This window comes from Gastrolobium bilobum, unplaced genomic scaffold (genome assembly GCF_033153095.1).
Source record: "Gastrolobium bilobum isolate Gb01-03AN ecotype WA unplaced genomic scaffold, APGP_CSIRO_Gbil_v1 utg4007, whole genome shotgun sequence".
NCBI lineage: Eukaryota > Viridiplantae > Streptophyta > Magnoliopsida > Fabales > Fabaceae > Gastrolobium > Gastrolobium bilobum.
In genome coordinates, this window is record NW_026897118.1 from 175,501 (window position 1) to 286,577 (window position 111,077).

Sequence of the window (111,077 nt, forward strand, 5' to 3'; positions counted from 1 at the left end):
ATATAGATTTTCAAAATATAGTCGTTAGAATGATTATTGATTAGTATATATTCAAATATTTTCCATGGAGGGTTCAAATATTGTCTTATGAAAAAGGAAGTATTAGATTACTTATCCAAAGGTAATCCAAAACTTTTTGCTACGGTAAAATATTTAATTAACTGTGGAGAAAGTATTCAAATACTTTATCAACAAAAATTATTTTGCAGCAAATTTGATTTTAAATGCATTTTAACTTGCTTTTAACTACTTTATATGAAAGATTTTGACTGGTTTAAGTTTTAAAAGCATATCAAAGATCTTTTCAATAGGTCTTTTTTTTTTTTTTAAAGCAAGTATCTAAAGCAATGAATTATGCTTGAATAAAACAAGTTTACTTTGAGCTCATTCATGCAATTTTGATCAACTACCTTTATATTTGAGTCTAAGTTCTATAAATGTACTATTTGTAGGTTCTTAGACTTAGGTACTTCTATTGTAACTTGATCATTGATATCTTTTTGGACTTTATCATATGTCTTGATAGTTTATGTATGTGTTGACTTGTTCAATTATTTTCCTTTGACTTTTTTTTTTTTATAAATCTTTTGACTTCTTTTTTATTGTTGCAAGTAGTACCCCTCTTGGAGTCTCTTTCTATATTTGTTTGTTACCATCAAAATTCTTGCATTTTTGAATTCTTTATTTTGAATGCATTAATTCAACAGCGATGCATAGAATATAAGGTATTCTAATTAGTTTAATGAATTTTTTTTTCTTACACAATGCCACATGTCTTAGAGTTTATATTTAGATTAATTAATTTTGTGTCAAAAAAAATTGAGATCGGCTAGGGAGATATGAGTGCCTATGACTACGAGATCTGCAACTTCACCAGAGGTTGTGATAGGAGTTGATATTGCCATTTTTGAGCAACGATGACTATTTATAAGTGAGGACATCATTATAAATGATAATGGTTTAATCTATTTTGTAATCATATGAAAATGCTTTTGTGTTTTCTACAAAATATTGTGCTCTCAAATTAAGATTGGATTGTGATCGGAACAGGTTTTTACAACTTGGCCGATCATGTGATCTTCCTCTACACAACCTGGAACCGTCTTGGGTCAGAGCATCTCGCAGTTGGGCCGCTTTATCCCATGGATCTTTTATGGAATGAAATGGAGGGTGTACCTGCAAGACACTCCAACGCTCAAGTCAGTTATGGTTCAAGCAGGATTTATTATGTAGGAGAAGATGATGTACCTTGTGGTTAATACATGTATTTATAGCGGAGTGATGTGTGCTTGGCAGATGCCTTTCTTCATGGTGAAGGCAAAGGTTCCTTGGTGCCAAAATAGCATGGCTGTCATGATTAAATGTTGAGGAGCTTGTTGTCAAGGAGTCTTTAATATTATGGTGCTTGCTGTCATGGAGTCTTTAATATTATGCAGCTTGAAGATATGGGCTTTGCAGCCTTTGTGGACTAAAAGCTTTGCTTAATGGTGAAGACCTTTGGGTTGGGCCTTGTATTTGTATAGTATTTGTCCAGATCAGAAGCCCCCAACTCGTTGCTTATGCCGAAGGCATGAGTAGCGAGATGTATAAGTTTGCGAGTTGGCATATCTGTTTATCAATCTGGAAAATTCATTGCGCTTGTTCCTTTATCTCGAACTATGGTCTGTACTTTGTATGGGTGCTTGAGAGCTTCATAATTGTATTATGCACTTGTATACAGTTCATAATTCATATATTTTGCATACCTTCCTATTTTGCATGCTCTGAGGTTTGATGTCGCTTAGTTTGGACTTGATGTTTGCCAGAAGTATCGCTTTGGAAGAAGTTCTAACCAATTAAGGCTTTTACCTTCCTTCGTTTTTGAGTGCGCGTTGGAGGAATTTCAATATCTTCATTGCGAGAGAGCTTAGAGGGAGTTTTATTAGCTTCCTTTCATTATTGGAGGATCCTTTTGAGGGATCCTTGAGATTGGAGGATCTTTATAAGGGATCCTATTGATTGGAGGATCCTTTTGAGGGATCCTTGTGATTGGAGGATCATTTTGAGGGATCCTTGTGATTGGAGGATCATTTTGAGGGATCCTTGAGATTGGAAGATCATTTTTAGGGATCCTATTGATTGGAGGATCCTTTTGGGGGATCCTGTTATTTGGAGGAAGTTTCATTAGCTTCCTTTCATCTTCATCGCGCATTGCGCATTGGAGGAGGTTTTATTAGCTTCCTTTCATTCAAGCCTAAGCTTAAGAGCTTTAGGCGCTATCAGCATGATGTGGACGAGGTTCATATATCTTTTGTTGGGTAGAACCTATAATTTTCACAGATCTCACAAAATAATAACATCATATCATGGATATGATAATTGTAACAAGATTATGTTAAATTAGTTCAAAATAATAATGTTGCTGATAGGAAATGTAGCATTTGTTTTTGAGTTTGTCTGCGTTTCACGCGAGATTTTTGTCTCCTCCTTTTGGCAGTCATGGAGCCCTGCAATCTCTTATGGATTTCACAATAGAAGTAGTTAAGATAACTCATGATAAGAGTATATAAATCAGATAAACTTTTCGAAGTCTATCTGCATTCTCAGTGAGATTATTATCTTCATTGTTCCTCATTCATGGGTCCCTGTAACTTTCATGAGTTTCATAACAGAGACACAAGATTGTCAAAATAAGTCATATATGTCACAATTTGTATCGCGTGAGCACCCTACAAGTTTATGTAATCTCGTAAGAAGTATGATCACAATAGTGATTAAATCATATAAAGATTTAATACATGATAATCTGTCAGGCCTTTGTCATATTTCACCCCTTGTAACAGGACTTGGAGAAGTACTGGAGAAGCACTTGGCGAGATTTCAATACATCTTGCAATATATGGAGAAGCATCGCGCTAAGCATGAACCTTGTTCTGTTATACTATATATATTGTTCATGTATGTGCAGCACAATACATGCTTTTAATTATAAAAAAGGACACCTAAGCAACCAATAAGATGTTTTTTGCGTAATATTTGGTTTCCTTCATAAGGATATTAATCAAGAAATTATGTTGAGGACATATAGCATGAGGATTGCGCAATTGCGCGATGAGCATATCAAATATGACTCTATGATCTTTATCAAGTTGTGGGTTCATCAAGTATGCGTCATGTAATAATGTGAAATATGAAATTATGCATAATATGTTTATACAAATAAGAAAGAACCCTTTTTTGCTAACATGTAGATAAGAGAATCTCCATGGTATAGAGATCTTCAATAATCAACGTGGTGCACAAGCACAATAATAAAGTGCACAAAAGACATAATGAGAATAGCAAAAAAGTTGTTTGAATACTCAGTACTTAAATCGCGCAATAATTGTTGTTTATATCTCTAGCTCTCTAACCGCGCCTAAAGCTCTTAAGAACAGTGCAGGGCTCCATGACTGCCAAAAGGAGAAGACAAAAATCTCGCGTGAAACGCAGACAAACTCGAAAACAAATGCTACATTTCCTATCAGCAACATTATTATTTTGAACTGATTTAACATAATCTTGTTACAATTATCATCTCCATGATATGATGTTATTATTATGTGAGATCTGTGAAAATTGTAGGTTCTACCCAACAAAAGATATATGAACCTCGTCCACATCATGCTGATAGCGCCTAAAGCTCTTAAGCTTAGGTTTGAATGAAAGGAAGCTAATAAAACTTCCTCCAATGCGCAATGCGCGATGAAGATGAAAGGAAGCTAATGAAACTTCCTCCAAATAACAGGATCCTCCAATCAATAGGATCCCTCAAAAGGATCCTCCAATCACAAGGATCCCTCAAAAGGATCCTCCAATCTCAAAGATCCCTCAAAAGGATCCTTCAATCAATATGATCCCTCAAAATGATCCTCCACTCTCAAGGATCCCTCAAAAGGATCCTCCAATCAAGAGGATCCCTTTGAGGGATCCTCTAATCGAAAGGATCCCTTAAAAGGATCCTCTAATCTAAGGGATTTCTCAAAAGGATCCCCCAATCTCAAGGATGCCCCAAAAGGATCCTTCAATAATGAAAGGAAGCTAATAAAACTTCCTTTAAGCTCACTCGCAATGAAGATATTGAAATTCCTCCAACGCGCACTCAGGATCGAAGGAAGGTAAAAGCGCGATACTTCTGGCAAACATCAAGTCCAAACTAAGCGACATCAAACCTCAGAGCATGCAAAATAGAAAGGTATGCAAAATATATGAATTATGAACTGTATACAAGTGCAAAATACAATTATAAAGCTCTCAAGCACCCATACAAAGTACAAACCATAGTTTCAGATAAAGAAACAAGCGCAATGAATTTTATAGATTGATAAACAGATATGCCAGCTCGCAAACTTATACATCTCGCTACTCATGCCTTCGACATAAGCAACGAGCCGGGGGGCTTTTGATCTGGACAAATACTATACAAATACAAGGCTCAAAATACAAGGCCCAACCCAAAGGTCTTCACCATTGAGCAAAGTTTTTAGTCCACAAAGACTGCAAAGCCCATCTATCCAAGCTGCATAATATTAAAGACTCCATGACAGCAAGCACCATAATATTAAAGACTCTATGACAGCAAGCTCCTCAACATTTAATCATGACAGCCATACTACTTTGGCACCAACGAACCTTTGCCTTCACCATGAAGAAAGACATCTTCCAAGCACACATCACTTCATTATAAATACATGTATTAACCACAAGGTACATCATCTTCTCCTACATAAGAAAACCTGCTTGAACCATAACTGACTTGAGCGTCGTAGTGTCTTGCAGGTACACCCCTTATCTCGTTCCATAGAAGACCCATGGGATAAAACGGCCCAACTGCGAGATGCTCTGACCCAAGACAGTTCCAGGCTGTGTAGAGAAAGATCACATGATCGGCCTAGTTGTAAAAACCTGTTTCGATCAGATTGTAATATAGTTTGTGTTTGATTCTTCTCAATTCATAATTTTTGTTTTTTTATAGATACTAAGGAAAAAACTTATTCGATCCTAGATGATTGTGATCAATGTGGTATTTGTATGCTTGTGAAATTTATGAAATAGATGCCACAAGGGGTGGCATCACTGTGAACAAAGAGGTTTGAAACCAAAGAGGACTATGTGTGGTGTGTGCACAATAAAAGTTAAGATTATTAGGGATGAAAATGTGTGCACGTTTAATCCTTTATTTATAAAAAAGTAATTCGAAGGTGATATTGTTCAAGTGGAAGTCAAACTCTTTACGATGAGGTAACGGATTACATCCCTTGGGGGGCATTCGGCAGAAGATTTTTTTTAGGATTTCCGAAAAATTGAGAATGAGAATTTTATTTACCAACGTTTTGGTACGAAATTTTTAATTTTTTTTTCAGGAATTTAATTTTCTCGATATTTTATTTTGTGTGTAATTTTTTTTAAAATGACCTTATAAGAATTCCACCTAGGGGGTAGTATTTTGGGATTTTCATGGCAAGAAAAAATTTAACACAACCAAATATAATATCAGAAAAATTAACCCAACATTATCGAAAATATTTTGGCTTACCAAATAACTTTTGGGTAATATTCTCAGAAAACTCATTTTCCCATCATATTTATGGAAATCGTGATTCTTGGATAAAAAATATTCTTTTCTACCAAACGGCCCTTAATGTAGGTTTATATTGTCTTCTTGTCTTCCAAAAGTTATGAGACCCATAGGATGATTTCATAACAAAACATAATGTAATTTGATTTGGACGGGTTAAAAAATCTTGACATTTTATGTAGAATTTTAATAAGTGATGATTATACTTATTATCATTTTAGGTTTATCACCTTTACTACATGTTTGGTTACCGTTATATTAATTTGAAATTAACAATTGAAAAAAGGGATTAATTTGAAATCAACGGCTGAAAAAGATAAAAAATTAATTATCACTACTTTCAAATTGATTTAATGGTAACCAAATAGATAGTAAAGTTGTAAAATTAGAACAGTGATAAATATAATGTTCCCTATTTTAACAAGGTTAAAATCCCATAAACTTTTCCTAGACATAAAAATAATGCCAAAAATAGAATCCTCATCATACATTACATACAATAAATTTCCTTACGAGACCTGTATCAATATTCGCCTGGATTTTTACTGGTTATATGAATGCTAAAAATTCGACGACTTAAGGCATATTGCATGGCTATTTAACTATTTGGGGCGTTTTTATGTGTATTTTATATACTTTATACACCCGTAAAGTTATTTTTCAACGGAGGCGTTTGGTTCGGTGAAGTGAACTCGCATGATATTGTTAGGTGTTGCAGTAGAGGGAGAAGTGAGTACCTACTTTCATAAAATTAAATAACCCTGATGATGTTGAGTGATGGATATATAAAATTTTATTTATATCTGCATAGTTAGTGGCTGGGGTTCGGGGGCAGTGCCTCTGATTCTTTTTTTAAATACATTAAAAATTAAAAAATATAAATATGAAGAGAAAAAAAAACATTCACATATATCAAGTTTTGTTATTTCAAGACATTTCACGCATATCTCATTTTTTGTAAATGCTATCTCAAGCTAGAGAAAAGTACCTTTGTGGTCCTCAATAAATATCACGGAACTTAATTTAATTTCTTAGGAAAAAAAATTAGCTAGTGTTTTGAAATTCAAAAAAGACCTATGTTAGTACTTTTGAAGGACTTCTCTAAATTTCATAGGGACCACAATTTTAACAAATTGTATTTATTTTGAATTTTAAAGGATTACAAAATGATTTTTTATTTTCTAAAAGATTAAAATGAGCCCCATGATATTTTGTCGAGAACTCGAGAGATATTTTACTCTTCAAGCTATTAAAAAAAATCTAAATATTATTTTAAACTATTCACGTAGCAAATCATGCATTAGTTGAAATGGTTCACCAACTATTAACATATATCAAACTTTGTTATTTCAAACGATTTTTTCTTTTTGTATCTACACTTGTACACATAAACAAACCATGTAGGTCCGCCCGTGACGACATTGATGTTTTGGATTTGAATAGGATTGACTTTTTTGAAAAATACTTGTGATTTATTTAAATAAAAAATAAAAAATTGCCATGTTGGTACAAAAAAAAGAAATATTTTTATGAAATAAAAAAAGGAAAAAATAGATAAAATGAAATAAAATTTTAAAATTCGTGTGGTTCTCTTATAATCATTTATCAATATTCTTTTGATTTTGATCATTTCCTGATTTTTTATTGTTAATAGGACAAAATGAGAATATTAACTATATTTTAAACTGCCTTAAAGTTGGAACTTCGAATTAGATTAAAAAAATCATAAAATATAAGTGATTTTTTTTTAAAAACCTATATAAATAAGTGATTCTAACTTTTTTTTTTTGGTACATCAAGTGATTCTAACTTAAATCACGTGAGTTTTTGTTTATAAAAAAAAAAAAAACCACGTGAGTTTTTAAACTTTTTCTTACAAAAAAAAATAAAAAATAAAAGATCCCTCCAACTTCCAAATCCCAAAAACTTAAACCCCTCGATTGAAATCCAAAGGCTCGAAACACGCAATTTTCAAAATTCTGGCCGCGCCATTCAAATCCGTTTCTTAAATCTCAACGGTCCTCTCTCTCTCTCTCTAAATCTCCACCCTCTCTCTATATCTAAATCTTCACCCTCTCTCTAAATCTCCACCCTCTTCTCTCTCTCTCTCTCTTTCTCTTGAACCTTCTCTTCCCTCCAAATACCGAAATCCAAATTCAACAGATCCATGGCTCTTTCCTCTTCAATTACAGATATTGCATCTTCCAAGGACTGCACCTATAGCCGCAAGCAAAAATCCCTCGGCCTCTTGTGCACCAAGTATTATTCCCCTCGCCCATTTCTTCTCCCTTTCTCCTTCATTTCATTCATCAAATTAACGTCTTCCTTCTTTTGAATTGCAGTTTCTTGAGCTTGTACGATCGAGACACCGTCCACTTAATCGGCTTGGACGATGCCGCTGCTCGATTAGGTACTCATCAACGATGTTCTTGTTTCTTTCCTATGTTTTTTTTTTTTCAATCGGATCTAACACGCGTTCCTCTTCAGGGGTCGAGAGAAGACGGATCTACGATATAGTCAACGTTTTGGAGAGTATTGGGGTCCTTGCCAGAAAGGCGAAGAATCAATATACGTGGAAAGGTTTCGGTGCAATTCCAGGGGCTTTGCTGGAGCTCAAGGTAAATTTAATTTGTGTTCAGTTTTTGTTTCCTTATGGTTTTCAGATTCCTAGTTTGGCACTAGTTTTAAGTTTATAATGGTTTTGTAGGAAGAGGGTTTGAGGGAGAACCCCAATGTCTTCGATGGTGGAAATGACAATGCAAAAGTGAGTTGCATTTTCTTGGAATGCATCGATTTTCTTTTCGCTTGAATATTTTCTTCTTCTTTATTTTATGTTTCAGAATTGTTAATAGAGTAGTAATCAAGTGTGGCTAATTAATGTGTTGTTAACCATATATTTTAGGTGTCCGATGACGACGACGACGAGGAAATATTATCCAATCCCAGTACTGGAAGTCAGAATGGCGATTCGAATCCTCCTACTCTTGCTAGATCTCTTAGAAATGGTAACTTCTTTAAAATATGTCAAAAATACGATGCCTGTGTTTCTTTTTGAATCTTTGATAGTGAAAATGCCTTATTGTATAACCCCAGTAAGGACCAATATTATCAAACAAAAAAGTCATTTTTAAATCGAGCTTCTTTATTAAGTGTTAAAGGAAGATGATGTGATAATCACCTTTCAACGTAAGCAGATTAACAATACAATTAATTTTGAACTAAATTAAGGATAGAGTCATTACCAAATTGTTTAAATTTTGTAAGTATCCGTTGTTTTTTTGTTTTTGTTTGGGGGGTGGGTGCGTGTTCTATTGAGGGCAGTGGTGGTACATGGTGTTACATTTTGGGGTAATAATTCGTTCTCGTAATTTTTGTTTATGAAAGAGCTGTGATTAATGAAAGAATTTTCATAATGTACAACCATAATTATCAAATGCCGGTAGCTGTCCTGAAAATACTATAACGGGTATTGGTATAACGCAATAGCGAGTGCTATACATGAATTTGTTGTATATAGATATATTACACATAAATGCTTAAAAACAAAGATGAAATAGTGTTCTAATTATTAAATTCAGCAGAAACAATGTACTTAAAGTCAAAAAAACTTAACAAGAATTAGTACAAATATTTTTGGCTCACTAATTTTGAGGTACAACTTTAAATTATTATAAAATTCCAAACAAAGGAAGGCTATTTTCACTATACAAAGCATGAGGATTTCACTAATTTTAGAACAAAACTCAAACCGGAAGAGAGGAATGCCATCTTCATTTGTACAAATATGATAAGGAGTTTACAAAGGAGTAGTGTTAACAAAGAAAGCAGAAAAAAGGGAGAGAAAAAAAAAGGAAAGAAGAGAACCAAATAAAAAAAAGAGAGACCTGAAGGTCTAGAGTTTAGAGAATAGCCGGAAATGGAGAAAGAAGTTGGTCTTTGTTCTTTTCAAAACCAGAGAGAAATGAGAGAGAATGGTCGACTTATAAAGAGAGGAGGTTCACACTTCATATGAAAGATGGGTTAAAAAGACATTTAAAATATGACAATTGGGACTTTAAGTGGAGGGTAAAAACTAAAACATTCACTCCTTCTCTGTAGTGGCTCTATTGTGCTGCAATTGGCCGCGATTTGACTGCAATAGCTGCTGTTATCGTGAAGTGTAGCACAACGGGGTGGCCAATAGCGGAAGGTGGCACTGCATGCTATAGTTGCGGTATAGCGTGCGAAAGTGGCTCTATTGATGACTGTGTAAAACATAAACAAACTTAGCTTAAGCTTGTTCCAATGAGGATTGACACTGCTTATACAATGTTTGCAGATAATCGAAGAGAAAAATCTCTGGCGCTGCTTACACAGAATTTTGTGAAGCTCTTTGTCTGCTCTAACGTGAGGGTTACCATAAGTTTCTTGGACATTTTAAGTTGATGTATCTTTTTATTAGCCATTTAACATATTTGATACGTTAATATTAACAATGATCACTCTATTCTATAGATGGACTTGATCTCCCTTGACGAGGCTGCAAAATTGTTACTTGGAGATGCCCATAACTCATCAATAATGAGAAGTAAGTAATATGATGTTTTACGAAACTTGTTTGTATCTATTGACTAAGGAAGAAGGGTGAATGATTTTCGCTGATATTCCCCATTTCGCCTTTCAGCAAAAGTTAGACGCCTGTATGATATTGCAAATGTGCTATCCTCCATGAAACTGATTGAGAAGGTGATATTCACCACAGTTTTCATATCTTTTATTTATTTATTTTAAAATTTACCATGAAATATGAGTGTGAGAGCGAGTGTTTCACATATCCTCTTCTTCTATTGATTTGTCTTAGTATATATTTTATATTTTAAGGCTTACTGTTATAACTGTTTTGCTAATTGTATTTTCAGTTAGTGGAATTGTATCTTTCTGTTATTGGTGCTGTGTGCACCTTTCTGTCGGGCCTCTTGTGCTGATACACGCCATTCTGTTATGGCTTCCTTTCTTGCATAAATTTCCTCCTGTATGCTCCTTTTCAGAATGAATGAGAAATATGCATTTTCAGTTTTATCACTTTTCTTCTCTCTGTTTTCTGGTTTATCATAATTAATATGGTATCAGAAGTATCCTTTAAGCCCTTGCCCTTCTCCATGGTCCGTGGCAACAACACTAATTGCCTTCCCAAACTGATTCTTCTTCTGGTTCATCAGCCTCCATGGACGACACTTATAGTCCTTAGTTTTTACACAGTGGTGATCATCCCGGTTTGATTTTAGTTTTTCATACTATTTCCGGTTCTAATTTTTGGCATCCCGCTATGCTTCTTGCTCTGACAGCCAAGAACAAATTATCCTTTGTTGATGGCTCCTTACTGACATATTACACAGCAAATTCAGGTTTAAAAAACCTTGGTTGTTTAAAGTATTTTCTTGGTCTTCAAGTTGCTAGCAGTTCCAAAGGCATTTTTGTTTGTCAACGTCACTATGCTTTGGAGATCCTCAAGGATTCTGGTCAGTTAGGCTGCAAACCTCGCACAACTCCCACATGGATGTTGGTCTTCGGCTTTAATCTACTGATGATGATCTTATCTCAGACCCTTCTTTGTATCGCAGACTTATTGGACGTCTTCTTTATCTTACCATTATTAGGCCAGACCACTACACTATGCTGTTACTTATCTAAGTCAATTTATGGCCTTTCCTCGTGTTCCTCATCTTCAGGCAGCCCATAGGCCCCTTGGATATGTCAAACATACTATTGGATAGGGACTCTTCTTTTCTTCATCTTTTGTTCAGCTAAATGCTTTCTGTGACTTTGATTGGGCTATTTGCCCTGCTACCCGATGCTCAATTTCTGGTTTCTGCATTTTTCTTGGTGATTCTCTCGTCTCCTGGAAGTCTAATAAGAAACAACACACTATGTCCCGATCATCTACAGAGGCAGATTACAGGTCAATGGCAAATGTTACATGTGAATTATTATGGTTATTTTCTCTGCTAAAGGACTTTCATGTTTTACACTCGGGTCTTGCTCATCTTTTTTGTGACAATCAGTCTACTCTTCATATAGCAGGAAAACCTGTGTTCCATGAGCGTACAAAGCACATTGAAATCGATTGCCATATTGTTTGTGAGCACATTTTTTAAGGGTCATTTGAAGATTTTTCCCGTTCCATGATCTTTTCACAGCCCATTCTTCCCTCCAAATTTTCAGTTCTGGTATCCAAGATGGGAGTTTTGAATATCTACTCTCCATCTTGAAGGGGGTTCTTAGTATATATTTTATATTTTAGGCTTACTGGTATAACTGTTTTGCTAACTGTAAATTTCAGTTAGTGGAGTTGTATCTTTCTGTTATTGGTGCTGTGTGCACCTTTCTGTTAGGCCTCTCGTGCCGATACACGCCATTCTGTGATTTTCTTGTATATATTTACTCCAGTATGCTCCTTTTCCGAAGGAATGAGAAATATGCATTTTCAGTTTTATCATTTTTCTTCTCTGGTTTCTGGTTTATCATAATTTATTTGTTTAATATTATTGTTGAACTTATACTGTCCTTTCCTTAAGCTGTGATTCTACAAATTGATGCAGACCCATACGACAAATACAAGAAAACCAGCATTCAGGTGGCTGGGGTGTAAAGGGAAGAAATGGAATGAGTCACTTCACAACTCAAATGTCAACGAGTCTAGGAAAAGGGCGTTTGGAAAAGATATCACAAATATCAGTTTTAAGAATAATAAAACGGATTTATTCATGAATGGGGACTTAGCCCAGAACCCTAAGAAGCAAAAACTGGATAATGGTAGTGACCTAGGTCAGGCGGATAAAAGCAATTTAGAACAAGGCTCAGAACAGGCTTCAAAGTGCTATCAGTTTGGTCCTTTCGCTCCAGCCTACGTGACCAAAGTTGGAGCCTCTGAGAATCGGGCGCATGATTGGGAGAGTCTCGCAACTGAGCATCGCCCTCGGTATGAAAACCAAGGTAATAATAACACAGTCAAATATGAAGTTTTGTTTGGCATTGTCCATTATACATTCCAGCCAATTGCCTCTTTGAAAAAAAATGCAAGTAAAATGCAAGGGTAAATGGTAAGGGTGTATGTAAGAATTTCGTCACTATCTTGCAAGTTGGAATATTATGGGAGTGTTTTTGGCTATTCACCCATTGTTCCATATTGCATGTAGTGATTGTTTGATTCTCTGATTCAACCGGTTCATCAGTTACGCAGGTTGATTATAAGCTTCATTTAACCTTTACTAATCAGTACCTCGATTACTGATATGTTTAATGTTGCTGAAAATTGATGTTCGATTTACTTTTTCATGCCAGCATTGAGAGAACTCTTCTTCCATTACGTAGAAGCATGGAAATCGTGGTACGCTGAAGTCGCCGAGAAGAGGCCATTGCAAATTTTGTGACTTCTATTAACCAACGTTAAATTATCGCTTTCTCAGAAGAGATGATCCATCGTTGGATGCATTTTCTCCATGTGGCAGCTTAGAATTTACCATTTGCGGGGTATTTTAACCGTGATGCTTAGCCTAAGAAGAGATAATCCATCGTTGGATGCATTTTCTCCATGCGCCAGCCGAGAGTTTACCATTTGCGGGTTTTTAAACCGTGAAGCTTAGCCTCAGATCAGCTTAGGCAGTGATTGCAAAATCTTTACTACATTTGTTTATTAGAGCTTCAACCCTTTTTGAAGGGAAATCTTGTACGCTCCGGCTCCGCAGTTGTTAATTTAAAGAGAAATAAAATTCATGTGATTTTTCAGAGTTTGTTAGTTTTTTCTTTTAATGAATTCTAAGGTCGTGGAGTGAGCTCACAAGCACACTAGCGTCTTTTGGTAGATGGATTCAAACTGATATTGGAATTCAGTGTACCCAACTTCTGTTATAAGGATTGTAAATTTTTTTTTGGCAAATATTAGATTCTCAGGAATTTTTGTGAAGGAAAATGCATCCAAGAATACCACCAGCTAGATTCCCGCGAGGTGAGAAAATTTTCCACATTTTTTTGAACAAAAATTTCCTTAGCTTCTCTTTCTTTTTTTATTATTTGTACTGTTTTCATCCCTTAAGGTGGAACATCAAACAACGGATTGGTGGAGATGGAGGAGTGCGGTGGTGGAGCACACCATGTGAACGACGTCAGGAGCAGTGTGGGTCTTGCTGAGCGCTGCTACTTTGACCAACAGTTCGCGATGACCCTCTTTGCTTGCGGCAACAGCGAGTTCTGCAACACGGTGGCCGGTGGCGGTGTGCACTGACGGAGGTTGCGCGATATCGGTTTCAGGGTGGTTTGCAATGTGGATGAAGGCTCTCTGTGGTTTGTCGGATCTTTGCTAAGCAGAGGATGATGATTTTATCTCTGTTTCCTTTTGAGAAACTCCCTCTCTAAAATACTCTCCCTACGAAAATTTTCGTGTTCCCCTTTTGTAAACTCAAAGCCAAATGGCTTTTGTAATATTTCATCCTCTGTTACAGATTCTTTTTTCTGGTATTATACATTTCTGTCATCTTTTTTGTTAATTTTGTTAGTTTGCTTTCTGTTGAAATTTTTTTGTGCAGCGTTCGCAAGGCTCATAAATTTTGTTCAAACCGTTTTGTCTTATTCAATTGGATGCCTACACACTTCTACATTTAGCAGAGAGGAGAGAATTGATACAAGGAGGTTCATCCAGTTCTTTGAAATGTCATAGTTTCTCTGTTTTTTTTTTAGGAAGCAAATGCCAATTTTATAAAATCAACCCATATTTTCGACAATATTTGACATTTCTGATAATATTTTTATCTATTAAATAATTTTATGATAATATTCTCGACAAATTTACTTTTTAAGAGGAATAAATTTTTTTCTCTTTAACCAAACTTCCCCTAAAAGGATTTACTGGTTCTACGGAATTTTTTAATCCTGTGTCTGTTTGTTTTCTTCACTTTGAAAGAGCCTGCAAAATCATTTTTAACAAAAATATGAAATAGAAGTGCATGCAAAGTGGTTTGATTGGAATTTAAATTCGAAATCAAAAGTCTTTAAATTTTTTTTACTGTCCGCAATTTATTTGTGTAACTTCTCTAGTAAATCACAATTGTCATTAACTTCTTTATTGACAGTTATACCATATATAAAACACTTATAAAAAAAGGGTGGCGTGGATAGCGGGAATGATATTTCAGTATGAGCGATCCAGATTTGAGAAAAGTCTATCGTGATGATGTTCAAATATTCGAAAAATGATGGAGTGGTCAGCCATAACTAAATTAGAGAAAAACACTACCAGCATAAGCTTGACTGCAAACCAGTTCCGCGTGATACATAGACATTTTATGTCTTCCCGACTTTTGGATCATAATCATAATTTGGTATCACCTACACTTTATTCGATGTCAGATTTTAGAACATCAATTTATCATCACTTTACAGCGATACCTATCACAGCTTTGAAGGAGACTGGTACCAGCCCCACGGTTCATCGGAGATATACTGAGTCACCTGCTTCACACTCAAGTAATTATCAAGTCCCCTGAAAAAAAATTATTTAAAAAAAATAAATTATACTCAGAAGCTCAGAAAAGATAACCTTAGCAACATTTTTATTTTCCAGATTTACAAATAATAGAGGTGGAGGTATGTTTTCTCTATTGCGATTGTGCAAGCGTTTATGAAATTGTGCCAGCTTCAAACCAAAGGAACCTGCAGCTGGCATAAACTCACCCAGCCATAGGGGAAACTAGAATTGTATTTTATTCTAGTTCACTGACTTTTTATAAATATTATTAACAAGTGTGTCAGGGCACCACAATCCCTATGATTTATAATTACTCCAATTCTACAGGTCAAGAGCTGCACCAGTGCCATGATCTGTTCACAGCTTTATTAACTGTTAGATTGAGTTTGGTTGTACAGAATCTGATGGTCAATAAGCTGTCATCAGGACATGGTACTTAATTTATAATTATGGGTTTCTTGTGCAGATTAAGATGTTGTGATCACCTATCCAGGGAAAAGAAAAAAAAAGAACAAGAAAAAAAGGCATTCAAGGTGACTTTTGCATTTGCTAATTTCGGGGATAAGGACTGTACCATTCTCCTAATTCACGACCAAAGCCACTACGTTTAATGCCTCCCCATGGGGCCTGAGTGAAGCATGGTTGAGAGCAATTGACCCATACAATTCCAGCCTTAAAAGCCTGCATTGCAGCAAGATAAACTATTCAATTACGGAAACAATCCAATTATTTTTTTGTTTACAGTGATAACCTAGGATCAGTCTCACCTTTGTAATGCGCTCACATCTTTCTAGATCATTTGATATTACAGCAGAACCTAAGCCATAGCTGTGTAACATCAAAATATATGACTTAGATATCAATCCACAAATGAAGGAAAAAACAGTTTACAGATTAAGTTAATGTCAGTTCACAGAAGATCATCAACTCACACAGTGTCATTCGCTAGATCAATAGCTTCTTCCTCAGTGCTAAATGTTTTTACACACAGAACAGGTCCAAAAACTTCTTCTCTCCAAATTTGCATGGAAGTAGTCACATCAGTTATGATGGTTGGTTCAACAAAGAATCCCTTCTTTAGATGCTGCCATTGAATTCAAAAAAATATTCAATTCTCACAACTATTGCAGAAGTACATAACTGAACACACTTACAAAGAAAGTATAATCATACCTCTGGGCGAGACCCACCAGTTAAAATGGTTGCACCCTCACTCTTGGCATTCGAGATAAACTTCATTATTTTTTCGTACTGAACCATATAAATATTACATGTTGCATAAGCATAATCATTTTTTAAGACAAATATGCGTATATCGATAAAATGTTTGAAGTTAAGAAACCTAAATCATGGGAACATATACAATGATCAGGAGAAAGGTTATATATATATAGCCAAACAACCAATAATGCAATTTAGAAAACTTTTATATTACTCCAAACCACATGTAACTCGATCATAATTCATAATCATTAGTGATATCATATTTATCAATACATTTTCATTTTCATTATTGAAGAAGGCATTTGAACATACAAAAACATACCCGTCCTTTACCTTTCAAAGGGAGTAGGACGTAAGTTAAGTATATATATAGTACATACAGAAACAGAAATGAGAAACGGCAAATATACCTGTCCTTCACTAACAACAGGGCCTAGCCTGCAACCTTCTTCCAAGGGATCTGAAATTTTGATGTTTTTGACCCATTTCACAAGCCTATTCAAAAATTCTGTTGCTATACTTTCCTGAAATAATAACAGTATCCTAGTTTATCAGTTTTTGCATATGAATGCTCACAGAATTCCTACCGAGTTGTCCGACAAATCTACCACAATTGCAGTTAATATGACAATTCCCATATACCAACAGAAAATATAAAAAAACGAAGTTACAAAATCTTGTTTGTGAGCATGCACATACGTTATAAAAGGAGTGTGACCTATCTTACATGTACAATAAGGCGGGAAGTTGCACTGCATATCTGACCATTTGTCCAGAAGCAGCCAAAGATGGTCCATTCAGCAGCTGTTCAAATCATTGGGAAAGTATCAATAAATCAAGCAACAGGTTATAGATTAAAAGAATTTACTCATCTTCAATCAATATTTGACGAAATGTGATTCCACAATGCAAGAAAATATAGGCTGTCCATAACTAAATAACTATACTTGAGAAGGCACTGACCCTTATCAAGGTCAACATCCTCAAAAACGATGATTGGGCTTTTTCCACCGAGCTCTAATGAAACGGGCTGCCAAAAAAATCACAAATTTGATATTACAGGAACTCATGAAGAAACGAAAATGAAAATATGAAAGTAAAAAAAAGGCTTCCTAACTCTTACTGAGTGTGTGTTTTTTCATTTATATGAAATCGGAAGGACAATATGAACTGTACATAATTTGCAGATAACATTGCTTAAAAATACCTTGAGCAGCTGAGCAGCAGCTGTCATAATCTTGCTCCCAGTTACAGAGCTTCCAGTAAAGGCAATCTGTTTGAAACGTTAAACGTTGGCCATGTTGTCAAAGTAGCTTCGCATATTTAAAAGACAACAAAGTAACAATACATGCAAGACATGAAACAAGATATAAACCCATATAATTTCAATTCTATTAAAAACTAAAGGCAATTGAACCTTGTCTACATCAGGATGGGATGCTAAAGGAGCACCAGCTTCAGGGCCTAATCCAGTGAGAATGTTTAATACACCTGGAGGAAGGCCCACTTCTCTGCATATTTCACCGAGCTCCAAACAGGTCCTAAAATAGTACATAATACAGCTTGAGAAACCAACAAAACACAGAAGCAAGATTACAACAGTGGATGAGAACATACACAGATGCCAATTCAGACGGCTTCAATATCGCAGCACAACCAGCAGCCAGAGCAGGAGCAACCTTCCACGTAGCCATTAACATAGGATAATTCCTAAAACATCATTTAAAATTGGGCACTGACAACACTCAACTAGCAATTCGTAGCATCGTTTCTTACAATGACCAAATGTAGCCATATGCATGCATAGTCTTTAAGATGCCACGTGCAATATCAATTTTGACAACCCATTAAAACTAAAGATTGTTCAGTTCAGCACAAAATCATGCAAACAAACAAAACCGTGCTTTACAGTTATTAATCAAACATGTAAATTAAAGCATTAGCTAAAGGAAATAAGCACTAGTTTTTTTTAAAAAAAATTACAACAAGATCAACAAATGATGGAGCGGAAGGAGGTACCATGGTGTTATTAATCCAACAACCCCAATGGGTTCCTTAAGAACATAACTCCTGAATGTATCCATTGGAAGAGACACAGGAGCTTTTTGTTTGGAATCCAATTTTTCTGCAAGATCAGCATAGAACTCAAAGCAACCAGCAACATCATCCTACATAAATCAAACCATACCATAAAATTAAATAACCAAACAAAGTGTTGTTTCTTTTATTATTATTATTATTATTATTATTATTATTATTATTCGGATGTGAGAATGTTATTACCATGTCCCATGCGGCTTCATCAAGTGGTTTTCCACAATCAATGGCTTCAAGTTTTGCTAACTCAGATTTTTTCTCAGTAACCTTCGCAGCGATGGCGCGTAGATAGCGTGCACGAACAGAACCAGAAGCGCAAGCCCAGTCAGCGCCTTTGTTACGAGAGAAGGCAGTTTTTGCAGCTGCCACTGCAAACTCCGCATCTTCCTTAGTAGCCGCTGGAATATCCCCTGAACACCAACAATAAGGTACGCATGCATGTATCGGATTCAGATCTCAAATTTAACGAAAACAAAAAAAGAAGAAGAGAAAATAGAAAAGAGAAAGAGAAAAATAACCGATGATCTGTTGATTGGAAGGGTTAATGATGGGAATCCGTTTGTTCAGAACGGGAGCTTTCCACTCTCCGTTTATGAATAACTCTCGTCTCGGAATTTCGATATTCATTTTCTCTGATCTCTCTCTCTCACTCTCACTCTGTGTTTGTGTATTATTCAATTTGACTGTTTAAGTGTAAATCAGGTTTTCTCTTCGACGGGTTTTTTCCATTTCTTTTCTTTTCTTTTCCCACTTTCGTGCGTTCTCGCTGTGCCATTTGGATTTTTTATTTTTTGTTTTTGGTTGTGTTACGTACAAAAAAAATGAAATGAATTGAAATTGTTAATCTATACTGTGAGCAATACTTTTTTTTTTTTTTTTTAATCTTTCACGTAAATAAGGACTCCAACCGTCTACCTCCAGTGAGATTCACAATAAACATAATCTTTTCTTGCACATGGAATGTGGACATATGATAAGTTCGATATGTATTATATTATGATACAGGTTGCTACAGATTTACTCTAACGGAGAAACAATTATATATATATATATGATTAAACTAGATGTACTGGAAACTCAAATAAAATTATAATTTTAATGATATGACTAAGATTTTTTTATATATGCCATTGGACTCACGTGGCATATCAGGCAACAATTGCAAATTTTTTTACAAATACAAACGGTGGACGGCATCTATCTATGATCTACTTTATGGCTACCGTCCAAATCAATTTCCTGATCCCGAAAGAGATTTAAGGGTGTGTTTGGTACATGAGAAATTTTTTGGTGATCGGGAATCATGATTAATGAGAATTCAGTAGAAATTGAGTTTACTTGGAATCTTACGAAAGATGTGTTTGGTTCGCCAAAATATTACCGGGAATATTGGGTAAAAATTACTAATTTCATATTTGGTTTAGAACGAAATATGACTTGGAATATGAGGTTATTTTACAAAAATAACCCCAAACTATTTTTACTTTTGTAATTGATAGATTGGGTCTAGATTTTTATGTGTATTGGAGTATTTTTGTCTCAAAATTTATTGTTGTGCTTTCCTTTCACTTGGTATTCTGATTGGTATTCCGAATTACCATATTATTTTTGGTAATCTGAATAGTGACTTTTCTTTATAAATCAAATTACCGGTAATCCTTGAATATCCGGGAATTGTAATTTATTCCTTCTACCAAACGTGGTAATTATATTTACCAAAGAAGGATTACCGATAATCCTCTATGGCTATCCATCACCAAATGACTAATGCTATATTCACAAACTCCAAAAGGAACCTATCGCTTCTTTTTTTCTTTCTTTCTAAAATTGCGACTAAGCAAACATGGGTGCGCTGCCCTAGGTTGGAAGGTTGCGGGTGAGGACCACATGGAAATACTTATACTTATACTACTACCCTTTTCTCAATTCACTTTATCATTTTTTTTTTTTTTTTTTATGACACTTTATCATCTTTGTGTGGGGAGAGTTTCTTGTTTCATTATTTTTTTTAATATTGGAAAAAGTGGCAACCATCTTACGAGGACTACGAAATTTAAAGATTAGATGGTTATAATACTCTTTGAAAATAATAAATTTCCCGTTGAGAATAAGACTAGTGGCGGACCCAGAAAAATTTGTTTATGTCCACACGTTTAGTGGCAGGTGCTCCCAAATTTTTTTTGTAAAAAAAGTTTAAGTTAACGCTTAAACTTGCTCATAATCTAGTTGCTTCCATAACAAGCTGCAGGCAATATTTTGACCCATCATTTTTTCTCTTAAATCTTACCAATCCTCCAAAACAAATATGAAAATATACTTAAGTACATCCATACATCATCATTTTATTCTATTTTATAGTGGTGAATAAAAAAGTCAACACTATTTGTACAGAAGACAAGCAAAATCACACTGAAGGCCTTGTCTAGAAAGGAAACAAAGGAGATGAAGAGAGCGTGAGAATGGGTACATGGTAGGGGAGGAAGAGAGCGTTGCTACGTTATTTTAATCATCTCCGTACGTTGCTAACTAATATAAGAATAAATATCATTTTTGGTCTCCAACAAAAAATTCGGTACTCACTTTAGTCTATTATAAAAAAAAATAGTTACCTAGTCCTTATGAAATTTAAAGTGAACTCATTTTAGTCTTTTTGAGTAACTAATGTAGGTCTTTTTTGAATTAGTGAGGAACCACGATTTTAACTAAATTGATTCACTTTGAATTTCGTAGGGACCTCGAGACTAATTTTTGATAAGAGACTAAAGTGGGGACAATGTTTTTTATTAGAAACTTAAAATGATATTTACTCCTAATATAAATATTGAATCAACATACAAATAAATACCTACAAAGCTAAAAAAAAAAAAAAAAAAAAAAAAAAAAAATCCAAAATTTTATGTGGGCACTTGCGGACATTTGCCCATGGCTGGGTCCGCCAGTGAATAAGACAATACCACTGCTTAGCTGATTTGGTCACATGACTCACATTATTATCCTAATTCCTAACCTTTGTGATACAGTCAGCGTAAACTATTCTTTAAATGTTAACATAATAATTTTTCAAAATATGTTTTTTCTTTAAATTGGTATTTGAAAAATTAGTTATTGTCTAATCAGCGTAAATTGATTTTTTGAATGAGAACTGGTTTTTTCAATTTAGTTAATAAAATTAAGAGAAATATTTTTTTCATGTTGCATAAAATTTTTATCTCATGTTACACACTCATCCGTCGAAATCGGAGTCAATATTATTATTTTTTAGTTGTGAAACCCACTTAATTATGTCTTTATATGAGACAATGCTATCTCATGTAACATGAGAAAAATATAACCCTAAAACTAAACTATTTTTTTAATATAACGGTGACACTGAAATTTGAATCTATCACTTATGTAAATTACTCAAATCTTTCACTATTTGATCATGGCTTAAAACTGAACAATTTTATTTTTGATCGAACCAGTTTTTTCATAGCAAACGCCTCCACTTTTTTTATTTTGAAAAAAAAAAGGCTCAAATCTTTGAATAGCCCAAAGCCCAAACTCATCCTTTCTTAAAACCCAAGTACCTTCAAGCGGTTCATGCCAAAATGAAGTGCTCCTTTTTTTTTTGGCAACTTGAACAGAGGAAGCTACTCAATATTGGGGGTGTCTTAGATTTAATGTTTGGTGGCCCGCTTAAAAATGTAAAATTCGTTTTTGTCACCCTAAGTTAATTTTTTTTACATCGCCTTTACAAGCAATGTATTCTTCCGTCTAAAAACATTTATATATTGAATCTAATATAAATTGATAAAGTGGGTTTTAAAAGATATTTACTTATTTTTATATATATATATATATATATATATATTAAATTGATGTAAGACTAATTTTGATTTATACTAATGCCAATGGATCTTCTCGCACACGTACAGGCATATACAAACACATGCACATACGATTCCTTAAAAAATAATACAAGTTGTCAACGAGAGTTAGTTGAATTGATAAGATCGGACAACATTAAAAAAAAAAAAAAATTTTGAATTCAATTTTTATTAGTAATATTTTATTGATACATTATCTGTAAATATTATTATGTAAGTTCTTATTCAAACTGCTGACATACTTTTTGTTGTTGTTGTTGGGTAACTTGTGACATTAATACAAGAATGTTACGATCTCTCTTCTACGGTATATGTCTTTAATACATATAGGACTTTATTCTACGGTATATGTCTTTAATACATATAGGACTTTATTCTCTTGTCGTGGCTTGATATCCAGCAAATAAATTTAGAAAATTATAATTATATAAAAGTAGGTGAAAACATTAAATGTGAAAAATTATAACTAATCAACAATGTAAGATTTATGGCTGAACGCATAGCCGTCAGAGAAATAATTATATATATATATATATATATATATATATATATATGATCTTTTGTTTAGTAAAAAATTACTTATGCCGTCATATTATTAATTTATTGTTGTACGAGTACGACTAACTAACCAGGGAAAAAGAACTTTGAAGATTTCAAACCAGTCCTGTTAGCAGAGTTTAATTTAGCGCACATGTCTTTTATGATTCTCAAGCATGATGCTAACATGGGAAGACTCAAGCAAAATGCAATCTGACCGAAAATTGGATGTATACATATATACACACACGTAGAAAATGTATAGCTAGGTGAAACTAATCAACACAACGAAACTAATACACAGAAGCAGCCATATGGATCATACTACACATCAAGAATTAATGAATTCAAAGGCCAAATTGAAAGAGTAACATAAACAAATCAATTAAACAAAGACAAAAACAAATCGATATACAAAAAGACGTTTGAACAGAGAGATTTAATGTTTCTGGGTGGTTTTGGAATACTTGGTCTTGATCCAGTTGAGGCCAACGGAGGTACCATCCTTGAACTTCTTCATGCCAGTGGAGGCCACTGCTTTGGTCTTCCCTAGACCCTCCCCTAGCTTTTGCTTGTATTTGGCCGTGGCAGTACCGTTGCTCTTCTTGTTGGAGTTATTGAAACCAACCATCTCAGGGTCTGGACCATCGTCCCATTGGTCTGCCCAAGAAGTTCCATAGGAGCTGTTGCTGTTGCTGTTCATTTCTTCTTAAGTTCTGAGGAGTTCCACCAAAAAATATGAACTTGAATTGAGGGATTAGGAGTACTAAGATTTATGGTTGTTTCCAACACAAGTCCAATTCAATGCTTATATAGAGATATATAGGCACATTTTCTAGCAGTTGATCAAGAAATCAACTAACTACATATCCAAATGCATGGGTTAAGGACTGACTTAAGATTATGAAAACGTGTGCATTTTGGCACGTGAAATCGATTGCCTTAATTTATAACTATAATTTATAGGTCAGGATTATATTTATAAATACTTTTTTTTACGAATTACATTACCTATTTTGGGAGTACATATTATAATTTATAAGAAATTTGTAAATAAAAAATTTATAAATATAACTTATCTCTAATTTATAATAATATCGCAAGATTAATAGTTTATGATCCATTGCTAGGACAGCTGGATAATTTCCCGCGATCATGTTCAACAAAGACGTCTGAATGGAAACTTCGATTCCTAGAGAAGTTTATTTGACCAATTAACAAATTATACTTTTTTGTTTTTCTGGAAGTTTTTGACCAACATAGATTGGTCCTCCACCCACGGTTGCGCTTACGCTCTAAATTTAGTGGTTTTTTTATTCCATGTAAATCTGCTATAGAAGCTTCGAGGGACCATCTCGGTGGTTTAATTCCTACGGTGAAATTCAAAAGAAGTCAAATTGCACCACCTAGATTAGAGAAAACTCTCTATAATTTAGGATCCGCTTGGATGAATTTTTTTAAAACAAAAAATTTATAAAATATTTTTTTTTTAAAAGTACTATTTTTAAAAGTTAAAATTATTTTATATTTAGATGTAATATTTTAAAAATGCTTTTAAGCAAAAAAGTCATTTTAATGTCAACAAAAAAGTACTTTTTTCTTCGAGTCATTTTATCAAACACTTATAAAGTACGGTAATAACATAGTAGAGCACCACTAGCATTGCTGCACCTTCCGCCAAACTCCGATCCCTGAAGGGCACAAGCACGAGCCATATCCGTGCAATGTTTAACAACCTCATAACACAGTACTCCAAATCCAACTTCGAAAACTTCAATCCTTGCTTCCAATTAAGGAATATATATAACTATATATTCTATGAACTGAAATTGACAAAAATCATGAAAGAAAAGGAAAGCAACAACTTTTTTTTTAATACATTTTGCTCATATGACTCCCCTCCAACCCTCGTTGAAACCATACCCCTCCATTGTGGCACATTGATGGTCTCATTAACTCATTATTTTCCACGATCCCTTAGGAATTGCCATCATCGCCTCTATTTTATATATCTAGAAAATCAATGCCATGTAATTAGAGGTGTTAATGGAATGAGGCGAGCCGAGCTTTGGTCTTAACGGGCCAAACCAGTATTTAAACGTGTATCATACTGGCCTTAGTCATCTACCAGTTATGAATATAATATTGACATGTAGCCTGGTTTATTTACAAAAATTAAAAGCCTGTGTTAAACCTGTTAACCTATTAAAAAATAAAAATAACAGAACAGAATTTCACAGAAAAATCAATTTCTATATAGAAATCTTAGCTTTCAATTTACAGCAGTAATTTACAAAGTGTACAATAAATAAACAAAAATTAAAGTGAGAGGTTGGAGAGGGAAACGAAGCATGCCATATAAGGGTGTGGATACCTCTTCTAGTGTGAGGCCTTTTGTGGGGTGTCCCAAGAAACAAAACCGTGAGCCCGAAGGCAAAGCGGACAATATCATACTACAGGGTTTGGGGTTGTTACATTTGGGATCAGAGTCTGGCCCTGGACCGGTGTGTACAGCGGGGACGGTGTATTCACAGTGGGGGAGGATGTAATGTCTCGCATCGGTTGGAGAGGGGAACGAAGCATGCCATATAAGGGTGTGGATACCTCTTCTAGTGTGATGCCTTTTGTGGGGTGTCCCAAGAAACAAAACCGTGAGCCCGAGGGCAAAGCAGACAATATCATACTACAGGGTTTGGGGCTGTTTCGGAGAGAATCATGATGAAACTAATTATTTAAAAAAAAAATTATATTCAGAAAAACTTTGACTTGGATTCATAATTTTGCTAAAACGAAATCAATTATTATTACTTAAACCAACAACTTTGGTAATTTTAATTTTAATTATGAACAAATTAAAACAGCTGAACCCAAAATAAAAAATAAGATAAGAATTATTAGCTTTCAAAATGACAGAGGCATTGGGAACATAAATTGCCAGATCTTATCGTTTTGCATTTTTTTATTGTTTGTTTACAAATTAAAACAGCACACCTTGTTGCTCGTAACCGTACTCTTGCGCCGATTGGTTCAGAAGCTTCACGAAGACCGGTTGGTTCAGCAGCTCCGTTCCGACGACGAACAGCTCCACCTCGTCGTCGACGTAGATCGGCACGTGTCCTTCCGGCACCACCATGGAGGAGCGGCAGATCTGAGGCCAAGATAAGAGGCCTTTTAAAGCCTGAGGCCCAAAGGTCGGACTTTGGCTTGAAAGCGTGAGGGCTTTGAAATAAAAATACTTTTATATGTGTTCAAATCTGAACCCAATAATAAAAAAAGACGGGTCGGGCCAGGCTGAAACAGGCCAGGCCTAAGGCCCATAGCAGCTATGATGCACGGACATTGATACGGTACACGACACGACACGCCAACACGTTAATTATAAAAAATGATATTTTTTGACACGTTGGGACACGTTTTGATATTAAATAATATTTTAATATATATAATATAATTTATATTTAATACATATAACAGTCCACAATGAGTCATATAACCAATCAAATATTCAAAATTTATAATATAAATATAAAAAAAAAATTCGTACCTTGTTAATTTTTCATGTCAAATTTCATAACAGAAAAAAAATTGATTTTTTATTTTATTTTTAGTTAATAAAAAAAAGACTAAAAAAATAAAATGTGTCCAAGCGTGTTCGGGCGTGTCCAAGCGTTGACCACGTGTCAGAAAAAGTTGACTGCATGTCGAAAAACGTGTCAGAACCTGTCGGAGAGTTGACCACGTGTCACAAAATGTTGACCGCGTGTCGGAGCGTGTCCGTGTCCGACACGCACATTTTCAAAAAAAGAAAGGCGTGTCCGGTAGGGGTGTTAATAGGCCGAGTCGAACCGAGCTTTGGTTTTAAAAGGCTAAGCCTATGTTTAAATGTGTCAGTTTGACCAAGCCTATTACCTGTTATGAATATAATTTCAGCCTGTGGCCTATCTTATTTACAAAAAATAAAAGTTTGGTTTAGCTTGTTAGGCTGTTTAAAAAAAAATAAGACAACAAAAATTTATCCAAATAAAGTATACAATCAACATCATTAGTAATTCCATAAATATTCATAAATTTATCCAAACAACATAATATAAAATAAAATCATTCAAAAAGTATGTTTAATTAATGAAATGAGATGAAATGGATTGAGGAGAGAGAGAGCTATCACAATAGTATAAAAAATATAAAACATAAATAAAAATTAATATATTAGGCCAGCCTGAGAGGCTCTAAGGCCGAGCTTTTGAATTGGAGCCAGAGACCTCTTTATTAAACGAGCTTTTGTACAAGTTCAAGCCTTGTTCCAACAATCAATTTTAGACATGTAAGCTCAGGCCTCTACGAGCCGAGCCAAAGACCTCTGACTCGTTTAGCACCCCTAGTGTCTGGGTATCAGAGCCTGGCAGGCCGTGGCCTTATTTTCACCCCTACATGTAACAGTAAGTAATATTTCAAATAAGTTAAGATATTCTTTTAAAATAAGTGAATAATCTTGAAGCAATTTCCTTTATTAGTTTGAAATATTTTCTGAAAAGGAAAAAAATAATCTAAACAGGTAGAATTTGTTAGTGATTTTCTTTTTCTTAAAGAGAACCACGCTCTTGATATCAATTGTTAGTCCCAGTGGTACTCAAGAAGGGGGGGTTGAATTGAGTAGTAGCACCTGTCTCTCTTTTTTATTTTTATTCAAATATAATTTTTAATATAATTTTCTAATTTTTGCTAATAAAAGGAAATCACAAGAATGATGCACAAATAAAAAAAACACAATGATTTCTACGTGGAAAAATCTCCTAGGCTCAATAGGAGTAAGAAACCACGACCCACTTGGATTTCAATCCAATGGGATTTAAAAAAAACTTCACTAATTTCAATGAGCCAAAGTACTCAAGTACAAGTAGATCCTAATCTACTCTTGAGGCACACTACTTTGATTCAACCCTTTAAATCAAAGTTTACACTTATCCACCGATAAGCCCACACCTATTGTTACTACCAACAATAGCAAGTCTCCACACACGGAGAAAAATCAACTTAAAATGAACCACCTTACTAATACTTCTAGAAAAGCTAAAAGGTGACGATGAAGCACTTAAAACCTAAGCTTGTAAAAAAAGTTAATAAAGAACACAAGTCTTAGGCTAAAAATTTAGATCTCATTTGCTGCTTCACTGTGAGACTATTGGAGCATGGGTATATATATAGTAAAAAAATTCCATAAAATTTTGCTCCCATGATAATGTTGTTTAGACTTTATCCTTATCTCTTAATTTCAAATTTTGATTCTGCTCTTTATCTTCAATTGACTGTAACAACTTCAAGCTTTATCTTATCTTCAGATTTGGAATCTCAACAACCTTTTGATATGCTGTAACCACCCAACAAAAATCATCCTGTTTTTTGATCAACAAATAAGGTTGTTAGGATTTGTAATTTAATTATATCAATTGTGTCATCATTAAAATATTTTAAAGCATAGGGTGCAACAATAGTATGCGGATATTTTGATGATCTAATAGTAGCAAATTAAGTGGCTATCAAAAGCATGTTATGTCTGCAAACTAAATTTGCTATCCGGTATAATGAATTTGCATGCGTGACTCTTAAAAAAAATTTATTGTTTAAATAACATTTGAATAATTTTTTTTTAAAAAATATGACATATTGGTGATTGTTCCCGTTCAAAAGATCCAAGGCTAACATACCCGATTGCACGATTTTTTTTTTTTGTGTTTCAACAAAATATATTTTTATTAAGAGTTTTCATTATAAAAATAATTTTTTTATACTAAATAAGAATATTTAAAAGCTTTTAAAAGTTTTTTTTAAAGATGTATACTAACTTTTTCAATTTTTATATTTATTCTAAACTTGTATTTAATAAATGTTAACATTTATCATAATAATTTATCTTAGGGTTCATTTTTTTTGCACTAAATGCATATAACTATTTTTGCATTGAGTCCAAAACGACGTTGTTTTGAGTGAAAATCAAGGTATATTGATCATTGTTGTAAAACCCGGCCCACTCGGCCGGGTCGACTCGAAACCCGGTGACCCGGTCATCAGACCGGTTCGGGTTAAGCATTGGATCGGTCATGCATCGATCCGGTCAAACCCGGCAAAACCCGGTCAAAATCGGTGACCCGTAGACCCGATCGGGTCTTGCATTTCAAAAAAAATCAAAATTAAAAAAATGAAAATTGTTTCTTCTTATTAGAAAAAAAAATGTAGAACTCATTTTAAAAAGTTTGTAATTTTATTTGCTAGTATACTCTTTTACAATGACCTCAAATTTCAGTTTCCAATACTGAAGCAATTTGCGGAATAATAAATTAACAAAATGTGACATATGTTATTTTAAAGTAGTTAAATTTGAAAAATATGAGTTCAATGTCTTTGAGAGGTATGTTTACGGGGATTATGAGTTGCAATTTAAATTGACATAGTAATAGCATTCCATTTTTATTTATTTATGTTTTATGTTTTTGAGCTTATTTAGTGAACCTTGTTTAATTCATTTTAGATATGAAAAATATAATTGAATTTATATGTTCATATTTATATTTTTATATATATCAATATATATTCGGGTCAACCGGTTCGACCAGTGACCTGCCGGTCTGATCAGTGACCCAGTAACTCAATACCCCGACCGGGTCGATGCCCGGGTCGGGTTTAATAACACTGATATTGATAATTATAACTTATTTTAGGATTGTAATGTAATAGTCTTTATCATTTTAATTTTTTATTCTTTTAACACCAAAATAATATTGTTTTGGAAGTGAATGCATATAACTTATCTTTTGGTCACTATATAAATATTTTTCTATTTATCCTAATGACAAATTATATTATCTCCCTCATTCAAAACGCTGAGGACAATTTAATATAATCACTAATAATTTTTAATTTTTTTTCTTAACTATAGCTTAGAAAAATGCTCCAATCATACTCTTAGACCCTTGGTGAGAATATATATGAGGAATGTATTTCTCTTGTTGAGGGAGAAGAAGGAAACTCTGAAAAGTGTTTTACCCAATATGTATTTGCCCAAAACTTTGGGATAATAACTTATCCTCTTGTAGAAATTATTATCAGGAAAGAGAAAAGTAAAAAAGGTTAGGAGAAAAAAATTAAGAATAGATCCACCCAATGTTATAAAAATTGGACCGACTCGGTCGAATCGACTTGAAAATCGGTGAACCGGTCACGTAACTGGTCTGGTTTTCATATTGGACCGACCATGTTACAGAACTGGTGTGACCCGACTTGTTTTTGTAAAAATCGGTGACCCGGTCGGTTCAACCGGTGACCCTGTCCGGTCTAAAAAAAAAAACTAATTTATTTTCATAAATTAATTTCTTCTTTTTTTTTACTCTCAAACACAAATGATTTGTTTTCTTCTGAAATATTTGAGTGATTTGTAGCTTATTAACTTACATAGATTATGTACCTACAACACTAATATTATCTTGATTATGCAATATGCAGGAAATTTTGATTTGATTTATAGTTAGAGATATCGTTTACTGAACCTGAAACATTAGTATCACAAATATTATATGTTTGATTGATCTTTTATTGGACAATGAGGTGTAATTTATTATTTTCATATTAAAATATTTGAAATTGGTATTTTTTTTACAAGTATTTAAGTATATTTATAATTTTTTAATATAAATTATATATTTACATATATTTATCGGGTCATGCGGTTAAACCCGTGACCCACTAGTTAAATCAATGACCCAATACCTTGATCGGATCAATAACCGGACCGAGTTTAATAAGATTGAATCCACCATTTGATCTCTTAGCATGAAGGGTGATAACTTCTACAACAGAAGTTATTATCCCCAAAACATTACTACGGCTTTGCTTAAACACGTGATCGTGAGCTCCGAATGAGTATTTGGGTAGGCCTAGCGTCCTATCTAACTTGATGAAGGTGAATTGGGCTGGGTTACTACGCTTCCGGAGTCCATTAGTGAAGGGTTATCAAAGGTTTGAGAAGGCCCAGACGTACATGTGTCAGCATCAAGTTAAAAAATAACGTACTCACAAACAACTTCGTTATATTTTATTCACACGACTTCAACAAAGTTATGCTGCCATCCATCTATTACGACTTTACAAGATATTATAAAAAATAACTATATTACTTCATGTGTTAAATCAATGATTTCAAAAATTTATATTAAAATATTAGACATCCATATAAGTCATGTTTTGGGTCGATCATTTTGTAAAAAAATAAAAACTCCTACTAAAGAGTTGCATCAAATAAAAAGCAAATTTAAATTTATACCTAATTGAGAATTACTTCACCATACAAGCAAAGCAGCCCAAGGAATATGTAACGTGTCTCACGAAAAACGAAAAATTGATCTTCACTTATAAATTGTGGAACATGTGAAAATTAAGAATGTGGATGTAACATTTTTTAAAAATATTTTCTTCTACTTTTAATCTTAGGAACAAAATGGTTAAAAGCTGTGTTTGATAAAATCGATTTATTTCATGAATAAAAATTAAATTTTTTTAGCCTTTTTGTTTCGGGATGTATAAATAAAAAATAAAATAAAAATCTCTGAATGGTACAAAGCAATCGAACCATCCGAATCAAAATGGAACTGTTCCAATAAAGAGCATGAAAAGCTTTAACTCTAGGAGGTCCGAATTGAATGAGCGTTTAATGATTGAGTGAAAACTGGCCTTGAAGTGCAAAAGATTTGGGGCAAGAAAATTGAATGAAGGGCTCACTCAACTAACAATTGACATTGCTCAATGGACTCCATAGGTCCCAACTTTTAGTACTAGGATATCAAATTCGAAAGAACTAGAAATTGCACATTTTTTTTACAAAGAATAGTATAGGAAGCGGATCTTTCATATTAAATAAAATATGATATGGTCATATGTGAGAATCATAATCATATAAAATAAATGTGGATCAATGATGATAAGAGAATAAAAAAAAAAAAATACTAAAATAGGCAATAATAAAATCATCACTATTGATTTAATTTTGTATGATTATAATTTTTCCATATCATATTTTAAATAAGAGAATCTGTTCCAAAAGCACCTATGTGCAATTGAGTGAGACATAAAATGAAGACAAGTAGAGCATGTATATGGGACCAAAGGTTAGTCCGAGCCAATGGGTTCCAGTTGGTCTATCCTGATTCCTGGCTCTATAGGCTTGTGATTAAGAATTTTTTTTTTTTTTTTTTGTCTCTAGCATGTCACTATCTCTCTTATATGAACATGCCCACATCTTCACTTTGTGATATACTGATATATATGCTGGCTATGTGTATTAGTAGAGAAAAAAGTATTTACGGGGTCACCTGTACGGTCTATACCCCAATGTCAACCAAGAAACGAGAAGGAAAAAGCATTGATAAATTTTTTTGAGGCAAATTTAAGTATGAAGATTTGATTTGAAAAAAGGTATCTTACGGAAATTCATGTTGCCCAAAAATAGGGGACCTGGAGCATGAGTAAAACAAGTAGGGTAATACTAGAAGAAACACAAAGACAAGCAGAATGGAATCCCTCCGCTATTGGTGCAGCTCTTAGAACCAAAAGTCTGTGTTGTTTGTCCCCCATTTTTTCCGCTACAATGTATGCTTTATTCCCTTGTAACTAACTCTGTTAATTTCTACATTGACATCATTAATAAGCTAAGTGTTTGAAGATAAAATGCCTGGTAAATTTGTGCTATGCCAAATCTATGGCAATTAGGTTGTGGCATATAGAAATAATGTACTTTTCATAGTTTTTTTTTTTTTTGGGTGGTGGGGTGGGGGTGGGTCTGTATGGTTGCTAGCCTTCTTATCATCCAACATATTGATCAGTCTCTGTCCATGACCTGAACCGACATTTTTTTAATGGCCATAATATGTCTAAGAGTAAATATCTTTTTTGGTCTCTAACAAAAAAATACGGTCTCCACTTTAGTCCTTTACAAAAATAAATTAGTCAGTTAGTCCCTAACAAATTCAAAGTGGACCCATTTAGTTGAAATTGTGGTCCCTCACAAATTCAAAAAAGACCCATATTAGTCCCTCAAAAGAACTAAAATGGGTTCACTTTGAATTTGTTAAGGACTAACTGACTAATTTATTTTTGTAAGGGACTAAAGTGGGAACCATATTTTTTGTTAGGGACCAAAAAAAGTATTTATTCTACGTTTAATTGTTTCTTTCATTCATATATTGAGTAATCCGTAAATTGATTACACGATTGGTCGCCACTCGCCAGTACCAACATCTGCTAGAAAAGATGATAATAACGGCCATATGATGCTGGTGCGCAATCTATCAATATCGTCACTGACTCATATTTGCACAGATTATTTTATGCGGTTTGTTTCCAGCCATGAAGAGGTTTAGGTGCAGTTATGTCACAACCTTGGATAAATCACACAACCTGACACCAGCTAGATTTTAGCTCGGGAACTTTATGGATACTACTTACTAGCTACGTACGTACACCCAAGAGTAAAGGCTCCAAGGTTTTGAGTAATTTTATAAAGATGTATACCTCTCCAAGAAAAAGATGAAGAAGCTATAATTCATATAAGAAATAAAGCTGAATTATTATTGTTATTTAGTTTACGAAGGAGTTCTGATATCTTTGTATGAGAAAGGAAAAAAGTAGTTTAAAATGAATCAAAACAACATTGGTGGAATTTGAACTCAGAGTCGAGTATTCTTCAAAAGGACTTGGTGTCATCTAAGTTAAGGCTCTTAAGCGAATTAATTTAATTTTTTAATTGATTTATAAAGGATTTGTTATTTAATTTTCCAAATTCTGTCAGCATCTTTTGCATATGTGGATCAAGTTTGTGAATATGACATTTTCGAATCAGACAAGTTACTTGGAGCCACCAGTCTTTTCATATGGGTGAATAGAAAAGACTATTGGGGAGTGACCCGGGCTTTAATTAAGAAAGATATGCCTTACTTACCTATCTATATGTGAGGCCCCTATCTATATGTCTTACTTATAATTACCTATCTATATGTGAGGCCCCTTATTAATATCAAAGCTTACCTCATGTTTCTCGATGAAAAAACTCATGCATTCTCATTTTTATGAAGTATAGATAACTCAAAACATCTGCTGTATTAGATACTCCTTTTACGTAGTCGGATATCTACGCTTGTATTCATTTTTTTATTTTCAAATGAAAATTATAGCTTGCGTTCTATATGTTTCATTTGATTATTTTCAATTACATATATAGTTCTGATCAGCCTAATTAACTGGCCCATTATGGTTGGCTCAATGTCAAAAGGCCCATACTACCTCTGCAGCACTAGCCCTACAGTGTCAGAGCAGCCTCAACAATGTTGCCATATTAGCACCTATGCAACCGATTTCCAAATGTAAGATATCAAAATGTATTACTTGAGATATCTTCCCCTCCTCTTTGTCTGCACAGGCCCCAAAATGCCTCTCCCTTTATGCTTTGCTCCGCATAGAAGCTGTAGTGCTGACAACAGTTGTCATGTGCCTTGCCCCAACAAGGCACATGTTGCCTTAATTCTTCGTCATGATAGTTGACTTGACTCACTCTCCCACCAAATGGGAACTTATAAACCCCCCCCCCCCATTCTTCACCATTCACACATATAATATTACTACTTTCATGAGTTGTTACTCTGTTAATTTTGAGAGCCATTGCATCCATTCAACACCACCCCCAATTGACATACATTGCACCTGGGATCCCTTTGTGGAGGCTTGATCTATATCAGTGCTATCAAGGTCACTCCTATAATGATATAATATATCCTTTAAGATTACATACGTGGCTCCCTCACCTTACTAACAGTTCATATATATATATATATATATATATATATATATATATATATATATATATATATATATTGGGTTTGATGTTTGTTATTTTAAATGACATAAGTTATGTTATTTTAAGAGAGAGATAGACACATAAAAATAGAAATCATGGGAGAGAGAAAGTGGACGTTCTTTTTTTAATTTAAAATTCAAATTTTCTGTGTCTGTATCTCTCTTAAAATGACATAACTTTCTGTCATTTAAAATGACATATCTTTCTGTCATTTAAAATGACAAACACTTTTCCCATATATATATATATATATATATATATATATATATCATTTGGTGTTTATTAAATTATCATAATCGTTGATTGACGAAAATCAACGGTTAGGATTTGATGTCTAATTTTAAAGTTTGACATGAGTGTCAAATGATCATAACCGTTGAAATTAGACATCAAATCCTAACCGTTGATTTCTGCCAATCAACGGTTATCATAATTTAATAAACACCAAATGATCTCTCCCATATATATATATATATATATATATATATATATATATATATATATATATATATATATATATATATATATATATATATATATATATATATATATATATATATATATATATATATTCACGACTAGAAAAATCCTGTATAGCGAGGGAATTGCTATGCAAATTCGTTGCTAATTTTATCCTCGCTACTACTTTTCCTCGCAAATTCCCTCGCAAAATCGTTTGCGAGGGAAAGTAGTAGCGAAGATGAAATTAGTGAAGGAATTTTCATAGCAATTCCCTCGCTATACAGGATTTTTCTAGTAGTGATTTGATTCAGGTGTAAAATTTAAAAATCTTATTCCTCATCTTAACCGTTAATTTTCTTTAATCTATCAGTGGTAGTTTATTGAGTTATACCAATTAATTAATAATTAACTTCAAATAGATTATAATTGTTAAAAGGATGAAAATCAAAGGTTGAAATAGTCTTACACCGAAGTTAAAAGATTCCTTATATATATATATATATATATATATATATATATATATACACTCATGGGGAAAGATATTGTGACAACCAAGTTGTGTTACTACTAAGTGACTATCAATTAATCTCACCGTTAGATCGATTATGTTGATCCAACGATTATATTTATTTCCATTTTTGTATGGTTATGATTTCCCATATTTAAAGTGAAAGTATTAAATATGAGAAATCATAACCATACAAAGGTGGAAATAAATATAAAGTATTAAATTTGGAAAATCATGACCATACAAAGATGGAAATAAATATAACCGTTGGATCAACATAATCGATCTAACGGTGAGATTGATTGGTAGTCACTTGGTAGTAACACAACTTGGTTGTCACAATATCCTTCCCCTATCCTCATATATATATATATAGTTTTTTAATATATTATGTTATGCCATATATATATATATATATAGTTTTTTAATATATTATGTTATGCCATATTGGGTCATACTCGTATCCTGAGTTTTTAAGAAATGTCGACGTACGTTGATATCCAATACCCATACCTACGATGCATCCGTGTGTATCATAGAATCTCAGAATTTAATAATGTTATCAAGGATATATAACTCTTAGCACAAACTTTGGATATTCAAATTAAGTGAATTATCTAATAAAATATAAATCTAATTAATTATTTATTAGTCATAGTAATTATTTATTTATATATAACATGCCAATGATTTATTGATTTAATTAATACACTTAAACGGATCATACATATGAAAGTTTTTCTCTTTAAAACAGTAACAAAAATTTCAAGTGACACTTGCCGACAATACACTGGAGGGAGTGTAACCCACGTAGTTCCTTATTCCGTACTAGCAGGTAACCATGGCTTTTAATTGAACCAATCTTGGTAGCTTATTCATCATATACACCTACAGGCCCTATATACCCAGCTGTATATTATTATTTTTGGATGCAAATGTGAATTGAATATATAAATTAATATAAATTACCTAAGTTACTGATTCAAACTTAATGAGTTGTGATATTATTTTTCTTTTCCATATATATATATATATATATATATATAGAGCTTATTGTTTCACAAGCTGCTTGAGATAATTTTATCTCCGACTATTAAATCATAACCGTACAAAGATAGATCAATGATAATGAAGGAAGAGAGAGAAAAAAGGAATCATAACTATTCAAGGATGAAACAATTAATATAAAGAAATAAGTAAATAAAATGACGTAGTTTTGGAGTGGCCAGAGATAAACTTATCTCAAGTTGTCGGAAAAATATTTTTCTCATATATACGAAAAAAATTACACTTGCAATCTATTTTTATTTATAAATTTTTACAATTATATTTTTATCATTGATTTTCTCCAATCACGATTATTATTTTTCATAAATCAAATTCATTAATTAATTATTAATTTGTAATAAATGATAACTCTCGATTGACAATCAAAATATAATTATAAGAGGTTGTAAAGGAAAATAAAGTATATAGTTGACTCCGTTTTGTGCTATATATATACCATTTTTGTTCATCTTACCATGTGAATCATGGAACACCACAGATTCAGTAGTACTGGCTCTTCATCTGACTCTAACCACATCCAAACAGGGTTAACTTCTCTGTCTTCACAACGCAGCCTCGCATCAGTTCCTTCCCTTAACTCACACTCTCATCATCATCTCGAGAACCTTCCAACCACCTCTCACAACTGTCTCACAACTTTCAAAGGCAACACTTCCTACATATCCTCTCTAACCCTTGTTGGGAAATTCCTCTACACAGGCTCATCAGACAGAGAAATCAGATCCTGGAACCACACCCCTTTTCATCACTCTGAATTCAACCCTCAACAATCAACCAGTAACATTGTAGTTGCTGGAAAGGGTGCAGTGAAGTCCATAGTAGTTCACTGTAATAAGCTTTTTAGTGCTCACCAAGACCACAAAATCCGTGTTTGGAAGATTAAAACCAACAGCGAAAATGACCAAAAGTACACCCTTTTAGCCACACTCCCAACGTTCGGAGACCGTGTCTCAAAACTACTGATCCCCAAAAACCATGTTCAGATTCGAAGACACAAAAAGTGCACATGGGTTCATCATGTTGACGCAGTTTCTTCACTGGCCTTGTCCAAAGACGGAACCTTGCTGTATTCAGTTTCATGGGACAGGACAATCAAGGTTTGGCGAACCAAAGACTTCACATGTTTGGAATCATTAAACAACGCACACGACGATGCAATAAACGCGGTTGCAGTTTCTTACGATGGTTATGTTTACACCGGATCAGCAGATAAGAGAATTAAGGTTTGGAAGAAAGGAGGCGAAATAGGAGGAGAAAAGAAACATTCCCTGGTGGACACGTTAGAGAAACACAAGTCTGGGATTAATGCATTGGCTCTTAACAGTGATGGGTCTGTGTTGTATTCTGGTGCATGTGACAGATCTATATTGGTTTCGGAGAAGGATGTGAATGGTAAATTAGTGGTGGTGGGTGCGTTAAGGGGGCACACCAAGTCTATATTGTGTTTGGCTGTGGTCTCTGATTTGGTGTGCAGTGGTTCAGAGGATAAAACGATTCGAATTTGGAGAAGTGTTCATAGAGATCAGTATTCTTGTTTAGGTGTTTTAGAAGGGCATAGAGGTCCAATTAAGAGTCTCACTGCTGTGGTGGTTGATCATCGTGACTCGTCCGAAACATCCTTTCTTGTCTATAGTGGCAGTTTGGACTGTGACATCAAGATGTGGCAGATTTTTGTTCCTGTTCTCTAAATTCTTGGAGTTAAGATTTTTTTTTTTTTTTTAATTTTTTGTCTAGTGGAAGTTTTCTCTTTATTTTTTTGTCTTTAACTAAACAAGAGAAAATTTCAAACATTGAAAATTTTCTTTTTCTTGATCCAAACATAAAAAGTTATAAGAACGGTATAATATAGGTTGGGGCTCATCTATCGGGTATATTGTTTGCTAATTGCGTGTCGCATGAAGTGGTGCAATCAGATTTTTTTTTTAAGAGGGCGAAATTATAATGTAATTTTTTTTCTTTAAAATTATAATTATTTATGGATTATTTTTTCTACGGTCAATCGAAATTATAATGCAATTTTTTTTCTTTAAAATTATAATTATTTATGGATTATTTCTTCTACGGTCAATCTAGATAACTTATCTACATTGAGTCCAAAACGACGTCGTTCTGAGACAAAAATCAAAGTATTTTTGTAATTATAATTTATTTCAGAGTTATAATAGTCTTTTTCATTATAATTTTTTTATTTTTCAACCCAAAATGATGTCGCAGCGAATGTAGATAACTTATCTATATTCACTTTAGAAACATTAAAACCTATTTATATGATACAAAGTTAAAAAAATCCTTTTTTTTGGATAACATTAAAAAAAACTTATAATTAAATGTTTCTACCAGGTTTAAGGGATAAGTTCAAAAGATATGATAAAAAATCAAAAATGATATTAAATTCTATAAAATTTATATAAACTTAAAAGCAGACTGTGGTAATTGGTAACGGCTACCGAACAGTTTTTTTATAGAATAAATACCCTTTTGGGTCCCTACTAAAAAATACGGTCACTATTTTAATTTCTTACAAAAATAAATTAGTCAGTTAGTTTCTAACAAATTTAAAGTGGACCTATTTTAGTTCTTTTGAGGGACTAATATGAGTCTTTTTTGAATTTGTGAGGGACCACGATTTCAACTAAATGGGTTCACTTTGAATTTGTTAGGGACTAAAATGGGGACCGTGTTTTTTGTTAGGGACCAAAAAGGATATTTACTCTTTTTTATAATACGGATGTAATTTTGTAGGTACATCCAACCTACAAAGAAAAAAATTTGAGACTTAAATAAAAATAAAAATTTAGATTCAAATGAATTTTTTTTCTCAATTTAAAAAAAAATACCGCTGCATCGAAGAAATTTTCTTCGCTATTCATCGCTTCACAACTGGTATGATATATATATTTTTTGCCCCTTGTGCTGTGAGGATATATTCAAGTCCATTTGCCGTGTCAACTAAGATTAAAAGAATAGGTTATTCTATTATTTTTTCTGCCTACTTTTGTCTACTATCTTAAAACATTGTTAGATCATAATCTCAAAAAGAGAGAGAAAGATAAATGTTAGTTAAGATTCTGATCTAATAGTGTTTTAGGGTGGTAGGCAAAGGTAGACAGAAAAAATGGTAGGTAGAAAACCTATCCCAAGATTAAAATATATCTCATATTGGGATTTGAGTTTTTTTATGTGAAAAAGTGATTATGTGATCATATTATTTGATCATAATTATTCATTAAAAATCATACACTTCTCTCTATCTTATCTCATCATCAATGAGTGGTCATGATAAAATAATATGATCAAATGATCATTTTTTCATATGAGAGAGGATCCAAATCCCTCGTATTGACTTAGTGTTTTTAACAAAAAAAAAATATTTTTTCAAAGTTTAGTGATACTTCAGCTATGATGCACGGACACGGACACGGACACGGGACACGACACGACACTTCGACACGTTAATTCTAGAAAATGCTAAATTTTGACAAGTTGGGACACATTTTAATATTAAATAATATTTTTAATATATATAATATAATTTACATTTAATACATACTTCAAAGTAGTCACATTAACGTATAGATTCTATATTTCTATTTGCTACTTGAGAAATTACTTTTGATTGTTTTTTCATAGGAACATTCTTTACTTTCTCAAATACTACATACAAGTATGGAAAGAGATAGCCTCAGATAAGGGGTTAACCAATAAAAATAAGGTAAAGTACCTAACTCTGTACCAAAACCCTTCTTTCATTCTTTCACAGCTTAATATACAATTGCTAAAGCAAAAGACCAGCTTAATATACAATAAAAATAAGGCAAAGTACCTAACTCTTTTTTTTTTTTTTTTGTAAATAAGTACCTAACTCTTTTGTTGTATATGAATCTGTTTGTAGAATTATTATTTTTTTAGGCAGAGGCCAGGTTGGCAAAGCTCACTAAATTTTCTATTTGGTTCATATATTCTTGTCAATGGTGATGGCTTACTTGTTAAAATGTTTAGCTACAAGTAGGAGTTATGGACTTTAAATCACTTCTTGCGTTACAGCAAAAGGTGTTGATGGATCTTGTAACTAGTTTATTCTCTAATGATCCGCTTCTCAATTAATTACTCTCTGAACTGTAATGTACTGAAAAATTATTGTCACACTCTGTAAAGAACCTTGAGATACACCACTCAAAAGCTAGCTCAAAGGGTGAGAGTGCCCAAGGCCTTATAAAAGCCATATTAATTGTCCATCCAATCAATGTGGGACTATATATCTCAACACACTCATTCAATACATTTAACATGAGAGGGTAGTTAATATATTTTGAACGAGTAACTACTCTGCTCTGTTAGCATGCCATAATTTTTAGTTTATTAATCTTACTCATGCTGTTTTTCTAACCCCAAGCCTATTATGCTTGACTGAATTTCTATTGTCAAAGTCTATCTTGTTCTTGTTTCTATTGTCAAATATATTGGTGAAGAAACAGAGAAAAAAATTTATTCCCATAAAAAAAATTGCAATGCAAGATATGAATCCTTTTATAATTTTCTGCAGCAAATGCACTTGAGATCAAAGTCTCTGAAATATCTCTCAATTAATGAGCTTGGTGTGCTTTGGCCTAAGTACAACCAATGTGTTATTTATCTTGTGGAACTATGGAAATGAACAAATTAGAATTTTGCACAACAGAGCTTAATTTCTTTTTATCTTTTTTATGTTTCTCACATGCAGATGCATTGGTTATTGTTTCAATTCTAGTCCTGGTGGCTTTGTTAAGCATACAACGGTTTGGTACCAGTAAAGTGGGTTTCATGTTTTTCCCTATACTTGCTTTATAGTTCGTTTCTCTGGGTTCTATTGGAGTTTATAATATAGTTAAGCATGATATTATCGTTCTGGGAGAAAAAACCACACATATGAAGGAAACTATACAAGGGAGATGTAGACGAGAAAAAACGACACATAGCCTCAGACTTTCTAGACTCAATAATAAATTTCGCATTAGTTGCACATAGAACCAATGTGAGACTATATATCTCAACACGTTTCCTCACACAAGAGCCCATCGGGCTCGAAGAGTGGACAATGCAATAGGCTCAGCCCACCTGTGCTAAGAAACGCCACAAGAGAAAGTGTGGGGCGGCGAGGCTCTGATACCATATAAAGAACCTTGTGATATACCACCCCAAAAGCTAGCTTAAAGGGTAGGAGTGACTAAGGCCTTATAAACTCTACATTAGTTGCACATACAACTAATGTGAGACTATATATCTCAACGACGACCAACAGTAACTACAGCGCACGAAGTCCGTAATTTTAACTACTAGACCAACTCTTTAAGTGATACTGACAGTTTATGTATGTTATGGGGACATAGTACAACTAATGAACTACGCCTATTCGAGAAATCATTGTTATAAAAATTTTCTTGAACTACGCCTATTCTTTCTGCATGCATCTTTTTACATACATAAAATCTTCTGAACATTCGACTTCTCTCATAAATAACTTAAAATGTACACACTTCTCTCATGTATGATTTCGATTATTTTGAAAAAGTAAATTTTTTTAAAAAGTTATTTTATGAATGAAAGAGATTATATTTACAACTTATTTTCTCTTACTAACTTCTTATAATTATTATTTTTTATAGTTAGATTAAAAATAAATCAACAATTATAAAATAACATCAATTGAGAGTTATTAATTTGATTTTGATCAAACGGTAAAAAAATAATGGTAAAGGAAAATATATTGTAAATATAACCTCCCTCTTTATGAATTCTTATAAATTACTTTAAATAAAATAAACTAATTCAAATAAACACTTAATCTACATGTTAGAAGTAAAATTTTAATTTTGTGCCTCAATATAATAATCGAAACTCATGTGATAGTTTCTCTTTTACATAATATCAAAGTTCCTATTATTTATGGGTTTTTTTAAGGTTTATTTAGTGATTCTTGTTAATGTAATTCTTGGAAATGGAATACCTAGAAATGATATTTTTGAAAACATGTTAAACCCACGTTTAAACGTTGCTAAAATAATTGCTAAGAATGTTGGAAAATATTTCTACGAATCTTGTATTCCCATGCTTGGATAGAAGACAAATTCGCAAAAATATATAGTGATTTTTACAAAATACCCCTGACAAATACTAATACAAAATAAAAGAAAATAATCTTCATAACTGGTTTGTCATTACATTTTTGGAAGTTCAGTAAAAGCACACCAAATAATTTACATTTCTTATATAGTGATTTTTTCAAAAATAGCCCTGACAAATACTAATACGAAACAAAAGAAAGGGATAAGAACTTCTGCACTGTAGAAGTTCGATATCTAACAGCAAACCCAAAAATATATAAGGGACCCACCATTTTTAAATTAAAAAAAGGAAACAAAATGTTTTTTTATGGGCGGTAAGAGAGAAAACTTATGCAGCTACAACATAAGTTTTTTTTCCGGAATATTTGGTAGAAGGTGAAAAAAAAAATCTTAAAAAATAGGGTGGAAAAATTATTTGCTAGGAGGTAAAGTAAAAATATGGTTGAGAAATTTTTTGTCCTATTAATTGCTTTTCTATGTAAAAGAGTTGGAGAAGATTACCATTGAAGGGGTGAAATTATTTTTTTCCCATGTGATGGAAAAATTAACACACAACATCAGTAAAATTAACTCAACATTCTCGAAAAAAAATTTGGCCTACAAAACACATTTTAATAACTTAACCAGTAATTTTTTTTTTCCATCATATTCCTTGAAATTATTTTTTTTCGGTAAAAAAAAATTTATCCTCTACCAAATCCCTCCTAAAAGAAAATGAAAAAAATATTTAATATTACTTTATATAACTTTGTCTAGTATTTACTGGAACAATATCGTTTTAAGGTTGAAAAATTAAAAAATTAGAATAATAAAAACTATTATAACCCTAAAAAAAATTAAAATTATAAATACACCATAATTTTCGCTCAAAACTACGTCATTTCAATAAATATTAGATAAATTATTTAAAATAACTTTAAAAAAAATGAACCCAAAGAAAATATATCTTCATAACTGGTGGTTTGTCATTACATTTTTGGAAGTGCAGCACAAGCACCCCAAATAATTTACATTTCTTGCCTTGCTTATATTAAATAAGTTCTAAAATGCAGAGCGATTGATATATGAATATGAGATATATATAAGGAAGCATTTATAATGTCAGAATACAACATTTGTTCTGAGAACTCACGACATATTCACCGTGAGAATAAACATGAATACAGATGTGAATATATTAACTTTCTTAAAATAATTGATTTCTAATAATATTTTTACTTTTTTTATATAAAAAACAACCGACCAATTATTTCATTCCTAAGTGTGGATCTCCAAAAACAACTTATATATACAACCAGTGGCGGAGCCACATTGGTGCCAGTGGGTGTCTTGGCACTGGCTAATTTAGCCACGTTTATTTCGCTACGCTTGAAACGTAGCAAATCATGTTTTAAATTTTTTGAAAATTAGCCACGTTTTGGTCGTAACTGTATAACTGTAGCTATTTTGGCACCAACTGAATTTTTTTTACACTGGCTAGAATGCCTTGCTGGCTCCGCCACTATATACAACCAACGTTTCTTATTAAACTAGTATCCATAGGGCTAGCTAAGGGCTAAGGTCTACTACAATATCTTACGTATCTGGTATATAAGTTAGGATTGGCAAAACGGGTTAACCCAGCTCAATCCAGCCCAACTCGCATGAACCTCGAAAAAAACGAGTCAGATTAAGGTTGGCTCGAAAAAAAAAATGAGCCAAAAATCCCAACTCAACCCGACTCGAGCCGAGATAGAGTTGACTCAAAAATATGGCTCGTGAGTTGGCTTGAAAAAATAGCTCGCGAATTAGGTGAAAAATTGGGTCGCGGGTTGGCTCAAAAATTGTTCGTAGATTGGCTAGTTTTCAGCCTATTTAAATGAACCTTTAGTATTAATGTATCAGCTATGTGGCTTACATCAGCTTAAACAAAGGGTTACAAAATGAGAAATAAAAGCTTAATATTCTAGTTTCAAATTTTTTTCACAACAAATTTGAACCAATATCAAGAAACAATCAGAACCACTCGTTACCAAGTGGATAAGATATTTGAACCAAACAAAGATAGCACAGTCTAACAATATAAAAAATGGCACGAATGTGAAAAAATTAAGGACTTAGGTTTAAAGAAGGAAGAAAAATGATGACAACATGTGCGAATTTTATCCATTTTTATATATTATATTTTGTATTTTTTTATTTAAAAAAAAAATCAACCCGTGGGTTGACTTATTTTTTTCCGAGCTGGCTCGAGTCAAGTTGGCAGCTCATTTTTGCCAACCCCACCTGACTCATTTTTCAGGGGTAAGTGTCATCACATACCAAAATCTTCCTAACATTCTTAAAAAGAAAAATAATTTAATTTGCACATAAAAAATTATATGGTTATACTTCAATTGTTTAGAAAATAAAAAAAAAATGCATTAGAGTATACGTTTTTTCATTTTATCATTTTTAAGAAATAAAAAATGGTATAAAATAGTTTTACCCTTCTAAAAAACTATTATTTCGTGAACAAATTGCACCGTCTACGTAACGCGTAATTATTTCTACATCCAGCTTCAAATCATCATAGTTATGTAGTTTGGTTGCATAAAAGCTTTGACAATCGATGTATGCAAACCATTGGCCTCCTCATTCCAATCATAATGCAACTGTGCAATGAATACATGCTTTACCCGCCCATATATGTGAGACAAAACATGACACGCGAAGAGAGAGAGAGAGAGAGAGAGAGAGAGAGAGAAGGGCTTGCAATTTCCATGTTGTTATCTATACATTTATACAAAGGCAAATTATTGTAAAACTTTGTATATATTCAGGTAGAGTAGCATCAGAGGAGGAGAGATAACTATAAAAGCTTGACCCATGTGAACTGAAAATCTAGCCACGAGTTCACATTTTATTTTGTACACAACAGGTCACTCTTACTAGTCAAAGAAACGGGTCAATCCCCGGTAATGCTTCACGTCGGTTCGAGAAAAATGATAGGATTGGGTAGAAAGAATAACAGAACAAAGCTAACAGAATGAGCATCTACCTTAGTTACAATGGTTCTTTAGCTGGTGTACCCGGATCACGGGGATATTTCATCGGGGTGTGACGATCCTTTAAACATATGACAGCAGTTCGCTGACCATATGGGCTTTGCGATTCCACTGGAAAAACAACATCAATGTAAAATTACTTCAATAAGCTAGCTCATCCACTAACGAAACAAGAAATAGAAATGCAGTATGAACTCTTCCAATAAAATCAAGAACAAAACGGCATGGGCACTCTTTCTGGAAATGCCAGAGAAGACCATACCCACAAGGCCTTCAAATCCAAATATAATCAAGCAGGTAGAGGAATCTTCTTATGTGAAACATTACATTCTAAAGAAAGCACAAGGAAGGAAATAAGGTTGATGCTCTTGGTGAATCAATAGGTTGTTGAATTCAGGGGTTTGGGCGTAAGAATTGTGTATTTAAGGTTTATCGTATTTACTTGTTAGGCTTTTCTTTACAATTAAGACTTAGTTATATTAGGGATTAAGGATTACTGAGTTACTTTCCTTAACAAAATAAAAAAAAATCCCCAGAAACAAACCCGGGACTAAAGAGCAGTTTTACCACTTCTCCAGACTTGCCCTCATTTAGTTACTTTACTTAAAAAATATATATAAATATTTTGAACTTGCCTATGAAATTAAATAGCAAATTTATATTCACTCATTCTTCCTATCAAATTCCTTTCAGCATTTTTCACTTCAAAAAGCTAAAAGTTCTATCAGTAAACACCTATGCACCTTGATACACAGGCCCATCTTACCCAACATATACAGTTTATTGACCTGCCACCACAAGCCATTGGAGCATCATCAATCAGAGCCACTAGCATTGACTTTAAACTCCCAACGGTTTTTCCAGTAAAAGAGAGTCATCACTTGCTTAACTCCAGAAAACTTAACCGAAGGGTGAGAGGAGGAGTTAAATCCTAGAGAAATGGTGTTAGAGCTTAAGCTTGATATAAAACTAACCAGTTTACATGATGTAACGTTAGCACTATCTGACAAGGAAGCTATCAATCTCTCCTGTTCGCTGAGAATATAAAATGTCAAAAACATATATTCACAGGCATACAAAATGTAGTTTCATCTCAGAAAATCATCAAAAAATTGAATTTTTTTTAACTCAGCACAAAATGTCTATATTGCAGGAGCAAAGTTTAAAGGTTTAAAGCTGAGTACCAGAGCATATTTGCAATAGCGATGCTCCCATCTTCTGGATGGCACTTTCAGCTTTCTTAACTTCATCCTATCCAAATTCATCACAAAGGAAATATATGGTTCACGACTTCAAATCCATGGGACAAGTATAGAAAAGCTACACAATAAATCAGCATGATTTCAGATGTACTTATTCTAAACTGAAAAAAATAAAAAATGACTTAATTTTCATGTGATGTTAGTGTAAAACTTCTTACACTAGCATCCAATTCCAATCATGTATTGACAAATCATTAAAAGAGTTTGACTATTATTAAATGATAGCATAAAACTTTTCAACGACAGTGGATTATATTTGTACTCGAATAATATAAGCACAATTGAGAAATAATTTATTTATATGTTCAGTAAAATCAAGTTTATATTAACTTTCACATGTATGGACACATAAGTTATTTGTCAGTAGTTTTAATATGATTGGGGTCAATGTGGATTTTATTTGAGGAAATAGGATAGAAAAATAAACTCAACAGTTAAAAAATTTCATTCAAGGGGGTAAAAATCAGCCTCCACCTTTTTCTGTTTTCTCAAAAATACATTCCTGACAAAGTAATTACATGAACTTAATAACATTTCCTGAAATGTTAACCACTGAACACTCTCACTGTGACTCATGAAATTAGCCCAAAGATGTAGGGCATTATCAAATTAGAACTACACCCTGAAAATTAACTTAAAATAGAGGATGCCTGGACAGAATATTTGTTTGACAGGTGGACCCTTCCTGAGGTTCAGCCCCAGCCCAAAAGTTCTCCTTCAATGTAAATCAATTGCAATCTACAGAGCACAAGCAAGCTAGTGGCTTTCACAGGGTATGGACATGATCCACACCCATGAATTATGAATCAGATGTAAGACTTAGTATGACAAATACAAATTAGCCGCATTTCTCGTGGTAAAAAAATGGTAAGGGAATAAAATTTATACGACATTTTCAGACACTTCTTGTAGGAAAGCAACCAAGCAAGCATAATTAGATATATAATATATGAATCAGCAGAAGATAATGATCAAGTCTTGAAAATAAATTTCTAACGGCTGTTAGCTACCTCAGGATCATGACCCTTGGCAGCAATAAACAATCCACTGACACGAACCAAGGGAAGACAATACTCAGCTGGAAATGCAATAACAAGAAGCAAACACCGAGTCAGTAACAAATCACTGTGTGTGAAAGAAATAGAGAATTAAATCAGGTACCTAATATTCTCATTTCTGCAACAGCCCTGGCCACTGCTATGTCAAATTTCTCTCTGAAGCAAAGATCATGCCCCAAACTCTGTCCTATGCACAGAACAAGACATATTTTCAGGAGAAGAAGGTACACAGCGATTGCCAAAATAAAATAAAAAAACACAACAGCAACATGAGGGTCTTTGGCAGTGTTCAATATAAGAAAAGTGTTCCGGGTTATTCTAGGTTAATCTTCAGAGTGATTGCTTTCATATATATAATATATATAACCATGCAAAACCTTGTTATTATCTACCTTCTCTTTTTTTTCCTTTTTAACGGCGTTAATAAGAAAGCTACCTTACATGCAATTATTCAAAAGCATATTGCCTTTCCAACACCAGAAGGACATAAGAAAATGCCTTTAAATTTTAACAAACACAAGAAATATTCGGATGAAAAATCTTATTAAAAGAAATGGAGTGCGTGCATGTGTGTTTTACCTCTGCTCTTCCTCTTACAATTTGAATGTTTGAGGAACCGATAACACTGACGACATGCTCCAAGAAGACGCATCGCTTGTTCATAGACTCCAGAAGCGTTACATCCCATTCTATTCCATTGAATCACAAGTCACAAGGGACTCCATAGAGCAACAAGAACAATTTTGGTTTATAGATGAAATCACCTGGTCGAGCTATGGCTAAAACTACTCCTGGAAGGCCCGCGCCAGTTCCAACATCGACAAGGTTGAGCTTATCGCCGGAACTGCCGCAGTGCGTGCGATAACAGTCGCTCAAAGGAGGCAAAATCGCAAGCGAGTCCTCCACGTGCCTTTCCATGACTTCATTCACGTCTTTAACTGCGGTCAGATTCATGCGCTGCAATTGCAATATGCAAGTGTTAAGGAAGATTGTGATTGAGCGTTGTGTTGCAAAAGAGTGAGAGAAATTGAATACCTTGTTCCATTGAAGAAGAGCGTCAACATAGAGATGAATCTGGTCTTTCTGGCGGGAGGTTAGGGTTCCGAAGTGGGAGAGAGTTGCAGTGGATTCGTGCTGACATAGTGTTGTTGATTTCCGAGTCGTAAGGTGTTTGAAGAAAGTCCCCCGAGAAAACTGCAAGTTCAAAACCATGCAGCGACTACTACTTAGAAGCATCTCCTTGTCGTAACAAAGTGAAAGGCCGAAGCACAAATGAGTATTAAGTATGATATGGGCTTATTCCCGGTCATTATTGTAACCTCACACAGTTTTAGGCCTAGCACAACCCATTGAATGCAAAGTCAAGGTTTCGGTATTACAGAGTTTTAGGTCCAAACCATTGGCAACAAATAAAACTCGTCTATTCTAATCCCAAAAAGAATCATAATAGTAAAAATAACAAATCGATTGAAATATCAAATTACTTGTGCAAATTTCTTTTCATACATTACTTTTTCATATTTTTAGTTCCTAAATTCTAGCATTATCAATTGAATACGTAGTATTTTTAATGGGAAATGTGAGTATCATATTATAGACATAAAAATGTGAGACTCACATTTTTATTTTTTTCATTAAGACCCACACTTTTTTGTGTCTATGACTTGACAACATGTGTCATGTAACATGAGACTCGCATTTCTCATTTTTAATATACAATCGTAAGTATGTTCTAATTTACTTCTTTGATGTTGTTATCAAATCCCTCCGTTCTTCCATCTTTGAAATGTCTCGAGTGTATTGAAGGAATAAATTGAGAAAATCAAAATATGCAGGATTGTATAGGAAAATTAATAAGGATAAAATTCAAGATTGATTTATCCTTTAGTAGAAACAAAGACATGCAGAACAAAAAAATTATTCTTTTGATGTGATCTGGAACCATTTTATACGTGACAAAGAGTTCAATCCAATAACAGCTCAATAAGTTCAAGAAGAAAGACTTAAGGAGTAAGGAAGCGTGTACATCACGAGTACAAGCAATTCTGCAAGCAGCGGCAGAGCTAGGGAAAAAATCGGGTAGTGCCAAAAGATCCAGCCAGATAGAATCAGGTGGTGTCAAGGTTGAATTATTTTTAAAAATTCAATTAATATCAAGGTTATATAAAAGAATCTATACCATTTTCAAAAATTAGGTGGTGCCAAGGCACCACCTACCTCTCAAGTGGCTCCGCCACTATCTGAAGGCACATAGAATACATAGACAACAACATAGAATACGTAAGCCTCCTCAAGAGTCAATGGTTAAGGGACACGCAAAAGCTACAATTAAGCCTACACCTTATAGCTCATCAGTAGACATCTCGCAAATAGGATATGCTGATAAGGTTACCCAATCCACCAATGAAAGTGAATGTCGCCATACTAATTAGGTAGCACAAGCAGATTGTGTTGTTACTATATAAAGAAGGCTCAAAGTCCAAGTAAGACCATCTTCTACGGTTGACTTAAACTTATTACACAACTACTAACTTGAACATCAAAATGTCTTATAGATACCTCATTTGTCCAATCTCTCCAGCACCGGCTTAGTCATCCCACATAGCAATCCAGTTGATCCCACCATCTTCCAGCACCACTTGAACCAGACTTAACTGTGTATCATCCGGATTAACTTTTTTTGGACCGATCATGGTGGATATTATATATATGTGGGATAAAACTCATCTAAAATGAGTTTATCTTTAAAATAAGTAAAATTATATTTATAATTGATTTAACTTAAATCATATTATAATATTAACTCGCCAAGATATAACCGTGGACATATTTTTACTTATTTACTTGGAAGACGACCACAAATAGCTTTTTTTTAAGAATACTTCACAGTTTCACGAATTCCTATAAGTATATCCCTGTAATTTCGAATCCTTGGAAACCTGAGAACGTTGATTTTCGTAGTATCCTAATATGGTTGAAATTATACAATCTTCAGTATTTTTTTTTTAAAATATATTTTTTAATTGTTTAAAAGTTATTAAAAAAACACTTTAATTCTAAAATAAAATAATTAACATAGGCAGTCAAGATAAGGGTGTAAAACATTGGATGGTAACCTCTCTCTATATAAGAAGAAATTAAGGACAAAAGGAACATGGCATACTGTGCACTTTATATGTTTGGGTTTAGACTAGGTTTTGTGGCAAAAAGATTTGAATCTCTGAAAAAGAATTTCACTTTAATTAATTCCAGAGGTTCACATTTTCCATCAAACTAAGTTAATTGGGGTGCCACATTTTCCTCCATTCATAAGAGGAGAAAGTGGAAGAAAAGGCTGGCCAATGAGTGACTTTATCAGGGTCAAACACGAAGTCATAAGCAAAGGTCTAGATAGGTTATTTTCCAAAACTCCTTTCGTTCCTCTATGCTCAAAACAGCAACCAGCCAGATATATAGGTTATTTTCTTAGAGCCATACGGGACTCTTGGATGTTCAAGCCAGTTTACAATATTCTACTTATTACACAACTGATAGCACGTGAATGATACGAGATTATTATAGTTTAATTAATAATTTTGAATTCGAGTCAGTAATACATAATTATGTTAAAAACTTGGTACTTGTCATCTTCATAATTGTGCCGACTCGATTAAATTAATTGATTTGCGGATAATTTAGTGAAGAAATAAATAAATAAAAAATACAAAAATGAGATTCTAGAATTGAACCAAAGGAGATAAGTTACCTTGAATATTCGTAAATGGCCAATTTTGTGCAGAAAGAGACTAAAAGAAAGAAATATAGGATAGGTTTTGAGGTAACACATAGGAAGAATTTCTAAGATAAAATAATAAAGGGAGCCAGAAAAAGAAGGGGTGGGGCCGTGGGGGCATGCGGCAAAAATGTTGAAAAGCAAGAAAGAAAGGGCAATATAAAAACAAAAAGAATTATGTAAAAGATGTTTTACACACATATATATCAGACTGCTGAGTTGTGCGAGAATCAAGAAGTATCATCAGACCAGGTATATGGTACATTCAAAATATGCTTATATGGGAATCTTTTCCTCTATCTATGTAAACAATGAATTATTGCTTTCAAGCTTCAGAATGCCGGGAACATTATTGCGTTATGTGAACAGTAACTAACATTTTTGTCCCCAAAAGTTGCTTTTGCAGAAGGCCACATATTCTATTTCCATATTCTTATTAATTACTATGTGTCTTCCTCATCTTAACCTTTTTTTTTTTTTTTTGCATCTATATATATATATATATATTGTCTCAAACACTGACATCCTCATCAGTTCTTTATTCTCATGGGTATATATGTCTCTCTGTTCTGCCAAATTCCATCTTTAACTAAACCCTATAAAGCTTATAAGCAATTCATCCACTTCATATACAGTCACAAACAGCCTTTTACTGTTTTTCTAATATAAAAATATCTTATAAATTTAAAATAAACGAAGTAGAATTCAGCTACACATCTATATCCATAGGATTACAAAACAACCTAATCATTCTGCACTTTTTTCAAAACCCTAAATATTTTACAATTATAGACCACGAAATTCTTGTAATTTGATTGGATGTTACAATGTGGACAGCAAGAACACAGCTGCAGGTGATAATTTCTTCATGGAAAATGAAATGGGGTCATATTGTTTTTTCCTTTTCCTCGCGAAACAAGAGCTGGAAGGCATAAAAAAGTTGCCACCACGGTTTTCGTGATAATTCTTTCTTTCTTCTTTCTTCCCACAATAGAAAAGGAGAGAGAGAGAGAGAGAGCTATCAATTAGTCTCTTTCTCTTTCTCAGAGGGATGGCACGAACTACCTTGGATTTTTCTTCAACCTTTCAACGTTCTCACAAAACAGCAATCATCATGCCCTCACCCTCCTTGTTCTTCTCTCTGACCCTCCCTAACCATCATCATTACCCCCTCAAGGTTCCCACCTATTCCTTTATCAGAAACATCATCATCACCATTCACCAACCTTTTGCTCATGATCATCTTCACCACCAGCACAAGCACCACTCAAAACAAGGTCAAGAACAAGCACAAGCACAAGAAGAAGAAGAAGAAGACTATGACGATGAAGATAAACAAGGAAAACATTCTCGTTTGCTTATTATGCTTATGAGAAAACCCTACTTTCATATCTAGCTTCACCAACTTTTATTTATTGAGTGAAAAGGGTCTATAGCTTTTGCTTTAAAGATCCAACAACTCAACTCTTGGGGAATCAAGCGTCTCGGTCCGATCCATTTCTGTTTTGGCTATAAGTATATTCCATATTATACTAACTAGCCTTTCTTTTCTTTTCTTTTGTTATGATTTTATACCAATTTTTGGTTTGATTCGTAGAAGGATTATGTTAGGTTGCTTTATCACTCTCTTTCTCTTTCTCTCCTTCTATCTTTCTGGGTGTGGAAGTGTTGTTACTTATTGTGATTGCTAAATTAATCTTTGCCTAGATCGAAAGACTTGGGTTCGATATATATTTCAACTTTTTTTCCCTGCTAAAAATATTGGGCGTAGAAATTAATTAAGGAGAACGGGATATTGTTATTAATATATTAATTTTTGTTGCAAGTAATAATGAATGGTTTTCTTTTTTGATAATACGGGAAATCACAGTTCTGAGGATAGTCTTGTAACACAGTTACTGTATCCATTCTAACATATTATCGGTAAAGTATTAATGATGCACCTATTTTCTTTGCTGGGTCTAGCTAGGGTTTCCCTGCAGTACCTTTTTTACGCTAGTTTGTACTACCTTTCTGTGTTGACTCTGAATGATGAGGTCTGGTAATGAATACACAGATACAAGAGTATATCTTAGAATTCATGAATGAGATTTAAGATGAGCTAGAGAGACGTTTGTAGTTGTCGAATAGGAATCAAAGTGCTTGACTCAACAATGATACAACACCTAATCAAGAGCAGAAAGTCATCGTGATAACTTAGTTTCTTGACCATAACTCTTTTTTCATTGAATTTTTTACATCTCATGATGACTCTAAACCTTGTTTTGAATATTCTTAATTTGTGCATAATTCATATTCATCTTTTACTTTATCTAAGAACCTTGAATTTTTCCCGGTTTTGATATGTGTTTCTCTTTTTTTTTACATCTATATATGTATGCGAAAAATAATAAAATTGAAGAGCAATTCGTCAAAGACGACCCGCATGGTCTAAGAGTCATGATCGGTAATGGTTTTACACGTATGATTGAGTTAGCTCGACTGTGTAATAATCATTCATCAAACAAGAAAGAAACAACGAAAACATGTTTCTTTCATTTTTATTGTATAGGACCAGCTAGAAATTTTCAAGAATATATATATCTTGTTGAGAAAGAAGACGTTGAGATCTGATCATTTACTTCATGGCTTGTAATAATGCAATTAGAAGCCGAGTGCTGTAGAAGACTAGAAGCACATTGGAAACCCTTTCTTAGCAGGCCCGCCATCACTGCTAGGAAAGTTCAAATTTTTTATGGAAATTTTCGACAGAATCTTTAATTCCGTCGAAAATATTATTATCAATGAAGAAATATTCGACGGCTTTATTTTCGACAAAATTTTGATCATTTTTTACGAAAAAATCCCGTCGAAAAAAAAGCATTTTTTAGTAGTGCATTGCTAGTTTTGTGCACTTATTTTTTTTCCAAACGAAAAAATGTATTATAAAAAAACATTTTAGAAAAACTATTCAAAACGCACCCTCGATGATATGGGGAAAAAATGGATTAGAAATTAATAATTCGATTCACTTAAAAATTTAAGCTATTAAGTGAAAGCTCAATTAATGATTTTCATATTTTATCTCTCTAAGATATCTCCATGTAAGAGCTCTTGAACTTGATTGCTCATGAGGATCAAACTCGTCATCTTGTGAGCTCACATATGTGAAGGAGACATTAATGGTGGTTATTTTCAAACTTCTATTCTAACTTCAGCATTCGTAGAGTTTAACCATTATATATGTCCTTGGAAAATGAGAACAAATAATGGAAGGGTGCTTTCTTATTCATCCCCAGAAAAACAAAACAAAACACATGGTGATCTATATATGCCCATTCATGATTGAATACACTTCCCTCCACATGGTGCCCCATTCATGATTGAAGACATACCTTCCCCCTCTAGTGACATATATAACAGCCAAATTAAAAACCTTTAAGGCTGCTCCCCTCCTCCATTTTTATTTGCTGGAGTAAAAGAGATTCTACCATCACTCCGTCGTTTGTGAAAGAAGAAATACAATATTAACTGAATTACCACTAAATATTGGACATTCATGTCTTTATTTTATTTTATTTGGATTTACAGAGAAAAAATAGATAACGTTAAAATTTTAAGTTTGAATTGCGTCGTGTATAAATAAATCTGGAAATGAATAAACAAAATGACGATCATATAAAGTACGAAAAAAAAAAAAAATCATAAACCCAATGCTTTACAACTTAAGATTTTAATTTCTTATTTACCAAAAAAAAAAAGATTTTAATTTCTTTCGTTTCAATTTTAAATTGAATAAATCTATTTCAGATTGGAATCGAAATAATGAAAATTTACAGAATCCCCTTCGTAATAAATTGGAATCTTGTATTGCGTTCTTCAAATGGCTTTTTAGAATATAACGCATAGTGAAATGTGAAAAAGAAAGTCTAACGTTGATCCCCGCAAAAAGACGAGCCGCGACAACATAGACTAATTAATTTTGAGGATTTCTCAATAGGAAATAACTTTCTTGGTTGATCGAAATTAGGCTATTTTTTTTTTAATAAGTGGTGGGTCTCACCACATATTATATCTACCACATGAGAGAGAGGATATCTCATATGATATGAGAAAAAAGAAACACTTTCTCAAATCGTAAGCAAGAAAAAGTTAGTATTTCAAATATGAAGAAGGATCCGTTTACAAATTTTTTTGACAAATTTTTACAAATTACACTATTTTCTCTCGGGAGTGAAACTAGTGTTCTTCCGGGAGAAGATAGTGTAGTTTGTAAGAGTTTGTAAACAAAAAAGTTTATAAATATAACTTCCCTTCAAATATTATTAAAAATTAAAATGCGAAACAATTTTTTTTTATAATTAAAGTGATATACATTAATTAAAATAAAATAAAAAATCTTATCCGATTATTTTAGAAGTACTGTTTACCAAATTTAAAACTATTTAGATCTTTTTAAAAAAAATTGGCTTTTGAAAAAAAACAATTGGTTGTTGACTTTTCTTTGTATGTTGAAATATATAGTCTCACATTGATTGTGTGGGCAACTAATGTGGCCTTTGTAAGGCCTTGATTGTGTGGGCAACTAATGTGGCCTTTGTAAGGCCTTGGGCACTCCACCCTTTGAGCTAGCTTTTGGGGTGGTGTATCCCAAGGTTCTTTACATGGTATCAGAGCCTCGTCGCCCCCCCACTTTCTCTTGTGCGTTTCTTAGCACAGGTAAGTTGGGTCTGTTGCATTGTCCACTCTTCAAACCCAATGAGCTCTTGTGTGAGGGGGCGTGTTGAAATATATAGTTTCACATTGATTGTGTGTGCAATTAATGTGGCCTTTATAAGGCCTTGGGCACTCCCACCCTTTGAGCTAGCTTTTGGGATGATGTATCCCAAGGTTCTTAACATTATAAGCTAAAATTTCTAGCTTAAAAAAAAAAATTGTGGTTTTTTAAACAGACATCTAAACAAATTTTATAATGAGAAATATATATTTTTCTGAAAAAAAAGTTTTGAATAAATAAAAAACCATCCGAATAGGCTCTTAGTAGAGGTGTAAATGGGTTAGGCCGGCCTACAGGGATCTATGGCCTAGCCTATATTAAGCCAAGCTTAGCCTGTTACAAATAGTAAAATAGAGCAGGCCTAGGCTTTTAAAAAATCTATATAAAAAATAGGTCATAGGTTTTTTTGTATATATCGGGCCTATAAGCCTATATCATATTATTTATTTTAAATAAAATTATTATTTTAATAAATTTGAATAATAAAGTAATATTATTTTAGTTATTCTTTTAATTGTTAAATGTTTAATAGGCTTAAACTGGCTAACAGACCTAGGACAAGACTTTTATTTGTAATTATAGGTCAGACCAAACTTGTAATTTAGTGCCTATACAGGCTAACAGGCCAGGCCACATCCAATATTCTTTATACAAGTTTGGTCAGTTAAAATCTAGCCTAGCCTAACTTATTTACACCCCTGACCCTTAATACCGTGAAGATTCTTTGGTCGAGTCAATGATACATAGAAATTAGTGATGTATTATCGCGAAGATCACATATATTCGTATATTAGTTAGGACATGTTTAAAAATAGATCAATTAAAAAAACCATTTTTTTTAAATCAATTCAAAATAATGTGTTTGAATTAGTTAATTTTTAAAAATAATCAGTATTTTTTTTATAATTTTAACAATAAGGGATTAGTATTTGTATTTTTAAAGAATATGAAATTGTGTTATTTTAAATGTGAGAGATAGAAAATAAAAATCATGAAGAGAGAGAGAGATTTCTTTTAATTTAAATTTTAAATAAAAAACATTAATTTTATACAAAATATCTATCTTCTAAAACGACAAACATTTATTTAAAAAAAAAAAAAAAAAACGACAAACATTTTTCGGTAATGATAATATAAAATGCGCCCGCAGTGAGATATGAAAGTCATTGACGTTGTTCGGTGGAATCTACTATCTTGGCCCTAGACAACGCATAAGAAGTCGCATAATTTTGGCTCCAAAGCTGTCGTACCTTGCAATGTGTCTCCATGGCCCATGCTTTCTGGTGCTTTTCAACATGCCCAACTCATATTCGTAAAATTGATGTATGCACTTGATTTCCAGAAGCTTTATTATATTTTGAGGAAAAAAAGAATGAATAAATAAATAAATCCATCCTCTATATATCATTGAAGAAATTGTTAGCATATTGCAGTGGCGGAGCCACGTTGTGGCCTGTAGTTGTCTTGGCACTGGCTTATTTAGCCACGTTCATTTAGTTACGCTTGAAATGTAGCAAATTTTGTTTCAATTTTTTTGAAAATTAGCCACGTTTTAATCGTAGCTAAAGAACCGTAACTATTTGGGTACTGGCTGAATTTTTTGACACTTGCTAACATATCATGCTGACTCCGCCACTGCATATCTGCGGTTTTGACAGGGTTCATTGGTTCTATATAAGGTTGTCACGGGAGCTATGAGGACCCTACGGTTTTCCTCCATGCACAAGTTCATATTAGAACAATTTTATATAATTATCAAATAGCTTCTAATTTTAATTTTTTAACTTTAACTTAAAAGTAAATTACAGATTACAGCTTAAAAAAAAGGTTGTGTTAACTCTAGGAAGCTGGTCAGAGTTACTTAAACTCTCATTTGATATAGCAATAGGAGGTTTGTATTGGTAGAGGACAAAATCCTCCTCATTGCTTGTGAGCATTTGGAGCGGCAACAAGCCAAGGAGCGATGTGCACCTATAAGGTGAATATTAAACATGAGGTATTTGTAACGAGGTTAGTGATGCTACTGCATGTGGAGCATCGCTACTCTAAACATAGGGCGTAGCTACAAGTATCGTGTTAAAGAAAAGGTTGTCGTCGCGGTGCCATGATATAGAGTATAGACAACGTGAGGAACTACAGCTTACGAAACCTATTTACTGGTTAGGTTTTGGACCAACTTAGTGGATGCCTTGGATCTTGCATTCGGCTCAAAACCACTTTGAAATATTTGTAATTTTTTTGAAGAGTTTAATGTTTTTAATAAATTTATCTCCTACACAAAGCATGTGATGCCCATATAAGAAAAAGAAAAAATAAATAAATATAAGTTCTATATATATATATATATATATATATATATATATATATATATATATGAAATAAATGAGAAATAATAAATTATTTTTTAAAACGGAAAAATAATCTCCCGGCGACAAGAAATATTTTGTTTCATGCTGTAAAGACAAAAATAATGGACCCATATCTTTGAGAAAAAAAAAAAAAAAAAACTAATTTTTGATGGGTCAACAGGAGGGGGTGTTTTTCTCCCGAAAAACATACCCCTTTTTAAAATTCGGAATTGATCTAAGGCCGCAAATAGATGTCTAAGGCTTAATATTCATTGGGCTAGAGAATTTCAAAAATAAGGAACAAGAGCTCAACTATGTTGGATTGGTGGGCTAACTTTGAATAGGTCCGCGTAAAGGGGGTGGCGTGTGATGTACCGGGTCCGTCTCTATGACAAGGGTGTTCATCAATCGATCAAAATAAATTCAAACCGCAGAAACTGAACCGAAAAATCGATAACCGAATAAATCGAAAATTGAAAAAAATCCGCAAATTTTAATTGGATTGGATCAGTTTTCGGATGGGTTGATGAAAACCGATCGAATCCAAAATAATCCAATATATTAATTCTCCTCTACCTACTTGGTCATTTCCCCAACTATAGCCCAAAAATTTCTAAATCCAAGACCCATTAACTCATCAATTAAACAAAAAAAAACTTAGTCACATCTCATCAACTACAGTATTGTTTACTGATATTTTTGTATTTCAAAAAAAATAAAATTTACAAAGCCAATATATACAAAAGATGTTATTTGCATAATAATCATGAAACTAATTTTAGGATATTCAAAAAACTGAAAACCGATCCAATCCAAATTGAAAAAAAATTGGATTGGATCGGATTGAATTTGAAAAAAAATCTAAACCAAATAGATTATTACATGATCAAACCAAAAAGATTGGATCGGATGAGTTTTGTTTCCAAAACCGATCCAATCCAGACCACGAACACCCCTACTCTATGACTGCGTTTAGCACTTAGCAGTTTGGAAGGAAAGAAAAAAAAAAGGAAGGAGTTCCAAAGAAAATAGAAAAAAAAGAAGGAAGTTTGAGACTTAAAAATATAATAAGAAATAAAAATAGGGAGTTAATAAGATATTTTTACAATTTTATTCTTTCTTAAAAACTAATATAATTATTAATTTTATAAATAAAGTTAAATTAATTTTAAAAATAAATTTAAATTAATTTTTTTAAAAAAAAATTTATTTAAAAAACAATTCTCTAAAAATTTATTTTCTCTCTAAAATTGTTTATTTCGTATTATAATTAAATTAAAATTGTTAGTAAAGGCATATAAATAATTTATTATATTTTTCCTCTCAAACATTAAATTAGGAAAACTCAATTTTTAAGGAGGAGAAAAGTATTGGAAAGTTTTACAAAAATATCCTATTTTCCCCCCTCATTTTTTAAAGCTCGCATATAAGGAAAAGACGGGAAAAGCACCATTTTGAAGTATTCAGACAAAAGAATTGCCCGGTTAAAACTGATTGGATAAGTTTTTTCAAAGTAATGCAGTCAAACATGTCGCCTATGCTGACGGGACTAGTCCCGTCACTGATACTGACGGGACTCGTGCCACGTCAGCGCCACGTAGGCAATCCAATTACCGTAAATCTTCGGAAGACCATAACTTGTGACTCGGGTATCCAAATCAGATGATTTTTTTTTTGATTTCACATAACTTTTCGAGATCTACGCAATGATATCTCGTTTGACATATTTTATCTCCCACAAACATAGTTTGAATTTGTAACAATTGTATCACAATCACAAGAGTGTTTATCCATAAGACTATGTTTGTGGGAGATAAAATATATCAAATGAGGTGTCATTGCGTAGATCTTGAAAAGTTATGTGAAATAAAAAAAAAATCATCTGATTTGGATACCCGAGTCACAAGTTATGGTCTTCCGAAAATTTACGGTAATTGGACTGCTTACGGCGCTGACGTGGCACGAGTCCCGTCAGCATAGGTGACATGTTTGACTGCATTACTTTGGAAAAACTTATGCAATGAGCTTTAACCGGGCAATTCTTTTGTCCAAAAACTTTAAAATGGTGCTTTAGCCAGGAAAAGACATAAACAAAATATTCTCCTTCTATGTATTAAAAAAAAATCTCCTTTTTTTTCTTGTAAATATTAATTCCCAAACACATCCTAAATGTGTAGGGAGAAAGAATAATAGTAGGGAAAAAAGTATCTAATGTTACTTTAGATAACTTCGTCTAATGTTCATTGAAATGACGTCGTTTTGGGGTTGAAAAATAAAAAAACTAGAATAATAAAGATTATTATAACCCTGAAATAAATTAAAATTATAAAAACACCATGATTTTCGTCCCAAAACGACGTCGTTTCGGTAAACATTAGATAAAGTTATCTAAAATAACTTTAAAAAAAAACACCCATAATAGTAATGGTAAATTCTTCAAGCCTCTTTCTCAAAGGTAAAAATGAGAATTTTTAGGGCACAAAAGATTCCAGTAATGGCAGGAGTGTGACCTAAAATTGTTAACTAATGTGGCTCACCTTCAGAGTGTAGTGAGCTCATATCTTATGATGAGGTAAGTGTATATTGAAGTGAGGGGAATAATATATCCGATGTGGTAGGATTCACGATCTAATCGTGAGATGGTCTGTAACTTTTCCTAGAACAAGATTGTATAATTTTGCTAAAGTTTTCATAATTTTATTAGAGCGAGATACTTCCCACTAAAAAAGTGTATCACTTTTATAATCAATTTAATTATTGTTGAATTTCATTAATTTAACAATTATAATTTATTAAAAATAAATAAATAAATAAATAAATAACAAATATTATTAATTTTTAATAAATTACAACATTTATATTGATAGAAAGTAACGGTGATTAAATTAATTGTAAAAGTGATAAATTTGTGATTAGTATATGGGTTGCCAATTTTATTTAGTAAATTTGTAATTTTTTTAAGAGTTAATCTTCTCTCATTTTACACGTGAAAAGATTATAATGTTACACGTATAATTAAAAGGTGATCCTATCTTTATTTTTTATCTTTTTCACTTTTTTATAAATTCCACTTGTGTATTGAGTGTGTAGTATATGAGAAAATTTTGTTAATCTCCTTTTTTTAAATCCTGTAAATGATGTATCATCTTTTGCAAAAACACACCACAATAAACGCCTGAATTTAAATAAAATTTAAGATAAAATATCACCTTAAAATAACGAAGGAGGAGATCGCCGCTAATGAGAGAGGGGGAAGCAGAGAATGGAAAAGAGCCGCAAAAGGAAGCAGAAGGTGGAGCGTGACGACAAAGAACCAAAGTCCAAGTCGGTTCGTGTGGGTCCAAGCCGAACCGAAAACCTCAAAGACCCATTCCCATCTCACAGTCGACCCACCCCGCCAGAGTGCCAAGCCGTACGAGACACTCTCTTAGCCGTACACGGTTTTCCCCCAGAATTCGCCAAGTACCGCAAACTACAACCAACCGATCATACGGTCGAACCGGAGCCATCAGAGACCGTTCTGGACGGTTTGGTTCGAACCGTGCTCTCGCAGAACACCACTGACGCCAATTCCCAACGGGCCTTCGCTTCCCTCAAATCCTCCTTTCCCACTTGGGAACATGTAGGTAACATAACGACATCGTTTGCGTTGTATTCATACCACAATCTTTTGTCTTACGTTGGGTTTGAGAACGGTGGTGTTTTGTTTTTGTGTTTTGAACTTGAAGGTGCTTGGTGCTGAGTTCAAGGATGTGGAGAATGCCATTCGATGTGGAGGTCTAGCCCCAACTAAAGCTTCTTGTATTAAGAATGTGTTACGTTGCTTGCTTGAGAGAAGAGGCAAATTGTGCTTGGAGTATTTGCGAGACTTGTCCATTGATGAAATTAAAGCTGAGCTGTCTCTTTTCAAAGGAATTGGTCCCAAAACAGTAATCTTCTTTTCCTCATCTCTCTCTTAGCTTCAAACACCGTCCACTAATTGGGAAAATTAATGGAAATGAAAAGAACTAGTTCGGTTCTTTATGGCATTGTAACTTTCTAACCGATAAGGACCTTCTAGTTTTCTTAATTTACAATATAAGCACCTAAAAGGTCATCATCCAATTTCCATTCTTATAACATTTTTTCAGGTGTTGGTTACAAGTATGTATCTAAGGAGTAGTTTCAGGTCTTTGTTTGCCTCTGCTTAAGCAAGTATACCTCGAACAGTTCTAGTGGCCTATTATTCACTTGGTAGTAATTCAACTAGTAATATTTGAGTCATCTGTACCTTATGTCATTGTTATTTTTTAGGAGTTAGAATTGCTTGTGATCCTAGAAATTGGATTAAGTAATATATTTTACCTTATCTTGCATTTTTCTTTGTAGGTTGAATCACTTGTGATAGAGCACAATATTTCCTACCTGGCTATATGTAAAACCTTTATTATGTTACTTCTTGAATTGCAAATTTATGATTGAATATACCTCAGTTTATGGATTATCATGAGTATCTAATTGCTATGCCCCCCCCCCCCTTCTCCTCTCTCTCTCTCTCTCTCTCTTTAAATCTTTTTAAACAACATTGCTCTGATGTGGCTGGCAACGTACTTTGTTGTGAAAACTGAGATACATCTTTTATAATTTGATAAAAATGCGAACTCTGGCAAATAATATTGTTTCCCTCCTATTCAATTTTCTGTACCTGATCTCTTTTCAATTTTAACGCCTACTTCGGTACTTTGTTTACTTCCCATTCAAAGGCCACTTTTCTCCAACATTTTAAACCGGTCTCCACATGAGTATGTCACACTAAGATTAATTTGCAGGTGCATGCATATGTGTTCATGTTTTTGCAATATGTAGTATATGAAGTGAGGGGTAAAGTGATAGGGACATCAGACATGGACAATCTGTGAACTCAAAGTAGTTTGGTGTAGAGAAGGCACACTGTCCTACTGGCATCCCAAACCCATGAATTCGAGTGCTTTGTGGTGCTTCTGGCAGATTGGTTTTTTGAGGGGACTATGGGCTTAATTTGGATGTTAAGTGATTGCCATTAATGGTCAGGGCACAAGATTATAGGGTTTTGACTCTTGTAATGCATGGTGGATTCTCTTTTTCAGAACTTGGATTTACCAATGGAGTGAAATAATAAGCTTTTCTGTCACCATATTGCTTATATTATCGAAATATTAAAGATTTCCGCCCATGTTAGGACAATGTTTTCTTTAATCTTTTTGATAAGAAGGAGGATAATTTTCAAATTGGATTAAGGAAGACTTTTCCATTCTGTTTTTGGGATATTGTAGTACCAAGACATTCAGATCCTTGATTTGGAATTGTGTAAATTGCTTTTCCCGTACGATGGATTAAGTATGATTCATGTTATTCGTTGGATAATTTATCGTCTTAATAATATGTCAAAGATGATTGTATTTTATTGCATCATTAGTAAGTATTATCATGTCAAAAATTCAATTGAGCATAAATGTCTCTGTCCTTTCCCCATTTGTGTTGGTTTCTCTGAATTACGGGATTTTGGTTATAGGTGGCTTGTGTGTTGATGTTCAATCTTCAGCAAGATGATTTTCCTGTGGACACTCACGTAAGTGTGATTCCATCTTTCTTTTATAGCTTTTGACTCAATTGAGTTATTTCTAACACCTGAATATTTATGCAGATATTTGAGATCGCAAAAACCATTGGTTGGGTACCGGCTGTTGCAGACAGAAATAAGACGTATCTCCATCTAAATCAAAGGATCCCAAATGAACTTAAGTTTGACCTGAATTGCCTTCTATTTACACACGGGAAGCTCTGCCGTAAATGCACCAGTAAAAGGGGTAACCACCAGCCAAAGAAATGTAATGATGACTCCTGTCCTATATTGAATTATTATAAAGAGTCAGTTTGAACTTTGAACTTTGAATTCTGCAAACAAATTATTTTGAGTCGTTTTTCTTAAAGTACATGAACTCAATATGAGCATCTGATCTTCTAACTGTATAGAATACAAGTGGTATAGACTTAGGCTGGAAAACATCTTTGAAATGTTAGTTGAAAGTTAGGCTAACCATGAGTGCTAGTGGATCAAACACTTGTAGGGTTTGGATTGTTTGAAAATTGTTGTCTATCTTTGGTTCAGTAAGCGGGTCTCACCCAAAATTATGTGACATCTGCTTGTGTTTTTAAAGAGATAAAGAGAACATAGCCCTTTAAGGGCACGGGTTACAAAACCAATTAGACCCAATTTTTGGAGTTACCTTGCTTTGGCTTTCGGCTATTATGGAAGTCTCTCGGTCCTCTCAAGATATTTGATCTACACCAGTCAGTATTCACTAGAGCTTCAGCAGCAGCTACGATACTTGACACTTACATCTTTCTTATTTAGCCGAATAAAGTTCACATCGTAGTTTCTTGTTCCGTGAATTCCTTTCTGCTCATATAGACATCCATATTCCTTATATTCCAAAGGGTAATCTAGATTTATCACGATTAAGCTAGCATAGATGGGAAATTGAACCATGAGAATTTGCTCTTAGAAAATAATATAAATCATTAAAAAATCTCTCATCCAACATATTAAGGTTTTGGGTTGAAATGTTTCTTTACATGGTATCAGAGCTTCAGGAACCATGAGGTCACGAGTTCGATTTTCACCCCTCACTTTCAGGTGGAATTAAGAAAAACACAGCGCAGACAAAAAAAAAGGGCTTGTGCAGCACAAGGCAAATCAAAAATGGGCTTGTGTCATATCCACGCTTCAAGCCCAAAGGGCGGAGTGTGTTAGAGAGATACAAAATAAATAATTTAGCCTCATCCAGTACCTTAAGGTTTTTGGTTGAAGTGGTTCTTTACATGGTATCAGAGCTTGAGTGACTATAAGGTCACAAGTTAGATCATCACCGCCCCCACTTTAAAGTGGAATCAAAATAAAAGCACAAAAGGTAAATTAAAAAATATCCTCACCGCCCTCCACTTTAAAGTGGAATCAAAATAAAAGCACAAAAGGTAAATCAAAAAATTGAGCTTGTGCAATATTCACGCATCTAGGGCTCTTACGTGAGGAGTGTGTTAGAGAATAATATAAATCATTAAAAAAATCCTCATCCAACACCTTAAGGTTTTGAGTTGAAATATTTCTTTACATTTGCTTCTTGATAGGATTAAAAGAAGTGGAATTCTCATGATGAAATACAAAATTTTGGAATTTCAATTAAGTGCTCATTATTTATTTTATTATTTTATTTCAATTAAAATGATGTTTTAGAACAGTTCATGAGATTAAAATGTAAATTATTTGTTTATTTTAGTACCAGAGTTTTAAAAAAAAATTTTTTTTACCATATCAAAATAGTTTTAGTAAAGGTTTAAAATTCATGGGAAGCACCTTGAAGTGAAAGGTAAAGCCAAAGCTTGGTAAAAATTAATCCCACGAAAAAAGGATGTAAGGATATTCAGTGTATATGTGTTGGTCAAACAACTATATACTTGTTAAATGTTAATGTATAAATATGCCAAAAAATATTTAATTTTTTTTTTGTTAAATTGACAAATTATTATAATTATTCAAATATTTATTTTGGAAGAGATTTTTGATTATGGCAAAAATAAAAGTTTTATTCTTATCTTTATCATTGTTTTTCGTGCATTTAATTGTTGTAATTTATTAAAAATTTACAATTAATTAATAAATTTAATTTAATAAATTATAACCGTTATATCTATGATTTATATATAAAAATAAAGAAAAGTTATACTTACAATCTATTTTTTTTATAATTTCTTACAATCATATCTTAATCTTTGATTTATATCAATTTAACAGTTATAATTTATTGAGTCATATTTATTAATTAATTATTAATTTTTAGTAAATTATAATTGTCACATCAGATTGGCAAAAATCTTTATTGAGTCATATTTATTAATTAATTATTAATTTTTAGTAAATTATAACTGTCACATCAGTGATGCAGTAACAACAAGATAGGAAATATTAGTTGTCGGGGATACAAGACCACAGAGGCAAAAAAGAATTCCTTTGTGGCTTGGCGACTATGCTTAGTATTAGATAAAAGATTGAGGTGGCTAGTTAGTGTTAGTAGGTAATATGAGGTGGACTATTGTAAGTGGGCCTGAATATAAATACTCTTTCCTTTTATTGTAAAGGCATATAGAGAATAAAAGTGACTTGTTTTCTTGTTCCCTTTCTCTCTCAGACATATCACCCAAAATCTGGTGCTTCCATTTCGAGTTGAACTTCAACATGCGCATCCAAGAAGTTGCAGAGGAATTGCGCTCTGAATTTAAAAAAGAAGTGCAATCAACGCGTTCAGATTTGCAACAAGTCAACAACGCTTGGATCAACTCACTGATTCAGTTCTACAATTGGATTCTCGTCTTTGAGAGTTCATGTCGCAGACCCGAAACCCACCCCTATTCAATTCCTATCAACCTCCAATAGGTGGTCATGCTAGAGCATTGCGGACTTATTTAAGACTTTCAGCGTCTTTTTATTGGAAGTCAATGCGCAGTGATGTTAAATAATTTGTCCATGATTGTGTCATATGTCAGCAGGTCAAGTCTATTACAATGCCATCTCAAGGCCTTTTGCAGCCTTTACCTTTCTTGTGGGAGCTTATGAAGATCTCACCATGGATTTCATAACTGGCCTTCCATTGTCTAAAGATTTGTCCACAAATTTTGTTGTCGTTGATCGCTTTACTAAGCATGCTCATTTTGGAGGTCTTCCCTCTTCGTCTAATGCATCTTCGGTGGCCCAATTATTTTGTTCTATGGTTGTTAAACATCATGGCTTTCCCAAAACGATCATCTCTGACAGGGATAGTATATTCCTCAGCAAATTTTGGGTTCATTTATTTCGTCTAAGTGGGACAACCTTGCGTACTAGCTCTGCGTACCCCCCCCACACTGATGGCCAATCAGAGGTAACCAACAGGTATTTGGAGCAGTACCTCAGGGCATTTTGCAGTGAACAAAGCAGTCTTTAGTCTACTTACTTGTGTTGGGCAGAGCTGCACTATAATACGGCTATACACCCATCCATCAAAATGTCCCCAGATCAAGCTTTGTTTGGAAAGCTCCCAACTATGATTCCTCCTTATTTGCCTAATGAAGTTTTGGTTGAAGCAGTTGATTCTACCTTGAAGCAACGTGATGAATTACTAGCTAGCCTGAAGAGGAATTTGCATCAAGCTAGGAATTGCATGAAGGTACGTGCTGATAAACATCGTCACGAACAAACATTTAAGGAAGGAGATTTGATTTTGGTGAAGTTGCAACCTTATCGCCAAATTTCTGTTGCTCGAAGAGGCTGTCACAAACTCTCCAAATGCTATTTTGGACCTTTTTCCATCAAGCGTGTCATCAATTCTGTTTCTTATCAGGTGGCTCTACCGGAGAGTTCTCGTATTCATCCCTCATTCCATGTTTCAGTTCTCAAGGCTTTTTTTTTGAACTCTTCCCCCACACCTCTCTTCTCTACCAGACACCAGCATTTACAATCGTCCAGTAGAGCAACCCATTGCGTTACTCATGTCTCGAACACACTCAGTGGCAGGCCAGCCTAGAAAAGATTTTTTGGTGCAGTGGTCACATTCATTACCAGATGATGCTTCTTGGGAGCCTGCTTCAGAGCTTGCTAGTGTGTACCCTCATTTGAACCTTGAGGACAATGTCCCTTTGGAAAGGGGAGCAAATGATGTAGTACCAACAAGCAAGGAAATATTAGCTGTTGGGGATACAAGACCATAAAGGCAAAAAAGGATTCCTTCGTGGCTTCGCTACTATGCTTAGTATTAGATAAAAGATCCAGGTGGCTAGTTAGTGTTAGTAGGTAATATGAGGTGGACTATTGTAAGTGGACCTGTATATAAATACTCTTTCCTTTTATTGTAAAGGCATATTGAGAATAAAAGTGACTTGTTTTCTTGTTCTCTTTCTCTCTCAGACATATCATCGATTGGCGAAAATAAAAAATTAAGATTTAGTTGTAAGAGGCTGTAAATGAAAATATGTTATAAGTATATTTTTTTCATAAAAATAAGTTAAAATTAAAAGATTTTTTTTAATTTAAATTTTTTTTCCTTAAAAAGATAAAGGAAGAGATCTTAAAAGGTAAAGTTTAAAAAAATCTCACAAGTCAAAATAAAGATGACTAATAAATGTTTCTCATGGTTGTGTGGATTCATATGAAATAGTACGAAGAGAAAAAAAGAAAAAATTTACTGTGATACCACACATTTTTAGGTGTGCTGGAGATAACCAAAAACATTAAACTCATCATGTAAATCTCCGCTTTCATCAATCATTTAACGTAAATATTAATGATAAAAAAATGAGATTTATTATTCTTATATTACATAAGAAAAAATTTATCTTTTATACACACAAATTCAAGATAAGTCCACTTTACTTTTTCTCTCTCTTTTTTTGAAAATAAATCTTACTTATACAAAGAGTCAGTAATAGATAATTATTATCTTCGAGAAAACTATTACCCAAAAAAAAAAAAAGTTCATAGAGAAAGGGTTTACCGATTTTAATTTTGAAAACTCCCAAAGACTGCATGAAACTGAAACTCATTTTCAGTTTGCACCGTCGTTATACTTCTATATGATTGTGATTACTCAATGTTTCAGCATTCACCAGATCTTGGGAATTTTCTAAGGTGCATCAGTAGCATCGTTTATTGAGTGTGACCAACGAATTAAAAATGGAGAAAAAATCTATAAATTGTACGGAGAAAAAAAGAAAGAAATAATTTATACATGTGTCATTTGTTTAAAAGATGATGCACCTACGACAGATGCACGGATGTGTTCCAGATCTTGGTTGCTACTCCTTCACCGCTACAGCATAATCCACTTTGTTTTCTTTCCCCTCGTTTCAAACCAAAGTCCTCAAAACAACCTTGTACATCAAAAATCCCATGTTTCCTCCTCGTAATTACTCGGCATGCTTTCTTTTTCTCTCCGTCCTTGTACTTTCCACCTTCCCCAACCCCTCCATATCAGACTCACAATCCCCTTGGGCTACCAAGAAAATGCGCATGAGAGAAAAAGTTCGCACTATGTATGTTTATCGCCAAAGCTTCAATATTATTGTTTCTGACTTCATACTCATTTTTCGCATTTCAATTTTCAAATTATTGATCCCATTTTCAGCTCTGTGAAATGTATCTAAATTAAAAACGAGGCTTAATTTTGCTTAGCAAAATCGAAGGTCTGCAAAACATTGATTATTTATGTATTATTTATGCAACTCAATCCTTGAATTACTCTGAATTATGTATCCTTTGTGAATCAATCTCCTTTATAAATAAATGAATGAATTGATTATTTGGTAATGTTTGTAGGTTTCACCATGCGTATGACAACTATATGACTTATGCATTTCCGGTCAGTTAATTTTATTCTTTATTTTTTATTTGCTTAACATACACACACTGTGCTGTGCAATGTCAAGATTGTCATATATTCTTACAGCATGATGAGCTAAAGCCTCTCACTAAAACTTACACCGACTCCCTGAGTGAGCTGGGAAATTTGAAGGTAAATGACATCTATTTAAGAACATGAGAAGATAATTAGTCAGAGAACCGAAGAAGTAACTGTTTACTATTGCAGCTTGAACACTTGCCTCAAGACTACAATGGTTCTGCCCTTACGCTTATTGAATCACTGTCTAGGTATATGGATCCAGCTGCTACATGAATTGTTAGTTTGTGTAATTCTGTTTTTATTCAATTTGGTCCTTTTTCTGATGATCACATCTTGTTGTGGATCTTGTAGAAGTGGAAACTGATACAAATTGTTCTTTCTCCTTTAGCCTTGTTATTATGGGCAACAATACTGAATTCGAGAGGGCAGTGCTCTGGCTTTCGGAAAATCTAACATTTGATGTTGATGCACGCATTAATCTTTTTGAGGTAAATATTGGATTTGGTTGAAATTATTGATTCTATAGCTTTGTGTAATATGAGATTAGACTGCCTTGAAAATCGAAAAGCTGGTGGGGTGGTGGCTTTAATCTACTTCTGAATGATATTGAAAGACTACTATATATTCCAAAGACTTGAAGTGTGAAGAACATTAATGTGCTTTCCTTGTCACTTGATTGTAATCACTCAGTGCAATATAAGAGTTCTTGGAGGACTTGTCTCTGCTCATTTACTTGCATCTGATTCTTCAAAGAAGTTGTTTCAAGGAGCTTACAAGAATCAGCTGCTAGTTCTGGCTGAAGATTTAGGGAAGCGCTTTCTACCAGCATTCAATACGCCCACTGGATTACCATATGCATGGATTAACTTAAAGGTGCTGTATAGAACATTCAAAGTCTGACATTCTGTAATTATTTTTTGTTTTAAATGTGGAGACATCACACTTGCAATTTTTTTAATCTAATTTGGTTATAAGCATTTGAATGTTTAAAGATAGGTAATAATACTCTTCCACACCCTAACAATCAGAAATTCTCACCACATCACTACTAATATTCGAGAAAAAAGTTAGTAAAGGAAAAATCCCTCCTCCACACAATTTGAGCTGAAGCCAAGGTGGAAAATGAGTAAGGAGGGATCAACACTCTTTGTATTAAAGAATTGTTTCTGTTAGAATATTAGGATTGTTATTGTTTTAAGATTCTTGTAATGTTAAGAGTATTAATGGGCTAGGCTTGAAGCCTTGAACTGGTTGTACTACACTAACACTTAACCTAGAATATTAGTATAAATAGGAGTATTAAGTTAGTGTTTTGTATCTCATACGAATGCAAAACATCTTTATCTCTCTCTAATATTTTCCATCTTTCCCCAATAATTTGAACTTGCTATGAGGGTAGTACTAATACCATCTATGTGACATGATCCTGTCACTATTCGCTTTGGAGTTCCCAAATTGTGGAACTCCTTTGTTTGATATCCTCTGCCCCACTCTGCTTTTCCTTCCCATGGCTGTGTTCACTTTTCCAGCATGTTTTTCCTTCCCACTGCAGCTGCTGCCTCCAGTTATTCCCTTCCATTGTCAAATCGACAAGCTTACCCCGCCATTGGATTCAAAATTAGGTCATTAGGTGGTTTAGGGACACATGAATTTATCGGTTAATCTGCCCATCCATGTGCGCCTCACCTAGTATATTAATATAAAAATGAGCATGAGGTTATATTTCTCATTTATCCTTTCCTCCTTTTCTCTATAAACAGTTTTGATTTGAAGCAATAAAAGCAGTTAACTTTACAGTTCTGTGCTAGATCATAAAGTTAGGAACATGACATGATGTAACTAAATGCAATATTGTTAGCATTCATGTTGACGGTAATACTGGAGATATTTTATGTCTTTAAATATATCTGGCGTCAAAGACTTTCAGCATTATAAGATCTTAGTTTTTGCATTTGAGCCATGTTGCTTCAATTTTTTAGGCATATAAAATTTATAAACTATAGTCCATTTCTTTTTCTTTCTTTCTTTCTTTTGTTCTTACTCTTTTAGAAGGATATATAACTCCTCGCCAATGCAAAATATTCCGTGCACAGTATGGAGTAATGGAGAATGAGACTACAGAAACAAGCACTTCGGGGTGTGGTGAGAGGTCTAGCTTAGTGTTTTAAGACTAGGGTATAGTAAGATGGTATGTCTGGTTGCTTCTGATTATCCATCTTTGTGCAGGTTCTCTGATTCTTGAAATGGGTGCTTTATCAAAAATTACTGGTGACCCCAGATATGAATCAGTAGCTTTACGAGCTCTTCGTAAGTTATGGAGTATGCAGAGCTCATTAGAATTATTTGGAACCACACTGGATGTGGCAACTGGGCAATGGATTGAATATTCTTCAGGAGTTGGAGCCGGTAGGTTATCTCTGAATTGGGATAATATCAAATTCTCAGTTCATGGGAGTACCTAGCATGTCAACTGCATGCTTATTGTCCATTGATTTTAGAAATGAACTGTCTGCTGCTGTTGACAGTTATGCTGTTTGATATTGTACTTTATCAAAATTTCCAAATGCTGATTGGCTGACCTTGGTGTTTCTTATGTTGGATTTTTTTTTCCTGGATTATTCTAGGAGTTGATTCCTTTTATGAATATCTACTTAAAGCCCATATCCTTTTCGGAAAGGAGGACTTTTGGAGAATGTTTCATTCTGCTTATCTTGCTGTGCAGAAATATTTCAGACATGGTCCTTGGTATCACACTAACTGCAAAAGTTTTTACTTTTATGTTATTCAATCTCTAATAGTATGCTTATCCAGTGCTTTAATTACTAGGTATTGGTGGGAGAATATGATCAACAGTTGTAACCTGGGCTAGTTGATCTGATGCAGGTACCATGAAGCTGATATGAGGACAGGAAGAGCAACTTATTGGCAGCTTACAAGCCTTCAAGCATTTTGGCCTGGCCTACAGGCTAGCAACTGGACTTCAAATTTTACTCATTTACATTTATTTATTTTTATATCTTTCTGAGCATGTCTATGACTTATGGAAACCAGGTTCTTATTGGGGATGTTATTGCTGCTAATTCATCTCACCGTGAGTTCTTCCATGTGTGGAAGAGATTTGGAGTGCTACCGGAGAGGTATTTTCTGATTTTGCGAGTTTCGATGTAATGTTTGTCGGAAAAGGATCCTCTCATGTTAAAAAAAACATGACATGATCATGTGGGAAAATCACAAACATACAAAGGTGAATCAACGGTAATGATTTTATAACTACCTATTTCACTTATTTTTTCTTTCTCTTTCTTTATCGCTATTGATCCACTTTTGTATGGTTATGATTCCTCACATAACCATATCATGTTTTTTTTAACATGAGAGGATCCACTCCCATGTTTGTCTCATTGTATATAGCCGTCAATCTGTCATCAGGATTTTGTTGTTACAGTACTGTATAATATCACATTGAATCATAAATCCATGTAAAGGTATTTGCTGGACCATCAGACGCTTCACCCTACTGAAAAATATTATCCATTACGCCCTGAATTGGCTGAGTCAACATTCTACTTATATCAAGCAACTAAAGGTCTGAGAGTTCTTTTATCTTTGTATTTTCAGTTCGTTGATATTGTGTCATTACATTTGACTGCTTCTAAAACATGATCTTAAGACTTGCACTTTTGAAGACTTCTTTGAATGGTAAAAGGAACACTAAATTTAAGAGGATATGTATTAGCAAATGGTAATTTTAAGTCAAATAAGCTGGCAGCTAGGCTTGTTCAAGTTGATTACATTAGAATTTGACCTAGAATATTAATATAAAAAATGAGTCTTAGCTTAGTGTTTTGTATCAACAATTCAACATAACATCATAATAATATCACAATTTTTTAGAGTCGTACGTATTAATGAAATATATTCTCTTTTCAATTTAATCCGCCAATAGAAAGAATTGTATCTGACCAATAGTGATATAGTCATATCAGTTCTTCGCAACAACCTTTGTTAATTTCAGATCCATGGTATATTGAAGTTGGTGAATCAATAGTCAATTCCCTTAATTTATACACCAAAGTAGAAGGTGGGTTTGCAAGCATAAAGGATGTGACAACTATGCAGTTGGAAGATCATCAACATAGTTTTTTTCTTGCTGAAACGTGAGACCTTCTTGTCTTTGCTCTTCTATCATGCAAGATTTAAAAAATTAAAAAACAAGAAATCAAATATTGAATTTCTTACTCAAAGAATTGCTGGACTTCAGATTTTCTGAGTAGTGATCCTGTGTTTTCTGCAGGTGCAAATATTTATATCTTCTATTTGATGATTCATTTGTAATAGATAGTAATTATATATTTACCACCGAAGGTCACCCCCTTCCAGTACTAAGCACTTGGCACGAAGAGCTACCGGAATCTTATATTCCAACTAATTGGACTTTCATGAAGGTATTTTAGCAATTTTCTGTAGTGAATTTACTGATTAACTGAGGAAATTTCCCTTCCAGTTATTTCTGTAAACTTCAGTTCTTTAGCACAGTAACGAGTAAGTATATTGTAGATTTACCTATTAGAGGGTTTACATACACTTTTCCCTAAATAGTATATGTAGATTTCATTTTTTCTCCTTTTCATTTGCATGTGTAGTGGAAACAATAAATTCTTAAAATTATTTTCAGTGGCACTAAAAATTATACTAGTCTATTCTAGATATTTTATTTTATTTTTATTAAAAAAAGAAGAAGAAAGAAAACAAGACTTTTTCTTGTTAGGGATTTGCTTCAACTAGCTATGTGATTCACACCTACACTACCCTTGAACTTAAAAAATGCATATATCTATCTTATTGTGCAGAGGCAATCTACAGCAAACCGAATGAGTGCAATGTCTTTGCAAGTATGTCCTGCCATGACTTTAAAATCAGGTCAACATATTGAGAGTGCTTGCCACATCCCCGATAATCGAAGTGATTACAGGTGTTTGACTGATGAAGATTGTGGAGTTGATGCCACTACATGCAGAAGAAGATCATGTAGCATGGCTGGTTATTGTGGGCTATGGCTCTTCATATGATACCATGTTTAGAAGAAATTTTTTTAGCAACAGAAAATGTAAGTGAGAATCACGTTATAGAGAAAGATAAAATGCAATAGCTGCTTTGCCAACCATTAATCAACATCCATATAATGTTACAGGATTAGAATAAATTGGTTGGTACGCATTTGACAATTTGTTTTAGAAGGGATTAGCTTTTATTCTAAGGCATGCTTTGATAGCAGTAAAGATGGGAGAAATGAGAGCTCACTGTATTTTGCCATGATATGTGCTTTAGTTTAATACATCGAAAATGTGTATTCCATTATTTTAGTTCTATTGAGCATATCTTGGTAAGGGGGAAAAATGAGTAAATTGAAGCTTGGCAAGTTGACAAGTTAGATAATTTCCCCAGACTGACTTTAATGGAAATTCGGTCAATGGTAATTTTGTAAGATTTGTATTGACTTATATCATATACTACATGACAGGGCCTATGAATATTTATAACAATGTCAAATTATTCCATGGGTTTGGTATCTTATAAACATCCAGCAATCAGGTATACCATGGACAAATCTTAAGACATTGTATCTTCTTATTTTTTACTTTGCTATCAAGACTTTATAATTCCTCCATTCTCAGCTGTCTTTGATTTTTATTTTATTTTTCATTTCTTTTTTTTAAGAACAATTCAATTGGTCACCCACTGAACCAGTTGTTGTTGCCATCATCCACCACTATTACTAGTCATTGGCCACCAATATTAGCAATTAATTTAAAACTTATTTTTTAAAATTTAATTGGTGAGGATATAATTTTTAATATTTTAAAATGTATTTATGTATTTTAATATATTTTATTTAAAATTAATTTTTTAATAATTTGAAATAAAAAATAATGTGTAAATAAGTAAAAAAAGTAATTAAAAATTAATTTTAAAAAATCATATGAAATTTTATTAAAGGGGTATTTTTACCTATTTATGGCATATCATGATACTATATGGTTCGTCGGCTTATGTTGTGCAAATTAAACACAGGATAAGATATAAGCTTAAGATGCTCATATCTTACCTACTCTTATACAACCTTCCTATCTTATCCATTCCTATCATATTCACCTTATGTTGTGCAAATTAAACACAGGATAAGATATCAGCTTAAGATGCTCATATCTTACCTACTCTTATACAATCTTCCTATCTTATCCATTCCTATCATATTCACCAAACGAGCCTTATCAAGATAAATATATTTTGTAATTAGTTTTTCTGTTTATTAAGTTTTGTTTCGTGTACATAGCATTATGGCTATGATACATAGATGGTAGCTGTCATAGATACATACATGGGAAAGTTTGTTATTGCTGTGTAAGGATTGGCACAATACGTGCGTTAGTTTTACCTTTCTGTTATGTGAGCATCCATCCCTATATAGCTCTCCTCCTTTTTGTATTTGAGTAAGACAAATGAATGAGAATTATTTTTTCTTGTAAAATGGTATCAAGAGCACTCTGGTTTTCTTCTTTCTTCCTCTGAGTTTTCTTTACCATGGCTAAAGGTCAGGCCAACAAATCCTCTGCTCTATCTCAGTCTCCCATTGAGGACACGGTAAGTCCTTATTACTTACATAGTGCCGATCATCCCGGCTTAGTTCTTGTTACTCATCTTCTCAATGGGACGAATTATCACACCTGGAGCAGAGCAATGTATATGGCCCTCACTGCCAAAAACAAGGTTCAATTCATCGATGGCACTCTTCCTCCACCAGACCCAGATGACTTGCTTTTTTCTTTTTGGACTCGATGCAACAGTATGGTCACTTCTTGGTTGCTAAATTCAGTGGTCAGAGAGATTGCTGATAGTCTTCTTTACTCACCTTCCGCAGCTAGCCTCTGGACTGATCTTAAGGATCGCTTTCAACAGGGGAATGGTCCACGCGTTTATCAACTCAAATCTCAGGTTTCAACATTAGTTCAAGGTTCTCTTGATGTTAATTCATATTATACTCGGCTAAAAATCCTCTGGGATGAATTGAAGGAATTCGAACCGATTCCTGCTTGCACTTGTGGAGGAATGAAATCATGGATTCTTTTTCGTGAACAGGAACGTGCCTTACAATTTCTGATGGGTTTGAATGATTCTTTTTCTTCGACCCGTGCTCAGATCCTTTTGATGGAGCCCTTGCCTTCCCTTGCAAAAGTATTTTCTCTGGTAATCCAAGAGGAACGTCAACGTAACATTCAATGTGGCTTCCCTTCTGCTGAACCACTCATACATGCCATCCCTGCTTCATCTGAAAATGCTACCATGGCTTCTCAGGTTTTGGGTAAACGAAGACCATTTTGCACACATTGCAATCAAAATGGCCATACAATTGAGAAATGCTTTCGCATTCATGGATACCCACCTGGGTGGAAGGGAAAACGATATCCTGTAGCACCCATTTCAGCCCCAAACTCTACTGCCTCTCTGGTGGGTAATGGGCTTTTGCCTTCTGTTGGGCCTCTCAGTCCAACTCCCACTCTCAGCCCACATCAGATATCTCAGCTTCTTGCTCTTCTCCATTCTCCATCATCCGTGTCTCATCCTCCATCTGCCACCACCACTGTGTCAGATTCTATTCATCCAGCCTCAGTCTCATCCGTTGCCCACGTTTCTGGTGAGATTTCCACTCTTTCTCCTTCTTCTTGGATCCTTGACACAGGCGCTACTCATCATGTCTGTTGTGACCTCAAATTTTTTATTTCTTCTTCTCCTATTAAAGATTTCTGTGTCAATCTTCCGAATGGTACTTCCATTCCTGTTTGTCGTATTGGTTCTGTTCGTCTTTCTTCTCATCTCATTCTAACTTCTGTTCTTTTTGTTCCAGATTTTAGATATAATTTGTTGTCAGTCAGTGCTTTAACATCTTCGTTTCCTCTCATTTTGTCCTTCACTGATTCTTCTTGCAATTTGCAGGATCACTCTACGGGACAGAAGATTGGGATTGCTAATCGATTTGGCAATCTCTATATCTTAGAAGCTTCACCTCTTCATTCGTCTACCTTAGCTTCTTCAAGCACTCTTTCTTCACTCTGGCATAGTCGTCTTGGTCACCCATCTGTATCTCGTTTACAGATATTGCAAGATGTTTTAGGAATATCATCTATTTCAGTTTTGTCTCCTTTATGTCATGTTTGTCCCATGTCAAAACAGAGGCGTTTGCCTTTTACTTCCAATAATAATATTGTTGCTTTACCTTTTGATTTGCTTCACTTAGATGTTTGGGATCCTTTCTCTGTTATTTCTGCTGATGGATATCGTTTTTTCCTAACCATTGTGGATGATTGTAGCAGGCATACTTGGGTTTATTTCCTTCATGCAAAATCAGATGTGTTGCGTATATTTCCTGATTTCTGTAATATGGTTTCTAATCAGTTTCGTAGTGCTATTAAAGCTGTGAGGTCAGACAATGCTCCTGAGTTTAATTTCACCTCCTACTTCAAGGATAAGGGTATTCATCATCAGCATTCATGTGTGGATCGACCCCAACAAAATGCTGTTGTTGAGAGGAAACATCAGCATTTGCTTAATGTGGCCCGTTCATTACAAATTCAATCCAATATTCCACTTGCTTATTGGACTGATTGTTTGCTTACTGCATGTTATTTGATCAACAGGTTGCCTACTCCCTTGCTGAGTAACAAAACTCCTTTTGAAGTTCTAATGGGTAAACCACCATCCTATACTCATCTCAGAACTTTTGGCTGTCTTTGTTTTGCTTCAACATTGCCTCGTGATCGTCACAAGTTTTCTGCCAGAGCTATTCCAGTTGTTTTCATAGGATATCCTCCAGGCTACAAAGCTTACAAAGTGCTTGATATGTCCTCTAATCGCATTTTTATAACCAGAGATATTGTGTTTCATGAAACTGAGTTCCCTTTTAAACATTTACCTCCTCCATCCACTGATATATTTTCTGATCTTGTCTTACCTATTCATGATCCTCTACCTATACAAACATCCACCCGTACTATCAAACCTCCTTCTTACCTCAAAGACTATATATGTTCTACTTCCAATTCCACCACCACCTACCCTTTGGCTGCTGTTTTAAGCACTTCTCGTTTATCACCTACTTACGCTGCCCTTGTTAATTCTGTTACCCTTCATCCTGAGCCTTCTTCCTTTTCTGAAGTTGTTAAGGTTCGTGCTTGGCGTGCGGCAATGCAACTTGAAATTGATGCTTTGGAAGCTAATCATACATGGTCTCTGGTTTCTTTACCTTCTGGCAAACGCCCCATTGGCTGTAAATGGATTTACAAGGTCAAACTTAAGGCTGATGGCTCTTTAGAAAGGTATAAAGCAAGGTTGGTTGCTCAAGGTTTTACTCAACAAGAGGGAATTGATTTTTTTGATACATTTTCTCCTGTAGCAAAGATTACTTCGGTTCGTTTACTTCTTGCTTTGACTGCTATTCATGGCTGGTCTCTCACTCACCTAGATGTCAACAATGCTTTTTTGCATGGTGACCTTTCTGAAGAAGCTTACATGCTTCCTCCTCCGGGATATCACCATGAGGGGGAACCTCTATCTTCTAACATGGTGTGCAAACTTCATAAATCACTATATGGCCTTAAGCAAGCATCAAGACAATGGTTCTTGAAATTTTCCAGTTTTCTCATTGCAAATGGATTTCGACAGTCAAAATCTGATTCTTCTTTATTTGTCAAGTCACAAGATCATTCTTTCCTTGCACTCTTAGTATATGTAGATGATATTGTGATTGCAAGCAATAATGATACACAAGTTCAGGATTTAAAACAACTTCTGCACAGTCAATTCAAGCTTAAAGACCTTGGTGATTTAAAATATTTTCTTGGGATTGAGGTTGCTAGATCATCAAAAGGAATTAGCATTTGTCAAAGGGGTTATGCCTTGCAAATCTTGTCTGACACGGGTATGACAGCTTGTAAACCCAAATCCATACCAATGGAGCCTAATTCGAAATTGTCTCAAGAAGAAGGGGATCTTCTTGATGATCCTCTGGTTTATAAAAGATTGATAGGCAGATTGTTGTACTTGACTATAACAAGACCTGACTTATCTTATGCTGTGAATAAGCTCAGCCAGTTTTTAGCACATCCTAGGATTCCTCATCTTCAAGTTGTTCATAGACTGCTTCATTATCTTAAGAGAACTATTGGTCAAGGTCTCTTTTATCCCAGCACTGGTGAACTGAAGCTGAAAGCTTTTTCAGATTCAGATTGGGCCTCTTGCATAGATACCAGAAGATCAGTAACTGGATTTTGTGTCTTCTTAGGAGAATCTCTTATCAGTTGGAAATCAAAGAAGCGGCAAACTGTCTCAAGATCTTCAGCAGAGGTTGAATATAGAGCCCTTGCAAATGTTACTTGTGAGCTAGTTTGGCTGCGAGCACTTTTATCAGATTTTAGAATTCTTCATTCAGAACCTGGAATGATATTTTGTGATAACATGGCTGCCTTGCACATTGCTGAAAATGCAGTATTCCATGAGAGGACTAAGCACATAGAAATTGATTGTCACCTAGTCAGAGAGAAGGTTGTAAGTGGAGAAGTAAAGGTTTTACATGTTTCATCTAAATCTCAATTGGCAGATATTCTCACCAAGCCTTTGTTTCCTTCTCATTTTGAGGATCTGCTCATCAAGATGGGAATACTTAACATACATGCTCCATCTTGAGGGGGAGTATCAAGATAAATATATTTTGTAATTAGTTTTTCTGTTTATTAAGTTTTGTTTCGTGTACATAGCATTATGGCTATGATACATAGATGGTAGCTGTCATAGATACATACATGGGAAAGTTTGTTATTGCTGTGTAAGGATTGGCACAATACGTGCGTTAGTTTTACCTTTCTGTTATGTGAGCATCCATCCCTATATAGCTCTCTTCCTTTTTGTATTTGAGTAAGACAAATGAATGAGAATTATTTTTTCTTGTAAAAAGCCTTATAATTCCTCCATTTTCAGCTGCCTTTGCGGTTTTTTTTTTGGTTGAATAAATCACATTTATCTTTCGTGGAAGATAATCTGTTCGGGGCGGTGCATTTTTTTTTTAAGACCAAAGCGTGATGGTGTATGGGGGAGATGGAAAAAGGAAAACAAAAATTAAACCAAAAAGTTGGGTCGTGGAATTGTGACTTGTCGATTGATTCAGCATAAGAATAGTTATATGGACCAAATTCACCATATGAGCATCCATATTGGCCTCTATTAGCCAGATGTGACGAATCCGAATGGTATTATAGCCCATCCATCATAGTAGGGATTACTCTTAAAAGATAGAAAATAGTTAGGATTTAAATAATGATAAAAATAGTATAAAGACTTAGTAGCCAAATAAATGGAAATTATATATAATTGTCATTTTTTTACTCTTATCAAATTCATCAACACCAAACTAAGTCTAAAATTAGAATTTTTTTCAATTGACTTTACTCTATTACAATATGCCCAAGTTCTCAATTATGCATGTGAAGGGATCTTATCCCAGACTCGATTTGATAAGAATAATTCGCCTCGTTTGATTTTATTTTTTTTATCTTTTTGGCTCCAGTTTGTCTCATTTTTATTTCAAGAGTTGCTTACATTCGTCGAGTTCAAATTCAACTCATTTAAGAAATAAGTTAAATATTTTTATTTTTTTTTGAAAAATTGTAAGTTAAGATTTTTTTAATAGGATAGGATATTGTGACACACAAATAATGTTACGCACAATGTTACGACCATATCTTAACCGTTGATTTCCGCCAATCAACGGTTATCATTTTTCAAATCAAACTCATTAATTAATTATTAATTCGCAATAAATGATAATCGTTGATTGACGGAAATCAACAGTTAAGATGTGGTCGTAACATTGTGCGTAACATTATTTATGTGTCACAATATCCTATCCTTTTTTAATAGGTAAAATTACAATAACTCGTGAGTCTAACTTGATGAAATATTAACTAATAAAGTCTTGAGTAGTTTGTAAGTTAGCTTTACTTACTTCGAGCTCTACAATTTTCCAATAAAGAAATCTTTGCTTATGTTGCACATTAAATAGCTTTATTTTTCTAAAGAAAAAAATCTGTAATTTCCTTTTTCGAAATTATAAGTATCATCATTTTAATTTTTTAAATTCTTATGAAATTATATCAATTCAGTTTATAAAAAGTGACATCGATCTTTGATATACAATCAAAAGGCATCTTGTTGTTGGTATGAGTAAAGCTACCTATATATGTCACCTTATTTTACATAATTAATTTTTTTTTATACACGCGTAATGTTCTGATTCTGTTACATATTTTAATATATAAGATGAAATATTAGAATTATGTTTTTAAAAACTCACCTTTAATTTTTATTTTTGATATTTAAGATAAATTCTTAAATTTCATTTATTTATTTTTAATTATATTTAATAATTTTTTTTAAATATTTATATCATGAACTCCCCTATATACTATGAAGCACCGACACATGTTGGACATGGACAAGCGGTCAACATTTTGGACATGCTCTCAACTCTCCGATACGTTTCGACATGCAGTCAACGTTTATGCATGTTCAAATTTTACTTTATTTTATCTTTTTAACTAAATATGGAAAATTAATTTATAAATAAAATATTTTTTGTTATTAAATTTGACATGAAAAATTAATAAGGCATGCAAAATTATTTTTGTTTTATATTTATGTTATGAAATTTGAATATTTGATTGATTATATGACTTATTATGAATTGCTATATGTAAATTATTATATATATTAAAAATATTATTTAATATCAAAATATGTCTTAACATATTAAAATTTAATATTTTTAAAATTAATGTATCAAAATATCTTATCGTATCGTGTTTCATGTTGGGGTTGATAGAACGTAACCTATATATAAATAAAGAGGAAAGATCCGTTTACAAACTGTTTTTTACAAATTTTTGCAAATTACACTATGTATTCCCGGAAGAATATAGTGTAACTTAGTATTATTCCGAGAGAACATAGTGTAATTTGTAAGAATTTGTAAATAAAAAATTTGTAAATATAACTCTCCACGTAAATAAATACTTATCCATTCATTTTATATACCATGTTCATAAAGTTTGCGCAACAAACAACCCTACAAACAAATCAAAGACCGATCCTGTGTTCCACTTCTAATCTCCTCTAGCCCAATCACCAAAAACATAAAATAAAATAAAACCCCACAGCTCGCTGTGCTGATGCGAGAGCCAGCCTGGAGGAACACTAATAATGTCAAAAACGTACGTAGTAGGATGTAGGACAACTCAGCTGGACCACCTTTTATTACCAAAAACATAAATATAAAAAGAAAAAAACTGGGCAACCTTTCTGGTAGATGATGGAAATATTTTACTATTTATGTTTTTTTACTATTTAGGTTTAGATATATTCAGAGTTAGACATTTGAATTTATTCCACATTAACAACATTAGTCTATATTTTTTACCCTAATTACGTAGCCTTTTAATAGTCTTGTCATCATTATATTAATAAAGACTAATATTAAAAAACTAAATCTTATAATTAGATTAAAGAATAACCATGTCCCACAATAATACATCGTCATCAGAGAAGTATCTTGTGCCAAAAATAACCAAGAATCTTTTTTATATTTTTAACTTTAGCTTTTGAAACACGCTTTGGTGCAGGGGTAGTACGGAAGGTACTTTACACCATGAAATCATTATTTTTTGTTTGATTACATACACCATGAAAACATTATAATTCTGTCTCGTTGCTAGTGATGATACTGATACTATCATATTAATAGTGTCAGAGTTGGGCTCTTGCTAGTTGTTTCACGGAGTTATGGGAAAAGGATGGGAAGGGGTGCACCGAACAGTGGTTACAGCCTTCATCTAGCTGTAAGCAATCAATGCTGTCATCTCAACAACTTGGGATTTTTCTGAGATAATGACCATATTGTCATTTTTTAGGCAAAATTTTATCTGATTGCCACTTCTGAAACAAAATTTGCCAAAATGCCACGCCTGAATCCCGCTGGTCTGACAAGCGGGAATGGACTGGACACGTGTCAGCGTCTGAATGGTCAACCATTCTCGCTGGGCCGCCCAGCTAGAATGACAGAATGCTGACACGTGGCAAAAGTACAGACATGCAGAGAATGTCTGTGCTTTTGCCACGTGTCAGCATTCTGTCATTCTAGCTGGGCGGCCCAGCGAGAATGGTTGACCATTCAGACGCTGATACGTGTCCAGTCCATTCTCGCTTGTCAGACCAGCGAGATTCAGGCGTGGCATTTTGGCAAATTTTTTTTCAGAAGTGACAATCAGGTAAATTTTTATGAAAGGAGTGGCAATATGGTCAATGTCGCGATTTTTCTCCTTCTCCCGCATATGCATTTCGATTTGGATGCATGCAACCAAGTTGGACTAATTTGACCCCATCAATGAGGAAAAAAGAAAAGAAAATGACAAAGAAAAACAAAACAAAGTAGTTGTTCGAGTTGGACCATGGTCCTGTCCTCTTCGACAAAATTGTATGAGAAATTTGATTTGATATCAGGGAGGAAAAATCATACAAAACATGTGAAGCTAAGTATTATTTGATTTATTTCTTAATGTATGTGGTTTTTATTTTATTTTAAATGTCATCATAACGCACCCAAAGAAAAAATGACATTTTGTGCAGCATTACTCATATGTATAATTCAGAAAAATTGGTATATATACCCAAAATTATGTATAATATTTGAGTTTGAACTTTTAAAAAAAAATTATAATAAAACTAAATTATTAATGGGAAAAACATATATTCTTTAAAAGAATATAAACTTATATTATTTTAGATCTTAACCGTTGATTTTCGTCCATCACGGTTATAATCTATTGGGTCAAATTTAATGGGCCAAATTTATTATTAATTAATTAATAATTTTGACCCAATAGACTATAATCGTTAATAGATGAAAATCAACGGTTATGATCTTAAATGATATAAGCTTATATCATTTAAAATGACAGATATTATTCTCATTATTAATATATAATATAAGAAATAGTACTATGATATAAGAACAAATAATAAAAGAATAAAATGAAAAACCGAAATCGAATTAGTGTATTTGAAGCACCGACTCCCACTATGACTGACATTGGCTCCAAACACGTAAGACAGAAGTATTGTGACATTTATTAAAGGGAAAACTTCAAAAAAAAAATTGTTTGTGACTTTACTTATAATTATTTTGGATAGGATATTGTAACAACTAAATAATTTATTATCAATGTTACTACCATATCTTAACTGTTGATTTTCGTCAATCAACGGTTATCATTTTTCAAATTAAACTCATTAATTAATTATTAATTCGCAATAAATGATAATCGTTGATTGACGAAAATCAACGGTTAAGATGTGGTACTAACATTGGTAATAACATTATTTGGTTGTCATAAAATCCTATCCCTAATCATTTATCCCCTCTCCAAAATTTTGAATCGTTTATCCTTTTGGCTTAAAGTTTTTTTATCATTTACCCCCCTCAGTGAGGAGGGGGTAAGTGATAAAAAAACTTTAAATCAGAGAGGTAAGTGATAAAAAAAATCTAAATAAGAGTGTAAATGATTCAAAAAATTTGTGAGGGGGTAAGTGATAATTAAGAAAACTTGGGGTTTTGAAGTTTTCCCTTTTATTAAATGAAGATAATTCAATTGATGTAAGAGACTGGGTGGAGTGAGAGATGAAAAAATATATTCAATTTTTTTTAATATTATTTTTGAAAGAAATGTAAAATTTTAATTCTAAATTTGTCCTGAACAAAATTATTTTCCAGGAACGACAATATAAAAGAAAAATTGTTTGTGACATTTGGTTGACAAATCCCAAAAAATCTCGAAGACAGGCTTTTATAATAGAGATTTAATTTTTTCATGTTGCATGAGAATTGAATTCTTATATTGTCACTTAACTAGTAGTGGGTCTCATATTTATTAAAAAAAAAAATTTACACACAAAGAAAAAGATCACAACATGATAATTGAATTCTCGTGTGTGATGTAAGAAAATATTTTTCCTTTATAATATGCCAAACAGTGGGTTATTTTGGTAATATCAAGTGGCAAAATATGGGTTGGGACTTGGGAGTACCCTTTCTGCCTATATAAATGCCAGTATGCGTAGTAAGCTTGGTCATCGAGTAGTCTTGCTTGAAGTTGAAGTTCAATCGTAGATTCTAAACAACTAGTCTTTGCGTGCTTTGTTGTGTGTCCACAACAATGGCATTACGCGTGCTTCTTGTGTTTGGGATGTTGCTGCTAGTGTGCTTTTCTAAGGTGCACTAATTAATTTTAGCTTCATTTTGAACATACCCAATTAATTAACGCCTCTGTTCCAAGTCCTTTGTTAAGGTTTAATTTATATATATCCTTGAAGCTGAGAGTGGTTATTTTTTATCCCTTTTTCTTTTCTTGTTGTTATTGTCATGCAGGTTTCATCTGATCTGGAGATATCAAAGGAAGAAGATGAAGAACTGCGTTTTCCTGATGAGCCAGTATGTTTCTTTTCTTTCATGATTTGCTGAAAATTTGATATAACCATTCATCTTATAATGTTCTTGTTGGACTTCTTTTTAGCTCATTGTGAAAGACGGAAACAGAAGGCTAATGCAAGCCATAGGTAAAAACAATAACGAAAATATTTGATCCTTTCTTAAGTTATTTTCTTTATTTTGTGACAAAAATGTTTTTTTTTCAAGTCCGAATAAATAAACGAGTTTTGGTGTCTTTATTTGATGCCTTTTGAATTCTCCTTGTAGATTGCGGAGGATTGTGCAAGGCGAGGTGCGGTGCTCATTCTAGGCCCAAATATTGCATTAGGGCATGTGGGACATGCTGTGTGAGGTGCAAGTGTGTTCCACCTGGTACCTCTGGCAATAGGGAGGTCTGTGGGACTTGCTATACCGATATGACAACCCATGGCAACAAGACTAAGTGCCCTTAGACCCAAATAAGACCATAGTCCGTGGGCCCACCATTCACTTCACACCAAGCACCAAGTAGTGTGTAGTTCAGTAAATGTGGTGTGTGTTGTTATGAACACCTTCCTACTCCTAGGTTTGTGTTTTAAGGCTGTGTTCTAGTTTTGGCCCGTGTTGTGGCATGGTACCTTAGTCAATTGTATAATTTATAAACTTTGTGCTTAGATTGCTTAATATATATATAATGTACTACATTCCTGTTCGGATCCATCCATCTATTGTTATTAACTTAAGAGAACACATTAAAATCAGGCGTTGGGTTTGTTTATTGTTATATTTTTATTTACGGTTGTGTTTCAAGCATAGACAAATTAATATAGAATAAACACCATTTTTATCCCTAACAAAAAACACGGTCTCCACTTTAGTCATTTATAAAAATAAATTAGTTAGTTATCCCTAACAAATTCAAAGTGGACTCATTTTAGTCCTCTTGAGGGACTAATATGAGTCTTTTTTGAATTTGTGAAGACCATGATTTCAACTAAATGGGTTCATTTTAAATTTGTTAAGGACTAACTAACTAATTTATTTTTGTAAGGGACTAAAGTGGAGACTGTATTTTTTGTTAGAGACAAAAAGGTATTTACTCATTAATATATAAACAAATTCCACTAATTTTCCCGACTTTTTGGTTTGCCGTTTGTGTAGCCAATTGCCAATCACCCTTTTGGCCCATATTACATCAATATATTTAAAATATGATGTGTTAAGAGAGAGATAGGCGCATACATATATTTAAAATAATTACTAAGTTTAGAACTAGTCCTGATGGATAATAAGATCAATATTTTGTTATTCGAAAGAAAGGAAATGCATATTCTGTTGAATATACAATAAAATATAATTCAGTAACTTTTTCTTACGATATGCCGAAAAAAAAAACAGGAATTGCATATGGTATGTACATAATACACGAATACAATGATGAAGTGGAATATATATATATATAGTTATCTTATTTTTCATTATAAAAAATCTATCTTCTATTCACTCATCGAAAGATGTACTTTGAATTTTTTTTCTCAAAAAAATATATATATATATATATATATATATATATATATATATATATATATTTATTGAAAATATACATTTTCATATTGTACGAAATAAAATTATTTTATTTTCATAAAATAAAAGATGAAATTTACTTTTTCTTTTTCTTTTTCTTAGTAATCCACACCTACTTTTTTATATATTATATAACACACTAAATCAATATTTGTTATATGTGGTAAGAAGCTGCATAAACATCTTGTTAATAGTATTACTTTTGTAAAAAATAATTTGGCCATGAACTTCCAATTGGGGCGGTGGTCTAAAGATGTGCTGGACTCTTCTTTTGTTAGTTTTCGGACCTTTTCGAGTTGTGGGTCCACTGAGCACCGGCCCATCATACAATGTGACGTCCATGGGCCTGTCCTTTACTATTGTAGCCCACCGACAGGGCAACATATCCCCCACATATAACTTACAAATGCTCGTGGGTCACGTTTCAATGATATACCTGATCTACTAATCTTAATTTAAAATATTGATTTGGACTTGGTTTCAACCCACCCATGGTCATGGCACAATTAGGTCGAACCAGATTGAGTAAAGTTATAAAATTTCACAATTATAAAAATTAAAATTGAGATATGTTTTATGAAGGAGATTATACTTATAACTTCTTGCAAGTTGCAACCAGTTTTATGCTTATTGGATCAAAATCAATAATCACTCTCACTTAATGTCATTTTGTAATCGTTGATTTGATTTTGATCCAACAATTATAAAAGTAGTTGTAAAGGAAAAGATGTTGTAAATATAACCACTCTCATATTTTATAATATTTTTTAAAAATACTATCATGTTATGTATAAAGTATTAATATAAGAAGTCTTATTATATATATATATATATTTGAAAATATATCAGTAATTATAGATTTTTAAATATTGTGGCTAGACCAATTCAAAGACTATTAAGTATGATCTTGTTCTAGATCGGCATGCAAAGACTTGTTAAGGGATCACTTCCCTACTTTCCCATAATGAGCACATTAACCTCGATTAGGCAGCTCACCCTTATTTCACATGCACGATTGTGGTGCAATACCTCACGCAATAGTAAGATATTGGGCAAAACGATTAAGCTCTTCTCTCTCATCACTTAAGGGAATATTTTCCAGCTACATATATCATTCTTCACCACCTGAGGAGGTATCTGCAAATCATCATTTTCATGAGTTGTTACTCCGTCAAAATCTACGGCCTCACCTGAGATAGCACTTATGGACTACTTTGAGCAGCCACACATCAATATACTTCACACATTACGAGATAAAAACATAGCTCTAACTCCATCTTGAGAAGGTGATTTGTAATCCCACTTTTAATTTTCAATGAGGTTAATAGTGTTCTCTAGTTGAGATATCTTCTCTTAATCTAAACTTTTGTTTTTTTAAAGAAGATTAAATATTATTTTATTAACATTTTAAATATGAATTTAAAATAATTATCATTTAGGAATAACAATTAATTTATAATTTATTTATCTCATTTTTATTTGCCACTCTGCATTTTTTTCTCGACATCTTAATTTTATGCATATACATATGAATATATGTTTTTTTTTTAATTGCATTAAGGGATTTTTTCAGGGAGCACATAAGGGATCTTAATATTAAGTTACATTTAAGTCAATTCTAGTAGTTATGTCCTTACAATACTCCTTAGGATTCACAACAACGTCCCCTAGAAAAGTACCTTGAGCCTTCTCTGCCGTCTACTTAGACAGTTGCCCAATTTGATTTTCAAGATTCCTTGTGAATGCCTCTTGATTCTTGAATGATGATGGGTCTCCTGCATGAATTCCTTTGACTCTTAATTGCAAATGTGCATTTTCCAAGATAGATAAAGATCCTTGTTACATTTTCACTTGTTGCTGTGGTTGTGGCTTGTAAAAAGATTGGGATGATTCCTCCACCAGGATTATATGTCTTGTTGCATGGATTAATTTGATTCCTATGAGCATCACCCATATAATTAACCTGAGTTTTTTTTTGTAATGATCGCAAATTACCATGTTTTAATAAAAAAATATTTTAAAAAATCACATCATTCACATTTTATTACTAAAATTACTATAATTAAGAAAGGTAGAAAATTAGGATACTACCATCGCCATCGTCATCTCTACCATCAATACCTTTAATTACCACCACTATCAAATTTATTATTATTATTAGCCCAACCCCAAATTTTATTTTTGTAATTTATTTTCACATGTCCTTTTTATAATTCTATACATAAAAATATTTTTTAATTTTAACATTTAAATAATTTTTTCAGTTAAAAAATGTCTTTTAACCATTTTATCCGAATACAAAATAATTTTAGCTTTTAAAAAACATTTTTTCAAAAGCTCGTTTAAATGAGTCTATAATGTTGTTGTTATAATGAGAAATGACGAAGAAAATAAAAGACGAAAAGCCATAAAAAAATTTATTGAAAATATAAAATTATTAATATATTTTCATATAAATAATTTAAATTTTTAGAAAGAATTTATTCATAACATAATATCGAATTTCAATAACAAAGTGATTTAGAGTCCAATGCTGATCACCTGAATCAGACTAAACATTCTTCACGTTTCACTTTCAGTCTCAGAATTTGAAGCTGCGATTCTTTAAACGTCGTTTGGTAGAAGAGATTATTTTTATCTGAAAAATCAAAATTTCAGGAATATAATAGGAAATTGATTTTCCTGAGAATGTTACAAAAAAATTGTTTAGTAGGCCAAAATATTTCTGAATATGTTGGATCAATTTTATTAATATTATGTTTGGTTTATTATAAAATATTGCTAAAAATGTGTTAAATTTTTCATTTTTCTGAGAATCTGGATGGTATTTTTGGTTAAATTTTACTTACAAAATAAAATATCGGAAAAAACCAATTTTCAATTTTTTTTTCAAAAATCATCTACTAAACGTGAGTAACTTAGGTTATCACCTTCAATTTTTCAGGAATTTTTTTTAAAAAAAACCCTCTATCAAACACCCTAAGGTGGTGTTTGGTTGGGAGTTTTTCAGCGGATATCTATCTTTCTCAAGTATGGCTTTTAGAAATACCATGTTTGTTTCAACGTTTTTCACCAAAAACTCATCTATCCAATTTGTCTGGATTTATGAGAAACATAGATATCCGCACTGTTTAGAAACCCAATTTGAAGGTGGGATTTTTCGAAAAACCGATTATCTGGCTTTTAACGCACTATTATTTCATAAAGTTACTTAATTTTCCCAGTAAAGTTTTTCCCCACCAAACAACTTTTTTTTACATTTTTCTACCTATCTCACTTTATCTATCTTTCCAATCATTTCTCTATCTATCTCATTTTCCTACTATTTCAAAAAAAATTCCTGAACCAAACGCCCCCTGAGGGGGCGCTTGTTACAAGGATTTTTATAGGATTCCTGAAAAACTGGAAGTGGTAATCGTATTTATTTACATTTGGTACAAGTTTTTTAAAAAAATTCAGGGAATCTAATTTTTCGGGATTTTATTTTATGTGTGAATTTTTTTGAAAATACCATCCAGTGAGTGGTATTCTAGGATTTTTATGGCAAGGAAAAATTTAATAAAACTAAATATAGCATCAAGAAAATTAACCCAATATTTCCAGGAATATTTTAATCTACCAAACAACTTTTTGGTAACATTCCCAGAAAACTTATTTTCCTATCATATTCTTAGAAATCGTAATTTCTGAATAAAAAAAAATTTCTCCTCTATCAAACTCCCCTAAAAATAATAAAAGAATCAGTACAACCGTATGGGAGTATGATATGATATTATTTGTATGCTTTTCTTGTTTTTGAAAAGTAAAAAATGTGTTAGAAGTTGCATTTTTTTATTTAAAAAATAAATTGTATAAGAATTTTGTAATAAAAATTATATGCGGATATTTTTATTGATAGAAGGAATATTAACCACACATACTTTCTTTTAACACTTTATTTATTATCGAATAATAAAAACGAGACAAATGTTAAAAAGTTATTAATATTTTTTTTAAATATTATTAATATTTCTCATTTGTCGTAACGATAAATAGAGACCTATAGGTTTCCGCTCTATCGTTCAACACGTGTCATATTACTTAGGTTAATTATTTTATCTCGTTGATGCATCCGTAACGTTTGGTTTTGTATCGTTTGCAACTTTGCGTGAGTGCAGTGTACAGGTGTCTGGTTAAATATACGGGGTTCTAGTTTGTAACATAAATGAAATTTTTTTCTACGCACAACATTTTGTGGGGCCTATATTTTTTAAAGCAAAAAAAAAAAATTAAGACACGCAAAATGAATTTCTATAACATTACATTCTCACTTTTCCTACAATATAACTCTTATAAAATTCTAAATTTATAATCTATCTTCTGATGTCACATCCCTACTTGCCAAGTTAATGGCATGACGCAATTTGTCTCATAACTAAATATAGATTGAGCCTGTCTCTGTTTACCTAATTAATTATTGTTTTATTATTCACCTAATCGGCAGTGTCGGTAAGAACAAAACATAATCTCAGGAACGAACATTGTATTGAGAAAAAGATTATCTTATGTACTTATTAATATTTATTTAAATTGATATTAATTAATCCCGATTAATATCAATTAATATTAATATTAATTATATATATATATATATGAGATACTTAAATTAATTAAAATGATTTGTTTCCTTATATTAAATTTCCTATTTAGAATAAATAAAAATAATTATTTTATTTTTTATATCACATCTTATCATATTAATTTATATTATTTTTTTTATAAAAAAATGTAAAGAAGTAAGCGAACCTAAAAACTTAAGTTGTTTTCAATAATTACGGTTTAAGTGATAAGGAATTTATCTTAATCAGAAAAGTATTTTCAATTCTTCGTAGTACTGAGTTGATACATGTACTTACTAAAAATAGGAAAAAATAATTTACCTAATATTATTTATTCTACCCTGTCATTTATGTTTATTGTCATAGACTCATAGGAGTATCACTTATTATTATTTTATTTTTTTGTAATGCACTTTTTATTATTTTAGGTAAATGAATACTTACTGCTTCTACCGGAGCGCTGAAAATATGCTCTTAACGAGAGATCTCAAGGTTAAATGAAGAAAAAGTTTTTGAGAGAGTCATCTCAATATGGATCCGATGGTGCTCTATTTTAGTTTTTATAATTTCTGATAAGTTTATTTTCATTGTTGTAAAATAAAGGGTAACAAGAACAAGTAAAATAGATAATGTGTTGTAAAATAAAGGGTAACAAGAACAAGGAAAATAGTGAATTAGGACAAGGAAAAAGAAAGATCACTTTCGCTTTATTGTATTATGTGATCTACAAGATCTGATCTCTATTAATAGACCGTTTATTATAATGAGTTATAATAAAATAAATGATAATGTTAAATACTCCTAATTACATGTTATAACTCATGGGAGTTATAAGAGCTATACATCATTCCTTTGGAGGTTGTGGACATCCATATAGTTATATCTTATAACATTCACCAATTTTTTTAATGCTTTTTAAGTAAGGATTTATATTTTATAACATTCATCATTTTTTTAATGCTTTTTAAGTAAGGATTTCTTAGTATAAGGTATCAACACAATTTGTTTTGGTATCATTAGTGCCGATAGTAATGTTACTAAAATTTAAAGCGTGGAAAAAACATAAACTTTAACCAAAAATGAAATTTATATAATATTGATTTTTATTATTTACTTTGAATAATATCATTTCCCTATCAGTTCTTTTTTATCGTTCTTCTTCCGGTCGTCCCCTCTCTTCTAACTTAACAGCTGACAAAGAGTAATGTTAAATTTGGAAATTTACTTAAAGACTCTACTTTATAAAAATTTTCTATATTTAGAAAAAACATTTACGGTAAAATACGGCTTTAGCATTTCTCTAACTAGGTTAACACGCATGAAGTGTAAGAAATAATATAAAAGATGGATGCATATAGATAACAAGCAAAAAATAATGGGCGTAAATATCTGACACTATGAAGCGAGAAAATTAAAAGATAAAGAGAAATTGGAGACAGAAAGAATAGGAGATCTAGAGATGATTAAAGAGAATAATGAAACATTAAGAGAGAGGCTTTGAATATTTTCTTCTTCTTCTTCTTTGTTTTTAATTATTTTCTTCTTTTTTTATGTGCTCAAATGAGTTAACAATTTATAGAATTACAACTAAGATAAATATAAAATCATCTAATAACAAACAACAAGGATAATGGGATAATGATAAATCTCGATTGCTACATTCCATCGCCTTTCAAAATAACTTTGTCCTCGAGGTTGAGTTCGAGGATCAAAGATGAATCGTTGTGTTTGCAACGCGCGTAGGGTAGGTATCAAGCTGAATTGCATGGGCTGCCTCACTTGGAATCTATTGCAAGTATTTTCATTTATAAATGCTCTTCCAAATTCTTTATTGGACATCCTAACCAAAACACCCACATTAAATCCAATTTCAAAATTAGTCATCACATGAGGAAAGCCTTTGTTTGCTAAATGCATATCTTCAAATCTCTGGATGAGGTTAATATTATCAGATATGGTAATCGAGGGTTGGTCCACTGCTTTCGGAGGCTACAATGTGAGGTTGTCTAAGAACACTTTTTTTGGTTGGTGAACTACTTTTTTCAACATATATCCACGAAATGCCATTTGAATTTTGATGGTTGTAATTTTTTCATTCTCTTCGATCTATTCTTGGAGCAAGCGATTAATGTTCTGGTATGTTTCTCGCATTGCAACATAATTATTTTTTTAATTGTTGTGCACATTGTTGATTTGAGAATAACGCCTCAACTCGATTTTGGTTTGCTTCTAAAACACCGGCGTTGGATGTGCTATGGGTGGGAGATCTCGTTTGTAGATCCATGAGCGGGCTATTTCTTGTCGGAGTAAGGCAAATTGTTGATTCTAAGATGCCTGCAGTTATGTCAGGGATTCTTACTCAAATATTGTTGTTCTCGCATTTTCTAAAGATTTGGAGTTGTTGCTCCAGGTTCTCCACGCGTTGGTTCAGGTTCCTAAGGCGGGTGTTGTTCGCCCTAGAAGGATGAGATCATATGAAAGCAATAATGAAGCGATAAAATCAAAAGATAAAGAGAAATTGGAGATTGGGAGATTAGGGAGAGAGGATTAAGGAGAATAATGAGACATTAAGAGAGAGACTTTGAATATTTTCTTCTTCTCTTTATGTGCTCAATTAGCTAACAACTTTTAGAATTACAACTTCAACAGAGATAAGGAAATCCTAATTTGAATTTAAAACTAATAACACTCATAAAATAACTCCTAATAAGATAATTTAAAAAACTAAGATAAAGATAAAATAATCTAATGACAAACAACTAGGATAAAAGGATAATGATAAATCTTCATTGCTACATACTATAATTCATATATAAGTAATTTGAATTTTGTAATTGTATATAATGCAAGATTTTGATGATATCAGAACCCATTATGGCACAAATGTTAGAGACAATGTTATTAGCAATTTTTTCGATTGTTATATTTAAACAATGAATTAATTAATCTCGGTAGTGAAACACATAACTGAACTGTGAAGGGAATAGTGGCCAAAGTGCCACTGTTGAAAAAAAAAACACCAAAATGTCACGCCAACAGTAAATTTTGCCAAAATGTCACGTGACATATTTCGCTACACTATGTAGCGAAATATGTGTGCAAATAATTCGCTACACGGTGTAGCGAAATATGCCGTGTCAGAATGCACAGAACTAAAAATGCCACGTGTGAGACAGGGAGAATTTCGCTACACTGTGTAGCGAAATTCTCCCTGTTTGACACGTGACATTTTTGGTTCTGACGTGGCATATTTCGCTACACCGTGTAGCGAAATATTTGCACACATATTTCGCTACACAGTGTAACGAAATATGCCACGTGGCATTTTGGCAAAATTTACTGTTGGCGTGAAATTTTGATTTTTTTTTTTTTGCCAACAGTGACACTTTGGCCACTGTCCCACTGTGAAGTCCATTTGTTCTCATAAGAAATGTAAGTTGACGAGTGTTGAGATGATGTAATCTTTTATATTAAAAATACATACTAAGGTTGATAAGAGAACATACTTTGATCAAATTAAGTTGTCGTTTCTCCCGTAGTACAAATTTTAACACATAATTTCACTCTTTTCCACCTTAAGATTCTTAAATTTTGGTTAGGGAACTTTTTTTTTTTTTTTTTTGTAAAAAAATCACTTTCAATTGAAGGAAATTAATGAAAATATATCACCAAGCAATTTTCAAAAACTATGGGGACATAATTCTACTGTCCTAATTCCTAACCAAATGCCAACTAGTTGAACATCTTCGCATAGAAACCATATCTTATCTTTTTAATTTAGTGTCTTAAAATGAATTTTCCAGCAGTCCCTTTTTTTTTGGCAATAATCTTTATTATAAGAATTTACATCTAAAGTTATTAACTGATTATAGAAAAATTTTCACATAATTATAAACTAAAGTAAGTATGAAGAAGCTTAAATTCGTGCGTGAAATTAAAATATATATAAAAATAAAGGGTTCACTTTTTCCACAGTCAATATAGATAACTTATCTATATTGAACCCAAAATGACGTTATTTTGAGGCAAAAATTGTTGGGTAGTAAAATCAGAATATTAGGATCGTTCTCTAAGAACAGTTGTTTTAGTTTCTTTTTAATTTCTATTTTTATTTTTTGAACTGTAAGTAACCAATCTTTTAAACTGCTAAATAAATGAATCAAAGCTTTTATCAGATTTGTATTAAACAAAAATAACAAAAATATTTATTCAACTAAGAACAACAATTATAAAATTCTGGAATTCTTAAATCATGGATTTTCCAAAGATTTTCGCATCCCTGCATTTTACCACTGCTATGGTACTTTAATATCAGAATTTGACTTACTATGACTATTTTAGCTAAAACTTTCCAGTTCCAGATTTGTTCCTCAGAAGAGTCTTTTCCCAAAGTCTTCTGAATCTTCAAGAATTATTTCAAAAACCTCTTTGGGTTATCCCTAACCTCAAGGGTTTAATTTGCAAAATAAGATAACCTGATTTCACAATCACGGTTATGCTAAAAATATTCCAACATCCATTCCCATGGTTTTCTAGAACTTTAAATCAGAATCTTGCTATTCAAATGAGACTAAAAGAAACATTACAGTGTTCATAAAATTAAAGAATCACCAAATTATCTTGAATCCCAGAAAAAGAATTTAGAAACTCATATTAACTAACGAAAATTGCAAATCTGAACTAAAAGTAACATGCATTACCAAATATCCAGTAAAAAGAACTCAAAGTAAGAAATTGCAGACCAGTAATCCACGAATTGAAGATCCTAAACTAGAGCTAGGAAATTTTTTCAAAAATATAGAAACTCAAGCTTGCATGTAGATTCTTCTTCTTTCTCACGAAGATTTGTTGTCAGCATACTTCGAGTTTAGGAACTTGAAGAACAAACGCATTCAATTTACAAAAAGATTGAAAAAGACTTCTAATTTTTTAGCCAACTCTATAATACGAAAAACTAATAATATTTATTTAACTAAAAAAACTAAAACAGATCCAACATGTAGTGTTGTCTGTCCGATTCAACTTTATCTACCTGTTTAGACTTGTCCCAGCTTACATCTCATCTACGTAACAGATCCTACAATTACTTCTCTCTTTACCTTTTTTTCAGCTTGGGCCATTTTAATCTCTTTTGGCTCATTTACTTGCAATTTCAACTATTCACAACTCAAATGTTATCAAAATTAACCCATTCATATCAGTAAAATATATGACTAACTGAAATCAAGGTATTTTTGTAATTATAATTTATTTCAGGGTTATAATAGTCTTTTCATTATAATTTTTTTAATTTTTCAACGCAAAATGATATCGTCTTGGGAACGAATATAAATAATTTATCTACATTCACTTGTAGAAACATTAAAGCCAAAGATAAGAGGGACACGTTATTTGCGTTTGTAGTAGTTTGAGTAAATTGATTTCAAGACAATTTTGAAAGTATATCTACCGTTCGTTAGAATTTGGCTATTCCAATTAAACTCCCATTTAAATATAACAATTAATTTATTTTGTATATTATTATTATTATCATTGTTGTGAAAACCGAACCGGCCGGGTTGACTTGGAACCCGGTGAATCAGTCATCTGACCGGTCCGATTATCACATTGGATTGGTCAAGTATCAGACCTGGTACAATCCAGTGAGACCCGGTCGGTTTTGGTGAAAAACCGGTGACCCGACCCAGGTTTTTTTAAAAAAAATAATTTCAAAAAAAAAATTTAAAAAAAATAAATCATAATTGACATATTTGAGTGACTGTTACTTATTAACTTACATAAATTATGTACCTACAATCTTAATATTATCTCAATTATGCACTATGCAGGGAATTTTGATTTGATAGTTAGAGATGTCGTTTACTGAACCTGAAACACCAATATAACAAGCATTATGTGTTTGTTTGATCTTTTATTGGACAATAATGTATAATTTCTTATATTTTATATTAAAATATTTAGAATTTATTTTACTTTTTTCAGCTATTTGAGTATATTTATAATCTTTTAATATAAACTATAGATTTATATATAATCATCGGGTCATGCGGTTAAACCAGTGACCCACTGGTTAAACCAGTAACCCAATGACCCAGTACCTCGACCGAGTCATTGACCAGGTCGGTTTTAATAACATTGATTATTATTATTAATATATGGGTATCTCTTCCTGCTTTTTGGGCGTAAAATTAAATATTTCATGTACAGAATAACATGATTTGAAGTTTTGAACCATTTCATAAGTAGCGTCTAAAATGTTTGAATCTCTATTATATCTTTAATTTAAGCTTCATTTCTTTTTTTGGTTTACATTAAGCATAATTTATTACCAATATGCCTGACTTGTTCTAAGTAATTCTTTTTTTTGTAATTCATAGAGAAAATAAACTAGACTAAAACTAAGCGAGGGAAAGCTACCCCCTACAATCTTGAAGAAATCTATCTTTGCAACCTAGAGGAGGAGTGTTAAAAAACTGAATATCCCAGTTTGCAGTATATGCATGCGTAGCTAACCAGTCAGCTACCCCATTCACTTCTCTGTATGTATGAGAAATATAAACCTGCCAGCTTCTTCCCAACAATTCCTTGATACGTAAAATCAGTCCATGTAAAGGATGCATCTCAGTATTCTGTTTGGAGAATAAGTTAATTGCAACTGTCGAATCTCCTTCAAGCCATACCTTTCTGTAACCACATTCCCAAGCTATTTGAAGACCCAAATAGGAACCCCAAATCTCAGCAGCAACCGAAGAACTACACCCTAAATTCTTTGAGAAACCAACTAACCAGCCACCTCTACAATCTCTTAATACCCCTCCACAACCAGATTGTAAACCTCCTTCAGCACAAGAACCATTTGTATTAATCTTTATCCACCCTTCCTAAGGAAACTTCCAACTAATAAAAGTTTGAATCCTTGGTGATTGCAACTGAAGACCGCCTTCTTTCAGAAGCAATTGAGCCTGGAAGTAATTATCTCTCAAAAGAAAAGCTGAACGAATAATGCTTGAAGGATAAGTCTCCACCTGCTCAAAAATCCATTCATTTCTTGCTTTCCAAATTAACCAACACACAATACCAAAAAGAATTGACCGATTCCCAGACACATTCTCCATGTAATCTGTTGATAGATTAATATGTAACCACTCACCTAGATCTTGCGCAAAGAATGATTGCCACTTGTGTTGAGGAATCAGATGGCACCATATCTCCCGAACCTTCCAACAATCTCTAACCGCATGAATACAATCTTCGTGACCATAGCTACACCGAGAACACAGACTATTATCTGGTAAATGACGACGCAAGCGTTGATCATTAGTCAAAATGTTATTCCCCAAAAGCAGCCAAAGAAAAGTTTTAACTCTAGGAGGCCCATTCCAACCCCACACTTTATCCCAGGAACAACCTCTTAACCCTTGAACATACCGCTGCTGGACATGAAATGACTGGTCACTGATAGCTAGATAAGCAGAACGAACCGTAAACCTTCCATCAGCTGCCAAAGCCCATATCACACGGTCACTACCACCAAGAGAAGATGGAGGGTGAATATTTTCTATTCGCATGCTAACCTCAGGAGGTAGAAGATGATCAAACCTCAACCGTTTCCAGGAACCTTCCTCCGTAACATACTGAAGAGTTGAGCATTCAATTTCCTCATCTGGAATAACCTGCAAAACAAAGTTGATTAGAGGTTCAAAATTTGGCACCCATTTATCCTTCCAGAATAACGTGGCATCTTCTGCACTAATTATAATACGAGAACCATTCTCCAAATTATGCCAAATGTTACAAATAGCCCTCCAAAGAAGAGAAGCATTCCTATGAGCTGTAATATCCAGAATGAGATGCTGAGAAACGCTATATTTATTCCTCAACAATCTAACCCACAATGCATCTGGTTTTGTCATCAAACCATGCCCGAGCTTCATAATGAAAGCTTTATTAAATTGTCTCCTATTTCTAAATCCAAAACCACCATCTGCCTTCAATAAACATACTCTATCCCAAGTAACCAACGCCATCTTTCTGTGATCAGGTTGAGCTCCCCAAATAAAAGCTCTAGTTTTCTTTTCAACCTCATGACAAACATTCATAGGAAGTAATCCTGTCTGCATGGAATAAGTAGGGATAGTGCTTAACACTGATTTCGCTAAAACAATCCTACCTGCAAGAGATAGAGTAGATTGTTTCCATCCATTCAGACGCTGGTTAACCCTCTTCATCACATGAGCATAAGAACTCTTAGAAATCCTCCCATGGTGTAGTGATATACTAAGATATTTACCAAGATCCATAGTTAAGGAAAAACCCGTCTCGTTACTTATCTCAGTAGACCTAATGTGATTGATGTAAGAACCCACACCGTTAATTAAGGTATTAAATTAATAAATTACGAGAAAATAGGAAATGATTCCATAATTGACCCTAATAATTATTTATGAGGCTTAGTAATCGTAATAAGTGATTAAGAATGCTGAAAGTCACTTTTCGGAAGAAAATTGCAGATACCAGTTCTGCTAATCGGTATAAATGCGTGCCGAAAAAGTATCCCAGAAAATTAATGTAAGTGCATGATAATTACTAGAATAATATGTAGGACTTGTAAAACGAGTTTCAAGTCTGGATACTGAGAACTGGTGCTGGAAACCGGTACTGGCTTGGAAAAGCGCGTACCGGAAAAGTGCTCAGAAAATTATAAGAAAAATATGATAAATCTTAGAAAATTATGTAGTTTCATAATCCAAAGTTTGGGATTAAAATGCTAAGCGTAGCAATTAAATTTAATACTGTGTGTTTAAGTGCGTTTGGGCTATAAATACCCTTGTTAAGGGCACAAAGCCCTAGGTTTTCTGTTGCTACGTGAATGTTGGAGTGGCTGGTCAGTTGCTACTGTTCCATTGAGCTTTCTTCACCATTTTGGAGATCAAGTGTCTATTTTGCTTGGTTTCTTCACCTCCAAACACTTGAGCCTTGTATGAGTGACCTTTGTGAGTGTGTAGGGAGTTGTGGTTCTGAGTTGAAGGACTGTTTGAAGTCAATTTGTGGGCTGAGTGGTCTTGTGTGAGGGTGAGAGCTTCCTACTTGGCTTGTGAAGCTTCAAGAAGCTCCTTTGTGAAGAAAGGACCAACTTTTGTGTTGCATTTTCGTACACCTTATTTCCAGAACCTGTAAAGGCAGTGTGGTGAGCTCCTTGAGCCATTGATCCTCTGTTTTGAGCTTTGGTGAGTTGTGCCTACCTTGAGCTTGTGTTTTAATGGATTAAAGGTGTGATCTTTGCATGTTTAAAGGATTAATCAAGTAACCAACTGGGGTGTGGACCTTAATCAGTATAAAGATGCATGCTTTAACGTAAGTAAGTGTTAAAAATGGAACCTTGGAAGTATATCTTCACGAAATGCATTTTCTGCATTCTGTCGTGAGATATCCGGATATGTGCCCGATGAATATCCGGATATGTGATATCCGGATAAGGGTTTTGTGTATCCGGATAATAGATATCCGGATATGGGATTCTGGATATCCGGATATGTCCAGTGAGATATCCGGATATTGAATATCCGGATATGGTCCCGAGGAATATCCGGATATTCTGGGATTTCGTAGAACAGTAGCTGTGCTGTGTGTACAGTAGGCTATTGGGGGTTTGTGGACCCTAGATTGATGAAGTTGAACTTCTGTAATTAATGAACTAAGTCATAATTAAGTGATTAAGGACTTATGGCTTGGTATGGAGTCTTAAGACGTAAAACGTAAGGAAATGCGTTGTCTTTAAGTTATATGCTTGTGTTGCATTATTATTGATATAATATTGGTCCATAACAGATTGTGAATATAACACCTCACAATTTGAAATTAAGTATTTAAGCCATTAAGTGTGTAATCAAGTGATGGATTAGTGAAAATCCTAAATATTAGGCCAAAATACAAAGAAAGGGCAAAATGGTAATTAGCCAACACGCAACCCTAGGCAGATAAAAATTGAGTAGAAGGTCTCCGATGATAAAAATAACCCTGGAAATGGATCCAGAACGAAAAATTGAGTGGACAGGCAAGTTTCAGAAAAATCAGTGAATAGTGTTTTTCGCGGGTAAAAATACCGCGTTACAATTGCACCGTAAAACGTGCCAGTTGAATTTTGAGCTCTAGGTTTCAAATATGAGTTATAAATGGTTTGTTGAGTTAGGAAATATAATTTTGATGAAATTTGATGGAATTGAGTCATTTTGGGAAAAATTGATGAATAGTGATTTTTCAGTGTAAAAATACTGCGGTATAATTGTATCGATAAGCGTGAAAATTTTATCAGTATTTTTGGGAAACAAAAATATGACATGAACAAGAAAAATACGTAGGTCATGAATTTATGGTTGAAATTAGTGATTTATTTAGAGTTAAATCGCGTATGGGACCCACATGTGGTTTAAGTGACTTAAAAGTCACATTTTCATGACATTTTCTCTCTCCTCCCTCTCTTCTCTCCCGCGCGCAGCAGCCACCATGGCCAAGGATTGGTCAAGCTTTCTTCCTTCCATAACTTGGTCATTTCTACACCGAATCCAACGATTTTTGTCTTGAAACTTGTTGGAAAACACCTCCTAAACACATTGGTACCACTCTTGAACCTTGAAATCGCGTGTGTGAGGAGATCTTGCCCTATTACAGCTGCGGTTTTGAAGGTAGATTTGGTGTTCATGGAGCTTTGGAATGCTCCAATGGTGGAGTATACCTAGGAGGAGTCATTTGCCTTGCATTTGGGTAAGTTATTTCAACATTTCAATGGTTGATTGGTGAATTGTGTTTATGAACCCTAAAGAGGGATTTTATGATGTGTTGTGTTAGAGAGCTCAAATGGAAAATGTCTATTAGATGATAATGCCTTAAAATGATGTAGTAATGCTAGAAATGCAATGAAAATTTTAAGTGAAATGTGATGATTTTTAACTTAGAAAAATTGATGATCATGATTTTGGAATTTGTGAATTTTGGTGTTGAGACTTGTTTGATGATGGTGGCATGATGGTATGATGATATAATAGGATGTATGATGGTGGGAATGATTAAAGTTGTATGGAAATTCCTTGGAATGCCATAGGTTAAAATTCGATTCTTTGAGGAAAGATTGTGGAATTGATGTTGAAAAATGGTTTTGGATAATGAATTGTGTAGTTATATGGTGCTTAGATGGGTTGTGTTGTGCTTGGAGAGTGTTTGAATCAATGGAGAAAAATGAATTGTGTTAGAGACCTAAATGAGCCCAGAATGAAATATTTCGCAAAACGATGCGTAAATGTCGAAAAACGGAAAAACGACGATTGAACTAGCCTCTAAACAACCTAAGGGAGTGTTATAAAATGAGAAAGAAAATTTAGGAAAATAAATCTCAAATTTACACCTACATGGCCGAACCTCCAAGGGGAAAAGGGGTGATTTGGCGATTTTCGCGTTTTGATGTAATTCGACGCGAAAATGACGAACCGGCACTTGAACCGGCCTATTGACAACCTAATGAGACGTAACAAAATGAGAAAGAAAATTTAGAAAAATAAATCTCACATTTACACTACAATGGCCGAACCATCAAGGGAGGATGGGGAGGATTTTTGTGTTTTTGCGTTTTGATACTATTTGACGAGTACTGATGGATGTACGTTATTGTATAGGTTGCCGTACGTCGACCTGAATCCCGAATCTTGAATCAGTGAATTGCCCTTGGTCCGGGACCAAGTGGATTGAGGTAAGAAATTGGTTCATTACATGTGTAATTATAAATTAACATGTATGGGTTGAACTGAGAGTGATTGGGAATGTCCTCTGTGTAGGCATTCCGCTGTGTACCGAGTTGAGGGATAAGCTGCTGCGGAGCTTGTGGAAACGCAAATTAAGGTAACCTCTTGGTACTGGGGCTTGTTCCCCTTTTCTGTTCCACCTTGCCAGTTGATGGCAACGGTAGGAAGTGTGTATGAATAGTATAGAACACATGAGCATGCATGCATTATTGCTATGGGTACTTATGTACCGAGTCTCTGGCCAGTAGACAGTTTTTATTAGCCTTCGGGCATTTTCGGACTTCCGCTGGATAGGTCTCCAGGAGGGAGTTCCAGTTGACTGCGTGTCATGGTGTGTGATCCGGGTAGGAGCACACTAGGAATGTCTTTGGCGTTTTGGTTGGTTTGGGCATCATGGTTGTGGTTTCTGTGAACACACCTTGGATGATACCCATAGGCTTATATATGCCGAGGGCGTACGTGGAATTGGGGTTACCATCCCGTATCGTCGTATTTTGTTTTATTCCCCATTCTCTAAATCCCTTGCTATATCCCGTTTTCAAGTGGTTGTTGTATTCTATTGATATGCATCGAAGTGAACCATTGGGTGGAGTTTTCTCCAGAACCTCTTGGTTACTGAGATATATTCGTATATCTCACCCCGTCTCGGGGCATTTATTTCAGGAGGTAGCAGTGGAGCAGGAGCCTCGGGCAAGAGGCCCGCAGAGTGAGCGATGGAGCGTTTCTTATTTTGCATTTTGTTGGCCGTGTGGCCTAGGCTAGACTTAGGGCATGAACATGTCATTTGTATTTATTAGTAGCTTCATTAGCATCTTGTTCATGCCATTTTGCCTAAGTCTAGTAGTGATGTATTTGGTTATGTTGTCTTTTAAATTAAGTTGAAATTTTAGAAGAATGTAATTTGAAGTTTTAGTTTCAAGTTGTAATTTGTAAAGCCATATTGTAATAGTATTGATGCATGTCTAATTATGATGGAAGGGCCTTAGGCCTATTTTAGGTTATGATAATATGTATGATGGAAATATGCATGAAAAAGGTGTTAGTGATTGCAACTACTTAAGAATGATTAATATGGACTCTATGTTTAATAACTATAAACTGGATTGGGTTGTAAGTGCCCCAAGGCGTTGTTGGTCCTTGTGTGTGCCACCCATTGGATTATTACTGTATTATCATGTGTTTATTAGGTACATTGAGGTTTTAAATGATCTTTTACAAATTTGGGATTATTGGAAAAACAAAGGAAACTCTGGCGAATTTTCTGTAGAATTGGCAGATTTTAGGCGAACTTCGGAAGAGCATATCTCCCTCTATAGAGGTCCCCTAGGGACGTGCCATACGTCATTTTGAAGGTTGAGATGTCCTCTACCTTGTGTCAAAATTTGAGGAAATTCTGGGTTGATCTTCGGCCTGAAATAAATAGAGAAACACGAACTGCCCATGTGCCCCTGCACCTGAGGCAGATTCTGGACCGGATTTGGGAAATTAATTCCCGCTTCGTTTCTCCGTCAAATTAAGCGTGTGATATATCAAAATGAAGTTTGAGATGTCTAGTTTGTAGGATAAAAATTTGAGAGCAAATGGTTGAGTCGATTGAGTGCAGTAATTCGGGCAAGGTGAGTGGTTTGGGCGGTTTTGGGGTTGTTTGGGCTAATTGCTTATCCAACTTCAAACGGCGATAACCGGAGCAAATGAGCTCCGAATTGAGCGTATTTTAGCTTGTTAAAAAGGGAATTAAGTAACACAAAGATATAATCTGAGAAGTAGGGTTGGTTGCGATCTGTTTGGTCGCAGAAAAACTTAGAGTGTAACATATTCGAATTGGTGTAAAACGTAAAGTTGGAAATTGGCTAAGTGAGTTTATGGGAACTCCTTAGTAACTTATAATAAGTAACGTAAGTGATAAAAATAGTTTAAATAAGTCTTCCGCAAGAGTTTATGGTTACGGTCACAGCTTTTAATTATTACGCCTTTTTATGTTTTAAATGCTCGCGTAATAATCGGAAAAAATTTATTCGCGTTTCATAAATGAACTGCTGTGATTGTAACTGCGCTTAATATCATAATTAATGTTAACAATACCGGTACGTAACGGGCTGTTACATTTTATGGTATCAGAGCAGTTTGTGAGGGAACTCTGATAATGTATTACTGTATCTTGTGTTGCATAGCTATCTGTGAACTATTTATGATTAATGTATATGTGATTCCTCAGTGTGGGTCTGATCAGCTCATTCCTTTGTGTTACATGTACAGATATCATGAGCAGGGCACGGGGTGGCCGTGGAGCTAGAGGTGCAGGTCATTTAGTAGCACCAGATCCTATTACTGCAGTTCTGAATGCTCTGCAGGAAGAGACTGCTGCCAATAGAACTATGACCGAGACCCTGATGAAAAATAATCAGGATATGATGCATGCCTTCATGAATGAGATGAGGGAGGACAGGGCTCGGCACTGGAGGGATGATTCTCCTCCATATACGGCTACGGATACTGCTACCCGTACGCCATCTGTTACTCCTCAGCATGAGGGGAGTGGGGCTAGTCATCATTCGACAGAGGCTAGTCATCACACTACTGATCCCACCTATGTTCCAGATCCTTCTGTGGATCCTTCTGTGGTTGCTCAGTCTGCTGGGATTGCTGGGCAAGTGTTTGCAGGTACTAATGAGCAGAGGCTCATCTCTTTTAGAAAGCACAAGCCGCCATCATTTCAGGGGTCAAGGGACCCGAAGGTAGTGACTACTTGGTTGAGGGGTATGGATAAAATCTTTCAGGTTATGGAGTGTCAGGATCCCCAGAGGCTGTTGTATTCTGTTTATATGCTAGAGGGAGATGCCCACGAGTGGTGGTACACTGCATCTCAGCCTTTCATTATTCAAGGGGAACAGATTACATGGGCTTTATTTGAGAGGTTGTTTCATGAGGAATATTTTCCCCGGGATGTTCGGGAGGCTAAACAGGGTGAATTTGAAAAGTTGGTACAGGGTACCATGACTATTGATGCCTATGTGGCAAGGTTTAATGATTTGGTGAAATTTGCCAATTATGGGGGTGTGATGCCTACCCCTGAGTTTCTTTCTGCTAAATTTCAGAGGGGTTTGAATGAGAAAATTGCAAAGAGAATGTCTAATACTGCTGTGAGGAACTTTGCAGATCTGGTGACTCAGTGTAAACGGGTTGAAAGTGTTTATAATAGATATCCAAAATCTGGTTCTTCGAGGACATCTGCTCCTCCCGGCAATAATAACAGAGGTGGCTACCATCAAAACAATAATAGAGGAAGGGGGTTGCAAGTAAGACAGCCCCCAGGTCAGTTTAAAAGGGGTGGTGGTCAGAGAAGTGGGAATAATGACAGAAATTCTGCTCCTCGTTGTGATAAGTGTAAGAGGTTTCATCAAGGGCCTTGTACTGTTAATCAGGTGACTTGTTTCAGATGTGGAAAGGTTTCTGCAGACCTTGCCATCTGCACCTACAGTTGGGCGTGTTTATACTACTAATGCACAGCAGACGGCGAAGGCGCCGAATTTGGTAAAAGGTACAATTTTCATTTCTAATATTGATTTATCTGTTTTATTTGATTCTGGAGCTACGCACTCGTTCGTGGCTGAATATGTGGCTAAGGGGTTGGGATTAAAAGTATCACGGATGATTCCCCCTATGCGTATTACGACGGCTACAGGAGAGGTTAGTGATTCCTTATTCCCTGATGAGATACCGGAATTTCCACCTGAGAGAGAGATTGAATTTTCTATTGAATTGTTGCCCGGTGTGGGGCCTATTTCATTGGCTCCATACCGGATGGCGCCACTTGAGTTAGCTGAGTTGAAGAAACATATAGAGGAATTGTCTGCAAAGGATTTTATTAGGCCGAGTGTGTCCCCGTGGGGAGCACCGGTGATCTTTGTGAAAAAAGAAGGATGGAAGCATGCGACTGTGTACTGATTACCGGAAATTGAATAAAGTTACGGTTAAGAACAGGTACCCATTGCCGCGTATTGATGACTTGTTGGATCAGTTGAGGGGTGCCTGCGTATTTTCAAAGATTGATCTCTGGTCCGGATACCATCAGATTCGGATTAGGCCGGAGGATGTGCCTAAAACGGCTTTTCGTTCTAGATATGGACACTACGAGTATCAGGTGATTCCTTTTGGGCTTACAAATGCCCCGGCAGTGTTCATGGACTACATGAATCGTATCTTTAAACCGTATTTGGATCAGTTTGTGATCGTGTTTATCGACGACATCTTGATATACTCTAAGAGCAGAGAGGAGCATAGTGAGCATTTGAGGACTGTGTTACAGGTGTTAAAGGATAAAAAGTTGTATGCGAAGCCGTCAAAGTGTGAATTCTGGTTATCGGAGATACAGTTTCTGGGTCATGTTATTTCTGAGAGGGGTGTTGCTGTTGACCCAAATAAAATTGATGCTGTTATGTACTGGGAACGACCAAAAACTGTTACTGAAATCCGCAGCTTTCTGGGTCTTGCTGGATATTATCGGAGGTTTATTGAGGGGTTTTCTACAATGGTACTGCCATTGACCCGATTGACACGAAAGGATACTCCTTTTGTGTGGACTCAGGAATGTGAGAGTTGTTTTCTGAGCCTTAAAGAGAAATTGACTACTGCTCCTGTGTTGACCCTCCCCGATCCGGAAGGTGAGTTTGAATTATATTGTGATGCTTCCAAGAAAGGTTTGGGGTGTGTGTTGATGCAAGAAAGGAGAGTCGTTGCTTATGCTTCGAGGCAGTTGAGGCCTCATGAAGAGAATTATCCGACACACGATTTGGAGCTTGCTGCTATAGTATTTGCCTTGAAAATTTGGAGGCATTTTCTGTATGGGATGAAATTTGCTGTGTTCAGTGATCACAAGAGTCTAAAGTATTTGTTTGATCAGAAAGAGCTGAACATGAGACAACGGAGGTGGGTTGAATTTCTAAAAGATTATGATTTTGAGTTAAAATACCATCCGGGTAAGGCTAATGTGGTAGCAGATGCATTGAGTAGGAAGTCTGTCAGTGTATCCCACTTGATGTTGTGGGATAATGAAGTAATTGAGCAATTCCGTGACTTGAAACTGACAGATGTCTTTATTGGTAGTGTGGATGAATTCTGGACTACACGGGTTACAGATGGGTTGCATGAGAGCTGTCGGGTGGAAAATAAATTATATGAGAAGATTAAAGAAACACAGATACGTAACGACAGTGTCAAATATTTGAAAGGGCAGAGTGGAATATCTGTGAATGAGCAGGGGTTGCTATTGTATCAGGGCAGAATTGTAGTGCCCAAGGAGTTAGCAGCAGAGGTAATGGTTGAGGCCCATAAGGGTCAGTTTGCTGTACACCCGGGTGCCACAAAAATGTATCAAGATCTCAGAAGGTTAAAATAGAACATCAGAAACCGGCAGGGTTACTTCAGCCATTAGACATACCAGAGTGGAAATGGGAGAGCATCTCTATGGATTTTGTTGTTGGTTTGCCTCGGACTCAGGCTGGTCATGATTCGATTTGGGTTATAGTGGACAGACTTACGAAGTCTGCACATTTTCTTCCAGTGCGAGTGGACTTCTCTACGGAGAAATTAGCAAGACTATATGTGAAGGAGATTGTAAGGCTCCATGGAATACCGGTTAGCATTGTTAGTGACCGGGACCCGAAATTTACTTCTCGATTTTAGGGAGCCTTGCAGCAGGCTTTTGGCACTCAGCTTCGGCTGAGCACTGCGTATCACCCGCAAACTGATGGTCAGACTGAGAGGACCATACAGACACTTGAGGATATGTTGAGAGCTTGCACACTGGAGCAGGGCACTGCTTGGGACAGATATTTACCACTGGTGGAATTCTCTTATAATAATAGTTTTCACTCCAGTCTGGGCATGGCACCTTATGAGGCTTTGTATGGGCGTAGATGTCGTACTCCTACTTGTTGGACAGAGGTAGGTGATAAAGAGAGGTTTGGGCCGGACTTTGTGCAAGAAACCACGGCACAGATTGAAATGATCAGGGAAA

General features: G+C 33.9%; 7 protein-coding genes across 9 annotated transcripts; 5 read left to right on the forward strand and 2 right to left on the reverse strand.

Annotated features, from left to right (window-relative positions):
• Positions 1 to 7,763: 7,763 nt before the first annotated feature.
• On the forward strand, positions 7,764 to 13,005 carry LOC133304306 (E2F transcription factor-like E2FE). Its single transcript, XM_061504313.1, has 10 exons — positions 7,764 to 7,855; positions 7,939 to 8,006; positions 8,084 to 8,214; positions 8,304 to 8,360; positions 8,499 to 8,601; positions 9,915 to 9,982; positions 10,091 to 10,163; positions 10,260 to 10,321; positions 12,175 to 12,568; positions 12,917 to 13,005. Exons 1-10 carry the CDS (start codon positions 7,764 to 7,766, stop codon positions 13,003 to 13,005), a joined length of 1,137 nt encoding a protein of 378 aa, XP_061360297.1.
• A 1,751-nt stretch (positions 13,006 to 14,756) lies between these two features.
• LOC133304294 (aminoaldehyde dehydrogenase 2, peroxisomal) lies at positions 14,757 to 19,098 on the reverse strand. 2 transcript variants are annotated; one of them, XM_061504298.1, is made up of 14 exons: positions 18,935 to 19,098; positions 18,603 to 18,814; positions 18,339 to 18,487; positions 17,937 to 18,029; positions 17,737 to 17,860; positions 17,527 to 17,592; positions 17,283 to 17,349; positions 17,047 to 17,123; positions 16,730 to 16,843; positions 16,269 to 16,346; positions 16,028 to 16,179; positions 15,863 to 15,923; positions 15,670 to 15,776; positions 14,757 to 15,110 (listed from the first exon to the last, which is right to left on the reverse strand). In XM_061504298.1, the coding sequence occupies exons 1-14, from the start codon at positions 19,041 to 19,043 to the stop codon at positions 15,020 to 15,022; spliced, it is 1,500 nt and encodes a 499-aa protein (XP_061360282.1). In that variant the 5' UTR covers positions 19,044 to 19,098; the 3' UTR covers positions 14,757 to 15,019. The 2 variants fall into 2 exon arrangements, with proteins under 2 accessions (XP_061360282.1, XP_061360281.1); XM_061504297.1 differs by having other exon boundaries at positions 14,758 to 15,110; positions 18,603 to 18,826; positions 18,935 to 19,097.
• Positions 19,099 to 37,205: 18,107 nt separating this feature from the next.
• Positions 37,206 to 38,441, forward strand: LOC133304309 (protein JINGUBANG-like). The gene has a single exon (XM_061504319.1). It carries the CDS (start codon positions 37,218 to 37,220, stop codon positions 38,439 to 38,441), a length of 1,224 nt encoding a protein of 407 aa, XP_061360303.1. The 5' UTR covers positions 37,206 to 37,217.
• A 7,187-nt stretch (positions 38,442 to 45,628) lies between these two features.
• LOC133304302 (uncharacterized) lies at positions 45,629 to 49,544 on the reverse strand. Of its 2 annotated transcripts, XM_061504308.1 has the most exons (8): positions 49,236 to 49,544; positions 48,965 to 49,157; positions 48,780 to 48,889; positions 48,304 to 48,382; positions 48,153 to 48,220; positions 47,065 to 47,131; positions 46,855 to 46,915; positions 45,889 to 45,991 (listed from the first exon to the last, which is right to left on the reverse strand). In XM_061504308.1, exons 1-7 carry the CDS (start codon positions 49,434 to 49,436, stop codon positions 46,899 to 46,901), a joined length of 735 nt encoding a protein of 244 aa, XP_061360292.1. In that variant the 5' UTR covers positions 49,437 to 49,544; the 3' UTR covers positions 45,889 to 45,991; positions 46,855 to 46,898. The 2 variants fall into 2 exon arrangements, with proteins under 2 accessions (XP_061360290.1, XP_061360292.1); XM_061504306.1 differs by lacking the exon at positions 46,855 to 46,915 and having other exon boundaries at positions 45,629 to 45,991.
• A 12,725-nt stretch (positions 49,545 to 62,269) lies between these two features.
• On the forward strand, positions 62,270 to 65,158 carry LOC133304304 (putative DNA glycosylase At3g47830). The gene is made up of 4 exons (XM_061504311.1): positions 62,270 to 62,698; positions 62,805 to 63,005; positions 64,607 to 64,663; positions 64,739 to 65,158. Exons 1-4 carry the CDS (start codon positions 62,339 to 62,341, stop codon positions 64,970 to 64,972), a joined length of 852 nt encoding a protein of 283 aa, XP_061360295.1. The 5' UTR covers positions 62,270 to 62,338; the 3' UTR covers positions 64,973 to 65,158.
• A 4,742-nt stretch (positions 65,159 to 69,900) lies between these two features.
• LOC133304298 (alpha-mannosidase I MNS5) lies at positions 69,901 to 75,938 on the forward strand. The gene is made up of 15 exons (XM_061504302.1): positions 69,901 to 70,155; positions 70,439 to 70,481; positions 70,569 to 70,634; positions 70,710 to 70,771; positions 70,912 to 71,011; positions 71,214 to 71,396; positions 72,617 to 72,665; positions 72,750 to 72,929; positions 73,148 to 73,268; positions 73,407 to 73,488; positions 73,575 to 73,660; positions 74,009 to 74,109; positions 74,539 to 74,680; positions 74,818 to 74,968; positions 75,374 to 75,938. The coding sequence occupies exons 1-15, from the start codon at positions 70,013 to 70,015 to the stop codon at positions 75,590 to 75,592; spliced, it is 1,728 nt and encodes a 575-aa protein (XP_061360286.1). The 5' UTR covers positions 69,901 to 70,012; the 3' UTR covers positions 75,593 to 75,938.
• A 10,864-nt stretch (positions 75,939 to 86,802) lies between these two features.
• On the forward strand, positions 86,803 to 87,584 carry LOC133304305 (snakin-2-like). The gene is made up of 4 exons (XM_061504312.1): positions 86,803 to 86,893; positions 87,049 to 87,111; positions 87,194 to 87,236; positions 87,376 to 87,584. Exons 1-4 carry the CDS (start codon positions 86,837 to 86,839, stop codon positions 87,558 to 87,560), a joined length of 348 nt encoding a protein of 115 aa, XP_061360296.1. The 5' UTR covers positions 86,803 to 86,836; the 3' UTR covers positions 87,561 to 87,584.
• The last annotated feature ends 23,493 nt before the right edge of the window (positions 87,585 to 111,077 follow it).

What these genes read in the sequence shown, in the direction of transcription:
- LOC133304306 (XM_061504313.1), top strand. Translation starts at nt 7,764, where the DNA reads ATGGCTCTTTCCTCTTCAATTACAGATATTGCATCTTCCAAGGACTGC. An exon ending in GGGCTTTGCTGGAGCTCAAG is followed by an intron (nt 8,215 to 8,303) that starts GTAAATTTAATT and finishes ATGGTTTTGTAG; the next exon opens with GAAGAGGGTTTGAGGGAGAA. An exon ending in CCATGAAACTGATTGAGAAG is followed by an intron (nt 10,322 to 12,174) that starts GTGATATTCACC and finishes AAATTGATGCAG; the next exon opens with ACCCATACGACAAATACAAG.
- LOC133304294 (XM_061504297.1), bottom strand. Translation starts at nt 19,043, where the DNA reads ATGAATATCGAAATTCCGAGACGAGAGTTATTCATAAACGGAGAGTGG. An exon ending in GTTGGATTAATAACACCATG is followed by an intron (nt 18,030 to 18,338) that starts GTACCTCCTTCC and finishes ATGATGTTTTAG; the next exon opens with GAATTATCCTATGTTAATGG. An exon ending in CTTCCCGCCTTATTGTACAT is followed by an intron (nt 16,844 to 17,046) that starts GTAAGATAGGTC and finishes TTATTATTTCAG; the next exon opens with GAAAGTATAGCAACAGAATT.
- LOC133304309 (XM_061504319.1), top strand. Translation starts at nt 37,218, where the DNA reads ATGGAACACCACAGATTCAGTAGTACTGGCTCTTCATCTGACTCTAAC.
- LOC133304302 (XM_061504306.1), bottom strand. Translation starts at nt 49,436, where the DNA reads ATGCTTCTAAGTAGTAGTCGCTGCATGGTTTTGAACTTGCAGTTTTCT. An exon ending in TTGTAAGAGGAAGAGCAGAG is followed by an intron (nt 48,383 to 48,779) that starts GTAAAACACACA and finishes TGCATAGGACAG; the next exon opens with AGTTTGGGGCATGATCTTTG. An exon ending in GCTATTGCAAATATGCTCTG is followed by an intron (nt 45,992 to 47,064) that starts GTACTCAGCTTT and finishes TTGTTTTTCCAG; the next exon opens with TGGAATCGCAAAGCCCATAT.
- LOC133304304 (XM_061504311.1), top strand. Translation starts at nt 62,339, where the DNA reads ATGGAAAAGAGCCGCAAAAGGAAGCAGAAGGTGGAGCGTGACGACAAA. An exon ending in AAGGAATTGGTCCCAAAACA is followed by an intron (nt 63,006 to 64,606) that starts GTAATCTTCTTT and finishes TTTTGGTTATAG; the next exon opens with GTGGCTTGTGTGTTGATGTT. An exon ending in ATTTTCCTGTGGACACTCAC is followed by an intron (nt 64,664 to 64,738) that starts GTAAGTGTGATT and finishes ATATTTATGCAG; the next exon opens with ATATTTGAGATCGCAAAAAC.
- LOC133304298 (XM_061504302.1), top strand. Translation starts at nt 70,013, where the DNA reads ATGTTTCCTCCTCGTAATTACTCGGCATGCTTTCTTTTTCTCTCCGTC. An exon ending in AACAAGCACTTCGGGGTGTG is followed by an intron (nt 72,666 to 72,749) that starts GTGAGAGGTCTA and finishes ATCTTTGTGCAG; the next exon opens with GTTCTCTGATTCTTGAAATG. An exon ending in AGTTTTTTTCTTGCTGAAAC is followed by an intron (nt 74,681 to 74,817) that starts GTGAGACCTTCT and finishes TGTTTTCTGCAG; the next exon opens with GTGCAAATATTTATATCTTC.
- LOC133304305 (XM_061504312.1), top strand. Translation starts at nt 86,837, where the DNA reads ATGGCATTACGCGTGCTTCTTGTGTTTGGGATGTTGCTGCTAGTGTGC. An exon ending in TGCGTTTTCCTGATGAGCCA is followed by an intron (nt 87,112 to 87,193) that starts GTATGTTTCTTT and finishes ACTTCTTTTTAG; the next exon opens with CTCATTGTGAAAGACGGAAA. An exon ending in AAGGCTAATGCAAGCCATAG is followed by an intron (nt 87,237 to 87,375) that starts GTAAAAACAATA and finishes TTCTCCTTGTAG; the next exon opens with ATTGCGGAGGATTGTGCAAG.